This window comes from Perca flavescens, chromosome 14, assembly GCF_004354835.1.
Source record: "Perca flavescens isolate YP-PL-M2 chromosome 14, PFLA_1.0, whole genome shotgun sequence".
In the NCBI taxonomy this organism is placed as follows: Eukaryota; Metazoa; Chordata; class Actinopteri; order Perciformes; family Percidae; genus Perca; species Perca flavescens.
The window spans coordinates 14933589-15047637 of record NC_041344.1 but is presented as its reverse complement, the minus strand read 5'-3'; the positions used below and the strand labels follow the sequence as shown (position 1 = coordinate 15047637).

The following is a 114049-nucleotide window of genomic DNA, read 5'->3' as shown; positions in this document are numbered from 1 at the left end:
GAGACGGCCCACAGGGACTCGCAATACAGAATGCTAATCAGGCACTCAACGGCACTTCCCACGATTTTCCTCCCAGACATGAGCTTTTGTTTTGTTATTGATTCCATTATAATCAGATGGTTCCCGTAACTTTCCTGCTGTCTGGAGGCCGGTCTGCAGCGCTGACTGCAGCAGAGGGCCTACCTGTCATATAGCCTTTCTCACATTCAGTCAGGATTTAAGTTTACAAGATCTGCAGTGGTACGTGTGTTTGCAGTAACAGTGGGATTTAGCATTTTGGATACACTGCCAGTCAAAAACGTTTAGTCACCCTAAAATTAAATCTCCAAGAATATGGCCTAATTTCAAATGTACTGCAAATACCACAGTGTGAAATGAGAAATGTAAATATGTTGTTTATCTTGTTGAAAATAGACTTAATCAAACTAGAAATCTGTATATAGACATTAATAAAACAGACAATTAACAATGTTCAGGCTCAGTGAAAGCAGTCAGGTGTGTAGAAAATGATCATTGAGACCGCTGCACTAAAAGCAAAGACGATCTTTCCTAGATCAGTCAGTTTAGTTTGTTCTTTGGGACCACTTCTCTTTAAGGCCATCTTTCCTAACTAGTAATAATAACAGAGCTGACATTTGCCTTTGACTGTATGCTCTTGTTTTTAGTGCCTTCTGATTCAAAAGTATCTAATAACTGTTAAGCTCTTAAATAATCAATTAATATGTGGTTAATATGTGGACAGTGGTCTTCCACTTTCTGATTATGATTCAGGCCTTCCAATTATACATATAGGCTAGGGGGATTTCAAATAAATACAATTTAAATTATAAGCATTACTAAACTCACAACTTCACCAATCTGTACTCAAGTTTTATAACTTTTAGTGTATATAGAACAAGTACAAGTGAAGATATTTAAACAAAAACGCTAGAATGAAGAGTATTTGGTAGAATTAGACTGATTATAATAGCTGTGGATGATTGTAAAAGGCATGTCTGAGTTTTATGAAAAATGAAACTCCCAAAGCTAAATCTTGATGATGTTCGTTCTGACACTTTTGGGCACCTTCACTGCTGGACAACTTCATCTTTCAATGCATGTAAAATGGCAAGAAGATCACAGAACTATCATTAAAATGTTCAACATTCAATCATCTAAAACATCAAATTTATACTAACCTCCATCACTCTTGTCGTTATCATTTCTGTCGTATAGTGAGTTAAAGGACAGTTGTGCGTTACGTACACTTTGATAACCACTTACTCTAAAAGATTCATATCCATCGTGTTATGCCTGAAACAAAAGCTCAGAAATTTTTTTCCTCGAGATCTTTGGCCCCGGAGTGTGTGAGCTGAACAAGGAACTTATCCTCCAGATGTTTCTAGATGCTGCACGCAGCACGGCAGCAGCTGGATCCACTGGCCTGTGCTACGCCGTCCCCAACGCAGCACATCATCCAGATGTGACTCTGATTTTCCTCTGCAAGGGTACAGCGCGTGTAAACATTGATCAGTGATTGTGTTTAGTGTTCATATGAGCATGTTGTCCTCTGTTCACTGCTGGAGTGATTCCGGCTGTCTCTGTGAGTGTTTTGTGTATTAAGTTGGTGAGTACAGTTATATTACATTAAATTAAGTAGAGTACAACCACATCTTGAATTCATGCCAGCATAAAATCCCAATAGAGCCGGCTCAAATTCAAACACATTCCAAAATAGTTTAATTCAAATGGATCCACCTAACCTGAAACTTATATTTTTAAGTTCATCTTTAAATTCATAGCAAGGCGGTTTCTCACAGCTCATGCATTAATCATTAAATTTACCAAGATTATGTAACGTAAAGGAAAATCATCTTCAAGTCTGACAACTGGCGTCATAAATATCTCGAAATACATTCTCTATCGCAGACAACGCTTTGTTGGATTTGAACAGAATTTGGGGAAATGATGCATCACTGTTCTCTTGTATTTTCACATTGGAATGATTCTTCCCCACAGATCGCTCCAATTACAGGTTACAGGTTAAATTGAGTATAAATCAAATGTGTGAGTGGATAAGAGTGACTGTAAAGTTTCATGCTCCAGTGTCAGACCTGCTGGGAACTGCTGGGTAGGAAAGTAAGAGAGCAAGTCGTCTTTACGACTATAACTGGTGTGCCATAGAGCAAGGCAGCAAACCACCAACTGAAGGTGACCGTTAAGGACTGTTCTGGATGACACGACACCCAAGACAGAATGTGTGTAACTGACCTCTTTCATAAATACCGTAAGTGATAAAATAAAAAAATCAGCTAATAGCAATACTAAAAAGTATTTAAAATGATTTTAAAGCACACCGCTCGATGCTTATGAACCAAAAACACAGCCCCATGAAGTAGTGTACACTACAGTAGGAATTAATCCACATCCCTCTAAATCTAATCTCAATCTATAAATGAAGCTCCATGCAGGACAATCATCACTTATTTTCTTTGCGTCTTCTGTTGCAAAGTGGGAGTCTGTTTTTTTTCTTCTAAATTGTTGCACTCAGTGTGGATTTGCATGATTTAGGGACTAAACCGGAACAGAAAGGCTCAGATATTCTCTTTAGTTTTTTTGTCAGTCGTGTAGTAATCATTTAAAATATCTCATGCTTTGTGATTTAAAATGTATTTTACACATAACTGGCAAGATGTGCATGGCTTTTCTTGTGTTTATGAAACATCAGTATGTGGATGATGAGCTGTAGAAGAAGCACAATGCAGTTGTGTAAATTTTGAGGTAATTTGACGATCCAACAAATTTGTGAAATAATGATTGTGTCATGGTTGATTCTACATCCTTTACATACCATATCATAGATAATACTTTTAGTAGCTCTAACACACAAACATCGGAAATCCACAAATAGTTATTGTCTCATTGTAAACATTCATACTTTTATTGATTTCAAATGAACTGCAGTAGAAACGATTGCATAGTACAGATATCAAACACATTTACATTAGCTCATGTGCAAATCCTGCTTATCAGACCCCTGAAACAGTAGTTCATAGTGCATTCTAATATAATCAATTTTTCCCTCTGAATAGTATTAAAAACTGAATAAAATCTATTGCACATATTCACATTCTCCACACTACATCAAAACAAAATCATATGCATTCAAGTATTCATATTAGATTGTCAGAGGAACTGATTTAACAAATAAAATGTGGAATAAATCCAAATTTTAGTCTCTGAGACTGACACAATTATTAATTAAATCACTATTTCTAATCAAACCTTCTAAAAATACACTTCAACAACAGCACACACATTGCACCTGTGCTCATAGTGCATATTAGTAAAACATCACAATTCTCTCACACAAACTGAACCCGTACATTTAACTAGTAAACTATGTGCAAACACTAATGCAAATAGTGCAAACTTAACAAACCCCCCTACCCATTTTTTTTGCATAGATAAAAATATAACAAATATATTGTGGTTTTGCACAAAATGCTTCATGCAGTGATAGTTGCTCTTGATTAAGTGTGTACACTAAAAATAAAAATACAATTTAATTAAGATGTATACACAAAGTCAAAAAGATAAAATGCCATGTACATGATAGGTGGCTGAAGCAAGAGCAAAATAAGATAATAATCGTTTAGCATTTTAGGTTATACAGTCCTTAAATAGAAATGTACAAAACACTCTATCTATCTAGGTATGAGATGGAAAAATATACTGCACCTGTCTATAAGAAATGGTCAAATCATCTGAACGATTGATAAACAATTCATAGTTGATGGATCAAGTCCATAAAACATTTTTGACATTGCACCAGAAAAACAATTTCAAATGTTTCAAGAAATCCACACAGATTGTCAACAATTTGATTGAAACATCCAAAGTTTTACATGAGACAAAGAGACACATTTAATTGCTAGCTGTAATTGTTACATACAAATAGGATTCAAAAGATAAGTGAGAAAAATAAATGTAAAATCTAGGATTTAAGATCTAAGATAAAATTCTCATCTAAAGAATAAGTTGTTAAACTAATGAATAATACAAAAAATTCAAAACATCACCACAGCTATTTTTTATCATCTTCTAAACTTTTAAAAATGACCTTTAATCTCTAATGATTGAATTTTTACAGTTCCCAAGAAAACACACACACACACACACACACACACACACACACACACACACACACACACACACACACACACACACACAGACACACATACGCAGATCGCTTTGTTGTATTTTACTCTCTCAGCTTCAGCCTCATGATGGTCAAATGTCAGTTTGTCCACTTGTATCAAAATCTTCTGTCTTGTTTGTTTCTGTCTTCATTCAGAAACAGATGTTCTGCTGCAGCAGCCGAAAACAGTTACTTTTGTATCCATTACTAGTTTTAAGACCTGACCGTTTTAACTCTGCCCACTGTCCGGCTGCTTTCACAAAATCTGTGTGTTTCCTCCTATATTTTCACGGTTAATGATGTAGTCCTGTGTGCAGCGTACATCACTCGGCTCAAAGTCACAGTCCAAGAGAGTCTGAGAGGCAAAGATCTGATGATTCCCAACTCCAGACTGATCAGAAACCTTAAAAGAAGAGATAGAGGAGCATTAAAATCAGTCCTTCAATAAGGTGAAAGATAAAACACAACCACATTTATCTACAGCCTTTTACACTTTGCATCTAGAATGCCCAAGAACATGCAGCGATGCAAACAATATAATCATTGTTTTATCATGTCCTGATAAGATGTACAGTTTCTGCAGTATGTGGAGCAACAGAACATATGTGTATGCATTTTTTAATAATGTATTTAATTTAAATTATGTAGGTGAACCAGTTGGCTCAAATCCCTACAAAAAATCCAAATGCTCTGATTCTACTATTTTCAACTTTACTGCATTTACAGTAAAGTATAGGACTGGAGACGTTTATAAATCTAGATCCCAGGAGGCCATATTGGTTAAGTAAGGCTCAAAAGTATGGCATCTACACATTAAATTAATCCACCACGTGCACATATCCAATACTTGGGAACAATCAGCCTTTTTGGAGAAAGCCAAAGCATTTTCTCTAAATCTTGTTCATACTTAGAAGCTCCTAAAGATTGCAGCCAGATTTTGAGTAACACATCATGTGCACAGACTCAAACATTTGTGGGAATCTGAGCTAAGCCATGCATAATTTATCACAAAGCTTGGTATTACTGTTTACTGTATCGCCTTCTGAGTGGCATTCACTGTAAGCTTCCTTTTACTGCCCATAGATGGCACACTAATAACAGAGGGAACAAACTCAACACACACACAATCAACCCAGACAGACGAGATAAAATATGGCCCCCAACCCCCCAAAACACCAAACTACAAAACAACCATGTCTGTATTTGCCAGTCTAGACACAAGCTGCTCTTCCCACCACCATCACACCTCCTTCTCCCACTCTTCCCTTATTTTTCCTTTCCTTTCCTTTCCTTTCCTTTCCTTATCTTTCCTTTCCTTTCCTTTCCTTTCCTTTCCTTTCCTTTCCTTTCCTTTCCTTTCCTTTCCTTTCCTTTCCTCACCCCACTATCATTGTCTGAGCCACCAGCCAAGTGTTTTTTCCCACGCTTTATTTTTCTCCGTCCTGTTTGCAGCCAGGCAGGAGGAGAAGGAGGTGGGGGTAGAGTAGTGGTGGGGGGTAAGAACTGATGGGGTCGCCATGGCAACCCCACATTGGCATGCCCCTGATTGGACTATGTGGTGGCTAATTATTCAGCGCATATGCTTAAAAAAAAACAATAAAGTAGGACGTATTTAAATGCAGAGCCAAGCATCGCCGGGTGTGTGATTAACATATGAGCCCAGCGCTGCTTTTGATGAAAGACACCTCAGTTTCATTGCTCTATGTAAAACTTAAATGCAGTGTTTGATTTAAAGTGCATGTTAAATACATTAAGACATTTCTTTAAAATTTCAACTGTAACCTTTTTTCTTCATAAATGTATTATTTTTCAACTTTTTGTCATGAACTTTGTTTTTGTTTGAAAAATCTACTTAAACTAATTATATTTATCTATGGGAAGATTAATAATTCACTTATATGCCAATTTACATGAGAGGATCAACCCAAGCTTCATCATTGAGGCTGCCAAAACTAAAACAAAAAAACAGGGCAGCATGCTAATGGCAGGCCTCTGAGCACTGGCATGACAGACAAATTGTGTGTGTGTTTGTGTGTGTGTGTGTGTGTGTGTGTGTGTGTGTGTGTGTGTGTGTGTGTGTGTGTGTGTGTGTGTGTGTGTGTTTGTGTGTGTGTGTGTGTCAGATGCACTAGGGATCGAGGGTCTGCTGTATGAAAGAAACCTGTGGGTAGGGCTTTGTATGTGTGTGTGGGAGGAGGGGGGGTTACGTTAACAAAGGCCGGCATTGTTTACCAATCTCCCTCGTCCATTAATCAGGACGATCCGGCTCTAATTGGCATTTTGGTTAAGCTGGTCCAGACCCACGTTCCCTCCACTGGCCTAAATAATGGCGTTACGCCACAAGTGCCGCCACACATTGGGGAGGACAATGTGCCGCTTGTCTGAGGGCCCAGGATAGGATCCCCACCCTCTCCTCTTCCCCTCCTTTTTTAGCGCCCCTGCACCCCCAAGATAAACCTCACACAGAAACACAAAGAAGGCCTCTCACTATTGAGATCTCACTGTCGCAGCCTCCCTCTTCTCATCTGTCTGCCCCCCTCTCCTCCTTCCAGTCTTTCTCAGTCATTCACTTACTACACTTTTTCCTCCCTGAATTCACAGGTCCGTCCCCTGTTTCTGGCGGTCATGGTGAGAGTCGCAAGTTCAGTGGTCAGGTCATAATACCACATTGAAGGAGGAGAACCTACTCACTTCTTATTCCCTGCTCATAAACTGCTGTCATATAAAAAGATTTTACTCTATTTACAGTGAAATCTCAAAGTGTAGAAGTTCAGAAATGAGTTAAAGTTAATGATAATCCATGTGCCAACACATTTTCTTCTACAGGCCAAATAGGAAGTCCATTGCCCATGTGAGAAAACTAAGTGTGATAACAAGCGGAGATTTATGAAGACTATGTTGCTAATTACGGCTCCTTGTGGATGTCAGGGAGCATGTAGGTGTGTTTTTTTTTTTTCCACATCATCTGACAAAGCTGTGCACATGCCTGCAGCATAAATGGCGTGTAAATGCTCCACACGCCGCAATAATGCCAGGAGAGCAAAATTATAACTGTAAGAATAATTGAATTATTGTCCAAGAAGCCGAGCAGTCAAAAGAGTTTTCAGAGCGTCTTGGAAATCAACAAAATGGTCGATCGTCAGCGTCTGCAGTGTAACAACGGGCACGACGAAAGCAACGCAGGAAACGCAGCTGCCCCTAAAAATGCCAGTTTGCCGACACTAAAAAGCCACTGGCTCTGCGGTTTCCTCCTAGCTCATCCCTTCCCGCATGTCTCTTGGGGGGATCTCTACAATTAACACACTGGCAGTAATTAACACTGTCTTGAGGCAACCAATGGCGCGGAAAGGATCGGGGCCAACATGAAGTGGGGGAAGGTGCAGCGCTGGCTATCCACATTCCCCTTTTTTCAGCTGCCATTTTGTGCCAGTCTTAACACCTAAGATGGTGGCAGGACTGTGACTTGCCGTGTGGGAGAGGAGGACAAACTGGCAAGGGAGGGGTCGGAGAAGCTGAGGATTATGGGATTGAGGAGGGAGTCTCTTATTTTCATTCTTCTAATCGGAACATCGCTGAACGGTTACCAAGACAGGAGAGAGAGAGAGGCGGAGAGACAAAAAGAAGCATGATTGTCGGATTGGTGCCCTACATGCACCACACATAGAGGAGGAATTATCCCACACACAAAGACACACACACACACACTCACATGTCAGAGAGGAAGAACAAAGTGTGTATACAGTGTGGCCGCAAAACAAACAACAGCCTATGATGGTCTGTTTGTGTTAAAAAACGTATAATTTACATGTGCTTAATATACGGCGCACACATATAAACACACATGCCCATGCATGAACACACACACACACACACACACACACACACACACACACAAACAACCAGCACAGCCGTTCTCATGGCATGGTCTGCCCCTGAGCATGCAAATGACATTCATTATGCAAATGCATACAAATCAGAACCAACCATCTGAGAATCCAAGCTGGGAAAAAAAAAGAAAAGAATAAAATTAAATGAATGAGGAGGGGGGGGGGGGGCGAGCATAGAAAAGAAAGAAGAAGCATGTTGGGATGTGTGCATGGGGGAAAGTACAGTGGCACTTTAAGGTGCAAAAAGTGGTCATCAGAAAAATAGCTTAACCAATTTTTTTTGTCCACCGCAATATAAGGTTTAAAGATAGAAAAAGTTGGATAAATCTCAAATATTACAAATTAAAATGCAGACATTAGCAATGTATAAAAAGATGAATGACCTGGAAGCAGAGACGTTTTGAGAACAGTTCAATATATGATAAAATTCTTACAGCCTTATTTTCACTGATTTAGGGACTTTTCCAGATGGATACACTTTGTGCTTCGTCACAGTACAATGTTGATGGAGTTTGTAGCCTTTTTTTTTTTATATATCTTTAGTTCCTATAGTATTTATGCTTAACAAATTTATGCTTACTAAAGATGGGAGAAGATGCACACACACCATCTTTCCTCACTGCCCCAATGATGTCATACTGTTGACTGTTTTTGTTTTGTTTGTGAGACAAAGCTCATTAAGTTCTTTTAGCAGGAAAAGCAGAAAATCAGCTGCAGAAGAGCATCAACCAGAGGGGAGATGCTCCAAATGATGGTAAAGTGCCGCTAATTGCCTCTCGAGGTCTTCTTTGTTTTGTTTCACCTTTCTCATCACCACTGCTCCTGTGGGACATGCTCTCTAAAACCGCACAAGAGCTGCATGCAAATCGTCGCCCTTTTATGGATTACCCTGAAGCTCACCAAACATTTTGTGCTAAATATGTGCTAAGACCAAAATTTTGCCAAGTATCTGGCATTGATACAAAGGCAAAATAAAGGCTAATTAGAAACAGATTGAGGCCAAATACTTACGCAAACAAAGTGCAAAAGACAAAGGTGTGTGTGTGTGTATGTGAGTGTGTGTGTGTGTGCGTGTGTGCATGTGTTTGTTTGTTTGTTTAGGATTTTCTAGGATCTTAAAATCAAATCCGTGTTTTTTTTAGCGCATTTATCTGAACATCATATTCCAAGTCCCTCCAAATTCTTCTTTTTCAACTTGAAATAACTGTAGCTCATGCAAGCTAATTGCTTCATTCTTCACTAATGTGTACCTGTAGTGATAACAAATTCATCAGAAACAAAACCACCAAACCAACCAGGTGTCCGCGCAGGAAACCTAATTTGGTCAATTGAGGAGGCCTTAAAAAAATAGAGACAGGATACAACTATGTGAAGGCCATAAATCTCTGAGGCACAGTGTAAAGTACTGTAGTACTAGCAAGTCATTTCACAGTTTACCTCTCTAATTATAGATGGGTGGAATAAGAAAGTGGCAGAAATGTTTGTCAATCAATCAATGCTTTTCGTATAAGACGCTTTCTGAAATCTAATTTGGCTACACAGTTTGGTCTAATCTGGTACAACTAATCAGATTAAAAACCTGAGAATGAATTTGAAAATAAAGTCCTTGAGTGTTTGTACGTCAGCAGTTTAGGTTTGAGTAAAAGTCAGCATAGCTTGAATTTGGCCCTACAGTCTATGTTCTTTAGCAGAACGCTGCAGCCCTGCATGATCTCTCTATAGAGACACAGAAGAATAAAGTAACAGTGAAATTGATTTTCATATTGTACTCTGTTAATTTGATGCCTTTCCTCCTGAAGCGAGATGTCTGGACAGAATAGGAAATTATTAATTTAATGTGATGTAATCTATGGAGAGAAGGGCAGTTTAAATATATGGTATATAAATAAAGGTCACTACTAGACTACTAAGACACTAAGATTCTGTTTTCCAGGAGTTAAAACAACATCTTGGATGTAAAAATACCATAGTTTTGCCCTTTTTATGCAATATATCTTCAATGGTAATAGGTGCACATATTTAGTATTAGCTATATCGATCATTTTGCATTTCAGTGTGAATTTCATTGCATATTGGGGAAGGACAAAGAAAACTTAAATGTTAAATTCATCTTTTCCATTACCAGTGGTTTGAAATGAGGCGGCATGAGGAAACATTCACACTACTATCTTGTCACACAGCAGCACAAGCTATACACCACCACTGCAGTAATACTGGGGTTTGTATATACAACAACCAGATTTGATGTATTTTGTAATAATTGAAACGTTTTCTGTAATTACAATTCAAATATAAATTCTCTGTGTTGCCTGGTGCACCTTAAGATCCTCTGTGAGAGACCCCGCACCCCCTCCCCTCCCTTTATTGGAATTGTCCCTTATGTAACACAGCATCATACCTTCATGTCATTGGTAGGAAACGTCCATCGTTCGAGCCCATTCCTGGTTCTATTTGTGTGGGGTTTTTTTAAACTTAGTTTTCTTCCACCGTGCAGGCGTGTAATGGGATTCTTGTTACTTTCGGTTATCTAGCTTTATGAAGAATGTACGTCACTCATACAGCTAGATAACCAAAGATAACAGACAACCCCTCAGGCCTGCGAACACAGCTCTCCGCCAGCAACACGCACGCACACACACACACACACACACACACACACACACACACACACACACACACACACACACACACACACACACACACACACACACACAAAACCTCCAAAACACCTGTAAGGACAAACAATGACAGGGAAAAATGCTTAAAGGGGTAATTCACCAAAACAAAGCTACTTTACTCTGTTTTGCCCATATTCCAGGGGTGGAAATAATGACAATAATAGTCATAAATCTGGAGTGGTAATGCAGATGATTTATCACATGGTGTTAAAAACTCCTCAGTGAAATGAGATGAAAAACAAGCATGACTAAAGATTCACAAGGGATACTGCTGAGAAAACACATTTTCCAAGCTATTAAGAGTCTTTTATATGACTGAATGGGCTCTTATAGGAATTCAAAACAACGCATTAAAGCCGACTATCCAGTGAACTAAAGACAACAACAATAAAGATCTTTATGAGGGGCATCAGAAGCTCGGGATGAAATAGCACTGTGGAGAATAATTTACACAAATAGTCCTGTAAAGAAAATATTACAATATGGCTGAATGAAGAGGAAGGGGGATTCCTTTAAAAATTGGACACATTAACTCATTTTAGGAGCTGTAAATACTCAATTACTTTATTAAGGTAGGCTATATAAAGGTACATTAAACTTTCACATCCTCAAAATATTAAATGCACATAGGCCTACTTGTATAAAAATGTATTCTTCACCACTAACGGCAAAAACCTGATAAGATTAGAAAATGTAAATAAATCGATACATTTATGGGAATTATTGTGGATATGTTAAGTTTCAGTTATTTATATTACATTATGAAGCAATGTTTTATAGCCTTTATTAGGCATATATATTTATAACATGTTTATTTAAGTATAATTTGAGTAAGATCCTTTATTTGGAATTAAGTAGGTCATATAGCCATTTTTGCATAATTTACATAATACATAATTATCTGAAAATGCTTAAACATTTAGACCCCTATAGGCAAATACATTGTGTGTTTGAGTGTCTCTAAAATGTTATTTATATTATTATACATTTCCCCATATACTGCTTCTTTTTTTAAAGATAGCTTTTGGCGAGAGGGGAGTGACGTCACTAGCATCGCTAGCTTTCAATTAATGCAGCGAGGTGTGATGACTAATTAACACACACACACACACACACACACACACGAGGGGGGTCTTTTTAACAGCATCGTGAAAATAGGCCAATGCTTCCATCCACACATCAAAAACACACAAAGTCTCTAAAAACGCATAAAGATATTTGGCACACACATAACACATAATTTCATGCTTAACATTTTATTTTTTACAACTGCTTTCTGAAAGGGCTCAGAGAGAGATTATACGCAGCAGGCTTTGGATATATGCCAAAAAAAAAAAAAAAAACATCCATTAGAGATCACTTTGCTGTTTTACGTCAGCAGGCCGTGACACACACTCGTTTTAACATGAGCTCACGACTTCAACGTTCACATTCACTGCTGATGACTTGAACTCCAATACAGACAGCGTATTCTCTTTTATTAATTATTCTACTACCAGTTCCACATGAGCCTAGTTTTAAAGCTTATAACATTTGGGAGTTGTTAGATTTGTGATAACAGTCTTTCTTTCCCTGCCCATGTAGGCTACGTGTATCTGTTAAGATGCTTCATCACCTTACAGGTAGGCTATATATAAATAAAGTTGAATTGAATTCTCTGGTTATTTATTGTTCCCAATCAATCCTATGAGTGTGTGTTTTAGTTTTTAAAACGCTAAAATTAGACTTGGGAATTGCATAAGATTTGAGTAAGATGATCTGCTACAATTGACAAAATAACTGTCAGTCACGTAATAATCGTTTTATATAATGACGCACATGTATTTTGGTTTACATTTTATAAACACAGGCTAAATGCAAAACAATAAACAGTATTATTGCAACACTATTTTTTTCGTGTTATTCAGATCTCTGTCAGGTGCTAATTTAAGCTCTTTATTAACAAAGCATTCGTGAATTAAAGCAATCAATAGCCTAAATACTGAGCACTGCTGACTGTAAATTAACAGCTCAAATGAGACGAGCCTACTCTAAATTAATTTTCTTTTAAGGCTATCTGATTCATTTCCTGGATACAGGCAATGTGAGACCAATATATCAGACAATACCGGTGACACGGTTTAGAGTAGCTATTTAAAACACATAGCATACTTTAATACATAAATAATGATAAAGGAAGAAGGGGGAAAACACATTATTACGTCCAAACTGACTTGGTATACCGCTGACTCTTAAGTCCCTTTTTAAGGAAAACGGTAGTTAGCTACTCCACAGGTTTCGTTCAAGGTATCTTGCCAGTAATACAGTGAAACATTTTGTACTTTAATAGATGGCCAGGGCCATAAAAGGTTGCTGTAAATGCTGCAAAATCTGAGCGGAACAGTCGCGTCCACAAAAGGATCCCGAAAGGATTTTAAAATGATTTCCAGGAGTAATAAATTAGTTCCACACGCGTGCGTGCATGCATGCATGCGTGAGTATCTGTGTGTGTGACGTAGGCTAGGCCTATATGTAGTTTCCTAATTTTCTTGAAGTGCAGGGTTGCACATGCAGAGAGTCATCATTATAGAAGGATTGAGGATTGGCAATAGTAAATCCATTGACAAATAAAAAGTGAGATCACTCAAATCACCTGGAAGTTGGAGGAAGCCCTCATCTTCACTTCTGATGGTGCTATCAAAACTTTCTGGGGGAAAAAAAGAAAGAATGACTTGAGGATATAGGAAAAACGTCCAATAAAATCTCCCAGAAAGGCATGCATTCTTTATAATTTGGATGAATAACACACGGAACATTTCATCTCTCTCTCTCTCTCTCTCTCTCTCTCTCTCTCTCTCTCTCTCTCTCTCACACACACACACACACACACACACTCTCTCTCTCTCTCTGGAAAATCCTTGGAAAACACCCTACAGTACGTGGGAAATCTGCCGACTAGGTCACAGAAAGCCCCAGACTAGTCCAGCTTGTGTTGCTTAGCAGGGTCTCTTTGCACCTGCAGCTTCACTGACTCTGCAGCAGAGTGAGGCTCCAGAGATGCTGCTGCAGGCAGCGGCCCCTTCAACATGTTATAGACTTGTGTCTCACACAGTCTCCGATATGTCTTCTAAATTCCATTTCCATTTCCGTCTCTTATTAGTGGCTTCAGAGGAATTTAACAGGCGAGGTCAATCAACATGGGTCGTACATTTTTTTGGATTCACCTGTTCGGTGTTAAGTGTGTCATGGTGTCATGGTTAGCATACATGCTCACGATAAAGCCCCGATTCATGTCTTCATTTTGTGGAAGCACCCGATTAATTTGGCCTTTGCGCCATCCGGCATGGGCCCTGCACGTGCAAGTTATGCTTTTCAGAGCCTCAGTGATGACGCAAAATACAATAAGTCCCTTGCACGTGTAAAACCAGTTTCGTTCCCCCACAAATTTTCTAAATCAGTTTGATTATAGATAGTCCAACAATTTAGTAAATAACCTTATTTAGGGCTTCCCGGTTGTCAGCTACAGTTTGGCAGCAATCATGAATACATCCCCATACAAATCCTTTATTCAATGGCCTACTATAGAAAATGTTATGTAATAATTACAGAAATAAAACCTATAGGCCTACACGCATGAGAGGAATGTCTTACTACCCACTTATACAGATTAAGCAGGCCTTATGTAAGAACTCTCCTATGCTGGCACCGTATAATCCCAGGCTGCAGGAAGCCGCGCATTGCTGGGTTCATGTAGCCTAATGACCTTTTGCTTTTTTTTACATGCTTCCCCTCCCTGCTTAGCCTTTTCAGCGCGTAATATGTTGACAGCAAACGGGCCAAACACAACACTGAGCTGTGAAAGGCTGCACCGCCCGAGGCCACTCTGATACCGCCACAGGCCGATGTTATAGACCCATGCATGCAATATTATCTGCAACGAGATAGATGTCTTGTAGCTAAAGAAGCGGCAGGGTTTACCATCCAGTTTGTGAACCAAACTCGCGGAAATGGTGCAACATGAACTTATGCAATGGTAATAACAACAGAACATATGGCTGATCCGGGGTCAGCATCACTGATTCAACATTTCTTTATTGGTATCAGAGACACTAAACCAATGTTGCCCAAGCATAACTTATATTTTCTAGGAGTCATCTCTTAAAGGTCTGTTCAAAATGTAGGTTAGTGGACAGAAGGATGGGAGAGAGAGGGAACATTGAGATCCTCATTAATTGGTACAATATCAACATGCATACCAATAAAGATGACTGGAACTAATCAAAAGGCCTTGTGGGAGACAGGAGATCACCTGTGACGGTAGCCAGAGGAAAGACCACTAAAGTGCTGAAATTGCAGACTTGCTCACACTCTTAAATTTCAGCAAACTACACTGGACATGTATACTGTAGTATCAAGTGCCAAACAAAAGTGGATGCAGCCACAAGTGTAACCACGTCTGTGCTGCTGCCATCAGATGATGTTCAGCCTTTATCTCAGATGCTGCTGCTGCGCACATTTCATACAGACCTTAAACTGATCTGAGAACAGAACAAGCCTCACTGGAAGAAAATGCTGATTTAGTCTGAAGCATCTGGTCGGCCTGTAGATCCTCACTTATTTCACAACAGGGTTAAACACATTATACAGTGTGTTGCAGCCTAGACGCGCCTGTGCTCGCCATATAAACCCTCTCCTGCGTCGCTCCTGCGCCGCTCCTGAAGGTTTTTGTTAAAACTAACACACTCATATGCCACAAAATCACTCATGATACATACAAAGGTTCTTACTGTTTCCTCCTCAGATGCAGCAGGGTGGGTTGCACTGGGCTTGGATGAGCTTCTGGTAACCAGCGGTCCCTCTGGACGTGCGGCATGCTGGGAGCCAAATGAGCGCGTTTATGAGCGGCGTATTGAGCTTTGTGGCGACGGCGCATCGTGACGTCCCACTGGCCCCGTCCATTTTCTAATCTAACGGGTCCGCTTGTTTCTTTCCGCGCATTTCCTCGCACGGCTGTCCTCCACATCCACAGCCCCCGTCCTCCCCTCACCAAACAAGGGAGTTGGGGCTGTCCGCCAGGACGGCTACATCTCCACCACCGTTGTCTCCAAATGGTTTATCATCTCATTTGTCCTCAATCATATACGCCGTCCAAGGCCCACCCCCTTGTGAATCAGTGAGGTAACACTGTTCCCACCCTCTGAGATTTTTGATATTATGCAAGACGGCCGATGTAATTATAATAAAGACCTATGGCAGCATCTCTCACGCCCCCCAACAGACGCATGCAGAAGTGCATGGTGGCACCATCAGACATTCATCCACCAAACATCACTCTAATTCCTTTAGAGGTTTTCAGTCAGTGTGTGTGTGTGTGTGTGTGTGTGTGTGTGTGTGTGTGTGTGTGTGTGTGTGTGTGTGTGTGTGTGTGTGTGCGCGCACTTCATCTGCATGACTTTTTCATAATTCCCGGGTAATATCCCTATATCGATATAATACAGACTTATACATAGTTGTTTACATGCCAGTGAAGATATATAAATGACATCACCATGTTTCTATTCCTGGAAAATCAGTATATTTGTAAGTTTAATGTGCTCATTAAAGTTCTCATATCTTGCTTATGTTTTACCTCAGCATCATGAACATCATGGTACAACTTTGGGCTATACTCTGCTGTCATATTCTATCATTTTTTAAATTGATTGTAAGCCAATACTGGGATTTAGTCATGAACGTAGTGCAGACTTCACTATTAAAATAGAATATATAATTAGAAGTTAAATGTGAAAAGTCATGTCTTTTTTGTATTTGGCTTCTCACCAGAATTGATATATCTCAAAGATGTTTGCTGTCTGCAGCTGAAACTTGTAGAGACAGACTAGAGAGGGGCTTCAGCTTGGCTAATTATCATGATAATCACACCAGAAATCTTTTGAATCAATGAAAGACGAATACTCTCAAACGTTATTGTATGAGGTCTCAGTCTTGTCTGTGTACATAGCAGACAGCACTCATCATTTGCATTTAATAAAGTTAACTCAGTCATGTTGATCTGTCTAGACCACATCAATTGTGTAGAAATGCCTTAACACACAGATTATTGTATTCCCCACACACTGCAAAAATATATTTTCTACATTTACACTTCAAAGACTTACAATAAAAAGAGATGTTATAAAAGGTTTATAAGATGTAGCATAACCAATGGCTTTTGGATCAGTTATCAACCATTAATAAGAATAAATTTTGGTTGGCCCGGTTGGGAATGCCTTTGACTTATTGGATCATGTGACCACTTAGCTGCCAGTAAAAGAGGTTCTGGGTCCATTTATTAACAACTTAGTAAGCATTTATTACCATCGTTTACGAAAGCAACATTAGGCTATTGGAGTTTTCTTCGCAACCCAAAATGTGTTATTAATGGCATAAAACTGATAAGGAATCAGTAAATGATTTATCAACCATAAACAGAGCCATTAGTTAGCCTTTAATGTATAACCACTCTATTAATGGTTGTTTTTTAGTGGTAAAGTGAAACCATAATGATTCACTGATGGAAAAATCGCTACAGCGAACAGAGGCACGCTCACATCTGTGACTGTTGAAAAACACTGATGGGCCAAAAACCAAACTGTCATTTGTAATTCAGGATATACTTTACAGTGTATAAAGTCAACATTATGCTAGGCTCATCGGCTACTTGTCAACACAGTTGACTTGTAGTTCAGTTACTATATTTGAACTGCTGCCCGGAAACAGAAGCTTCAAATGCTAACTTATTAGTCAAGTTAGGTTTAGTTAGGCTATATAGCCCCAAATCACAAGTTGATCTTAGAGGGCCATAAGCTATATCCTAGCCTGTCGATTCAGACAAGGAAAAACTCAAGAAGAGCAATAGTTGAGAAGGCCTACCTCAACATGCAAGCCTACAGAATAGACAAACATATAAATAGTAGAATTAGGCTACAAAATAAAGAAATAAAGATGCAGTATACAAAGTAGTATATAGGCTCAAAGAACTAGAGTTGCAAACTATCAGAGCAAAATTACTGAGAACTTGATGTAGCCCATAAAACAAATTAGCCAGGCATAGATAGAAGTGAAAGAGTTTCAATAATGTGTAGTGTAAATACTCCAGTTGTAGAATAATAAATACCACAATGTAAAATATTTTATGTAAAAATCATAGGCTACTTAAAAATCATAGGCCTACTTATTTAAAAGTAAAAAAGTATCCAAATAAATATTACTATTTATGCAGAAAAAACAGTGGCATATTGGATTATTAGGTTATTCTTATGTAGTAATGTGTATCAGCATAGTTGGTTGTGATTATAATTTCAACTACTTTATATTGTTGGGTAATCTATAACAACACCTCATATTTTATGTGTAAATCTTAGGCTATATTTTGTAAGCTATAGGCCAGAGCAGTGAGGTAAACGACTTGTAACGTGCATACAGTGGAAATAATCTAGTAAAGTAGCGAGAAGGCACTTCAGAGTTACTTCAGTATATAATAGTTGCATACCAGCTAGTTAAAAAGCTGAATAGTTTTTCTTGATGGGGAGCACATTTATAAAATAAAAATAAAGTGGTTGATTAATGAGTTATGTTGCCATGGAAACGACGGCAGAATCCAACTTCTGTCGCCATAGAACTGTTTCTGAGAGAAACGTAGGCCTAGCCTACTATTATTTCCACTTTACTTGGTTCGTACAAAGTCATAAAAAAACAATAGCTTGTTGCCCTGTTACATAGTGTAACGCGTTACACGGGCCGTGAGAAGCAGACAGTCTTTTGGCTGGTGGGTCACAGTCTGTCTCAGACCCTCCGACAGCAGTTAACCACCCTCCACCATCCCTCCATTGTTTTACTGCTGCCAGCCACACACACACACACACACACACACACCATGCAGGCTTCACTGCACACAGAGGCGGCGTGCATCGCGACATACAAACAGCTTTTACGCACGTCGACGAACATGTTTGCACAATCGATATGTACAAACACCTCACCTGTTATTACTGTAAATATGAGATGTAATTCTTTCGCCTCACCACAAGGATTCAGTGTGTAGGCTATTTGTGTCCAATGCATGCAGGGACTCTTAACACCCTTTCACGCCAACGTCGCGACAATATTCAAATTGGGATCCTTTGATTTGAATAGGAGCGTAATGAGATATGGTGGTGTATAATAAACGAAATAGGGGGTACTTCATGAGATTGAAGGCATGCTCCATAATTACCAGAGTTATTTCAGAAATGTTGCAAGAAATTAGAGGTTTGCATATAACTTAAATTAGGCCTATTTTTTATATTTAAAAAAACAAACAAAAAAAGCTTGGCAATAGCCAATAGTCCCTTTGACCCCAGCTTAATGTAAATCATAGCGAAAAATGAAGAAGTGTATATTTGCTGTTAAAATACAGTAGGCTATATTTAGATTACCTGACAGCTGAAGCTCTTCAGAGGATTGCATGAAGTCAACTGGTGGTCTATGAAGAAGGACCACCAGCAAGCTCTCCCTCACTCTCAGGGGTCAGAGGACTTGTTGTCAGATATGTTGGAGCTCATTTACATAGTGTTCCTCCATGTGTCAGGACAGTCCCAATAAAACTTCAGCTAAACATCTTGAATGAACCTTGAACATGCACATCTCCTCCTTGTTATACATACCCTGGTCATATGCAGTGTATTCTTTTTTAGTGTTGTTTATTTCTTAGTGTTTATTAAAGGATTCTATACCAAAAAAAAAAGAAAAAAAAGAAATGCAGTAATCAGCTAGTCTTATTGGGATCCACACATAACACACAGGACAATAATTACAATGAACATATATACCAATTACAAACAAAAAATGAGAGTAACAAGGTTTTACTAAAGTCTGCAGTATGTTTTAAAAGACATACACTGAACAATCTCCTGAGTGAAGTGGGAATCTGATGTGACCACGTCAGACATGTCTTGTTTTTTTTTAGAAGTAGAATAATAGATATTCGGCCTTATATGCATGATTTTGAAAAATGAAAGTGCACAAAATAAACTCTCTCTGCTATCATCCTCGGATAACCTAGTTCATTTTAATGAGGATAACTGACAGAAAAGACCGAGACGAGCCTCTTATTATTCCCGTAGCTGATCTAAAAATGTACATGGATGCCCCAAAGATACTGAAGATAAGATAAGATAGATAGATAGATAGATAGATAGATAGATAGATAGATAGATAGATAGATAGATAGATAGATAGATAGATAGATAGATAGATAGATAAACTTAAACAAATATTGAAATAAATGAAATAGGACTTCTTGATTTGTAAAATACTTTTGATTTGTCTATTTGTTTTACAGAATAGTGTCTATGAACCCTGTTTGTTTTTTAGTAATAGCCTATATTAAAAAAAATAGATTTTGATTACAATAGACTATATTTAAACAAAATCGAATTTGTGCTTTCCTTTATCACAAGTGAACAGAAATAAATAAATAATTTGAATGTGGATAGTAACGTCACACAGTTACAGAAACAAAGCTACAGCAGACAGAGTGAGTGAAATGAAAAGTCGTTATGGGTCGGGATTCAACAGGCTTTTTGTTTCGAGCTGGTCGACAGGATAGGCCTACCGGTGCTGCATGAGTTACTGAATTTAATAAAAGTCAAGAAGACACTTCTTGTAATTCTGAGACCAACACGTTGATTTGGGCACAACTTAATTGGGTAATAGTTTAAATAAACACAGAAACATATACGTTTTATGAAATAAACAGAATACATTTCTGTTTGCGCATGGCTCAAAGGTTTAAGAGGTTTTATTTCAGAATTTTATTTAAAAACAATTGCATTCAGCGAAATAAACTAACACTGTCCTCTTTTTGTTTCTGCTAATGATGTTTATGCCCGTAACCGTATTTTCAACAATCGACCCTTTGACATCATATCTTCAGTTCTAAACCCGAAAAAGTAACCTATATTTGTTCATTTTCAAGCTAGTTTTCTTTTCTAATTTCACGTTTTTCTAAAATAACGCATTTCGGAATAGCCCACATAGAACGACTATTATTTTGTATTTTATTTTTAATGGTTTTGATTTCTCCTCCTTTCATGAAGTTACAACAGAAAAAGCTAGGACAGCACTTAATCAGGTGAAATGCACCACCGTCAAAAAGGCTGCATTCCCTTTATTCTCATTTTTTATAGCTGAAATTGGCGACTATACTTCACATTTTCAAATATGAATTGTTTAAATATTTGGCTTCATAGTCTTGTAATTTTTTGATTGGCTATTAATAATAATAATTTCGGATGCCCAGCAGCACAGGTGTGACTCACAGAGCTGCTTCCAGCTGATTACTGCTCATTTTATTAACTAAAATATGGGTTGAAGAAATATGACACTGCAGCCTATTACATATTTAGAGCAGCTGCAGTCTTTGAAATTAGTTTTTATCTTGTGCACAAGAGATCAGCAAATCGCGTTTCTTTAAAATGTAAAAGCATCATAAAATCAAACGTATCGATCTCAGATGAGGAATCTCAGCATGATATTTTCAAATGCAGCGCATATGTCATGCAGCAGATGACAAATCTTACTTGCAACGTGTTTTTTTTAATTTTTTTTAATTTTTATGCATTTGTATTATTGGGGGCCGGCTATAGTCGCTCATTTTTGCTGCTGTGGTCTTGAGCTTATAGCCTATCAGCAGAGTTGGTAGGTAAACATGTTTAAATCCCTCAGTCCACTACTACAGTATATGTGATGTAGGCTATTTGCAGTGTTTTCAGTAAAACCTGATGGTTTAATAGGCCTACGTTTTTCTGAGTGAAGACTAATTAAAAAAATATATCAGCGAGATATTTGGCCCCGTAACAGCGAGGTGATAACGCTGTTTTTGGCGCAGGAGTCACAGCAGGATGCATGTTTCTCTGTTCTCCTGCTGCCATCATGAGGACATTGTGTGTATTACATCCACACCACCGTGGATTATTAAATCTTAGCTATCTGCTGCCCCTCCTGGCCAAAGAGCGTACAGTCAATGATAATAATCTTCAACTGTTTTTATTCACCTGTAATAGCACAAATGCTTCAGTTTAAATCCCCAAACTGTTCTTAAACCAAATATTTGGTGACTTTCTTTATTTGTTCATCCATGATGGTCTTAAAAGAACACCTGGATTCATGGAGGTGAAAACTTTGTTTTATTTTATTTATATACATAAATGATATAGGGTGAGATTGCACATTGATGTATCGCTAATAAAGTATGTTCACAAATGTACATGCATATAGCAATGAACTACATGAGAAAACAATCAAACAAAACCCATCACACAATAAGAGGTGAAAACTTTGTTGATTTTATTTTTTCAAATTGCATGTTTTTTTTTAATTAAAAGATTTAACATTTTCTTGAGGAAAGGCGCTTGCCGAATATGTGCACCTAAGTCTTCTACAAACCGAGGGAAAACACTATGATGGTATATGTTTTTAGCTCTTGCAAGCATGTGAAATAACATTAAGGTGTAAAAATGACTTCCTTGTGTCTCAGCCAATGTTCAATTTAATGAAGCATTTAAGGAAAATAAGATTTTATGATTTTGTTATTTTTTGTCTTGTCAGTAATCTTGTTTTATTCTAACTTCATGTTATTTGATCCATATTCAAACATTCTTCTGTGGACTAACCCAAACACGGCTGCTGCTTTATCTTTGAAATTACTTGCAACTGAATTATGAGATTTCTCTCTTTGTAGGTCTACATGTTTATGGGCACATTTATCAGTGAAAATGCATTTATGAAAAAGACAAACTCCCTGCAGCAATAGAATGGAGACAGACTGAGGGAGAAGAATAGAAGTCCAGAATAGGAAAAGCCACGAAGGAACAAAGAGGAAATTTAAAATGTGTACTGCATTGTGTGAAGCTGCCTTCCTCTGGTCAAATTACTTTTTATTGTTTCTTTAAAGTAAACAGTAAATGGTCAAAACATAGACAGTATTTAATTATACTGACCTTATTAAGGGTCAGTGGTGAAAGAAGTACTATTTTACTGAAGTGAAAATAGCAATACAGCTTTCTACAATTACAAGTCTCACATTCAAGATTTCCCCTTAGTAAAGTATTAAAGTAAAAGTACATGTTGGGCATAACTGTGCCTTTCAGAGAGTCATATTATTATATAATATATCATATTATTGAAATACTATTACTGATGGTTTAACACGTAAGCAGTATTTTAACGTTAGAGCTGGTGGAGGTGGCTCACATTAGAACTACTTTATATAGCCTACTGTTGGATAGTTTCATCTATAGCACAGTCAGTAACTTATCATATTTTATAAATTGATGGAGTTTTGTTTGTAAAATCTAAATCTGTAAAGTAACTTAAGCTATCAGATGTAGAGTAAGAAGTACAATATTTCCCTCTGAGATGTAAAAATGTACCATGCTGAGGCTCTGCCACTGGCATGGCTAAGAAATGGTTTTGTCCCAATAAGACTGACTGCGATCCAGATAGAATTTGACAAAACTACTAGCTTTTTCAAGAGCTTTAAACATTATCAGCCAAGTTTGCTCAGTTGTAATTGAGGTCGACTAACTTGGCTAAATTTATAATTGATTAACTTTATTTGTTTAAACTGTATGTATGATATAAGTCATCACAAGTTTGCATGTTATTTTATTTAGTATAACTTGAAGATATATCTTATAGAATCAAGGCTGACCTATACAGAAATATGAATCACCAGTACTAGAAAACATCCTCATGAGTAATAAGAGTGACAAATGGCTTTAGTTTCCACGATAAAACGAGATTATAAAAGAATAACATGATGGCAGAGTGGAGTGTGGGCAGCAAAGTGGGGCAGACATGCATAGAGAGCACTTTGGCTTGTTTTTGTCATTACCACAGCTACCGTAAAGCACATTTCCAGGCATGTAGATGGGATATGACGACCCCTCAGGTTTGGTCACTCCTGATGATGGAAACACATTTGTCAAACAGTGAACTTGCTTGTTATGCTGCCCTTTGTTCAGGTTGCACATGTGAACAGGATGACTGAGTTGGCTGCATAACTCCAACCGCTGTTTGTTGGAATATTTACTGTAAACTGATGGAATTATAAATTGGATTTAGATATGTACTGTGAGACAATATGCATTTGTCAACTATCAGGAAATTTTGCCATATGGTTGTAGCTCTCTTTTTCACATCTCTGGTTGTAGACCGTTGCATCAATGCGGTTAAGCACCTGGATTTGTCAGGTGTTTCATTTGCTGAATTAACCAAAAACAGACTGGATTTTATCCATATGACAACTACTGACTGAAAACAATAATTATGTCAATGTATTTCAATCTAGTACAATAGTCCTCTAATACATATTACCTTGGAAATTTTATAATATTAAATATTTGTTGAGAGCGTGTCAGAGACATGTTTGTTTCAACTTAATGTAATTTTAAGGCTGTTATTAGTACTGTTGTTGTCCAGTGCAGTATTATATTGAGGTGTCCATGCCTAGTGGATGCCTACTGTATATACTGTACATACTGTCTGTGTATGCCCCTTAAATTGAATTTATGCAAGCAGCATGAAGCTGATCTTAGTAACCGTGTCATGCTGTTGAAACAATTCTACAGTAACATCCTCCTCACATATTCATTGAGAATACTATTATGGTTTTTAAAAAAAAGTTGGAACAGCATTATCAAATAAGCTTTTCACCCACGTAGCACATCTCTTAACAAAATCTCTTTTCAGAGAAGCTTCCATAGACTCTTCGCAGTTTACTCTCTCTCGTGAAGAGAGTTTCACCACAATGGAAATAAGTCTTGGAATTTGAGTCACCCTTGACATTTTGTTGATTAAGATTCTCTGCTTTTTCACATTCTTTTTTACTTAAGCCACTGCTGACAAAGTGTCCTTGAGTCAAACAATGAATACCAAATTGCAGAAACTGTAAATGTGAGCGGTGAAACTGTACACAGAGGAGACGGCTCAATTGTTTAAGGATCAAACTCCCAACCTTGTAATTAATCTGCTCTACCAACAGCAGCCACCACACTAAATAGTTAAAGCTATTGAACTGTAGCTGGTGGAGAACATTTAACACATGCCCACTCTGTTCTTTTGAGGAGCCTGAGGCCAATTCTTTCTGGAGTTTCTTCAGCTGAACTTCCTTCCTTTGCGGCCTGATCTCTCTGCCCTCTGTACCCTGCATTTCATTTGTTATGTCTGCCTCTGGACACTATTATGCTACAGACTTTGAGTTACTACTTACCGCTGGACTTGATTCAAATGACTTTTATGAACTTCTCAAAACTTCCAGGTCATCACAGGATTCTTGAAATTCTTAGCTGCTTTTCTTGGAGGCGTTTAGATCCCTTTACATGGTTCTTATTCTCTGCTGCTTAACTATTCTGCTTCACTGTTCCCCCTGTCCATAGTGATGTCCATGCTTGAGCTGGGTGTCCATGATGTATAGTATCTGTACGCCTAATTGTAGCTTGTGGGTTTAAATCCGACAAATGAAGCCAGCTTTCGATACTTTGTTTCTATTCCAAGATGTCTCGTATGAGGCAACATGTCGTGTTTTATCTCTGTCAGCCGCTCTATTCCCAGTGGTACACAGCATTAGATCTGATACAGCATTTGTTTTTAAACTAGGACACACGTTTGCCTAGAAATCCAGAGGAAAGAAGAATAATGCTGGCAGCACGTTACTAGAAATGCAACATTTTTTAAAAGCAATTTTTGTTTTAACTCCCTGGAGAGTCAGTGCACATCGGTGTGATCTCAGTTACAGGATGAACTGTGTCCACTGGTTTTCCACTGGTAGCCTATATAAGAGCCAACTGTCATGACCAGGATAATTTAATATATTTTAACATATTTAAAATTTGCAAATGGCCTCCTACTGTCCTCACCACCCCCTGTGCATTGTCCATGTACGTTGTCACCTCTGAATTGAGGAAATAGTTAAACATAATGGCAAATGCACTTATTTGCTTGAGTTAGACGAATAGAGTAACTGCCCTGATATGTTATGTCAATACTGAGCTTTAGAGGTGGTACACCAAATTATTTGTTACTTTCGAACTGAGACAGGCCAGCTTTCCGCCTTGTTTTCAGTCTTTATGCTAAGCCAAGCTAGCCAAGTGGCTAAACAAAGTTCTACCATTCAAACTGCAATTGAAATGTCCATTAGCCTTCATTCGTTTGCAATTTGAACTGTGAAGATAGCCCTTACCAATCTCTTTTAGTTTATATCAAGAACATAAAACTTCTCATTCTCATCTCACTAGTACTTTATTTTTCCAAAATGTGGAACTGTTCCCTGAAATACAGTGCAGGTAAAGCCGAAACGGACAGCTTCATCATGCACCCAGAGACCCAGATACCAACCAATACTCCTGATGTAGAATAAAATATCTGTTCTCAAGGCAATAACATTTATGTTCAATTTTAAACTTTCTGTTTTAAAATGCAAAAAAACTTTTGACATTTTTAACAAAGCTCAGGGAGACAAAAGTTATTTAGCTGAATTATAAGTTTCTCTTTCACACAATGAAAAACTCCACTTCAAAGCGCCTGTCAGTTTCTCAGTAAAAAGAATTGGACAGATACTGCTGCAGCAACCTAACAAGCTATACTGTCGCACTGCAGAACCTATTTGAATGAAACTGGGAGCGATAATACGTTTTTCTGGCTCACAAGGACAACAGACAATTTTCAGTATCGTGTCACAAACTGCTTGTTCATTCTGATCAAAACAACATTAAATGCACCCTGAAAATTAGAATCAGCTTTATTGGCCAATTATGTTAACACATACAATAGCTCCTGTTCTATACTTAAAAACAAATTTACATTTGGATACAAATGCAGGCATGCAGCTAAACAAATAAAAGCAAACTTATGGGCAAGAACTGGACAGCAAACAATCTGTGGGTGAGTTTGTTACTGTACAGTATAGACTACTGTATATACAGGGTTGTGCTACAGGGAGTGCAGCTGCCCTGGGGTGGCTGAAGGGGGGCAGTTTGGCAAAAAAATGTTGGTAATTTAATTTCATTTAATTTTTGTTTGGAATATGAATAACATTTAATTTATTAGTTGATATTATACTTACATGGTGCATTTTCCAAATAAGTTACTGTGTAATCACAATATTGAACAATACCTTGGAAAGTAGATTTGGCTGGGGTGGGTGGGTTGGGTTCGGAATAGGGAGTCACCTATAGGTAATTTTGCCCCATGTCCCTCAAGAGGGTTAATCTGGCACTGTTATAGATAATAAATTGGTCTGCATACCTGCATGTTTTTATTGAAATCTTAGCAGTTCAAGTCCAATGAATAGCTTGAAATGGTACAAAGATAAGTGGTGAACTGCCTGAGGTTAAAAAAAAAAGTAAGGTTACCCAAAATTGAAAAATAATGTACATTTCAGAATTTTACAAAAAGGCCCTTTTCAGGGAACAAGAAATGGGTTAACAATGTAAAGCTGTTCTGCAGCAATGGAGGTTGATCAAGCTTTGAAAGTTGGTGCTACCAATTCCCACAGGTGTTCCAACTTGTCTGGATTACTTACAACCCCCTCTGTTTGTATAAAAGTATTGTTGGAACACACTGTGGTACCCTACCCTCGTGAGCATTATTTGAACAGTATTGTACTGCAGAAAGTAGTGTGTTGCCATAAAAATGGCGGGGAAAAGGCAATTAACAATGGAAGAGAGACAGACCATCATAACACATAAGAATGTTGGTCTTTCCTACAGAGAAATTGCGAAGAAAATCAAGGTACAGTATTCAGTATTCTTCACCATCAAAAGGCACTTAGAGACTGGGGGAAACTCGGACAATAAGAGGTCTGGCAGACCCAACGCCACAACAGAATCAGAAGACAAGTTTCTGAGAGTCAACAGCTTGCGTGGATAGGCGGCTCACAGGACAACAGCTTCAAGCACAGCTTAATAGTGGTCGTAATAAGCAAGTCTCAGTTTCAACTGTAAAGAGAAGACTTCGAGCTGCAGGTTTGATAGGTCGAGTTGCAGCAAGAAAGCCATTGCTAAGACGTCAGAATAAGAAAAAGAGGCTTGCCTGGGCCAAGAAACATCGTCAATGAACTACTGAAGACTGGAAGAAGGTGCTATGGACTAATGAATCAAAATTTAAAATCTTCAGTTCATCACGCAGGATTTTTGTACGCCGTCGAGTAGGCAAAAGGATGGTTCCTCAGTGTGTGACATCAACTGTCAAACATGGAGGAGGAAGTTTGATGGTCTGGGGCTGTTTTGCTGGATCCACGGTTGGTGATTTGTACAGAGTGAAAGGCACCCTGAACCAAAACGGCTACCACAGCATTTTGCAGCGCCATGCAGTACCCTCTGGTATGCGCCTAGTTGGTCAGGGGTTCATCCTACAGCAAGATAATGACCCAAAACATAAGTCCTATGCCAGAACTATCTTAGCAAAAAAGAACAAGATGGTTAGCTTAAAAACATGGAGTGGCCAGCACAGTCAGCAGACTTAAACCCCATTGAGCTGGTTTGGGATGAACTGGACAGAAAAGTGAAAAGTGCCACACACAGCTGTTATATCTGCAATAGGGGGCTACTTTGATGAATCAAAAATACATTTTGGTTTATAAATTGATTCCATGATTGCTTTTTTAACTTAAATTGTTTATTTGTTCTATTCTTTCATTTCAGAGTACAATAAGACATTGAACTGCATGAATTTCAATAAAAACCTGGAAAAATTGGGGTGTTCTAAAACTTTTGACCAGTAGTCATGTCAATAGTATGTGTGTTGCACTAGCTTATATTACACAGCAGGCCTATGATTGTGTTGCTTTTTATCTCACACATATTATAGACCTCTCAGCTGATTTAACTGTCCATGTGTTCCTGGTTACTCTACATAGGCTATGCAGCTTCTTCTTTTTTACAAGGCGACTAGTTTAAAAAGAAAATAACATCACACCATAACAGACGATTAACGCCTGCCAACACTCAACATTTCTCTATTTAACAACCTAGCAGGTCTTAACAGTCGGTTATTCGCTGCTTTACAGGGCTGTGATGGTACAGACGTGAAAAACAAATGGCCTAACGGGTTCTCTTATGGAAAGCAGGCAGGGCACAGTGGGGCTACAGTGACATTTTCCCCACATGCAAAATCATGCAAAAGGTAAATACTGAAGCGGAGGGATACAAACACAGTATTGCAGAACATGGCCGTCACCTCCGTCATGTCCTCTCGCAAAGACCAGCCCACTTTGTGACACTGCGCTCTGATTGGACGAGAGGTTCGCACGTCAGCTTCTTATTGGATTTTCAACGGGTCAATCACGGGAAATGTCAATGACGTCGATCGTATACTGGGTACGCTGTATGCCTGGGTGGACTGTATAGTTACTTCAACATTAAATGGAATAAAATGCCGCGGATTCATGTAAATAGAGACGTCGCTTCAGCGTAATTAATTAATGCTTCTTAATTAAGACATTAAGACCCCTGGAGCGCGTGTCGACTGGCTTATTTTCGGCTTTTTATCAGCAATATTTCAGGGTAAGTGGAGTGATACATTTCCTTCCTGCGTCTTTTCTCCTCGAACAGATCAAACCCTGCTAGCTTTAAATATAGCAAAGTAATTAAGCTTCACTGTACTGATTTATATTCCATAGAAGAATAGTTTTAATTTGAATACAAATGTCCCTTATGTGATTTAAAGTAGTGCGTGCTATAACGTTAGCTCGCATAGCCGAGTTATATGGAGAGTGTAAAAGGAAGGCAATGGCTGTCGGTCTCGTAACTTGAAAATTGTGAAATGGCCTGTTTAGAGTAGCAAGTCCTTTGCTCTGTAAATTAACCCCGGTTGTGGTGTTTTAAATCAGGGTATTAGGTTTGTTAAAAATCAGGACACACGATTTGATAGCAGTCTTAGCTTCCAACCTGTCAAATTAGAGTCGACCCTGTAGGGTACCTGTCGGCCGTCAGTGGGCCTACTAAGTCTCCAGACTCCATCTGTCATAATGTTCGCAGCTGTTCCAGCTTCATTTTTTCAGCTTCCTTCTAAGAGGCTCAAGAAAAAGAATATTTTCCTGCACTGGTTTAAGTTTGTGTGTAGTAAATTGGTGAGATTTTGTACAAAAGACAAACTATTATAATGCCAGATGCCAAGCGACGATGCTGTTGGCAGGTAAAGGGCATTTGCATGGCTTTATTCACTGTAAGTCTAACTGCATTCTTTAACATACTGTACCGTAAGAGCAACCCTATTCAAATTAGGGCACTGATTATGGTTTAGCATGGGGCTGTATGCATTCAGTGCACTGGAAATCAGCAGTTACGATTTTTGGTGCCATCCCAAGGTAGATACCAAAGCGGTTTGGCAAGAAGTAGGCCAGTTTAACAGAGTGAAACACCACTTGCCATCCCTGCAGATGGACTCGTATCACCATTTGAAGGTAGTACAGTGACCGTGATTGAGAGCATAGATGACACATTTCATCAATCAGTTCTCAACCAGCAGCATGTTTATTGTAATGTGTAATATGTGTTTAGGATTTACTGCTGAATCCTTATTTTTTAGAAGTCCAAGCCAAGTCCTTCATGTCCCAAAGATTCCCATTTCTCTTCTTGCCTCGCAGCAGGATCAACAACTTGGCTGCCCAATAACTTTGCTACAGTATCATCACATCAACAGAAGTATTTTATTAAAACGCTTGAAATAAGTGTTGAAACTTGCAGTTCCTGTTGGTAGGACTTTGAGCTGACAAAGCTATAATGGTTGGTTGCCAAGATGAACAGAATTAAATCAACCGAGGGTTTCTCAAAGTCCACAGCAGCATAAGATTGCCTTCAGTTGTTGAATTGTTAGCATAATTTGTGTGTATGGGAATTTGAACTTTTGTCTCTCTGGTCAAATACAAGACAGACAACGAATCAAACAATTAATGATATTTCTTGACTTTGCACAGATGTAGCAATACCAGAAAAAAGTTTTTATTTTGCAGCTAATGTGAGAGAGGAGAGACCAAAATGGATGAGGATTTATAAAGTGATTGAAATAGACATTTAACTACTAGGCCTATATAACACTTTAAGTGTACAGTATACAGTAAATGCAGTGGCAACATCTTTCATTCCAAGTTTCAGTCCTGTATGTTGGTTGAAATACTTAAGGTTTGTCTAGAATGTTGTAATTTATTTTCTCAACTTCTCAAAAATGTATCATAGTGATAGTCAGACCATTGCTATGCATGTGCCATGAGACAGACACACACACACACACACACACACACACACACACACACACACACACACACACACACACACACGCACAGAGACTTTGAACCTACCGATACTTTGAGTGGAGGCAGCCTGTCCTCTCTCCAGTCCCTCCTGTCATTTGAAGCTGCATGCTTATTTAAGCCCTTGTCTGTAAATCTTAAACCCCTTAATGAAGAAGGTCGCGTCCAATGATACAGATGTGAATTTCGTGCAAGCATAACAAAATGCGGAGTCCTTTTCCACCGAGTAGCCTACGCAAGGCAGTCCCTGTTCAAATACTAGAGGAAATTTTTTTTTCCTCAACGTAACCTGTTTGGGTTTGTCCGTCACACCCCATGATTCAACAGTTAGTTGTAGCCCAAATGCTGCCCGTCACGTCGTAGCCTAACTTTCTTTTTAGTAAGGCCGTGATAGGCTGTTGCAGTGTAGATTCCCATCAATCAAACAAAAATCACACCATTGTTTATTTATATTTTTAATGTTTTAATGATAAAGAATGCAACATTAATGCAACACAAAATTAGCAACTATGATAATATAAAATTAAAGTAATTTTTTTAAGAAGTCTGTGCCTCAAGTGCACAAGCATTTTGGGGGGCGGGCCCGGCCCCCTATGGCCTGCCCATAGCGATGGGTGTGGTGATAGTATTTACATTTTTATTGTAACTCCTTTTTGATTGTGTCAAGTGCAAGAGAGTGTAAGACCTCATGTTTTTCACGGGAGGCCTTCATTGATTTGCCTGCTAATGCAAATTTTATAGCAAGACATAGGGCTGGGCGATAAAACGATAACGATATGTATCGCGATAGACACATAATCAATATCAATAGAAAATGCGGTCGATAAAACGTTCGATAACTTGTTTTTCTTCATCAGAAGAAACCAGAGGTTGTGAATCAAGTTTGGTTGCATGAACAAAGGCCCTCACTCTCTGGCAACCTAGCAACATGGGGAGTGACACTCTAACAGCCAATCATGTAACAGTATCATTTTTGGTTGCGCCACATCGCTGTCTCGTGTTCTTCAATAACAGAACCGGCGTGGAGTGGAAAGTGAGTGCCGGAGCGAGCGAGGAAATTGTTGATAAAACAGAAAAAAGTCAGTATGGCAGTTTTGGGGATTTTATAAGTCTGACCGTAGTCAGACCAATGTAAATCAGACCGTCGTCCCCACCAACACTGGTAATAGGCCTACCATAAACTTGTTTTACCACTTTAGCCGCGCTCACACTTTCGAGCACAGCCGTATTCGCCATCAACGTCCAACAACATCTGCAGCTGCAACACTGCACAAGCAGCAGACCACCATGGAGAGGTACTCTGCATCAGCGCCTTACTAAACGCTACAAAGAAATAACGGAGGCCGACATGCTGAGCACTGTCCAGAAGCCAGGTTACCAACCTAGCACTAAACCTGCAGAAAATAGTTCCCCTAACACTTTGCACTATTTTATGACACTTTATTAAGCATTTCTTACTTATTCGTTAATTTTGCACCTTAATGTTAAGAGATAATTGTTAAGTGTTCATTGTGATTTTAGACCTGTTTACATTTTAATTATGTTTTCCATGGTTGTGTTGACATTTCTGCTTTTATAATTGAGGGGATTATAATCAGAGCAGGGTTAAGTTTTAAATAAAAATGTTTAAATTTAATATATTTTTCTCCTGGTCCTTATTTTAAATAGGTCATAAAAAATATCAATAATTATCGATATCGACCGATATGAAAAACTTATATCGTGATACAGTTTTCAACCATATCGCCCAGCCCTAGCAAGACATGAGGGGGAAATAATATATTGCAAAAGAGTTTAATAAGACATGAAAAATAAGTTATTATTAAACTTGTCTGTGTAGGCATTATGATTTGAGGAGATGTTTTTATAGCAGTCAGTCAACTTGTAATTTGTCTAATTTTCTATTTTTTTTATGGTTACAACAGCTTATTATCAAGTAGACTTATTTCACAGCTCCAACATAAAAAAAAAAATGCCATTTACAGAACTACAAAATATAGTAAGTTTCTACTGTTCTTGTCAGGAACGATCAATCAGTATGATATTCTGTGAACTGAAATAAATAGCTTAGTGGTTAATTAGTTGGTTGACAGAAATGTAGTCAAACTATTTTGATAATTAGCCAAAGTCATTTTTTAAAGCAAAAATGACCATCATTATTTGATTCCAGCTTCTAAAATGTGAGGATTTGTGCTTTTTTCTTTTTCTTTTTTCAGATAAAAAATAAATTATAATGGACATTTTCCCTATTTGCTGACACTATAAACAAATCTGCAGAGAAAATAATCCGCATTTTGATCGATATTAAGTCAATGGTTAGAAATCCGCTTTAATTGTGTGTAATGTAACAATGCATCGTGAGTTGGTTAAAAATCAATTTAATTGTGTAAAGATTACAACCAGATGACATCAAAAATGATTTGCTGAATGCTATTTTTAAACAGCCCAGGGTGTGACGCTATCTAACATTACACAGCAGGTAATGTTAGCCTGCCGTTAGCTAGTAACATTAGATTGCTTAAACACAGTTAAAATGCTGACAGCTAAACGGTGTAGTGTGATGTATTTCACTGGAAAGGATTCCATCACCAAGCCATAAAACAATCTGCAGCTAAAGACACAGAGGAGACTAGCTTGTGATTAGCTTTGACACAACGTGACCACTGCCGCTGTAAACAACAGAGATAGGACTGTTGTTGCTTTTGAGTACAACTCTGTAAGCTTATGTTGCGTTTAATGTTCTTGTAAAATACCTTTCTGCCATCTAGTGTTTCTTCGATTTGTCGTTTAACAGCAAATGACTGGTAATAAAAGTTGTTCTTATAAGTTATTTAAATCATTTACATTTAACCATATGGCCTTGGCCATAAACAAGCCTTTCTTTAATCTTTTTTTTATTATTATTTAAGCTAAAATACTAGGAGTGCAAATCAATGGCTCTGTCCATCTTTGGGGAGTGGAAATTGAGCCATTAAGGCCATCCTAAACCCCTGTCTGAGAGCTGTGGAAGGGCAAACTCCACTGCAAGTCACGTTTGAGGCTCTACCATACATGTCAGGGCTTTGTCACATTTCATTGGCTAGTGCATAATCTGCTAAAGTTCATGGCCACTAATTACACTCTCCAAAACAGACAGATGTCTACCCTAATCTTGATTGCGCTCTCCTTCATCAGAATAATATTCAAGGTTTGCACTTGAATGATTCAAATCACATGTGCGTTGCTCACTTTTTTACCTGACTGACCAAATGTATGCCCTCTTAAGATAATGAGGCAAACCGGGTCCCTTTTCCCACTATTATACACTTCTATCTATAGTGTCTTTTAAATTGACACATCAACAGTCTTTTTTGCTCCTTTGGCTTCCCATATGTCACAGAGCGAGCTTGGTTTGGCTGCATGCAGGGCTCAGTTTTAGCCAAGCGGCGACCTCTTGTCTTGGCGTCCAATCAGTCCTCCGGCCAGCTCCTAATTGAGCCATCAGCCCCTTAAGGGGGAAGAGGAGGGATGAACATGTCAATTACAGTAATGAGGGGGCAGCCATGCAAAGGGCAGTCAGGGAGAGGGAGGCTAGACAGAAGCCTTGCAGTGTAGCCCCATTCTGGTCAATTCACGGCTAATCAAAGATAATGTTGTTGCATGACAGTGGTAAAGTCAGTAGGGAAGAGCAGTTTCTAATAATGTTTCCCTTTCACAGTGGGAAATTTTCTTCTTGTCTTGTGGAAATTGTTGTGTTGAGTTTGTGCTTTACAGTTGATGTTAATGAATGATCTATGATGATGTCTGAATACCGATATATTATGTATGAAAAGCTCCATGCAGGCGCAGCACAAACCAAATAATACATTATTCTTTCTTTGGAGTATTGTGTTAGTTTTGCAGGCTGTCCAAAGTAATTGCTAATCTGTATATGTTTGATAATGGACATCATTAAGAGGGATTTAAACACTTAGGGTATTTTATCATTGTTGCCATCACAGAAAAGATTTGTTGTATAAACATATTGTAGCATTTTGGAACCTCAAATATAAATGTACTTTTTTTTTTTTTTTTTACATGATTTATGTTATTCAAAAAAATTGACCAAGTAGGTCCTTCTACAGCAGTGATTCCCAACTAAATGTGCTTGTATTTAGAGGGTAGCTAATTTAGGCTAATAGAAGCTATAATATACTGCAGAAACAATTATCGGCAGAAATGTACATAATCATTCAAGTCAATTATCAAGCAAATGCCAAAGATTCCCTTCTCAAATGTAAGGATTTGGAGCTTTATTCACTGTAAAAAATTAAGAATGTGGCAGTGGCTCAGTCTGTAGAAGCCTGGTTGACACCTGACTCTTCTCAGTTGTAACTGAGAGTAGGTCTGGGCAAGGTTCATTCGCAGCTCATTTCCAAAGGGGCAAACAGAACAAACAGACACCCTCAAATGCCTCTGGGTGCATTGGATAGTCCTTCAACCAATCAGACCAACGATCCGGGTGACGCGACAGCGGCATCAACGGGTTGCTGCGCTTCGGTAGCCGTCATGTTGAATGTAAACAATAAGCTGCTCGCCGACGCTGCTGTATCGTCATCGTGTAAAGCCCGCCTCAATGATTGTGATTGGTGTAAAGGCCGCCTCATCGGTTGTGATTGGTGCCTCGATTTGGAAAAATTGGAAATGGGCTTGAATGGGCTCTTGGCCAGACTGACTTGCAGAGCAAATGTCAAATTTGCCGGAAGTTTGTCAGGGTTTTCCCAGGCTAAGTCTGTAGGGAACCATATACGGACCAAAGTACAGAGTGTGAACTGGTAGCTGGAGAGGTGCCAGTTACCTCCTTGAGCAAGGCACCGAACCTTAACACCAAATGTAAAAAAAGAAGAAAATTCTTAAAAACTGGTGATGCACTTATTTGCCGATATCCTGTAACTATCTGTATACTTGACTACGTAAATGGAAGTCGTAGGAATAATTTGTATGGGTAACATGAGGCTAGGGATTGTTCTGGTGCCAGAATGAATAGTAATAGGGAAAACACTGAATTTAATGCTGACATAGAAAAATAAACTGAATTACCTCACGGCCAACACCTGACCTGATTAATAAGGTCAGTATTGGTGCCGATACCAATCAAATCGCTGTAACCCTTGTGAAAACTAGTTGGCAAGCAGACAGTAAAGTGAAAATGGATTACTTAAAGTAAATATGATTGATCAATGGGCTAAAGTTGCATATGCTACTGTTGACGTAATACATGGCACTGATAAATGACACTGAGATTTAAACTTTAAAATATGATGGATTTTATTACAACTTCTGATTAATTCTCAAGCTAAATTCTCTGAAGTTTTGAAATGTGGTTTGCGGAGGCCCCATCTGCACTCCACTGGCGTTTTTCAAATTTTCCATCTGGCCTAACGACAATCCCACAGGAGAGCATGGACATGGATGGTCAAGACTGGAGTGAAAACCTAACACAATTGCCACAGGGCTAAACAAATTTAGCTTTGGGATCCATTTGCAGTCACTGTCAAATGTTCACCTCCAGAGGTGTGGTTGCCTTGTCAAACCAGTTCATATTCTTCTTGATTAAGGATATTCCACACGCACCAAAAAAAGCCCAAGGTGGTATAAGAAATCCTCATATTTGAGAAGCTGAAACCATGGTCATGTTTGGCATTTGTGCTTGAAAAATGACTGAAATGATTATCAATTATCAAAATATCTGCCAATTAATTTTCTGTCAATCTTCTAATTAATTGCCAATTAATTGACCATTCCTTTCAGCTCCAGGGAACACTTGATTTATGCACCAGAGCAGCCACCCTAAATGCAAAACTTCAGCATCACACCTGACCAGGTTTAATTAACTGTTGAAGCTAGAATTGTGATTATATTATTAACTGTGCAGCGCTACTGTACACTTAAATCATTATGATCCATATCATGAAGATTAAGTGACTAATTTGGAAATCTAGATAGAGCTGTAACAATTCAACATTTTGTGGTACAATTAATTGTCTCAGAAATAATTTAGATTAATTTGTCTCTTTCAGTCAAATTTAAAAATATTTCTTTATTACTTTTTTAAACAAATTAAATGTTTGAATGAATTCCAGCTTATATCTTTTGGTTATATCACTGTTATGTGACCCAGGTATTGTAATAACACAAATACACAGCCTATGAAGTAAACCATGCCTTTTTATTATCATAAAACATTTTTTCTGTAACCAAGAATTTGGAATTAACCAAATCCTTATGCCAGTGTATTTCACCTGTTATTTTGGTACAGAGTGTTGGCTAGATACCTTAATGTGTGTCTAATGATTTATTCATTTTTAAATGCATGATCCTCATCAACTAATATCATCGATTTTATTTCTTTCACGTCTCGTTTTGATATTTATATGTATATTTGAGTAACCTTTCTGTCTCTTGCAGGAGAGGACCGCCGCCCTCCTCACCACAGCAGCTGCAGGGAAGTTTGTCACTTTCGTCCTTGTTGTAGAAACAATGAACTGAGGACCCCAGCGCCTCAACATCACATATCTCCGCAGCACCCAGTATTCACCCTCGCCGTCCCGTCAGTAAAAGGAGTCGACATCGTGTCCTCACCACACCTGGGCAGAGAAATGTGTGTGTGCGTGTATCCTCGGATGCATGACTGTGTCTAAATGTTTTTGGGCTGAAGTAAGCGGTAGTAGACTGCACTTCCTCTCTCACCCTCTGAGAGTCTCTTCTCCAGTTGACTGACTACGAAATTTGTCTCCACAATTGCAAAGCATCATGGGTAGGAAAAAGATTCAGATCCAACGGATCACCGATGAAAGGAACAAGCAGGTAAATCTCAGCTTAGTTTGAAACATCGGTGTCTTTTTTTTTTTTTTTTTTTTTTTTTTTTGTGGCTTGTTATTATGGATGAGGGCTGCAACCAAAAAGTGTTTTGATAATTGATTATTTGGATCATTAGGCCTACTCCTAATAAAGTTAGCACCTTTTGTATAGGGCATTTATTTTTAGGGCTTTGAATCTCCATCCTTTTTTGGTACCTTCTAAAATATGGCTGTAGCACAGAGTATAGAAAACTTAAAACTACCACAAATTGGTATCAAATGTCTCATCAGATTTATAATCTTGTCTATTTATTCTTTAGCTTATGATTGGAATTTTAAAATTTTAGACTGTATTCTGTTTAGATGCAGCAATAATAGGGGTGCACAATATATCGACTCAATATCGTTATCGCGATATCACGTTGCGCGATATTATACTGGAAATCTCGCCATGCATCCCGCCCGACATGTAACCAAAAAGTATAGAAGCAACAAGAGGAGAAACTCAATAGAACATTGTGTTGCATTCAGTCCAAGATGGCGGAGCTGCACTCAATAGACTCTTCCTTTGCAAGCTGCAGCACAACGTTCTATTGAGTTTAGCCTCTTGTTGCTCTTTGATGCACCTCTGGAAAATACACATCACTTGGTAGCGTTGCAAGTCCCCGACTCATTTCCTGGTTCTCCTTCTCCATAAACAACATGAAGTCAAGGAGAGGGTTAACTTCTCCTGCTCCAGATTTCCCACCGTGTTCAGAAAGAACAGGGGAGACACTTTGGTTCTCTCACTATAACGTTAGAGTCGCTACTCACTCCGAAGAAAAACGCCATCACTCTCTCACTTCTTCCTCGCTCTACCACACACACACACCGGCTGGCTCGACGCACACACCAGCGGAGAAGTATAAACAAGCAGCTGCGTGGAGCGCCTTATTTAGGTGCCACTTAAATGCCTGCGCTTCTCTCTGATGATCCGAAAACAGACGTTAGTGCCGTTACAGAGTCAACGCGAGCGACGCGCTCCAGTCTGAACAGCGGACGCAAGTAGACGCAAGCGTCACGGACGATGCGTAAAATGCAATACACCGCCCACGCAACAGGGGGCAGCAGAGCCAGACCCTCCCGGAGGCAAAATTACGAATCCCACTATGGCCACGCCAAGACCCGCCCTACGAAGCAGCTCGATTGGTTGGGGTTAGGCATTTCACCTCAAGTGGTTAAGGTTAGGGTTAGGGGATTGGTCAGGGGATAGGACCTGTACATGTAAGCATGGACGCCTGGCCAATAGTAGTGTGTGAACGCTATTGAAGGGCGGGTCTTGGCGTGGCCATAGTGGGATTCGTAATATCGCCTCCCGGAGAGTGGCTCTCATCAGGGAGCAGCTGGTTGGCTGACTTCTTTTTATCAGATGCTGGCGTGTTTCCCCACCAGTACAGTGTACTACAATTGGGTAGCACTGACCAATACATTTAGCAGGTTTTAAAAATACATAAATACATTTGGGTCTCTCTCTCTCTCCTGCTGTATGCTATTTCAGCCTCTTGAGGAGGGCACACAGCATAGACACACACACAGAACGTTGATACATACCGAAAAATGTGACTCAGTAGTCCTATGTTTGATGAATTTGCTCTGCTAAGTTGATTCAATATTTTTTGATAATGTAGAATATAGTATCCTATATTTAAATATAGGGCACTACTACAATACATGCAGTGTCGCCCCCACCGACAACGCATAGTATTGTGCGCACCGCCGCGTCGCGTATCAAAAACTAGGACGACACATTTGGCTACGCATCGACGCATAATGGCGGCCGAAGCGTAGCGATGCGTAGCCTTGCGGATGCGTATGCGTACCGATGCGTTGACTCTGTAACGGCCTTTAGAGGGAACTGAAACCTCGCCGCACGGGAGGCTAGTTAACAAACACTTGGCATTAGCGTTAGCTAGTTAGCGCTACACCTGACAGCAGATAACGTTAGCCTACCGTTAACTAGCAGCTAACCGAGCATTTTAACAGAGTAAAAAATGAGCTAAAAATGCTGACAGCTAAACGGTGAAGAGTGTGTCTGTATTTCACTTGAGATAACTGTAACACCAGACTGTAACTGCCGTTGTCTGAAAAACAGCACAGACTGAGCCTTGTGCTGCATTCAAAGAAATTGTAAAATACGCTTTCCCATACAGTGTTTGGCCCATTGACATATATATAAGGTTTGGCCCTTTGGCCTCGCCAGCCTCGTGCTGCATTCCAAGTAATTGTAAAATACCCTTTTCCCAGCCAGTGTTTTTTTTTTTTTTTTTTTTTTTTGTCGTTAACAGGAATTTACTGGTGAAATAAGATATGGTTATAAGTTATTGTTATTACATTTTTAATAAATCATTACATTTTAAAATATCTATCTATCTATCTATATCTATCTCATTCTTTCAATTCAGGCAACATTTTAAATGTATTGTTTTAGCACTGGGAAATATGAAATCTATTTTCGATGTGTTTTCCCATAACTTTGGTAATTTTACATATGTTTAAAAATATCGAAATTAATATCGATATCGAAATATCAAATTTTTTTCAATATTGTGCACCCCTAAGCAATAATCTCTATTGCATTTTTGTATTGTAAAATACTAGTTAATGTGTTTTTAATATGGCCAAACTTAATTTAATTGATTGAATCAGAGTAGGGTGCCACAGCACTTTTATTTAGAAATTGAGTGATCACTTAAAAATCCAGCTGTCTTAGATATTTAAAAAAAAATTATACTGTTGTACATTACAGTTCATCATGACATTTCCGTCATTTTATTTTGAGTGCTTTTAAAACTAAAAAGTAGTATTTTCCAGGCAGTAATGTGTAAAAATTGATTTTGAGTAGTATGATGTAAACTGACTGATTGTGAGGTTTAGGGCTGAAACGATTCCTCGAATAATTCGATTACTAAAAATCCTCGATGCAAAATGATTTGCCTCGAATCTTCGTTTAATTGATGTTACCAACGTTGTATCCCTCACGGTGTTTCCGCACAGAGGATTATTACTGTTGCACACCGGGCTGACGCTGCTGGCGACACATGCCATGAAGACTGATTACAAAATGAAGAAAGAGAGTAAGGGGCTAAGAAACAAGACAGGCTGGAGAAAACGACAAAATGTTCAAAGTTTGGAATAAGTTCAGACGTAATTATGAAATGAAAACTCTGTACAGTGTGTCTACTGCAAAATCGAACTAGCTTACCACAATAATAGCACGACGACAATGCTTCAGCATCTCAACAGAAAACATTGAGTCTAACTTAATCATCCATTCCACGAAGCTGACCCGACAAAAGTAAATCACAGTCGTATGGACGATGAAACTACACCAAACGCAACAACTACCAAAATCAAAGACGAGAAAATACATAGTGGTGACCACAATTTGAAAACAGCTGATTGTTGCGCACCATTTTCTCTCACTCTCTCTCTTCATGGAGAAACAGCTGATCAACGATCTACTAGCATAAGTGTAACAGAGCTGTGTGACATTGTAATCAAATACATAAATGAAAATAGGTTGAGTATAACTAATATTTACATATAGGCCTATATACAGACCAGTCTCAGGTTGAAACTTGTAATTCTGAAAGTTAAGTTGCACAACTTAAGGTAATGTTTAGGTATGTTTAATGTATGCCTTAGTTTGAGGTTGTTATTGCATTTCAGAAAATGTTTTCTTTAAAAACAATGTAATATGGCACTTAAACAGATTTATTGTCATTCTGGAGCTGCTCTATTGTTGATTTGGCTTTATGCTTATCCCATTGTCCCATTCAAATGTACACATTTGCTGCAGTGAAAGGTCTATAATACTCTGCAACATGCTGTTTTCAACAATTTGCCCTTTTTCAGTAGCATTTTATTTTGTTTCCTTTCTCCTCATTGCATGAGGCGGCCACCCCGCTTCACAGTAGGGGAGGTGTTGCGTGAGTGATGAGATGACTTTCGGTTCTGCCAAACAAAGTACTTTGGTATCACTGCTAAAAAGTTCAATTTTGGTTTTATCGCACCACAGAATATTTTGCATAAGGCTCTCAGTCCCCATGTTTTTTCTGTCTTTCAATATCCAATCACATTGCCATGTGTCATGTCTATTTCTTTCTATTTGCCTGTCTGCCATGCAGCCCAGATCTGTAAAATGCTGCATTGTTTGTTCTTTTAGATCCACAATCACAGCAGCACCTTCAGAATGGCTCTTGGTTTCCTAGCCAACGTCCTTTTTATTTTTTGTTTTATTTTTTTTTGTATTCTTAGTTTGGTCTGATGAGCAGTCTTAAATGGTAATTTAGTATTTTTAGGGGGTTTTGTGTCTTTCAGTAAATTACTGATACATTCATCAGTGAAATTGTTGCAACGTAAGATATTAAGAATAATTTGTATGCAGCATAATTAAGTTAAAAGTGTCACTGAAAAATGGTTACATTTAAAATATGTCAATCTGTGTTTATGTTAAGGTACATGGCAAAGAATTACAAAGGTAAGTCAGTTTTGAATTCAGGTTTTAACTGTCCACCTCACTATTGACTAGCTGGTTAATGGAAAACCAGTCCAGTCCTCTGAGCTTTTTCCCTCTACTGTGGCACTGAAAATAAACCCATTCCCATTCATCATTTTATTGTGCCACAATGTAAATCTCTGGTTGGACCAAATAGTCTTCTGTATGTATAGTAGGTCAGAATACAGAAGTATGGACTGCATCTAGTGGTGATGGCAAAAAGAGGGAATTCAAAAATTCATGAGTTGCATGTTGTGAGTATTGGACTATTCTTAGCTGATATCAGCTGTTTGGATCACAAACACACACACACACACACACACACACACCATCACCATTTAAGCATTGGGTATACTCGAGCGCGACCCCATGCTCGGGCCACCATAGCTGTCGTGCTACGAGCATTAGAGTGCAGATACCCGACCCGAGCCCGACGGGACCTGACAGGCCGTGCCGGATTCAGACAGGTATTTAGAAATGATGTTCGGGTCGGGCTCGGTCACATCAGCGCGATAAAGCAACAAAGCAATCGGGAAAGGTTAACGCATTGAACATTTTAAATTTAACTGCCTATTAACGTGTGCTTGTTGCCCCATGTGCGCTGATCCTCTCATCTGTTGACCTTTCCGAACGCCTTCCTACAGTTGCTTAATAAAAGCGGGCTTTCCACACAAACAAACGTACATGTGTCATTAGTATGAGAAAAAAAATTAAATTTTAACTGTCGGGCTCAGACATAAATATCTTAATGCCTGTCGGGCTCTGGTCGGGTTCGGTTACTGCTCTGTCAGACACGGACAGAATCGGGCCTCGATCAGCACTCTAACAAGCATGCAAGGAGAAGTTTATGCTCAACGCATTGTTCGTTGCAGTGTTCTCCAAAACACTAGAGGGCGACCAGACATAATTATCTGTAAATAAGCAAGTAGTAGAGAAGAAGAGACCGCAAGTAAAGGAAAGCAGGCTGCCTGGCAACAGTAGTAAACTCATCCACTTTAAACACAGACGTACCGCAAAACATTACAATGTTGTGCTCTAATCATTAACGTAACTGTCCAAATCAAAATGACTGTCTGCCTGTAACACTTGAGAACACTTTCCATGAAGCTGTTTTTTAGTTTTGACCACATATGTAAGGCTGTTTGACTCCCTGTGGTCTGTACATGAAGAATCACACAGATGTTTGTACAGACGAACTTGCTGTTCCCAGCTGACTGTGTTGAACTGAAAGCGCAGTGGGTGCTTAGTTACAAAAATTCTGAGGTGTGCGACCATGCGCCGCGACCGCTTGCAGAGCCTTTGCGCTGGAAACGACTTCATTTTATGGAACCTCGCGCCCAGAACACTAGCTTAAATACAAAAATTAAGATAAATTAATAACCATAATATTCAATACTATATAATAAAAAAATAGACAGCTGTAAACAAAATAAACATTTATGTCATAAATATGACAACAATTGGTAAGGCAGCTTTATTTGTATAGGACACTTCAGCAACAAGGCAATTCAGGGTGCTTAACATAAAACGATTACTTAAAGAAAGTCAGCATCAAACAGAAAAGTCTTCTTGAAGCACATACAGTATGCCTCTCCATAGTACATGGCTTCTTAGGAGCCCTCCAGAAAACGTAAATACTTTACCCATTTTCTAGTGTAGACATTCAATCTTACAAACTGTTTGTATAACATTTTTTCAAATGCTGCTAAAGGCACCTCTTCATTCTTCCATCCTCTTAAAAGAATCTGTCTGGCTATCATTAAACTAGTTTAGACCCATAAGTTTCTTATGTACTTATCTATCCCGCTTAGGCTCAAACAATCTCCTTAGGCTGATTGGAATCTGCAGTGAGGCATATGTTATCATGTATTGTATGTATTTGTGATATCAAAATTGTAATATATTAGTCCAATTATTTTGTTTTAAGTAGTTTTACACAACATTAGAGAGTCTAGGCTAAAAATAAACAAATTTCAAAATTCAGAGCATTTACTTTCAATTTATAAAACTGGTTGTATTAGTATTACATTGAATGATGTCCTGTCAAATTAAAGGCGGTAAAGCCCAAAAAAATCTTAAAACAGTTACAGGTTAAGCTATTTCATTGTTGTGCTAATAGTTAGGAGTCATAAAAGGTCCACAAAAACAAGGATGCTTAATTTATTATTAATGCAGAAACCTGACTCTACTGTGTTTCAGTGATTGTTCTGACAGCAAAAAATACTATTTGTTGAATTTGTTACCCAGTGTGTCTGCCAGTAATGTGACTCTATATACTTTCTTCATTGCCAGGAACCTAAAAGATTATTCACGTCATCAACTTCTTCTCCTGAACTGTGAATTTCAATTTGACTTGCAATTTTAGGCTTTGTGAAGATCACAGAAGACCTATTATTAATAATAATAAGATTTATCTCAACCAAGATAAACCAAGATAGCAAAGTGTTAACCCTGAAAAAGACAAGACTTGAAAGATGGGGAAAATAGAGAAACTCGGATCATTTATACACCGAAAAGGCCAAGTTGTATACCTGAATTTGTTTGTAGTTTTTAATGAAGGGTATGTAGTCACATACCTTTTTTTTATTTTTTTTTCCCCCTTTACAACTTTCTCTCAGGTGACATTCACAAAGCGAAAGTTTGGCTTGATGAAGAAAGCCTACGAGCTGAGTGTATTGTGTGACTGCGAGATCGCTCTGATCATCTTCAACCATGCGAACAAGCTGTTCCAGTATGCCAGTACTGACATGGACAAGGTCTTGCTCAAATACACAGAGTACAACGAGCCTCACGAGAGCCGAACCAATGCAGACATTATTGAGGTAAATTCCTCACAACAGCAGCGTTTGTGTACAAGCTAAGATTTACAGTTCAGTTGCTGTTTTAGGTCATCTAAAACATTTTGTTCCTGTGTTGCAACATTTATTATTACAGGGAGACTTTACCTTTAAACGGAGATAAAATGCCAACTATGATTTATGGGTGTCAGTTAAAAATCTGGGAACTTATCTGGTTGATTAATACAACTCCTTAGTGCCACCTTGTAGCCTTTATATAGAAACAAACACTAGAGGCAACATGTGCTTGGTAGCACGTACAGGTGTTTTCCACGTAATCTGGAAAAATTGACCATCTTTTGTACAAGAGATATCAGGATGCAAATAAGTAGTTACCATTTAGCTGAGTTTTGGCTTACCCTAAGGTGGTGTGGTGATGTGGCAGATACAGCATTTAAACATTTAGATAAGTATCGGATCTGAGTTGGTGTTGTAAAGAAAGGATCAGGTTTGGCGCAATTAAAAACTTTACCCGTGTTTAAGCAACTAAACGGACTGATTTTACACTACTCTCACTTTTTAATTATTTTCATAGACTTTGAGAAAGAAAGGCTTCAACGGTTGTGATAGTCCAGAGCCGGATGGTGAAGACTCCATCGACCAAAGTCCCCTTAATGATGACAAATACCGTAAGACCACAGAGGACCTGGATGTTCTCTTCAAACGCTACGGAGTAAGTAATATAATATACTGTAAATACTGTTTGTTCTGCTTCTCTCTTGACTGTAGACTACAAACATATGTCTGTTACCATTCAGTGTTTGGCTTGAGTGCCTACAGGAAACCGCTACTGGTGTGAAGTTCGTCTAACTAATTGTTTTACACTTTTTTCACTGGGTATTTTGCAGAAGACCAGAAACTTTGGCTCATCATATGAGATAACAGCTATGTGAACAGTTTTCTTTTGGCCAATGTCATATCTTGCCATAGTTTTTAAAGTAAGTTAAGGAGACTACATTATGTTTTAAAGTCAATTCATCTTGGCTAATACGCTTGACACACCAGAGCGTTTTGTTTCAACCTCAACATTTCCCATTTAGGCTGCACAGTTTGTTAGTTCTTCCTGGCCCTATGTGTACAGCTTTTGTTTAAAGACTTGAAAAGTCCACTAAACCCTTACTTTTACTATATGCTGATGATACTCACCTGTATTTCTCACTTATATCAAACTGCCCCAGAGGCATTAAATTATTGCTGCACTTTATCTTAAGAACCACCTTCAACTTAATGTAGGGAACATGAAGATCCTTAATATTTACTTTTATCTAAACACATTCTATCATGAATTTGGAGAAATAAAGTAATCGGGTGCTCAAACATGTACAGGCTTAACTGTCCATTTTGCTGAGCTAGGACGGTAAAATAAATTCTGAAGTTTGTGTTGCTAACCTGTAGTTGGAGCCACTAGATACATTGTCTTGGATATTAGCTTTTAAAGACACTCTTAGCTTACCAAAGATACTGTATATATGTGTTCAAATGTGCTGTCTAAAAAAAGTGAACGGAGCGGTGAGAAGTTGTCTTACGATGAAGACTAAATGTGAAATTCTTTCATCCCACTTTGCAGCAGTCGACAGCTCCGCCCCAGACGTTTTCCATGCCAGTCACAGTCCAGGCATCTAATCAAAGCACGCTGCAGTTCAGTAACCCTGGCAACGCACTGGTAACTACCTCCTATGTAACATCATCATCGCTCACGGATACCCACCTCCTGTCACCACAGCAACCGGCTCTTCAGAGAAATACGCTGTCTCCTGGGTTGCCACAGCGACCAGCCAGTGCAGGTGAGCGAGTGATACTCTGCCTAGTGTGGCAAGACTAAAGTCGTCCATAGGGTTATAAATACCAGCAGAAACATACTGTAGACCATCAAACAGCCTCTTCCTTTTGCTAAGAGATATTTCTGACATTAAGAAAAACAAGGAATACTCCTAAAATAGTAATTTTGGCTATAGCCTCATATACACTTTCTACTCCCCTTCATGTTTACCTCCTCAAGGATAATATTGTAATGTTGTAGCTCTTGTTTTTACTTATTATTTCACAGACCTGCAGTGGATATTGTGTGTAGTTCCTTATTATTACATGTAAAGAGCTGATTAGTTCCTCAGGGAGTGGTGCACATTCCTCTGCACTGGACTATTCTGCAGTGGTGACATTTACTTCACTCCTCCTCCCAACTTAGAATTCTTTTTTGACCTTTAAATTATTAGTTCCTAGCTGTATCAACCAACTATTAAGCATTGAAGAACTGTAGTTAATAAGTGTGGCTTGTAATTACATGTTACCTTTACACTTGTCATTTCTAGTATGTCATATCTGGATAAAATCCAAATGACATTTAAGACACTTTCATTTACGCTTATTCACATATGAGTCTCCGTTGGCCACATCACAATTCTGGTCTCAGTCCATTTCGGTTTCCCCGGCTACATGCAAACCAGGGTCGGCCCTGAAAACTAATTTTTGACCTTGGAATAAGTTTTTGATTATATTGTATATTAGTTTTTTCAGAGCTGCAGCATGTGGTCTGACGGTACAAGTTTCAACACATTGTTGCTTCGTAATTTTTTTAATTTTTTTGTCAGAAGTAATAGAAGTTTGTACAATGTGAAAGCTTCTAGTGTTGTTTTGGTTCTTAATTCACATCCTTTTTACTCTTTTCATCCTTTTTCAATAGGAGCTCTTCTTGGAGGCGAGCTGAATAATTCAAATGGAGGATGCCCAAGTCCTGTCCGTGAGTACTGTACTACTATATATTTTCAGATTCTAAGTTTAGTTTATTGTTAACTTTTTAAACGCCAAGAGTTCCTCCGCTATCTGTTCTGTACTAGAGTATTTCCCCAAATCCTCTCCTCTCTGCACCATCTGTGACTGTGCCTTGAAGGGATCAGGGGATGCCACCAGTAACATGAACAGACATACATGGGATTCCCAGCAGCTTTAAAGAACACTATTTAACAATATGGCACGTTACTGTCCATTTATTTTAATCAGTTCTTTCTTTTGAATGTTTGCACAGAAAAATGTTTTCGTATGCTTAATTTTCATTGGATATTTAATATAAAAAATGTAACCCCTTTTTTTTTTAATAGGTCTTTTGGCTCCCAAATCATAGTTATTATTTGAGGAAATGTTGACATTTGAAAGAATCTTCACATCATGTCCAATAATTACCAACACAAGAAATCATCTTTTTAGCTGTTTTTAGATTGGATTTTTACTCTGGATTAGGTGACGTTAGCTTTTACAAACCGCTTTATTCTGTTACCGTTGACATGTCTTTAAATTAGTGTCTCAGAATAGAATAACTGTTTGGGAAAGAAAGCTGTGGTGGATTATTTTATCACAATTTTGAGTGCACACAGTTTCTGTACCCCGCTGTCTGCATTCACCTGTTTGATATTCCTATTGATTTCTGTCCATTCGCACCTCTTTCTCCCCGCAGCTAATGGATACACCAGTGCCAGGGCCTCCCCAGGCCTCCTCACCGTTTCCAACGGCAACAGTCTAGGGAAAGTAGTTCCGGCCAAGTCTCCACCCCCACCTCCAAGCCCCCAGATGGTCAACAGCCGCAAGCCAGACCTCAGAGTCATCACCTCACAGGGCGGAAAGAGCCTCATGCAGATGGTGAGCTTAACCAAGCCGAACTTGTGCTGTCTGGGTCCTTTCAGTTAACATTTTGAACCTTTTTATACAGTGAAAAAATGGCACTTTATGCCTTTTGTTAACCTGCTTAGTTACATAATTATAAAAAGTAAGGACCTTACAGCAATTAGAAAACCAGACAGCTGATACCTGAAACCCTGAAGATTTATTCAGGGACATGAGAGGATAAAAATTATTTTCATTTGATCTCAGAAAAGCATGCCTTCTCTGGTCCAGTGAAATGGAAAACTAACCTAAAACATAAACTGTCTGTTAGAGGCTATTTGCCATTATTTTTGTGTTTTTTAGTAAAGACCTGAGAGAAGAGATTTGTGCTCTCCTCTCTATGTTCAACATCTCATTATTTATTCTGGCAAAGTTAGTAAAGTCTCGGATTAATCAGTCCACCCCACTGGCCTACTCATAACCTTTTTAACTAAACATGCACCCACGTTAGCTTAAAGCTATAACTTATGGCTAAAACAAGCATGGTCCATTTAATAGCTGTTCTGGAGCTTTTGATTTTGTCACACAATCTTCCTAAGCAGTTTGCCGTCTACAAATTTTCATTTTTTTTTTACTACACTTTAAACGTGCAATATTTCTATATTCACAATGAATCACAGGACTTCTTGTTTGTTAAACGGGTCAGACAGGCCAACCGAGAATTATCTCCTGCAGTTCCTCTCAGCTCAGTGATTTGCTTTTACAGCTCGCAACTTTACTGTTTTGATTGTCTAACCGCTCTTGACATTATTTCAGCAAAAAGGCTCTGATAAACCACTGTACTCTACCTGCCAAGCACCAAACGGCAGACAGACACGATTAGTGACTAGCAGGTGAACAAAGTGGAGCATTTAGCACCTGAAAAGCAAGATATTCCCCTCAGGAGTTGGGGCAGACCAAAACAGAGCTAAAAGGAATACTGGGCTTACAATCATCAATATTATTGATGATATTATTATTAATTTGAAAATGTAAGGTGCAATGCAAAAAGTCAAATTTAAAATGCAAAGCTTAAATATAAATGCTTAAACTGAATTTGGCAATTGCCCTTTGACATTTTAAGATTCACCTTTTTCCATTTGGATTTAACATTTGGCTTTTCCATTTGGACTTGACAGATGTCAAAAGTATATGTAAATGAGGAGGTGTGGCCCGAAGGCTGGTGGGAGGGTCTGAAACAAAAGGGGTGCAGAGGCACCTTATGGACAGCTGGGGGAGCTGACTGATGGGAAGCACACTGAGTTGAGGAGCATCTGGCTGCAGCTTCGCTACCAGGCTGGCTTGGCCTCTTGTTTCACATTAGATGATAGAAACTGATGATGTAGGCTAAACAAAAACGACATTTCCTGCAAGAACAGTGAAGTTTTTTTTTGGGTCATTTTAAACCTTGTTAATATTGATGACAATGTGTTCAAACGATAAACGAGCCATATTTCAGGAAATAAACTTGTCCATGATTCTATTGAGAGACTTCCAGCTGACAGTGGGGTCTGCGAGCATCGCTGGCCACCCGGCGAGCAGGCTATCCCGGCCGCCACCAGCTGGCTGTCACGTCAGACTGGAGCTTCTCAAGTCCGACAACATCGGAGCAAATGTGCAATTGGCCATTTTTGTAAATCTGCCCATATTCAAACTCTACACAGTTGATTTCTTGCATAAAAAAGTCTCAGACGTGAATTCAGTGGAGAAATAGCAGACAAAAATGGTAAAAAGTTTCCAGTTGTTGGCTGCTGCCACTACGGCAAATTCCCGATCTAGATTCTAGAATCGATTTGCTTTTTTTACAATTTTCACTGACCCCGCTGTCAGCTGGAAGTCTATTTCCTGAAATATGGCTCCTTTTTCCATTTGAACACATTGTCATCAATATTAACAAGGTTTAAAATGACCCATTTTTCAAATTTGGATATTGTTTCAAAATCGGAAATCAAATGAACGAAAAAGTACACAGGCCCAATTACAGTAACTACATGAAAACTTCACTGTTGTTGCATGAAATGTCGTTTGTGTTTAGCCTACATCATCAGTTTCTATCATCTAATGTGAAACAAGAGGCCAAGCCAGCCTGGTAGCGAAGCTGCAGCCAGATGCTCCTCAACTCAGTGTGCTTCCCAGCAGTCAGCTCCCCCAGCTGTCCATAAGGTGCCTCTGCACCACTTTTGTTTCAGACCCTCCCACCAGCCTTCGGGCCACACCTCCTCATTTACATATACTTTTGACATCTCTCAAGTCCAAACGGAAAAGCCAAATGTTAAATCCAAATGGAAAAGGGGAATCTTAAAATGTCAAAGGGCAATTGCCAAATTCAGTTTAAGAATTTATATTTAAGCTTTGCATTTTAAATCTGACTTTTTGCATTGCACTTTACATTTTGCATTTCAACTTTGATTTTTCAGTTTGCTTTTTATTTTTTAAATTCAGTTATGGCATGATTTTTCCTAATAGCGTAGTAAAATAATAATATTTTTAATTTGATCTCGCTTCGTTTTCTCTTTGGATTTTCAATTTTAATTATGAATGGATATATCCTCCATATTCAGTGTAACAATTAGCATACATTGATTTATTTCATAGGTAACCTAAAAGTAGCCTGCCACTACTTTTTGTTATTGCTCTATTTACTATTATTTACAAATATATAGAGTTGTAACTCTCTCTGTTACCACCCTTTGCAGACAGAGGATGAGCTGGAATTGGTAAACGAGGTGATTTTCCCCATGTCATTCACTCTGTCTGCACATTATTAGCATGGTTAAATACTGTACAAGACTTTCTCATTGGTTTGGTCTTGCACCACTGACATTTCTTGGGATAGTCTTCAGCTTGTGGTTCCCACCTGACTGCATGTGGTTCAGGGCTCATGGTTGTGTTGTTAGGATCATGATGTTCACAGTGATAATCAGACCCCCACAGTAATCAGTGCTTTAGCAGAATTATCTTTGAGTAATAAGTCAGTTTCGAACCAGGCCCATTTACGTCATCATATGATACCATTTACAGTAGAGCATGGGTGTCTCTTCACTTGGCATTGTGGTGCGAAGCGCCGCAGAGCATGTTCCCCCTTCACTGACACTCATTTTCACCATTTCATGTTTACAAACTAACTGGCATTACATTAAAGGCATTTCACTGAAATGTTTTTCCTCAGTCACATCTTTAGATGTAGCTCCAAAGCATCTGCAGCAAACACTTAACTTAAAGTGTTTAATGCTTCAGGATTGTGTGCCTCCCAATCTTTGGTTGTTTTTATTTTGAAATCAAATGTTACATGTGTTATTTTGATAATTGATCAAAAGTTTCACTTATTCTCAAGCAAATGTTTTTTCTCTGTCATGTATGAGAATAAAATAGGAATAAAACATAAATATTAATAATATACTAAATACTTAAATATTTTGGGTTTTTGACTAATGGTCAATATGTCACCATAATATGTCACCTTCACCTCTGCGAAATTATAGAGGGCATTTTTCATTATTTTCTGACATTATATGGACAACGTAATTACATACGATAAACACAAATTAGTTATTATGAAATGAATATAAACATTTAAAAAAATAGGTTATTATACAAAATGTACGTATAACTTACTGATTGAGAACGCTTGTTATCCTGTAAAACCTCATTTCAGTTTAAGCTTAATTTACTCTGAGAGATGGATGATGGCTGCTGCCTTGTGCTGCTGGTGCGAATTGTCAGTCGCACCCCTTTTACAATTCCACTCAAAGTTGACAGGCAAGAATCTCATTTTCTAGAGGATAGTGATTCATTTTCATCACTTTCACCCTGCCGCCCCTCCTCACTTCTTCAGAAAGGCAGTTAATTGAATCGGGCCCCTCTTCTGGTCTATCTCCTCTCTCTCTGTAAATTCATCCAATGTTTCCTCCCAGGATAATCTGCATTCACAAGGTCTCACAATTCAGAAGAGTAATTTCAGGCCAGAATTATTGCATCTTTGGCTTTTTTTATGCAGGACCTTTTTTTCCCCTTACAAAGGACCTCGGTTTGATTTTATCAGTGTTATAATTCAGCTGAACCAGACTCCAGAGTGTTGTGCTGCTTCAGAGATTTGTGTCTTTTTGTGCAGGTACATGATAATAAAACCTCATGGTAGCAATTTCACAGATTTAGCAGCATGTTTGTTGCACCTGTGTTTGAGAAACACTAGATATTTTGTCTTCCAAGTGACTGACGTAATGTACAAACACGGAGCAAGCAGCAGCTTTGTTCCCTGTCTTCTAAAAATGAATGATTTGAAACATAAAAAGCATGGAAAGCAAGCAAAATACTGTAAGGCCTGTAGTCCACTGGAGAAACATGAGATGAGCTGTACATTGAGTTAAAAGGACAGGATCTGGGTCACAATGGTTGAAGATAACTTCCAGTGCCTGATTTAATCTGCATGGACGACTCAACAGTTATAATTTATAAAACACAACTTGTACTATTTGTACAGTATAGTAGATGGTATTAGAGCTGAAATTGTTAGTCAATGAATCGATAGGTCATTCTTCAAAAAATGTATCTGAAAAAACAATTATAATAAATTAAATATTCACTGCTTTTAGCTTTTTAAATGTGAATATTTGTTGGTTTTCTTGTTCTTCTGTGATACTAAACTGAATACCTAAAAGTTGTGGACTGCTGGTTGGACAAAACATGGAATTTGATTAAGTCAGTTTAAATTTTGGGATCTTGTTTTATACTATTTTCCAACGTTTTATAGATCAAGCAATTCATTGATTAATCAGTAAATACTGGGCAGATTAATTGATGAAGAAAATAATTGTTGGTTGCAGCCCTAAATAGTACTGTATTATATAGTTGTGTATATATGATGAGAAACTTACACATTTCTTGTGAAATGATTCTAAACTGTACAGAATAATTAAAAATGATTTGTTTAAATATAGATACATAAGTAGTGAATATGACACTTTCTCAATATAACTCATCAAGTTAATTGGGCTTTAATGACTTAATTTAAAGTCTTGTTTGTTAAAAATAAAACCCATGGTGGGCCCTGGTTGCCTATAAACTGCAATATCCCTGGTTAATGTCTCTCACCCTCCTGTGTTTCCCGTCATCTCTGTGTTTCTACCTTATAAAAGCATGATTTGCTCAAAACAAATCCTTAAAAAAAACGTCCTGATACATATAATTATATATGTGGTTGGATAAATTGCCTTTAATGTAATACGTCTGTTTATGGCACACACAAAACAATGAAACTGTTTTTGATGCATGATATCAAGAACCTCCTGATAGTAAATCCACTTGACTTTGAGATTTACTTGACTCGGTACATCATAATGAATTCAGCCATACACACATTTCCATTTCCAGCATGTCAGAATTTACATCGAAATAAGTCTTTTAGCTTGAAGCCACATGTGAAAATTGTTCGCGCTGTGAATAACATGTTGGTGTCCTCTCCTTGCAGAACGCCCAGCGGCTGGCAGCAGGAACCCAGGTGGCACAAAGCCTGACCACACCGGTGGTCTCTGTGGCCACGCCAAGCCTCCTGGCACAGGGGCTGCCCTTCTCCGCCATGCCCACTGCGTACAACACAGGTGAACTGAACACACGGCAGTGAAAATATCATTTTAGTTGAGGAAGAAAGCTCAGGTGGCTGTAAGAAAGTCCTAGATATATTTTTTATATTAGAGTCAAAATACATTTAAAAACCAACAGAATGAAAAATGTATCCCAGTAAATTAAATTTAGAAAATGTGAGCTTTACGTTTTGACTTTTGTATCCTTTGTACTCTCTCAGAGTACCAGCTGACCAGTGCAGACATCACTGCTTTACACGCTCTGGCGTCACCTGGCGGCTTGTTGCCAACCAGTGTGTCCACATGGCAACAACAGCAGGCTGTTTCCCAGCAGCAGCAGCAACAGCAGCAGCAGCAGCAACAACAACAACAACAACAACAACAACAACAACAACAACAACAACAACAACAACAACAACAACAACAACAACAGCAGCAGCACCAACAACAACTTAGTCTTGCATCGCTTAGCAACTTGGTGTAAGTCTTTTCTTAATTTTTCTAATAATTCTTTTAAATCTGGTTTCCTAATAGCTCCTCCGTCACTCACATCCAATGTCAGGGATGATGAGGATGATGATGGCGAAGGCTGACATATTTGTGGTGTAAACGCTCTGTGTACGGACGACCGTCTTAACACTGAAATACTTTACTGCTGACCTTCCCAGTCAGTTTGCATGATATCCATACCATGATGTTTATATGAAAGCAATTCACATTCCTTTTTAGTGAATTGATCTCTCACCCGCATCTCACCATCTCAGCCTCTTCATAACATCAATCTGAATACCTGGTATTCAGTGTTTCTGGAGTTGATGCACTTCAGCAGTATGAAACAATTTCACTGTCTCAAAGATCCTTTATTAACATGAGTAACATTTGTAACTGCAGAATTGATTGCTTATTATAATCTCAACATCTTTTATTATTGGCAGTGGTGGTTAGAAACACGTTACATTTACTCTATTACATGTACTTGAGTAATGTTTTAAATAAGTTATACTTCCAAGTTGTTTTCCAGAATACTTTTACAGTAGTACATTTGCAATAAAATATATGTACTTCTACTCCATTAGATTGGACTACACACTTGGTCGCTACTTTTACTGATACATTTAGTTATAAATATTTTTTATATTCAGCACAACAGCAATTATCCGACAGCGAGCGATAAGAAAGCCTACTAGCCAATCATAGCACCACAGATGGAAGGGAGGTGTGGCCTGAGCCCTTCCACGCCCCCTTTAATTGACTACAGTTCAAGATCATGGTAGAAGATGAAACACCTTTGTCTCCTTCAGAAGAGGCACATGCACATCCCTGTCCCAACATCCAGACCCGGTTTGCCTTTCTACAGTCATACTGTATTATGCGCTGCCTACTTTGGACATCTCAATCTACAAGAATTCCACATTGAATCTGAAAAAATATGTGACCTGTTTAAACGTGATCCATTGATGTAATAAATTGCATCTAATAGTCACTCACTACTTGAGTAGTTTTTTACAAGATACGTTTTTACTCTTACTCAAGTAGTTTGAGTAATTTTGAGTAATTAAATAGCTACCCGCCATTGATTATTTGCTTACCCATAATGATTTTGAACCTAGCAACCCAAAAGTGGTACACTATTTATTTGATCTATAAAAAAATAGTAAATTATGTATTAACCATTAATTAAGCCATTACATACTGTCCTATTTACATAAAACTTGTAACATTAAGCTAGAACTGGCCGATATAATCGCATATCAATATTTAAATGTACACATAAATCAGCCCATTTTACCTATCGTTCATTTAAAGCTCCTTGACTAATTAAACTCTGATTTATTTTCCAGTATATTTACATTTACTAAACAAAAGACAAATAGTTTGAATTAAAGAACATGCACTTCATTTTTATTTATTTTTTTTACCTCTGTTTATTACAAAAATGAAAGGAAATCATTTATGTAAACATTTCCACTAAACCTCTGCACTGCTGCATTAGGTTGCGGGTTAATTATTGGTTTAGGTTAAGTGTTCTTATGTTATTGTATAAGTGTGCCCTCTACTGGCAGCCACACCCCCTTCAGTGGCTAAAATATGATTTACGGAACAGCTCACAAAAACGCATAGCAGGGAGGTATATCTCCTAGCCCTAATACAAACCATGTTATACACAACTGGTGCATAGTCATTATTTACAGTATATACAATGAACTTCAGGGTTTAGAAAGTGATACATGGCTAAATGTTTATGTAGATGTAAAGTTTAAGCGCTTCTGGATTTCCTGCATTGTAGTTACATACTTTGTAAGTTCTGGTAATTAAGGGTCCTGGGTATAAATTGAGGCCTTGCTGGCAAACTTCTATCAAAGTTGATTCAACAAATAACCTTTTTAAATTACAGTCTGTGTAACATTATGTTTAAAGTAATGAGTTTGGAGATAAAACATTAAACAGAGTTACAGTGTCTTGATATGTATGGATCCGCATGTTTGGGAGAAACGCGTAGACACTTGTTACTGTCCCAGTCAGGAGCCTTTCTATAAACACAACTTTGTTCAGTCCTTCAAAGACCTTCGTGGTGACATTTAGTCTCAAATTAAGGATTAAAAATAAACTTTTCTTTAAAGAAGGAAAAGATTTTGCCAGTGGCGTACGATAATTTTGCTTGAATTTAATGTAATTTGCTCTGTGGATGAGACGCAATGAAAAATCACAAGTATCAAGTGATTTGAGGAAATTCTTATTTAAGTTGAGATTTTTGGGAACACTCTTGGCAGATGTTTTTCACTTTTTTCTTCTTTTATATAAGAATGTATGTCAAGATGTAATGAAGAAGACTGAGAAGCCTCTGTATTAGATCAAAAATGATAGCAGTTGCAGTGTGACGAGAGATGCGTGAGCTGAAAGCTGCAGGGTTCGAGTTGTGTCTTTGGTAGCATGAACACCAGATTCTTGAAGTGTGTTCTCTCCTCTTGTCCACAGCATGTGGGGCCTGGACAAACAGAGCAGTGAGCTGTCTAGCCAGGTGTCCAGTCTGGCTGCCAATCTGAGGTGAACAGCCACTACTAGTGTGTGCGTGTGTGAAATGTCATGACCTTGTCTGTAGCAGGGTTTGTAGTCCACTTTGCATTTGAAGGGCTTCTTTCGAAAACAAAACGCATACAGTAAATGTTTAGCCATATACATACAGGAGAATTTACATTTCAAGAAATATTTCATTTTTATTAAATTTAAGTTGTAATATAGCTTGTGATAGTAAGTAATCCCATGAAGTTCTAAGGTAGTTTACCTTAAAATATATGTGATACAATGGCTGTTAGCTAAGCATATTAACTGGTAATTAAATTAATATTTTAGGTTCTGAGCACCTTGTAAAGTAACTTTGCTCTATAGAAACTGTAAATCCATCAATCACTACAACATGATGTATTTTAAAGCAGCACAAATAAAAAAAAATGTTGATGCAGAAAAGATCTTTATAAATTTCTTTTCTGCATCCAAAACATTTAATTATAAAAAATGCAGCAAAGTTAATTATATATTATAAGCTTTGAGATTATTTTTTTTTCTACTGGTGTGCACAATTAATTGTAACCTCTGCTTCAAGGAAATCAAACTATTGAACCTCTGCTTCAAGGAAATCAAACTATTTTCCTCATATTCTTCCCGTCCTATTTTATGCTACAGACCTGGAACACCCACATATACGGTGGCCAATAAGGACCAAACGCATGCAAAGGTGAAAGCCCAACTCAAAATCATCAAATGCTAAAACTGCAAAAAGTCCAATCCAAATTTACAAACAATGCAAATATCAACCTATCAAAGCTTCAATATTTTTGCTGTAATTTCCCTCCTCTGTGTTCCTTCTCTTGCTGCACTGTTCTACTGCTCTGTTGTTTTAGTATTTGCAGCCTTTGAGGCACAATTAACTTTATAAAAAATTATCCTTAATTTACCATGAAAAGTACCTTACTGAAGAAAAAAAAAACTGTTAAAGTTAATGTTTTTGCATTCACTCTTGTATGCATTTTTGTCCTTAAGAGCCACCGTACAAATCTGTCCAATGTTCATAACATGTCACTTTGTTAATTAACACATTTATTCTTTTGTAAATACTCCATTTACTATGTTTGTAGATCAGAAAACATGATGAGATTATGATGTCTGGATTTTTGTGTGTGCTGGAACAAAATATGTAGCAGGTTAGGGTTTTTGTGTTTCTGATACTAAGACATTATTAACATTATTGCTGTTGAAGAAACTTTGCTCGCAATAATGTTTCACACTTTTCTCCAACATGCCTTCTAATCCACCTCTTTCCCTTGGTTTGGGCTCCAACTTTTTGTTTTCTCCCCACAGTGTTGGCTCTCCGTCCAACCTGCTCTTGGGTAGAGATGAGTGGTTGGGCCGGTACTGTATCACACTTCCTTTTTCCTGTGTGTCTGTGTGCTTTTGGCTGGCTCCCCCTAAGCATGTCTGGTGCTGCCTGCAGTCAAACGGGAAATAAGACAAAGTTCCGGCTTCCACCATGTTCTCTAACCCAATATAATTTTCTGTTTATCATCTGTAGTTTCTTCACATCATAGCTGACTCACTGCGAACCACCCTGTCACGCGAATCATTTCATGCTTCCTGGGCTGTTGTGTTGATCTTTTGGGAGCTTCTGCTTTGAAGGCTCAGAATTGATTGGATTATTGAATAATCAAGTGTGGCTTTTCCCTGTTGGTGCTGTGCCTTGTAATTTAGGTTTTTGTCTTTACGTGACCTTCCAGTTTCTCATACACCTTTTTTATTAAGTAGCTAATCATTTGTATGTTGTTTTTTTCTTCTCGCCTTTCCTCTTTGTTCCTTATCTTCTGTGGTCTCTCTCTCTCTCTCTCTCTCTCTCTCTCTCTCTCTCTCTCCCCTCCGTGACCCTGTTCTCAGGTCTGTGACTCATATACCTCAAGGTGCCATGCTGACCGTCAACACAAACACCAGCGTGAGCATCAAGTCGGAACCCGTCTCGCCCGGCCGGGATCGCAGCACCCCTTGCCCTCCTCCATCTTCCACCACGCCGTCCTCGACCTCAGGGGGAGCCATCCTGACCGCACCGCCACAGTACCCCGGCTCCCTGCTGTGCCTGGAGCCCCCGACTGGCCGCTCGCCTGCAGACAGCGTGAGCAGCAACGCCAGCTCCTTTGAAGGCAGCGATCGTGATGACACTGGTGCAGCTGGTGGAGGAGGTACAGGTGGAGGGGGCAGCGGTGGCGGCAGCGCAGCTGGTGCTACAGGAAGCGCCGGTCCCGGCAGCCGCCCTGACTTCAGCCCCTCGGCCGAGCATCTCAGGGCGTCGAACGAACCAGAGCAGGAGGGAGGAAACATCAAGCGCTTGAGATTGGACGCCTGGGTCACATAGAAGCGCCTGCCACACCTCTTTGCACCCACAGTGAAGTTTTGTTGACACTTAAACACCCACAACACACACCCACACTCATCCTTAAACCTCCACTGCCATGTGACACTATCATCACACATCTGCCTCTGTCCAAAATTATACAGCTCAGCAGCTTCACCCAGACTTCTGAGGCTTTGCCAAAAAAAAAAAAATCCTTTGGGGATCGTGCTCTGAGTGAGGAGAGGATGACTTAGTGCTCAGATGGATATTTTGTCCTGTTTAGACCCTTGATTAGAGGGACAGTAGATTTGTTTTTTTTTGTTTTTTTTAAACCTTCTTGCTTGAATGGTCTCACATATAGTAGTTTTCCATAGAAATGAGGTGTTGAACCTTTTTTGCAATCTCACAAAACCATAAAAAAACATTTCTCTTTCACATGGTTTCACCTTCATGTAATTACATCGAGCTCTTCTACATTGTTCAGAATGGGATTGGTGACTTGTCGACGTTGTGGGACTTGTATGACTCACCACTTCCTGCTCTTTGAAATCCAACGTCACTTGTATTGTGTGCTGTCCATTCTTCCATTAGTCATTTCCGAACTGCTTTTGGATAGAACTTAATCTGGACAAGTTTGAGGATTGAGCATCTATCTGGCACTGAGCCAACCGCCTCAAACTAGGTCTTCTAGGTAAAGATACTTCACCATGAGTGGTTCTTTCTGCTGCCACATTTCCCAACCTCGTACACCCAGGCAGGCCCGAACCCTCAGGTGGAGCCGAGCACCTTGCCAGAGTGCTAATATCAACCTCTCTCAACAACAACAAAAATGCCAAATGCCTCTTGCACACAGTGCAGGGACTATGACGAATTATCACAGTCACGGAAACAAGAACTAGAAACTGTTGATGCTTTTCAGGCTTTGAATTTGCCGTCACTCTCTCCTCAGACGGTGTGCTCCTCCCGTCCTCTCACCTCATCTGGAACTTGGACGGAAATTTGTTGAAACAGAAATCCAGCCAGCCACTCGGCTTACTACCAGGAGTAGATGCCATCCAGTTAAATGCATAGTATGAGATTCTTGAGCCTCTCTGGTGGCTTTTTTGGGTCCGAAAAGTATTTGGTTCTTTATCTGTTGGGATTTAAAAAAAAAAAAAAAAAAAAAAAAAAATCTGTTTTTGAAGGTCGTTCGTTGTCCAAAAGTAGATAATTCTTTGTATAAAAATCACTCCTTATACAAAAGCTTTGATGTCCTCTTTAGCTCTCTCTAGCTCTCCTTAGCTCTTTGCCGTGTTTCAAAAAGTGAAAGGAAAAAGACATTTTCTATATTTCTACCGCTTCAGTTGGCGACAAAGTAAAATAGCTTTTCGGCTTCAACAACGTGTATGTACATATGACTATATTTGCATAGACTTTGCTAGGTATCCCTAAAAACAAGCAATGTGTTGATTCTCAGTGGATCTGTTTGCATATATGAGTGTGAATTTAATATGTTCCGAGCTACGGTGCAGGGGTTTCACCACACTAGGTAGTGCTGGTGGATCGGACTTGTTTCAGTAAACTTATTTTTTGCTAGTGTTGATGGTTTGTGCACTTTCTGTCTCTCACAGAGGCCTGCTTGGTTGTGGTGTCATCATATTCTCCTACCACATATTTAAAAACCAACGATCAAATTTAAATTTGTCCATGACCACCTGAACATGAAACGATTAGGGCACTGACATTCACTTATAGTGTAGTTAAGAGATAAAACACACTTCTTTGATGCATATTTTGACATTAAGCAGACACAGATTACGCCTTTTTCCACTTTGAAAATAAGTTGAGAGATTGGCTACCAATTACTGTGTTTGTTGTTAAATTGTATGGTTTCTAGTGTACATTTGTTTAGTTGAAACCATTTCAAGTTTGTGTGTATGAGTGTGTGTGGACACAGGTTGTTTATAGCTTACAAATAGGAAGTTTCTTCAGTGATTGCTTGACCTTTTTTTTTTCTCCTTGTGACGATGCTCAAAGTGCAGACTGTTGTGTCCACTGTTTATTGACTGTTTATTATCTACTTAAACAATCCTATACTTTTAAGTCTGTGTAGGTGAAGTGGACACGGCAGCTTTTATGAATTGATGCCGTTTGGTGCGATTATTCACAGCCCCAAGCAGAGTGTGAAACCAGTGTTTGACACTGTGGGGTTGTGGTGAGTGTCCGAAAAAATGTTTTCTATAATCGGGTTAATTTTGGGTAGCTTTTCACTCTGCTAATTTCAGGTTAGTAGTATTGTTTTCTTCTTTCAGTCATAAATTTACCATCCAACACTTTCAATAAACTCATGTTGGAGAAGATTTGCCACTGAAACCATTAAAGGAATAATTCTACATTTCGGGAAACTCGCTTATTCGCTTTCTTACCGAGAGTTAGATGAGAAGATCAATACTCACTCATGTTTGGGTGGTAAATTTGAAGCTACAGCCAGTTATCTCAGCAGGAAAAGGAAAACTGTTATCTCTAGTCAGCTAATCAAAAATATTTCATCAAAATGTAGCATACATTTTACACAATTTCTTTACAAAATCTACAAAAGAAAATGTGAATAATACAAATTTTTCATGTAATAATTGGGAAATTGATAAATGTTACAGTCTCATCATCACTCAACGCAGATCTGATGTTTGTCTGTTTGTACTTTGCATTTGGCTTTTATTGATACACCAACTTTTCCACCTTAGCGCGATATTTACTTTTTTTCTTTCTTCAATTTTTCACTTAGGATCTTTTTAAAATTCAATATTAACAGTAATACAATCAATTCAGCTTTGTATCTGGATCACAAATACAGAACACCGCAACAGTAGCTAATTCAAGCTTTTTAAATGATGTGAATACAAAGCTACCTGCGGTGGGACACCATCTTGGAATAATGCGTAAACACTCCCGAGTTTGAATAAGGGACGAAGCTCAAGCAAGATTTAAGGTGTTAATTTGGGAGATTGATGTTAGTATGCTTCTTTTTTTTACCTTTGGAGGGAGCCATGCTAGCTCTTTCCCCCAGCTTTATGCAAAGCTGGGCTAACCCGCTGGAGCTTCATATTTAACAGACAAACATTAGAGTGGTATCAAACTTCTCATCTAACTCCCCGCAAATAAGCGCATTTCCCAAAATGTCCAACTATTACTTTAAAGATCCAACTGATAAGTGGTACCAGCCTTCAGGCAGACCTAATGAGTCATTTCTATTTTTACAACTAATTTCAATAGAACTTTGTCTTTGTGGGCGCTGATGGTTGATTGAAATGTGACACCACACCGATTGGTTTCCTGCCTCATGCAGGTTTTGTTTATGTAAAAAAAGGTTCTCTGTCCAATCTAGCAATTTAGTCACAAGACAATCTATATGAGAAATGAAATCCTGCACCCATGTTACTTGTTGTGTACAATGTTTTTTAGAATCGCACTATTTTTGGATTATTTTGTGCTGGTGACAGTTCCATTGTCTATTATTATATTATTATGGAGCTTTTATTTTATTGCTATTTTGTTTAGGATAGTTTTTATTTTCTCTTCCTTATCATAAACATAGTACTGGTTTCCTTTTTTTAAAACAACTTGCTGAAAATTGCACGATCAGTTATTGTGGTATTAGCAAATGCAATGAAGGAAATACCAGTTAAATGCTGCAATTTTAATTAAGATATAGAATATATTTATAAAAACGGGAAACAACTGAAATTAGTAATCATGAAATTTGAAAAAAATGTAAATGCATGGGATACAGGTAACAAAATGTATGTTACGTACAATAATGATAAAGGACATGCATCAACATTACAACTCAGAATAATGTAGCATATGAAATACTAAAGATGAAATTTATAGCTAATATATTGTGTTGAGCTAGTCTGCTTTTCTTTTTTGTTGTAAAGAAAATATTTCTTTGTTGTTTTTTTGAGAATGGTATACAATTTGTGTATATTTTCATATACAAAGTATGCACTGATATGTTATTGAAATTCTATACCGCTTTTACAAAAAGTGTTTGTTGTACCAAAGTATCCAAGTCCCTTGAAACCTTATTACCCTTTTGCGTATGTTTTACTGTATTTTATATATTAAATAGACAAACTGAGTGAAATTAATGAGTTTGTGGTTTTACTTTTCTGTATACTGTGTAACAAAGCAGAAGTGCCTCTAAAATTATTCATAAAGACTAAAGTCCTCCAATCAAGGAACATATGGTGTAAATTAAATCTCTAAAAATATTTCTAAATTCACTGAAAATGTAAGTCAGTCCATTTCAGAGGTGCATTAGAGTGTTTGTCCTCATTTTATCATCAGTTTTTTTCTCTTCATCCTCTGCTCATTCTCACAGTTGCAAACATGTTTGATGAAGCTTCATTTCACACATTTAGTGATAACAACATGGCTAAATTTAGATGATCTCTCATGACCTGTAAGTTGAGCAGCAACTGTATAAGCGAGGCAACAACAAAGTCAATAGACTAGATTTAACAGCAATGTTTTTCTCTGGTGTCACCTTCTTTTTTTAATTTTTTTAGGCTTTATTAAAAGTTGTTTGTGTTGGAATGATGTACTGGTAGCAATACTACAATGCAAAAAAATTATTACATTACTAGGAAAAGTGCATTGAAAATAATGTACTTAATGTACCAAAAGTTTCTTTTAAATTTGGCCCCTAAGAGTGTTTAATATTATATATTACAAATCTGAAACGTTTGATAGTTAATTTGATATCAATTATTATTTGATCAATTATTTGTGTAATACATTTTTTAAGTAAAAGTGCTAAAAATTCTCTAGTAGCTTCTCAAATCTGAGGATTTTCAGATTTTCTAAGTCTTCTGTGAGATTACACTAAATATCTTTAGCTTTTGGACAAAACAATACATTGGAAGTCATCAACTTAAACTTTTTGTGATGGGCATCATACTATTTTATCACATCTTGTGGCCCTACTAATTACTCAAAGTAATGGACAACTTAATTCATTCAAGAAAATAATTGTTAATACATTATTTTATTACTATTACAGATGCAATACTGTGCACGTAGCATTTTACTGTAGTTGGTACCAGTTTAAACTACTTTATATACTGTTGGGAATATAAATGTCCAAGTATAGTATGCCATGACAAATTTCATGATCTAGTATATCATAAAAATGTCATAGTAGTATGTCATAAAAAGTCATAGTATAATATGTCGAAAAAGTAGTCATTGTATAGTATGCCGAAAAATGTCATAAAAAAGTCATAGTATAGTATGTCAAAATTTTTTATAAAAACGTCATAGAATAGTATGTCGTAAAAAGTCATAGTATAGTATGTCGAAAATAGTCCTAGTATAGTATGTGGAAAAATGTCATAAAAAAAGTCATAGTAGAGTATGTGGAAAAAAAGTCATAGTATGTGGAAAAATGTGATAAAAAGTCATAGTATAGTATGTCGAAAAATGTCATAAAAAAGTTATACTATAGTATGTCCAAAAAAAGTCATAATATAGTATGTCCAAAAATGTCATAAAAAAGTCATAGAATAGTATGTCATAAAAAGTCCTGGTATAGTATGTCGAAAATAGTCCTAGTATAGTATGTGGAAAAATGTCATAAAAAAAGTCATAGTATAGTATGTCGACAAAAAAGTCCTAGTATATTATGTCAGAAAAGTCATAAAAAGTCATAGTATAGTATGTCGAAAAATTCCGAAAAAAAGTCATAGTATAGTTAGTCGAAAAAAAGTCATAGTATAGTATGTCGAAAAAAGTCATAGTATAGTATGTCAAAAAAAGTCCTAGTATAGTATGTCGACAAAAAAGTCCTAGTATATTATGTCAGAAAATAGTCATATAGTATGTCAGAGAAGAATTCATAGTATACTATGTCGAAAAAAAGTAATAAAAAAGTCATAGTATAGTATTTAGAAAAATGTCATAAAGAAGTCATAATATAGTATGTCATAAAAAAGTCGTGTAGTATGACGGAAAATAGTCATAAAAATTCATTGTACAGTATTTAGAAAAATGTCATAAAAAAGTCATAGAATAGTATGTCTTAAAAAGTCATAGTATAGTATGTAGAAAATAGTCCTAGTATAGTATGTGGAAAAATGTCAAAAAGTCATAAAAAAGTCATAGAATAGTATGTCATAAAAAGTCATAGTATAGTATGTCGAAAAAAAGTCATAAAAAAGTCATAGAATAGTATGTTGGAAAATAGTCATAGTATAGTATGTCAAAAAAAGTCATAAAAAGTCATAGTATATGTTGACAGAGCAGCATGTGACAGTGGCTACTTGTTGTGAACCCAAATGTAGCCTACATAGCACCGAACATGGAGGAATAAGGAAGAGACAGAGAGACGTGCTGCTGCTTCAAATGTCACCCACACTGCAACTGAAATCAGCTGCGTGCAGGTGGACTTTTATTAACCACGCCCACAGACAGGTGCCGCGTGGTGTTCATCACAAATGAAATCACAATGAAAACACAAATTAACATCCAATAATTGAGAGCCGGTGGTCAGGGAAGCCGTCCGACTGAAGAAGGAGTCTTTCCGGGATATGTTATCCCAGAGGACTCCAGAGGCGGTTGCAGGGTACCGAAGGGCCCGAAGGGCTGCAGCTTCTGCCGTAAAAGAGGCAAAGCAGCGGGTGTGGGAGAAGTTTGGAGAAGACATGGAGAAAGACTTTCGGTCGGCACCAAGGTGCTTCTGGAAAACTGTTCGCCACCTCAGGAGGGGGAAGCGGGGAACCATCCAAGCTGTGTACAGTAAGGATGGGACACTGTTGACCTCAACTGAGGAGGTAATAGAGCGCTGGAAGGAGCACTTTGAGGAACTCCTGAATCCGACTAATACGCCCTCTATGTTAGAGGCAGAGCTGGAGGATGATGGGGGATCATTGTCAATTTCCCAGGCGGAGGTCACTGATGTAGTCAAACAACTCCACAGTGGCAAAGCCCCAGGGATTGATGAGATCCGTCCAGAAATGCTCAAGGCTCTGGGTGTGGAGGGGCTGTCCTGGTTGACACGCCTCTTCAACATTGCGTGGAAGTCTGGGACGGTGCCAAAGGAGTGGCAGACCGGGGTGGTGGTTCCCCTTTTTAAAAAGGGGGACCAGAGGGTGTGTGCCAATTACAGGGGTATCACACTTCTCAGCCTCCCTGGTAAAGTCTACTCCAAGGTGCTGGAAAGGAGGGTTCGGCCGATAGTCGAACCTCGGGTTGAGGAGGAACAATGCGGATTCCGTCCTGGTCGTGGAACAACGGACCAGATCTTTACTCTCGCAAGGATCCTGGAGGGAGCCTGGGAGTATGCCCAACCCGGTCTACATGTGTTTTGTGGATCTGGAAAAGGCGTATGACCGGATCCCCCGAGAGATACTGTGGGAGGTGCTGCGGGAGTATGGGGTGAGGGGGTCTCAGGGCCATCCAATCTCTGTACAACCAAAGCGAGAGCTGTGTCCGGGTTCTCGGCAGTAAGTCGGACTCGTTTCAGGTGAGGGTTGGCCTCCGCTAGGGCTGCGCTTTGTCACCAATCCTGTTTGTAATATTTATGGACAGGATATCAAGTCATAGTCGGGGTGGAGAGGGGTTGCAGTTCGGTGGGCTGGGGATCTCATCGCTGCTCTTTGCAGATGATGTGGTCCTGATGGCATCATCGGCCTGAGACCTTCAGCACTCACTGGATCGGTTTGCAGCCGAGTGTGAAGCAGTTGGGATGAGGATCAGCACCTCTAAATCTGAGGCCATGGTTCTCAGCAGGAAACCGATGGAGTGCCTACTCCAGGTAGGGAATGAGTCCTTACCCCAAGTGAAGGAGTTTAAGTACCTTGGGGTTTTGTTCGCGAGTGAGGGGACAATGGAGCGGGAGATTGGTCGGAGAATCGGCGCAGCGGGTGCGGTATTACATTCAATTTATCGCACCGTTGTGATGAAAAGAGAGCTGAGCCAGAAGGCAAAGCTCATGATCTACCGGTTAGTTTTCCTTCCTACCCTCACCTATGGTCATGAAGGCTGGGTCATGACCGAAAGAACGAGATCCAGGGTACAAGCGGCCGAAATGGGTTTCCTCAGGAGGGTGGCTGGCGTCTCCCTTAGAGATAGGGTGAGAAGCTCAGTCATCCGTGAGGAGCTCGGAGTAGAGCCGCTGCTCCTTCACGTCGAAAGGAGCCAGTTGAGGTGGTTCGGGCATCTGGTAAGGATGCCCCCTGGGCGCCTCCCTAGGGAGGTGTTCCAGGCACGTCCAGCTGGGAGGAGGCCTTGGGGAAGACCCAGGACTAGGTGGAGAGATTATATCTCCAACCTCGCCTGGGAACGCCTCGGGATCCCCCAGTCGGAGCTGGTTAATGTTGCTCGGGAAAGGGAAGTTTGGGGTCCCCTGCTGGAGCTGCTCCCCCCGCGACCCGATACCGGATAAGCGGACGAAGATGGATGGATGGATAATTGAGAGCAACATTCAACACCCCCACTTGCTCTCACATTATTACAAACAAAAACACCTATTACATAAGTACTTCATCAGGGTTTGTCCTTTAGTTATCTCCTAACAAACACTTAGCGAATTTGGCCAACTTAAATTTTGTTGCAGGTTTGGTCATTACATCCACCACCATCTGCTCAGTAGGACAATACTCCAATATTACCTTCCTATCATTCACAATGGACCGTGGAAAACGGTATTTTATATCCACGTTTGCACTTCTGTCTGCTGATAGGATTCCTAGCCAAAGCGATTGTGCCTTGGTTGTCCTCATACAGCTTAGGTAGTGCATACTGATATTTATCAATGCTGTCTAGCAGTTGAGTGAGGTACAGACACTCTTGGATGTTTGCAGCCAGAGCAATATACTCTGCCTCACAAGTGGACAGTGCTACAGTGGGCTGCATTTTGGTCTTCCATGACACTAAAGATCCGCTCTTCGTCAGGCTCACACAATACCCAGTTGTACTCTGTCTATCAGTAACGTCACCAGCCCAGTTCGCGTCACTGTAAGCTTATATACCCAGGTTCTCATCATATTTCCTGTAACACAACACCTTATCCCTTGTGCCTCTTAGATACCTCAGCACATGTTTAACTGTATCAAAGTGCTGTTCAGTAGGTTCAGTAAAATACTGTGACACTTTGCTTACAACAAAACTCAAATCTGGTCTTTTACAGACAGTTAAATAGATCAAACTACCAACTGCCTCTCTGTATCTCAAAACATCACTCATCAATGTAGCATCATCTGTGTAGTTCAGTTTTTGTTCACAAGGTGTTGACCTTGGTTTACATTCTTGCATGTTGAACCTCTCTAGAATTTTCCCAACATACTTTGCTTGTGACATTGTTACACAGCAGTCACTCTGGGTGAAATCAATGCCCAGAAAAAATCTTAGTTTGCCCAAGTCCGTCATTTTAAACCTTGCTGTAAGCATATCCTTTGTAACATTCATAGCTTTTTCATTGCTTGCTGCGATTACTAAGTCATCGACCCAAATTACTATGATCACCTTCTCATGTTCTCCTTGCCTTGTGTAAACACAGTGGTCGGCCTGGTTTTGTAGAAACTTGTTTTGTGTTAGATACTCATATAACAACCTGTTCCAATTTCTGCCCGATTGTTTAAGCCCATATAATGACCTCTCTAGCCTGCACACCAATTCTCTGTCTGAGTGTGGTTTTAACTTGTACCCTTCTGGCTGTTCCTTGTAAATCTCACAGTCAATGGGTGCATGTAAATAGGCAGTCTTCACATCCATTTGGTGTAACATCAACTTTTCCTGTGCCGCTTTCTGCATTAAAACTCTGACACTAGTCATGTTAGCGGTAGGAGAAAATGTCTCCTCATAATCCACACCCATCTTTTGACTGTACCCCTTCGCAACATATCGGGCCTTGTACTTCTCAGATCCACCAACATTGGGTTTAATAGCATACACCAATCTTGCTTTGGCCCACTCTCTTGATTTATCTGAGGTTACAGCTTCTGTAAATGAAACAGGTATGTTACACGTCACTCGATAGCCGTAATCTATGTTACTCTGGACTTGATCAGCCTCCTCCTCAGACATACATTTAGACACATTGCAATCTGTGTATCTGTCTGGCCTTCTCCTCTCTCTGGAAGGGTATCGGCTAGACCCAGGTTCGCACTTACCTTCCCGTCGTAAGTATGTCGAAAATAGTCCTAAAAAAATTCATAGTATAGTTAGTCAAAAAAAAGTCATAGTATAGAATGTCGACAAAAATGTCATAGTATATTATGTCAGAAAATAGTCATATAGTATGTCGGAGAAGAATTCATAGTATACTATGTCGAAAAAAAGTAATAAAAAAGTCATAGTATAGTATTTCGAAAAATGTCATAGTATAGTATGTCGGAAAATAGTCATAGTATAGTATGTCGGAGAAAAAGTCATAGTATATTATGTCGAAAAGTGTCATAAAGAAGTTATAGTTTAGTATGTTGAAAGAAGTCATATTATAGTATGTCAGAAAAAAGTCATAGTATAGTATGACGGAAAATAGTCATAGTATAGTATGACGGAAAATAGTCATAAAAAGTCATAGTATAGTATGACGGAAAATAGTCATAGTATAGTATGACAGAAAATAGTCATAAAAAGTCATAGTATAGTATGTTGAAAAATGTTGAAAAAAAGTCATAGTATAGTATGTCAAAAAAAGTCATAGTATAGTATGTAGAAAATAGTCCTAGTATAGTATGTGGAAAAATGTCATAAAAAAGTCATAGTATAGTATGTGGAAAAAAGTCATAGTACGTTGATGAATTCAATTCAATTTCAATTCAATTTTATTTATAGTATCAAATCATAACAAGAGTTATCTCGCGACACTTTACAGATAGAGTAGGTCTAGACCACACTCTATAATTTGCAAAGCCCCAACAATTCCAACAATTACAGTAATTCCCTCAAGAGCAAGCAGTGCGACAGTGGCGAGGAAAAACTCCCTCTTGGGAAGAAACCTCGGACAGACGCAGGCTCTTGGTAGGCAGTGTCTGACGGGCCGGTTGGGGATATGGTGATAATAGTCAAATTAATAATGGAACAGTGACTTCAAATGGTAGTCGTAGTAGTTCATGTCATATCAGGACGCTGCAGAGCATGGATGGACGTAGCAGGAAGCAGCAGGGTTCAGCAGGACGCACATGACATTGCAGGGCACCGCTGAGCTCAGCAGGGAGTGCAGCAGGACCACGGCGACAGCTGGAACCAGGATCTTGGTGCCAATGTTCTCCAAGGAAATACGCTGGGTGAAAAAACATAAGGACTCCGGGGAGTAAACTCCCCAGAAGTTAGGATTAGTAACAAGCATTTCTGGGACGGGATACACACAAATAGTAATAGTAATAGTAATAGAAAGGGAGAGGAGAGAGCAGCTCAGTGTGTCAAAGGAAGGAAGGAAGTCCCCCAGCAGTCTAAAACTATAACAGCGTAACTAAGAGAGACAGGACATAAGGAGAGGTAGCCTGTTCGGGCTTTGAACTCTCCCCTGCCTGTGCTGGCCTAACAATTATGAAGAGAAGCAGGTGGGCCAGTTAGGTGGACGCTGCAACTCCTCACTCCCTAACTATAAGCTTTATCAAATAGGAGAGTTTTAAGTTCATTCTTGAATGAGGTGACAGTTTCTGCCCCCCCGAACCCAGATCGGGAGCTGGTTCCATAGGAGAGGAGCCTGATAACTGAAGGCTCTTGCTCCCATTCTACTTTTAGAGACTCTAGGTACCACCAGTAACTCTGCATTCTGGGAGCGCAGTGCTCTAGTGGGACAATAAGGTATTAGGAGCTCTTCTAGATATGATGGTGCTTGACCATTTAGAGCTTTGTAGGTCAGGAGAAGGATTTTAAAATCAATCCTGTATTTTACAGGAAGCCAATGCAGAGAAGCTAAAACAGGAGAAATATGATCTCTTTTCTTAGTTCTTGTGAGAACACGCGCTGCAGCATTCTGGATCAGCTGGAGAGTCTTAAGAGACATATTTGAGCAACTACAATTACAATAGTCCAGCCTGGAAGTAACAAATGCATGGACTAGTTTTTCAGCATTGTTTTGAGACAGGATAATCCTAATTTTGGCAATGTTACGAAGATGAAAAAAGGCTGTTCTTGAGGTTTGTTTTAAATGGGCGTTAAAGGATATATCCTGATCAAAAATAACCCCTAGATTTCTGACAGTAGTGCTGGAGGCCAGGGCAATACCATCCAGAGTAGCTATGTCTTTAGATAATGAGGTTCGGAGGTGTTTAGGGCCCAGCACAATAACTTCAGTTTTGTTAGAGTTTAACATCAGAAAATTATGGGTCATCCATGATTTTATATCTTTAATGCACTCTTGAAGTTTAGCTAGCTGACTAGTTTCGTCTGGTTTGATTGACAAGTATAATTGGGTGTCATCCGCATAACAGTGAAAGTTAATTGAGTGTTTCCTAATAATATTACCAAGAGGAAGCATATATAATAGAATTGGTCCAAGCACTGAGCCTTGTGGAATGCCATGGCTAACTTTAGCGTACTTGGAGGATTTATTATTAACATTAACAAATCGAGATTGATCAGAGAAATAGGACTTAAACCAGCTTAGAGCAATTCCTTTAATGCCAACTAAGTGTTCCAATCGAATTGAATCCTTAACCTCAACTTGTTATTTTGCTTGCAGCTTATCTCATTTGGGAAGCCAAAAAGGTAATGGTTCGGAGTTGTATTTATTGTTCACACTACTGAAGACAAAACAGTTGTACAAAGTCATAGTATGGCATGTTGAAAAAAAGTCATAAAAATCATAGCATAGTATGTAAAAAAAAGTCATTAAAAAGTAATTGTATAGTAGGTCGAAAAAAAGTCATGAAAAGTCATAGTATAGTATGTTGAATTAAGTCTTAAAATTTTATAGTATAGTATGTCGGAAAACAAGTCATAGTATAGTGCCTCAAAGAATTGATTTCAAAATACTTTTGCTGGTTTATAAATCACTAAACGGTTTAGGGCCAAAATACATTTCTGATCTGCTGCTACACTATGACCCACCCAGACCTCTCAGGTCAGCTGGGACAGGTCTACTTGTTGTCCCCAGAGTCAGAACTAAACAGGGGGAAGCAGCGCTCAGTTTTTATGCTCCACATATCTGGAACAAACTCCCAGAAAACTGCAGGTCCACTGAAACTCAACTGCTCTTTCTTTAAATTCTTATCATTTTTTTATACTGAAGTTGACACTGTATGACATTCTATAACTGCTCTTTAATGTTTAATTTCTTATACAGCTCTGTAACTTTTATTCACATATTTTATATCTCAGTTCTTTGGGGTTCTAGTTAGACCCATTAATAGAATTGAATTTATGATTATTCCAGTGAGATTTTGCAAAAACTGACATATTTCTGATTATTTCTTTGATACGGGTGTGACAATAGATTACAGAAGAGACAGGCTGTGGACTGTCAACAAAGTTAGTTTGATAACTAACAAAAGGGTCTGAAGACCAAAACAATTACAATTGAACAGAAATAGTCTGAGAAACTATTAAATTAAGAATAAAATAAATAGTCTACAAAACTAGCACGTTTCCTGACTATTAGAGAAGGTCTGAAGACCGTTCCGGGTTTTGCAAGGTTTGCTGAAGAAAAGAACTAAGCCTTGTGGTGACGACTGCATTGAAAAAGAAAGAGTATACTAAAGCTTCTGTAACTGTAAATGCTTCTGTAAATGAAACCTCCACGTGAAGCATCAGGACCCATTGTTGGTGAGATGAACCAGAAATATTGACTGAACTGCTTGAGATGTCTGACATATTGGTCCTTTCTTTAATTAACCTATTTTATCTGCTTTTATATGTTTTAACTGTTTTAACTGCTCTTTATTCGTGTATTTTATCTCTCAGTTCTTTAAATTCTTATACTGCACTGTAAAATTTATTCTTGTCTTTTAAATTGTTTTAAATTGTTTTGTAACTGCTCTTTCATGTTTTATGTAAAGCACTTTGAATTGCCCTGTTGCTGAAATGTTCTATATAAATAAAGCTGCCTTGCCTTGCCTAAAAGTAATAAAAAAGTAATAGAATATTAAAGAATTGAAACCTCAACCTCAACTCTTCATTTCACCTGCAGCAGATTATCTCACTGAGCTTTTTGTAAAGCCATTGAGGTATGGAGTTGTATTTATTGTCCACACTATTGAAGACAAAAAAGTCGTACAAAGTCATAGTTTAGTGTTTCGAAAAAAAGGAAAAAAAGTATAGAATGTCGAAAAAGTCATGAAAAAGTCATAGAATAGTATGTCAAAAAAAAGTAATAGAATGGTGAAGAACTGAACCCTCAACCTCAACTCTTTCATGTCACCTGTAGCAGCTTATGTCACTGAGTTATTTGTGAAGGCAATAAGGAAGTGGTTTGGAGCTGTATTTATTGTCTACACTACTGAAGACAAAAAAAGTCACAAAAACTCATCGTATAGTATGTCAAAAAATGTCATAAAAGAGTTATAATATAGTATGTCGAAAAAGAGTCATAGTATAGTATGTCAAAAAAAATTATCGTATAGTATGTCAAAAAAATGTCATAAAGTCAGAGTAAAGTATGCCATGACAAATTTCATGATCTAGTATATCATAAAAATGTCATAGTAGTATGTAATAAAAAGTCATAGTATAATATGTCCAAATGTCATAAAAAAGTCATAGAATAGTATGTCATAAAAAGTCATAGTATAGTATGTAGAAAATAGCCCTAGTATAGTATGTGGAAAAATGTCATAAAAAAGTCATAGTATAGTATGTGGAAAAAGTCATAGTATAGTATGTGGAAATTACGTCATGGTATAATATGTGGAAAAATGTCATAAAAAGTCATAGTATAGTATGTAAAAAAATGTCATAAAAAAGTCATAATATAGTATGTCGAAAAAAGGTCATAGTATAGTATGTTGAAAAATGTCATAAAAAAGTCATAGTATAGTATGTCGAAAAAAGTTATAGTATAGTATGTCAAAAAAAGTCATAAAAAAGTTATAGTATGGTATGTCGAAAATAGTCCTAGTATAGTATGTTGAAAAAAAGTCATAAAAAGTCATAGTATAGTATGTCGAAAAATGTTGAAAAAAGGTTATAGTATAGTTAGTCGAAAAAAAGTCATAGTATAGTATGTCAAAAAAAATCATTGTATAGTATGTCAAAAAATGTCATAAAGTCATAGTATAGTATGTCAAAAAATATTATATATTACAAATCTGAAACGTTTGATAGTTAATTGCCGACTATTTTGATAATCAATTATTTGTGTAATACATTTTTTTAAGTAAAAGTGCTAAAAATTCTCTAGTTGTAGCTTCTCAAATCTGAGGATTTTCAGATTTTCTAAGTCTTCTGTGAGATTACACTAAATATCTTTAGCTTTTGGACAAAACAATACATTGGAAGTCATCAACTTAAACTTTTTGTGATGGGCATCATACTATTTTATCACATCTTGTGGCCCTACTAATCACTCAAAGTAAGGGACAACTTAATTCATTCAAGAAAATAATTGTTCATACATTATTTTATTACTATTACAGATGCAATACTGTGCACGTAGCATTTTACTGGAGTTGGTGCCAGTTTAAACTACTTTATATACTGTTGGGAATATAAATGTCAGAGTATAGTATGCCATGACAAATTTCATGATCTAGTATATCATAAAAATGTCATAGTAGTATTTAATAAAAAGTCATAGTATAATATGTCCAAATGTCATAAAAAAGTCATAGAATAGTATGTCATAAAAAGTCATAATATAGTATGTAGAAAATAGTCCTAGTATAGTATGTGGAAAAATGTCATAAAAAAGTCATAGTATAGTATGTGGAAAAAAGTCATAGTATAGTATGTGGAAAAAACGTCATGGTATAATATGTGGAAAAATGTCATAAAAAGTCATAGTATAGTATGTCAAAAAATGTCATAAAAAAGTCATAATATAGTATGTCGAAAAAAGGTCATAGTATAGTATGTTGAAAAATGTCATAAAAAAGTCATAGTATAGTATGTCAAAAAATGTTGAAAAAAGGTTATAGTATAGTTAGTCGAAATAAATTCATAGTATAGTATGTCGACAAAAAAGTCATAGTATATTATGTCAGAAATAGTCATATATATATGTCGGAGAAGAATTCATAGTAATAAAAAAGTCATAGTATAGAATTTCGAAAAATGTCATAAAGAAGTCATAATATAGTATGTCGGAAAATAGTCATAGTATAGTATGTCGGAGAAAAAGTCATAGTATAATATGTATAAAAATGTCATAAAGAAGTTATAGTATAGTACCGGTATGTTGAAAAAAGTCATAAAAAGTCGTAGTATATTATGTCGATAATTTTTCATAAAAAAATTATAGTTTAGTATGTCGAAAGAAGTCATACTTGTCGAAAAAAGTCAAAAAGGTCAAAATATAGTATGTCCTAAAAAAGTCATAGTATAGTATGTCGAAAAATGTCATAAAAAAGTCATAGTATAGTATGTCGAAAAATGTCATAAAAGTCATAGAATAGTATGTCAAGAAAAGAAAAACTTAATTCATTCAAGAAAATAATTGTTAATACATTAATATTTTTAATATTTTTATATATTCATTAGTAGTTTAAACTACTTTATATACTGTTGGGAATATAAATGTCAGAGTATAGTATGCCATGACAAATTTCATGATCTAGTATATCATAAAAATGTCATAGTAGTATGTCATAAAAAGTCATAGAATAGTATGTCATTAAAAAGTCATAATATAGTATGTCAAAAAAAAGTCATAGTATAGTATGTCGAAAAAAGTTATAGTATAGTATGTCGAAAAAAATTCATTGTATGGTAATTTGAAAAAAGTCATAGTATAGTATGTGGAAAAATGTCATAAAAAAGTCATAGTATAGTATGTCGAAAAAAAGTCCTAGTATAGTATGTGGAAAAATGTCATAAAAAATTCATAGTGTAGTATGTTGAAAAAAAGTTATAGTATAGTATGTGGAAAAATGTCATAAAAAAAGTCATAATATAGTATGTGGAAAAATGTCATAAAAAAGTCATAGTATAGTATGACAAAAAAAATCATAAAAAAGTCATAATATAGTATGTGGAAAAATGTCATAAAAAAGTCATAGTATATTATGTCGAAAAAAAGTCATAAAAAGTTATAGTATAGTATGTTGAAAAAAGTCATAAAAAAGTTATAGTATAGTATGTTGGAGAAAAAGTCATAGTATATTATGTCGAAAAAAGTCATCAAAATTTTATAGTATATTATGTCGAAAAAAAGTCATCAAAAAGTCATAGCATAGCATTTCAAAAAACAAGTCATAGTATAGTATGTCGAAAAATGTCATAAAAAAGTCATAGAATAGTATGTCAAGAAAAGAAAAACTTAACTCATTCAAGAAAATAATTGTTAATACATTATTTTATTATTGTTACAGATGCAATACTGTGCACGTAGCATTTTACTGTAGTTGGTACCAGTTTAAACTACTTTATATACTGTTGGGAATATAAATGTCAGAGTATAGTATGCCGTGACAAATTTCATGATCTAGTATATCATAAAAATGTCATAGTAGTATGTAATAAAAAGTCATAGAATAGTATGTCATAAAAAGTCATTGTATAGTATGTGGAAAAAAAGTCATAGTATAGTATGTGGAAAAATGTCATAAAAAGTCATTGTATAGTATGTGGAAAAATGTCATTAAAAAGTCATAATATAGTATGTCGAAAAAAGTCATAGTATAGTATGTCAAAAAAAGTTATAGTATAGTATGTCGAAAAAAGTCATAAAAAAGTCATAGTATAGTATGTCGAAAATAGTCCTAGTATACAGTATGTTGAAAAAAGTAATCGTATAGTATGTGGAAAAATGTCATAAAAAAGTCATAATATAGTATGTCGAAAGAAAAACATAGTATAGTATGTGGAAAAATGTCATAAAAAAGTCATAGTATAGTATGTTGAAAAAAGATAAAAAAGTCATAGTATAGTATGTCGAAAAAAGTCATAAAAAAGTTATAGTATAATGTCGGAGAAAAAGTCATAGTATATTATGTCGGAAAAAGTCATAAAAAAGTCATCTCAACCTAAACTCTTTCATGTCACCTGTAGCAGCTTATGTCACTGAGTTATTTGTGAAGGCAATAAGGAAGTGGTTCGGAGCTGTATTCATTGTCCAAACTACTGAAGACATAAGAAGTCACAAAAACTCATGGTATAGTATGTCAAGAAATGTCATAAAAAAGTCATAATATAGTATGTCGAAAAAGAAGTCATAGAGTATTTGTGAAACCAACAAGCCAGTGGTTCAGCGTTGTATTTGCTGTCCGCACTACTGAAGACAAAAGAGTCATACAAAATCATATTATAGTATGTAGACAAAAATCATTAAAAAATCATAGTATAGCATGTCAAAAAAAGTCATAGTATAGTATGTCGATAACAAGTGTCGGGGAAAAATAGTATGTTGAAGAATTGAAACCACCTCAAATTTTCATTTCATCTGTAGCAGCTTATCTCACTGAGCTATTTGTGAAGCTAGTTAAGCATTGGTTCGGAGGTGTTTATTGTGCACACTACTGAAGACAAAAAAGTCATACAAAGTCATAGTTTAGAATGTCGAAAAAAAGTTACAACATACTGAAGAATTGAACCTTCAACTGTTCATCTCCAGAGAGGGACAGAGCCGACTGTTCATCCTGAGCAGACTGGCTGTAGACAATGCTTCAAATACGGATGTTGCTGCGAAGAAGCTAAATAATTCTACATTACATTGTACACAAGTTGACCTTTGGCCTTTTGGATATAAAATGTCATAACTTCATAATTTTATCCTATTGGACATTTGTGTGAAATTCTGTTATAATTAGCATATTGTTTTGTAAGGTCACAGTGACCTTGACCTTTGACCACCAAAATCTAGTAAGTTCATCCTTAAGTCCAAGTGGACACTTGTGCCAAATTTGAAGACATTCCCTCCAGGCGTTCCCAAAATCATGTTCATGAGCATGGGAGGGACGGACGGACTTCACATGTACAGTTTGCCCACATTTGTTGTTGTTCAAGACAGGCCAAATTTTTCAGGTTTTGAATTTGTTTAGTTTTTTCGTAATGTCTTTCCTTTCTTTGTTGGACAGATAGTCAGAAAAGTAACATGTTCCCCCCTCAGCCATTTGGATCTGAATCACCTTTCTCCTTTACCACATAATTACTACTCAATTAGTGCTCAATTTTCATTTCCAACTTTTCTGTCTTCACCTTGCTGCATAACATCCAAACACTGGATGCCTCTTCAGCTCAAAAACCTGATTTTATTAGCTCAAGACTAAAAGGTTCCGACTGTTCAAAGATTTGTAATGGCAGATTAATTAGTAAACACACACGTTACACAAAGCACTTCTTCAGACCACATCTTTTTAATTTGCATGCACATAATAGCTTTTTTGTTGTATGTAAACTTTTTAAACTTTGTCTCATAACCCTGGATTTCTTCATTTTTCTATACAGACATTCAAGCAACAAATTAACCCACATTCTGCTTCATATCCTTTATTTCCTTGTGAACAATATAAAAACAGTCATATTCCTTGAGATTTTAATAACATCATTATTTATACTACATATGTTTGTATTGGTAGTGGTGGAGTCCTGTAAATCCTGACTGCCTTCATACAACACCATGAATTAACAGGAAACAATGCATGCAGTTTCATCTCATTGATAACAGCCTCACTGTTGTTACTGCTGATGCAAACCGAACATTTCCAACTGCTGCTTCAAATTGAAAGTATTCAACAGGAGAATCACGTGGTGGCTCAGCCACAGGAAATGCAATACGTTTGTCATTGCTCATCAAAAACGGTCAATTTTGGGAGTATTTTTGATCGGATCATCATTAATTTAATAATAAAAACAGCTGCTCAAGGAGAGTTTGTTGTTGTAATAAACCACACTTGCTGTTACCTATGTAACTACAGCTGTTGCCAAATCAACCAGGACTTAAATATGAAGGATTACAACTTTATAGGACACCAAAAGAACAAGCCAAGTTGTGTTGTATTAAAAAGGTGGTACAGTTGTTTGTCTCTTAACTCCTCATCACCTTTTTGTACGCCTGCCTTTAACCCCACCAGCGCAGCCTGGGAGGAGGAGCTGTCGTGGGAGGTTCCACGTCGAAAACCGCCCCTTCTCCGACTGACGAGCAGACGTAGTACAGGTTGGTGCCCAGCATGACCAGTATGGGAAAGAAGGAGAAGCCAAAGCCGAGGCCCCTGATGCTGCTGCCCAGAGAGAGGCAGAGCCAGTAGATCAGCCTGCAGCACAGAAAATAACAAATGATAGTCACAATGCAGTCTGCATGGAGTGCTGCTTGTATGTATGTATGTATGTATGTATGTATGTATGTATTAAAATAGCCCCACATCATCACATCACATACCCTTCACCATACCTAGATTGGCATGGGGTACTTTCCATAAAATCATCTCTCAATGCAAATCAAACCAGCTATTAGACATAAACCATGCCAATCTCTAGGTATGGTGAAGGGTATGTGATGATGTGGGGCTATTTTAATTTCAAAAGCCTTTATCAGGATGCATAGTATCCTGGAGTAATGGGACATTATTTTGAGGGGACAGCACATTTACACTGTTATATAAGCTGTACACTTAATACTTTGTGTATTTTTTAAGAGTAATTTCTTCAGTGTTGTCCCATTAAAAGATATAATGAAATATTTACTAAAATGTGAGGGGTGTACTCACTTTTGTGAGATACTGTAATTGTGCACCACCACCACCTACTAAACTCAACGTATGTGTTGCGGTAGTGGTTTATCAGTGTATTGTTAGTGTTATCCTGTGTAAATGCAAAAGAAAACTTTGTAAACATCATGAATCAATAAATTATTTGGACATGCAAAAGTCATCAGGTTTAAAACACATCCCCAGTTTAACCAGTTTGCGTGTGGGAAAAGGTGACCGTAATCAAAATGTCTGCTTTAACTGTCGGTCAGCACTGTGAAACTTTGATCTGTTGTACTTACTGTGGCCATGCATGCAAAGTTATAACAGGAAGTAGCTAGTCCTCCCACACACAGTAGTGGTTTAGATACTATGGTTAAACTGGGGATTTGTATTAATCCTTTCTGATCAGTTGTGTGGTTTCACTGTGTATTGTGTGTTGTAAAGATGTGTCTAGCAGTGTCATGCTGAGCAAGTGAAGTGTATTACTGATGGAAATGAAACTTAACTAAAAGTACAGAAAGACAACTAGTTGGAATGTAAATGTGCAGCCTCGCAATTTTGGCCTGAACCTAATTTACTCTCATTTAACTGACAAACTCTGCATGAGCTAAAAACAACATTGTTTCTGTCGCTGACATTCATTTGTCTGTTTGGACCACATCAAAGTTAGCCAGTGTTAACAGGATGTTTTCACAAGATAGTCGGCTATGTTCTTTCCCTTTTATTGTTTCCATCATTCCGTTTTAGCCATAGACTGTAAATATAACAGTCATAAGCGCAACTAAGAACAAAACTGATTATAGCTTGACACTGCAACTCAGTCATGGCAGAGAAGAAATACTAAAAACATTTTGAGAATCCACTGTTGTAGACTTAAGATACACACTAAAGGCTTTTGAAAATACAAACAAAAATTGTCTATTTTATCCATTAAATAAAGAATATTTATGTTTGGCTCACTAAGGCCTTCATAAGGTGAAAATTTCATTTTGAATACTACTACTATAAAACTAATGACATTCCATCAGCCTCAGCTGTGCTTTGTGCTAACATGCTAAACTAAAATGGTGAACACGGTAAACATTATACCTGCTAAACATTGTTTAGCCGGATAAGCGGACGAAGATGGATGGAAACATTGTTGTGAGCATGTTTATTTATCTCAAAGCACCCCTCTGAAAAAGTACAGCCTCACAGAGCTGCTAGCACGGCTGTAGACTCAGTCTTGTTAGGTCTTAGTGGCTTTTCAAAAAAAAAAATCTTCCCCATTAATATAAAACATATCTATTTTTTCCATCATAAAAAGGCCTTGTCTAAAATCTAAAAGGAAATTGGACTCATCAGTTTGGTGGTGTAAATAATAGGACGGTGTTGGGATTGTTTTTCCTTTCTTGTTGATTTTCACCAGCACTGGAGACTTCAAATTTGTGTTGTATAGCTGTTTACGTCTTAATCTAGCTTTAGTCTTGTTGGCCTTCGCTCCTGCCTTAAATGTTTAATATTTATAATGTTTGACTCAATCTATGTCTGGTAAATGTGGCCTGAACAGTCTGATTACATTAGTCAACTCCTATGCATAATAGGGAGAATCTATTTGTAGAAATGACTATACAGCATTAATAATGTATCATCCAGCAGACATCCAGACAACCAAAGCAATATTCATATCATCTATCCCTTTACCCATTCCTCCATCCTAAACATTTAACAACATACCTGCCGATTACAAATATGATGGTGAGCAGCGGCACTAGTTTGACCAGGTCCTGGCTGATGTAGGTTGCCATGACAGCGAGCTGCAGGAAGTAGAAGAGGAAGAGGACGAGCGATTCGTTGACGTAGTGCCAGTGCACCGCCACCTCTCTGTTCACCAGTTTACTCTGATAGAGGGGCTTCAGGGCGCTGTAGCGCAGCCGTGCCACGCCCTGCACCAACACACCTGCAGAGAGACGAGGGTCAATATTACATGATTTTATTTTATGGTTGTTATTGTCTACGGCCTATAGTGTTTGTTTTATATTATATTATATTATGTAAGTGTTTGTTTCAGTGCACGATAAACTTAATACATGAACATACCGAGCAGGATGGGGATGGTGGCGAAGAAGGAGCAGCGTAGAGAGTACACCACCCTGAGGGGGGTGCTCTGCAGCAGCGGTGTGTCAAAGGGAAGGAGGGCATAACCTCCCCACACCAGGAGAGGGAAGAGAAGCCCTGCGGCCGCCGTCGCCAGAGCCAGCTTCAGTTTTTCACTGCACAGATGCTCGCACAGGTCTGAGAATGAAGATAGGATCACTTCAATTCAAATTCAGTCAGTTCTGTCTTTATTGGTCATATCAAGAATCATCTTAAAACTAGTACTGTAATTATGTGGTAAAGGAGAAAGAGATCCTCAGTGTGCAGTAACTCACTGACTTACTGAGTGAAAATGTGCTTCAGAAAACACTTCAGCCTGCCTGGATTACAACAAACACAGCAATCTGATATGTGACCAGGTAATCAAATGAAAGTTGTTTAAAACCCTCCCTTCTAAGAATATACTTAATACTGTATCTGTGCCTGGTTGCACATAGTAAATGATTTACAATCCACAGCACAGCAAGCTCTGATATTCCTCACATTTAGGGACAAGGAGATTGTGTCCCCTCTTCTTCTCAAAAAGAATAAAACAGGATTTAGAATGACAATAATGGAGTATTTGTAAGCATCTGCTTTTATGATAATCTCACGTAATCTGGCTTTAATTTGATTTAATAGCTGCTGAAAGAGGATATTTTGCAGGAAATCATTGAACAGTTAGTAAAGGATTAGGGGATAAAGAAATCTGATGTTTGGGTGGTCCCAGGGGGGTTTAATATGAAGGTAAATATGGTGCAAAAGGGGAGAGCTTGTAGAATACAATGTGAGAACTTGCAGAACAAAAACGTCCCGCTGGAGCTCCGACTGCAGGTCGAGGTCGGCAGCGAAGCTTTCTGGCAATAATAGCAACGTTGCTACGCTGGCCGATCCCCACCGATGACAGTCCGTCTGTGGCTGAAGGACCTGGAGCTCAGTGTTTCAGTTTGACTGTTAAAAAGTGTTAAGATGAATAAAAGGTATTCATTTAGAAGCAGGCTGGTTGGTTAGTTAGCTAACGCTAGCTTGCTATTCCACCAAGCTTCCATGCTACATAAGGAGCATGGACAGAGTTGTCCCTCATCTGGCGATAGAAACCCTGCTTTCCCCGTCCTGTTGGCTCAGAGCTCCACAGCCGTAGTCCACAGGTACTAAATAGTTTTGCACCAAATGTATCGCAAGAAGTGTTGCAAAAGTCAAGGCGCAGATTCGCCACTTTGTGATGCGAGAGAGCACATATGTGAAGTTGCAGTGACAGATTCGAGAGTTTGTAATCACTGAGTTATGGTTTTGATGGAAAATGAACTTGAGTAAAAAAAAAAAAAAAAAAAGAAAAACAAAAGTACACGAGTAAGTTGCATTACAAGTTTGCAGCTGTCATTGTGTTCATGCAAATATCAATCTACACATTTGTGAATTTTTTGTTCTGCAACTTCAAATTCAGATCACAGGTGTGTGAATATTTTTTACAAGTGCAAATTTTAACATACAAGTTCAGATTTTTTGTTCTGCAAGTTCTCACCTTTTGCACCATATTTACCTTCATAGTTTAAGGTACTGATCATGAGCCATGTGTTCAAAAAAGCTCTGAGATTTAAGATTCAGCTGCCAAAAAGAATTAAAATCACAAGCAATATTGACATAAAGTTAAAAACCTGAAAGACAAACAAGCAGACATGAAAATCGTGGAGAGGATGATGCCATATTACATGTGTTTCTAGCAGCAAAAAAAAGTTATTGTTCAGCAACACTTGTTGGGAAATTGGGTTTTCCCCAAGCAGTTAAACGCACCATCAGGGAAGAGTTTTCACAACAGTCCTCGCTTTCAGCTGCATTACCATACATGTAACACATACTTGACCAAAAGTAAAGTAAATTAAAGCAGTAATGGTTAGTAAATGATTTGTAATATATAGTTTAAAACGTTAGGGGGAAGAAAAAAAAACAGTTATAGTTACGGCTGAACCACTTAAGGAAAACGTAGCTTTATTGCAATTTTTCTGACAATGATGCCATGGGGATTTCAATTTTGATTTTCTACAAGTTCTATAAATTCTACCAGTATTACACAACACCTTTCATGTTTCTACATGGAATAAGTGATATTGTTTTATTGTCCTTTCAGGGTCGTATTTAAAGCTTGCACTCGTCGCTTTCAAATTTAGATTTTGACTATACATTTTTCAGCCATAGTTATGGTTCTTCAAACCTATTATATGCAATTATGGCCTTATTCAAGGTTCCAGAAAGTAATGAAATTCAAATATGAAAAAGGTACATTTGACATAATGTTAAGCCAGTTTTTTTGTCTGCTTTGTTTTATTGTTGATATTGTTTCAGGGATGCAAACAACCAGAATAAAGCTAATGAAAATAAGCTTGATTTGGTTTGCATTTGTCGCATCTTTGTCTGATCTGATTAATATTAAATTCTCCCTTTTTTATGATTTCTCAGATGCACCTCTGAATTTCTTTTCCTTCTCCAGTCAGATTTTTTTTTTGTTTCCGTCTGTCAATTTCCTACTCTCTAATCCCTATTTATATATCTTTATGTCACAAATATATTAGTTTATATCAACAACGTTCCACTTCCGGGACTGCTCCGTTGCCGACAGAAATTCCGCAGAATTTCACTAATTTCGGCCAGATATCCGTTACCTTGGGCTTTCTTTGTGTTGGCATTTTAAACTCCGGAGGATTTATGAGGACTATGGTTAACTGCTCCTCAGATCTCTGCAGGGTAAATCCAGACAGCTAGCTAGACTATCTGTCCAATCTGAGTTTTCTGTTGCACGACTAAAACAACTTTTGAACGTACCCGTACAAATACATTAACATATTGTTAATTTCACAGTTTAACTGTTAGTGGAAATATTAAAGATCTCACACAAATAAAAAACACTTAAAATAATGGCAGGCATTTTTGCAGAATAACTATCACTAAGTAAAATGTAGGGATTATTTTAGGACAATGTGCAGATATACTGCAGGGTAAAGCCATGTCTCTGATTGGCTGTTCGTACTCAGGGCAAACATATGATCAGTAATGTGGTTATTCTTAAAAGTTACTCCCTCAGTTAGCAGGAGTAGGTTGTTTGAGATTGTGTTGCTCACACAGTTTGCGCTTTATGTATTGCTTAAAAAATAGGGGCCCAGATGCATTAAAGTCTAGTTTGCATTTTTATACTCACAGTACTTGTCGTCCTGTTTAGTCCACTCTTGATAAACCTGAGCTGCTGAGTCGGGCTCCGTCTGCGGCTCCTCTATGAACAGCTGGCTCTTCTCAGGAAGCTCTTTGCTGGACGGACGCACGATTGTGACTTGTGGAGAGAAACCCAGAAAAGCTTTCTCTGGGATCCAATTCGACTTTCCTTCTTTTTTCTCCTCCTCCTCCTCCTCCTCCTCCTCTTCATCGTCTGCTAGTGAGCCATCACCTTTATCGTCCCGCTGCACCTCCATCTCATCGTCCCTCCACCTCTCGCCCTCAGGCATGCTCTCCCTCCATTTGCTCTTTGTGTTGCTCTTGGCCTGGCTCTGCTCCTCCGACAGGTCCTGGCTCCCTCCAATGATCCCCGTGTCCCTCTCTTCAGGCTCCCAGACTCCCTTTTCTGACCAGACTCCATGGTCATTGTCCATCTGAGGCCTCTTGTCTTTGTCACCAGGCCATGGCAGAGTGCTCGGCTCCAGATGAGCTGAGTTTGTCACTTCCTCTTCCTCCTTTGAGTCATCATCATCTTCTTCTTCTTCTTCTTCTTCTTCTTCTTCTTCTTCTTCTTCTTCTTCTTCTTCTTCTTCTTCTTCTTCCTCATCTGTAACCCTCTGTCTTTCCTCTATGCTGTTGCTCTCTTCTGGCTTTTTACTTTCTGCTATTTGTAGCTCTGCATCTATGATTAAACCCCCTAGGCCAGACATTGTTGACATTGTTTTAGTTGTTAAATTAAATTTTCTCTTTTTTTCAGTCAATACCTGTTTCACTGTCCATAGTCTGACTGTTAGCAAAGGTTCAGCTGCTAAAAGTCATTATGGGTTGATTTCTCTGAAGAGAAAAAAGAAGAAATTACAACCATTTTAAAAAACAATGTTGTGCTCCACCTTTAGCTTCACAAAAAAAATAATCAAAGTTCACTGTTTATCATGGGTGTGGTGCCCTATATGGCTTGTCCTGCCCCCACACATGCCAACAAGTTTGTGCAGCGGTCGGTCCTGTTTGAGTGAATGTCAGAAAATCTGGCAAATTTCACTTGCATTTAAACATAACCTAAATTTACTTATTGTAACCTTCAATGAAAAACTGAGAATACATGTTTTCAATCTGCTCTGAAAATTGGTTAAACTACAGAAAAAACTTCCAGACTACTATTTCCTGAGTAAACAAGACCATGGCATTACTCATCCTGCTGGTGTGTGTGTGTGTGTGTGTGTGTGTGTGTGTGTGTGTGTGTGTGTGTGTGTGTGTGTGTGTGTGTGTGTGTGTGTGTGTGTGTTCTTAATTTAAGTATTGAATGGTGGAGAATAAGACTCCCAAACAGCAAAACAAGCATTATAAATAACAAAACAGTGAGAGTTAATTTTTGTGAATATGTCAGCAATCCCATTATTTGACGGAGATAACAGAGCCACTGTTAATGAAGTCCAAATCATGCATAAAATAGAAAAGAATATACTTCAGGGATGCAACTAACGATTAGCTTTATTATCAATTAATCTGGTGAATACTTTGTCAATTAACCAATTAATTGTTTGGTCTATATAACATCTTTAAACTGCCTGTTTTGTCCAGTTCAAATCCCAAAGAAATTCAATTTACTCTCACAGAAGACAAACTAAAGAGGGGAATCTTCACATTTAGGAGCACATTTGAGCATTTTTGCTTAAAATGTAACTTAAAAATATAATAATAAAATAGAAGAATAATTGATTATTAATCAAGTCAATTAATTTGCGGAAATTAGGACTCCTTGCTGCAGTTGCCCATTGGCCATTAACAGAAAACACCAATTAATTTCAACTATAAAGTGATTGACAAGCTATATAAACATGACTGCATTCCTGCTCTCTGAAAACACATGAAACAACCTGTACTTTGCCTGTCTGCTACATTACAACTACTACAGCAGGCTGCTGCTGCAACAGCAGCTGAAATATCCTTAAAATGAAGTTAATTTGTTGGTGTTGTTGCGACAGTGAGATCAAGGTAGAAAACATGCCTGGATTTGTAATACATTTCTGAACTCTAAGATAAAGTGAGATTTTGAGTTTTAAAATGTCCAAACACTGTTTTGAGTCTGGTTTCAGGGGAGAATTTGTCATGTTTAAAAATATGATGATTGGAGCCTACTCAAGCTACCAGGCTGCAGGAAACATGTTTTTGTACTGTATTTCCTTCTCAGTGTCTACTTTTTTCAGACCTAAATAATGCCACATAATCCTTTACGGACACTGAAACTCTTCAGTGAGAGCTACACTTTCAGCTTGTTCCATAGTCTAAACTGTCAACAGTAGGCTACAGCTGGATTTTCCCTTCAATCTTGACTTCACGGATCTTTGTTTACAAACTGTATGGTCCAGAGTTTGTTGTGACAAAGCTTTTTTTAATCCTCACACATTGAGGTGTAGCTAATTAGTCTGGTGCACAGCAGTGAGAAATGTAGTTTCGGCCTAAAGCTATCACTTGTTTTAGCCGCTCTGTATTTCAGACTGAGTCTTGTGATACTGAAACAGATGACAAAAAATATTGAACGTTAATGGTTTACGTACCTGTTTTTACGCCGGTCACATCACCGAAACAATCCACAACTTTTTCTACAACTTTGTCTTTGTCACTTTAGGTATTTTTTCACAGGTTAAAAGTAACTCGACAGGTGTAACCGGTGCTAATCCACAGGGAGGAAACAGTCCAAAGGTGATACTGCCTCACGTACCGAAAACGTCACCGCAAAGATCCGCCCACCTTCAGTCAAATTCCCTCGTTGTAGCAACAACTGTAGGCTATATCAGAGCCTGTCTATGGAGAGCCTGTTCACTCCCTATCTCACTCCCTATTAGCCCCATTGTACCAATGTACTAATAAGTTCTCCCCTTATTAGACATTCTCTGGTTATATAAAGACATCCTTACGGTTACCTCCACCTCTGCAAGTTTTTCAAACCCAAAAAGGCCCCTGTACGGAGGCCAGGAGGTGTCATAAAAAGAAAAAACTAATTTGTAATCTTGAATTAGTAGTTCGTGCTCTCGATTTCATAATTTGTGTTCTTAATTTAATAATCCATGTTTCTCGAATTAGTCAATTGTGCTCGCAATTTAATGGTTTGTGCTCTCTAATAATTTGCGTTTTTAATTGTGTAATATGTGCCCAACATAATGATTCATGCACTTGATTCAACAATTTGTGGTCTCAATTGAATACATTTTTCTCGAATGAGTAATTTGCGCTCAACATTATAATGTGTTCTCGAATGAATAATTTGTGCTCTTGCATTAACGAGGAATTTGTGCTCTCATAATAAAACTTTAATGGTAGCCTATAAATCTATTAGGATTTGCAGATTGTCAGTCGAATCAGATCTGGCTGTGCAATAGAATGTTCAATTATTTGTTCCTTTTTTTCAATATAGGGGATAGTTTCGGTGCCCGCTGGAGGTTCCACCGGATGTCCCTCACCTTCCGCTTTCTTTGTTTGCATTCCAGTCCTTCAAGCTACAACCAAATTATATTTCTCTTTTTTTCTGAGTAAAATTCTCCAACAACCATCTTAATTCCAGAGGTCGTACTCAACGTGCACGTTCCACCAAAACAAGATCCTTCCCGAGGCTATTTTGCAGAGGTACCGTTGCTGCGTCCGGCGCTTAGCTTGGTAATAACATATAATGCTAGTTCTCCTGTAAAATATTTTACAATACGTTTTTGTATCTACACACAAATTGACTTGTACAGGTTTTCTAGTTTGGAGTGTTTCATCTGTCCAAACAAACCGAGCATTTGCTTTAGCTGCTTTAACTTGACTCAGGTCCACAGCACATCAGTCAAGTCTTCAAACAGGACTGGAAAGGGTGGAGCTTCTGCCCACAAACCCAAATGTATTTGCCTACATCATTAAGTTATGTAAACTGTCTGGAGGTAAAAAAATTGAATGAGCCATACATAAACCAAACATCACACCACACTGGAAAATAAAAGAGCAAGATCAACATTTTATTTCAAGAGCATAATCTCACAAATTATTGACTTCTTGTTTAAAACACACAAAATCCAAATATGTCCACTTAAAATAATTTGACTTCATAAAACCAGATGAAATTTTGATTTCGATAACTTGACACACCAAAGCACAATTTGGCATTTAGAGACTTCATTTGTTTGACCCATGGCACGCAATTTTTACACTGTGTTAAAAAAAAACAATGAATGTTTGTGAAATCATCCAATCACGTGAATTTAATCTCATGAAAGTCCCAAGTTATATAAAAAAAGAAAAGGCTTCAAAGCTACATGTAAACATTTAGAGAAAAGAGTGAAAAAACTCTATAACAAACTAAAAAAGCAATTGGTACAAGTGGAAGAGGAAATCTTCTGGCCGACTGAGTGGCGGGAAGGAATTCGATACCGAGCTTTTCGTCCTGTCGAATGCATGTAAAGAAAAAGTTGAGAGGCTGACCTGTACAGGACAACCCATTGAGCTAAGTAACTAACTGATGGTACATTCAAAGCTTCAGCAATTAAGGCAAAATAAAAACTGTGAAATAACATTGAGAAAATGATGACATCATTTGATGTATTTTATCTGGAAAGCACTCAAAACTCTCACATTCTCAACAGAGAGCCAAAGTGAAAGCACAACTTCCGGGTTTTGTTCCAGAAGCAATAAAACTTTATTCAGAATCACATTTGGAATTTTTGATACATTGTTACCATAAAAAATATTGATAAAACTAAATAAAACAAGTTCTCATGTGTCCTTCAGTCAGATTATCTCTGGTCATGTGCCAAATATAGGTCAGGGTTGGAAATCAGTTGGCGAAAATAGTTTCATTTTTAAAGAATGTGATATCACTCTGTATTCATAGGTCAGTTTGTCCTAAAATATGGAAAGTAAACCAACCCCAAGAACACAACATTTTTCAAAAAGGTCAATGCAAGAAATGCAGAATGAGAGACTGTATTGAGTGACAGAAGCCAGTGGAACAGAGGCTAGCTCGGAAACTTCGTCTCTCTATAGTTTTACTGTACTTTTTTTCTCCAACATCTTTTTTTTCCCTCTTCTAAGTCATTTCCCAGCAACCATTTTACATCTACAGTTTAATTGACAAACACTCAGCTGAAAGCTGAATGAAAACTGGAACAATCAATCTATGATGATAAACTATACATGCCAGTTCTAGTAAAAGATTATTAGTACTACTACTCAAATGACAGAAATAAAGTAAAAATCAAGCACAATAAAACAAGATGGACAAGTAAGTCAGGAAAACAGAAAAGCTGCTGATATTTAGCCTACCCGACTGACAAGATGTTAAAACCATGTGTTTTCATTGACAATATTGTATTCTACTACTACTACAGCAACATTTTGGTCTGACCAGGATGGTTCATTAAGCCTTGTTACTAACTTCAAAGCTTGCATCCTAATCGATGAGTGATTCTTCAGTATTGTCCACGATGGACGTTTCTGTGTCGTGCTCGATGGTCATCTCCGTGTCGTGCACAATGGACGCCTCTGTGTCGGTCTCCATGGAAGCCTCTGCATCGTCATGCTCCACCTCGTCTTCTGCCAGCTCTGCTTCATGTTCCACCCCAACAGGAGATGATTCGCCCTTTGCTTTTGAATGGCCGTCGAGCTGCGTTTCATTTCCGGCTTCCTTTTTGTTGAGTGAACCTTTGGGGCGGCCCCTTTTCCGCGGGGTTTCAGCATCTTTTTTTGGAGTACTTGGGGGACGGCCCCTCTTTCTCGGGGATCCAACATTGGGGTTGCATGGTGAGGACCCTTTGGGGCGGCCCCTTTTCCGCGGGCTTCCAGCATCTTTTTTTGGAGTACTTGGGGGACGGCCCCTCTTTCTCTGGGATCCAACATTGGGGTTGCATGGTGAAGATGAAGAGGCTGGCAAATTCTTGCGCAAGTGAGCGCCTTTCTTGGACTCTGACTTGCGAGGCCGACCGCGGCTTCTGCGAGGGGCTGGCAGAGACCCCTCTGGAGGATCAACACGTGGGTATTTCCTCGGCCTTCCCAGCGGCTTCCATACTTTTGGCTTTTTCAGTTCCTCAGGTGACGGCAAAGGGTATTTCCTAGGCCTTCCCCTTGCGGTTGGTTGTTTTCTTGGTCGACCACGTTTCTCTTTTGTAGTCAGGCTTCTCCGAGGACTGCCCAGCTTATATGCAGGGGGTTTCTTGTTTAAAGAGCCTTTAGGTCGACCTCTTCCCCTCTTAGTTTGTTCTTTATCTCCTTTCTCCTCCTCACTGCTCAACTCTGTCTCCAGCCGACGTGTTACAAAACCGCCTTCAGTTTCTTCACTTGTTAAACTCTCTAACTTACGCTTCGTGGATCCTTTTGGACGACCACTTCTTGCTTTTGGTGTCTCCGAGCCACCGTTCATTAAGTCTTTAGTATTAGCCTTCTCAGGGGTGCTATAGCTAAGATGCTTTCTTGGTCTGCCTCTTTTCTTAGGAGAACAGTCTGTCGTAAGACTGTCTTCATTACTGGCGTGTTTCTCGGAGCCTTGGGTTTGCACAGAATCATCACCATGGTCGTCTCCTGCTCCTTGCTGCTCTGCCTGTTTTGTGAGTTTTGGACGCCCTCTTTTCCTCGGGGGCTGTGTAGACCCACCATTGGAAATGCCTGAAACAAGCTCCATTAGGTTAACGTCTGTAACACAAACCTTTAACTTCTTTGAACCTTGTGGCCTCCCCCTTCCTTTTTTAATTGGACTGTTGGCCATTTCTACACTGCACTCTCCCTCATTGCTCGCCACATCTCCTTGTTCTGTCTCAGCCGTTCTCATTTCTTCTTCCATACTTTTGCCGTCAGCTTGGACTTCTTCCGTTAGGTTTGCACCTGTAAATTGAACATTGAAAAGCACAATTAATATTTAATCAATAATCTCGTTCTGTGTAAGATAAGAAATGTTTCTTGTTCTGCAACGATTAGTCGATTAAAATAAAATGAATTGGAAACTATTTTAAAAATCAATTAATTGTTTGTAAATTAAAAATAGTTGCTAGTATAGAGCCCTAGTTTTAACAAGATTTAGTGTAATTTACCAGAAACTCCTGTGAACAAAATAGATGTTATAATATGAGACGAATGAAAATTCTGAAAATCTAAATGAAGTGATTTATACACATTTCAGTCAGGGCTCCAGACTGCGACCAAATGGTCGCATTTTGCGACCAAAATTTTAGAGTGTGCGACTGAATTTTACATCCAGTCGCACGTGTGCAACCAGTAAATTTGCCCCTTTTTTTTTACACGTTAAATGTCAAAATGTCGGTACCTGAGCGCGTAAGCGCAAGCTTATCTGTCCTCTCTGAAAATTGACAGAGAGCAGAGGTACGGATGTCGCAAACTACGAGAGTGAGTAAGAAATTAATAATTATTCAATTTAACAGGTTGTAGGGACGGGTTTGGGAGGAGAGTGGGAGGGGTTTTATTTTTATTTTTGTTTAATTTCTTTAGAGTGTAAAATATTCTAATAAAATAACATAATGTTCTAAGTACATAGGATAAATAGGTTTGGAATTATTTTTACAACTGAAATAATTGTTTTGCAATTACACAGGGAAAGTGCCGAAATTAGGTACCGTTGGGTACTGGAACAGAATTTCAGGTATCGGTACCGATACTGGTTCAGATGCGAAAGGTACGCAACCCTAAGGGTAGTTGCCTAAACAATGCATGTTTAATTTTAAGTTGAATTCATTGTAATTGTAGACTAGAGCTGGTATATATTATAAATATTTTGTTTACTGACATGACAGCAATGTTGCCTTCTATCTTGAATCTTCAAAAGTGACACTGAATTTGAAACAGGACATTGTAATATCTGCATCTATTATCAAAGTATTTATTAGTAATACAGTGGAAATTTAGCCTAGAAATCTAGACTCCCCCTAGTGGCAGCAAATTTATTTGGCAGCCAGGGGGGTCTAGGCACTCTCCGTTGACTTTCAAGCTGCAAAAAACAAATTTTGGTCAGGCCAATCACATTGTGTATAGAGTCGGTGGGCGGGGCTTATGGCTGCTGCTGCTGGGAACAGCTGACTTCTGGAAGACTTGGAGTATAAGCTTTTCTTTGATAAAAGAACAAAGAACGGCACAGAAATCATTCTTAAAAAAGGAAGATGTGTTCGGAGTTTTGCCGACCGGATACGGCAAAAGTTTAATCTATCAACTAGCTCCGCTACCTTCTTCGTTGCTCTGCCTGGTTGTAGCGCTATCCTATTACGTGCAGAGGGAATTTGAAAGACAGCCGTTTATCCCGCCCCTCGGATCGAGCTCCGTCAATGGTGAGTTCCCAGACCCTACATCTGGATGTGGGTCTGGCTTGTCAGGCTAGTGGAAATTAGTAGAAATGTGAATATTTGGTTAGCATGTTGATTTACGGTGTGTGCCCCTAAATTTTCTGGTTGCGCCCCTAAAATTTTCAGTTGGGGGCCACTGTGCTCCTAGTGAAAAAAGTTAGTCTGGAGCCCTGTCAATATATCCTAAAAACAAAAAAATATTGTGGTACAATGTTAAAGAAGAAGAAAAATGTGTGTCTACTTTTGTGGCAGCAATATGTTATGTTATGCAATATTATGTCTATGTTTGACATATGATGCAATTTGCCATTGTTTGAACTATGACACCTGAATAAAAAGGTAATATACACCAGTGGTTACCACAAGTTTTCACACCAAGGACCCCTAAACTGACACAAATTAGACCACTGAAACCCATTTGATAAGATTTTGCCCCAGGGTCCCCCATCTGATCATCATTTTGGATATACTAGTTGTTTTATTTATTTAGTGTTTTATTACAGAAAGTATGTATTATAACGTTACCTGTCAGATGCTTTATTGAGCAACTCGTGACAGCTTAAAAACGTTCTGTATTACAGAAAAACTATTATTACTGGGAAAAAATATTTGTGGCTGCAATATTAATGTTTTGCTATAAATTAATAAAAAGCAGAGGGAACACAATCTACGTAAACAACAACCAGTCTGCAGAGCTACACTGCATACGCATGTGCATTTTTAAATACTATTAAGAAAGCAATTAATACATGTCTACATATCTTTTTAGATGGGTTTTGAACGGCTATGTCTATTTTCTGTATTACAAGCTTGCAACGGCGGGAAGTTGCACCGATAGTGTAGGGGGCTAGCAATAACATGCAAATGATAATAATTTAGTGTTCTTAGGCTGCATATTTACAGATTGAAACATCTGCAAATTATTTTTAAAAATCGTAAAAGCCCCATGCATTCTCAAGTGTACCTGAAGCACAATATATTTGGTGAAATGTAGGGCCTTAGACAATCGCTATGACTATGGACTAGATTGTTTTCCAGGTGATAGTCAGCTTCAAAATCTACGGCGATGGAAAGAGTAGCAAGCGGCATGAAGCAGAAAAAATACTACAATAAACAGTATGCATATCTCACCTAAAAAGAAATCCTCTGCAAGAAGTTAACTTAATTTTTCATAAACTAGCGATTCATCAGACAGCCCGTAAAGTGAAAGTCCGTGCGTATTGTTGCTGTGATGGCTGTTTAAATTTGCGACCACTTCCGGCCGTCCGTGACGTTTAGGAGGCTCTAAAGAAAACTGCAGCGCCGAGTTTCAGTTCCGCCTCAGCATCCTCCTCCTCCTCCTCCTCCTCCTCCTCCTCCTCCTCCTCCTCCTTCTTCTTCTTCTTCTTCTTCTTCTTCTTCTTCTTCTTCTTCTTCTTCTTCTTCTTCTTCTTCTTCTTCTTCTTCTTCTTCTTCTTCTTCTTCTTCTTCTTCTTCTTCTTCTTCTTCTTCTTCGTCTTCTTCGTCTTCTTCTTCTGTTGGCTTTCCGGCAGACTAGATGCCTCGTGGCATATTGCTGCCTCCCACAGGACATTTTATGCACCAGTCAAAAGTATTGTCAGCTTCAGTGGAGTAGTCCTGTCGCAGAGATGTAATCCATGACGGGCGGCTTCCACTATCTCACATTTATATTCAGGGGGATTTAATAAGTCTCTCAATGTCATGTGCTGTATTCCCATGTGACATAGCGCAGTGGACAACTGTCCTCTTTCATCTTTGTACCGAAGACAGTCCAAAAGTAAATGTTGCACAGTTTGTTTTTGTTTGCAGGTTCCACACAATCCATCTTCATGTTTACCCATCTTTGCCAGATCCCATGCAAGACCACAATGGCCGAGTCGAAGCCTTGTCATTATGACGGAGTGTCTTCTGCCTTTACCCAAATAACCTTGCTCTGCCGGTACCTTATCTTGAATTGAAAAATAATGACGGCCCCTCTTTTCCTTTTCCCACTTCCTCTGCCACACTGCTATAGAATTTTTCTTAATGACAGACCGGCACTCAGATATCCCAACACACTCAATTTCTCTTTTCAGTGCCATTTTAGCTGCCTTATCTGCTGTCTCATTCCCCTCTACCCTAACATGAGCAGGCACCCACAGAAATCCCACCAATCCTCCAGCCTTCTCGATCTTATACAATAGAGCCATCACTTCCATAACCAGGTCTGGCCTGGCTCCCCATTTGCTTCCTATCAGAGTTTTTAAAACTGAAGCTGAATCTGAACATATGACTGCTCTCCTTGGCAGCACTTCCTCCACCCACTGTAGTGCCCAAATTATAGCTATTAGCTCTGTTGTATAAACCGATACCCCCTCAGACAGTCGTTTGAGCTGTACAATTCCTAGTTGAGGAATATAAAAAGCAAAGCCAGACTTCCCAGTTTGTGGATCTTGAGATCCATCTGTGTAAATCTGAAGATAAGACTCCCAATGCTCACCCAGCCTTTGTTTAACCAACCCCGGACATAAACCACCTTCAAGATGTTTTAAATTTTCCAATATACTGAAGTCTATGTCTGGGGTGGGCAGCATCCATGGCGGTATAACTGCCCAGTACACCTGCGGGGCCACACCTGCCTCTCCCAGTCCCAGTTTCTCCACCTTTTTGCTGATGTTAAATAAAAAACACTCTTTCTTCCTTTTCTCTGCTGCCCACTCCCAAGCATTATTCAGAACTGATTTTGTTGGGTGCTCTTCTTTGTATCCCCACAATTTAACAACATACTGCATTGCCAGTTTCTCTTGTCGAATTGACAATGGCATCTCCCCCATCTCAACCAGTAAAGCTGGAACTGGGGTTGTACGAAGAGCCCCACAACATATCCTCAGAGCCTTGGCCTGTATTACATCCCGTTTCTTTAAGTGTGATTCAGCTGCTGTTCCATAACATATTCAACCATAGTCTGGTCTTGACCTTATCATTGCTCTGTAAATCATAGCGAATCCCTGTCAGCACCGCATGTACTACCTGAGAGGGAACGCATAATATTTATCACTTTCTCACACTTATTAATAACATTATTGATCTGTATTCCCCATGTTAGTCTCTCATCAAAGTGCACACCCAGGAATTTGAAATATTGAACCCTTTCAATTGCTTGTCCATCCATAAACAAACCATTACATTCACTTTTCTTGTTGCCAAATATTACATATTTAGATTTATCCACTGATATTTTAAATCCCCACTTTTCACCCCAGCTAGTTATCCTGTTTAGTGCTACCTGTATTCGTTCAATAGTTTGTTTGATATTTCTGCCCCTTTTCCAGATGGTCCCGTCCTCTGCATACAGGGAAAGTCCATAACTGGTCCCAATATCCTGAAAAATATCATTTATCATAATGTTAAATAGAAGTGGACTAATCACACTGCCCTGGGGCGTTCCATTTTCCACCTTTGTACCATCAGAAAAAGAATTTTCAACCCTGACATGAATACTCCTGTTCTTCAAAAAATCTTGTATCCAATTAAGCATCCGCCCTCTGATTCCAGCCTCATAGAGCTTTATAACTACCCTCTTTCCATAACATGTCATAGGCCTTTTCAATGTCAAGAAATACTGCCACTAGGGCTTCTTTATTTACCATAGCTTTCTTAATATCGCTGTCAAGGGAAAGCCCAGCATCCATGGTACTTCTCCCTCTACGAAAGCCACTTTGTACAGGAGTAAACCATCTATCTTTCTCTAATTTATACATTAATCTGGTCTGTAACCATTCTTTCCATTACTTTACATAACACTGAAGTAAGTGCAATAGGCCTATAAGATCCTGTCTTAGATGCGACTTTCCCTGGTTTTAATATTGGGACCACCACTGCTTGTTTCCAGGAGCTAGGAAGAGTTCCCTCTTGCCATATATAATTGATCAACGACAGAAATTCTTCCAACATTAGATCACTCAGTTTATTAACTAGATCATAGCTAATACCATCCTTTCCTGGAGCTGTAGATCTCCCTTTACCTATTGCTCTATGCAGTTCTTCTAATGAGAAAAAGACATTACAAATATCAGAATTATCTTCATTTACCTCTAGTTTAAATCTGTTTGGCTCCAAAGTCTCATTTCGTTTTCTTATACCTTCCTCGCCAATATTAGCTCCACTGTGAACAGCTTTACATTTATTTTCACACATTTTAGCTTTATCCAAAACACTCCTCCTCTAACATTGGCATTTTCTTTATCCTAATAATTCCTGACATACAATGCACTACTCGCCATATTTCCGTTACTGACGTCTCTACCCTTAGTTTGCCACAGTAGTTCCTCCTGCACTCTTTTTTTGCAATCTTAATCACTCGTCTTGCCTTAGCCCTAAACCTTTTGTATTCTATTGCATTATACTCTGTCGGGCTCCTTCTTAATTTTCTATAAGCCAAGTTCATATCCCTCACTGCTTTATCACATGGCCTATTCCACCATGGGACACTCACTTTTGCTTTATGGCTTTTCTATAGAGGAATGCATTCATATGCTCTACTTAATATCATTGAACATAAACTATTCCACTCATCTATCGTTCCCTCCCCATTTACATTATCAAGGCCACTATCACATCTGCTAGAGAACTTCCCCCAGTCTGCCTTGTTATAATTAAAATATTCTGGTCTTGCTTGCTCTTCAGCTAACAAAGTTTTCCCAAACCTCAAAAGTATTGGAAAGTGATCACTGCCCATTGTGTACCTATCCATAGAATCCCATTCCCCTACCCTTGCCAATTGACTGGACGCCATTGCTAAATCTATACATGAAACTGCCCCGGTCTTAATTTCAAACCTAGTTGGGCGGCCATCATTCACACAAACCAACCCATGCCTGTCCATAAAATCCTCCACTGTTCTCCCATTATTATCTTTCAGTCTACTACCCCAAAGAGGATTATGCGCATTAAAATCGCCTACCCATATAACCGGTGCCCCTATTTGTTCCATGACCTCCTCCAGTTCTACCATGCTGATTTGCAAGCACGGATTATAAAAATTTACTATATTTACCCACCTATGCTCTCCCCATACCCTCACCACCACACACTCTAGAGAAGACTCAATTTCCACCCTCTGGTACAGCACATCAGATCTTACAAATGTTGCACACCCTCCTCCTGATTTTTCCTTTCGATCCTGTCTACACGATTCATACCCTGGCACCACAAAGTCTAAACAAGGTTTGAGCCATGTTTCCTGAACACACAATAAAGCTGGTTCGTACTCTCCTTTAAATACATCCACAAATCTTTTAAACTCCTGCCCATTTGCAATTAGACTCCTTGCGTTCCATTGCAATATGTAAAACATCAACAGATTAATTATCATCATGTTCATTCTCATTCATTTCCACCTCTTTACCTTTTTCCTCACTCCTACCTATGGGCCCCCTTCCCCTCTCCCTCCCTCTCTCCTGTTCCACCATCTTCTGTCTCATGAACATGTGCAACTCCTCTTGGTCTAGTTCTACCTCCTCAAGAAACCTTTCAGCAGCATCTACCACAATCTTAATTGCATCTGATCTCTTGGTTATATTTCTAGCTGCCCATATCACATCTACCATAAATGCAAGAAGTGGTTTCTTTTCCTGTATCTGCACTATTCCCCTTTTATTCAGCAGTGCAGGGACACTGGTCCCCACACTTGTCCCCCCTCTGGTCCCCTCTGGCCTGTCAGCTACCCCTGAGCCCTTCACTTTCCCCAACGCCTCTGCATAAGACATGATCCCTCCAGCTCTAACCTTTTCCACTTCCACAGCTGTTATATGACACCCACACCCCTTGAAGGAAGTTATATGGTTACCACCACAATTACAACACTTTGTTTCCACAACCTGGCACTGCGCCAAGTCATGATCTTCCCCACACTTTCCACATCTCCTATTCCCTCTGCATGCAGCTGCCACATGTCCAAACCGTTGACACTTGTAGCATCGCAATGGAGGACTTCTGTACTCTCTCACTGGGAAACTCATATACCCCATGTATACTCTTGTTGGCATGGTTTCTTGCTTAAAGATAAGCAACACAGCTGGGCCATCTTTTTGAAACCTATGGGCAGACTCAATCTCAGCTCCCTGTAAATGCTTAACTATGTCACTCTCAGTAATGTCAGAGCTAATGTATATTACTCCCTTAACTTCTCTACCTGTAGGAACAAAGCATTCAATTGACCTATTCATTAGATGGCGGACTTTCATAGCACTTGTTCTTTGGCCTTCTGTTTTGCAAAAAATCAGAAAATTTCCATTTCTCAACATTCTCCCATTAAGTATATTTCCCATTTTATCCTTTATGTCATCAGAGAGTCTGAGGGGGTTTACAGCTTTATCACTCTTATCTTTAAATTTAGCAACAAACATAAATCCTCCTTCATCATCAAGTTTGACATCTTTCTATGGTCTTGGTCCTCGTCCCCCTTACTTGATCTATATGATATGGGAAATATTGGATAGGATAGAACAACATAATGCAATTCTGCTAAATAAAACATAACATTCATCATTAAATTGTTAAAGGAAAGAAGAAGAAAAATGTGTGTCTACTTTTGTGGCAGCAATATGCTGTCATATTAATCAGCAAAAATGAAATTTGTTTTATGTCTATGTTTGGCGCCGCTACGTTGGAGTTTACCCCGGTGGACGAGAGGGTCACCTCAATACGCCTGCGTGTTGTGGGGGGGAAAACTCTGACTGTTGTTTGTGCATATGCACCAAACAGGAGTTCGGAGTATTCGGCCTTCTTGGAGACCTTGAATGGAGTCCTGCATGGGGCTCCAGTGGGGGACTCCATTGTTCTGCTGGGGGACTTCAACACGCACGTGGGCAATGATGGAGACACATGGAGAGGCGTGATTGGGAGGAACGGCCTCCCTGATCTAAACCAGAGTGGTTGTTTGTTGTTGGACTTCTGTGCTAGTCATGGATTGTCTATAACAAACACCATGTTCGAACATAGGGATGCTCATAAATGTACTTGGTACCAGAGCACCCTAGGCCAAAGGTCAATGATCGATTTTATAATCGTTTCATCTGATCTGAGGCCGTGTGTTTTGGACACTCGGGTGAAGAGAGGGGCAGAGCTGTCAACTGATCATCATCTGGTGGTGAGTTGGGTCAGGGGGTGGGGGAAGACTCTGGACAGACCTGGTGCCCAAACGGGTAGTGCGGGTAAATTGGGAACATTTGGAGGAGGCCCATGTCCGACAGACTTTCAACTCACACCTCCGGCGGTGCTTTTCGTGCATCCCTGTGGAGGCTGGGGGCATTGAACCCGAGTGGACAACGTTCAAAGTTTCCCTTGCTGAAGCTGCGGCGAGGAGCTGTGGTCTTAGGGTCTTAGGTGCCTCAAGGGGCGGTAACCCACGAACACCGTGGTGGACACCGGTGGTCAGGGAAGCCGTCCGACTGAAGAAGGAGTCTTTCCGGGATATGTTATCCCAGAGGACTCCGGAGGCGGTTGCAGGGTACCGAAGGGCCCGAAGGGCTGCAGCCTCTGCCGTGAAAGAGGCAAAGCAGCGGGTGTGGGAGAAGTTTGGAGAAGACATGGAGAAGGACTTTTGGTCGGCACCAAGGTGCTTCTGGAAAACTGTTCGCTACCTCAGGAGGGGGAAGCGGGGAACCACCCAAGCTGTGTACAGTAAGGATGGGATACTGTTGACCTCAACTGAAGAGGTAATAGAGCGGTGGAAGGAGCACTTTGAGGAACTCCTGAATCCGACTAATACGCCCTCTATGTTAGAGGCAGAACTGGAGGATGATGGGGGATCATTGTCAATTTCCCAGGCGGAGGTCACTGATGTAGTCAAACAACTCCACAGTGGCAAAGCCCCGGGGATTGATGAGATCCGTCCAGAAATGCTCAAGGCTCTGGGTATGGAGGGGCTGTCCTGGTTGACACGCCTCTTCAACATTGCGTGGAAGTCTGGGACGGTGCCAAAGGAGTGGCAGACCGGGGTGGTGGTTCCCCTTTTTAAACAGGGGGACCAAAGGGTGTGTGCGGGAGTATGGGGTGAGGGGGTCTCTTCTCAGGGCCATCCAATCTCTGTACAACCAAAGCGAGAGCTGTGTCCGGGTTCTCGGCAGTAAGTCGGACTCGTTTCAGGTGAGGGTTGGCCTCCGCCAGGGCTGCGCTTTGTCACCAATCCTGTTTGTAACATTTATGGACAGGATATCAAGGCGTAGTCGGGGTGGAGAGGGGTTGCAGTTCGGTGGGCTGGGGATCTCATCGCTGCTCTTTGCAGATGATGTGGTCCTGATGGCATCATCGGCCTGTGACCTTTGCAGCCGAGTGTGAAGCAGTTGGGATGAGGATCAGCACCTCTAAATCTGAGGCCATGGTTCTCAGCAGGAAACCGATGGAGTGCCTACTCCAGGTAGGGAATGAGTCCTTACCCCAAGTGAAGGAGTTCAAGTACCTTGGGGTTTTGTTCGCGAGTGAGGGGACAATGGAGCGGGAGATTGGTCGAAGAATCGGCGCAGCGGGTGCGGTATTACATTCAATTTATCGCACCGTTGTGACAAAAAGAGAGCTGAGCCAGAAGGCAAAGCTCTCGATCTACCGGTCAGTTTTCCTTCCTACCCTCACCTATGGTCATGAAGGCTGGGTCATGACCAAAAGAACGAGATCCAGGGTACAAGCGGCCGAAATGGGTTTCCTCAGGAGGGTGGCTGGCGTCTCCCTTAGAGATAGGGTGAGAAGCTCAGTCATCCGTGAGGAGCTCGGAGTTGAGCCGCTGCTCCTTCGCGTCGAAAGGAGCCAGTTGAGGTGGTTCGGGCATCTGGTAAGGATGCCCCCTGGGCGCCTCCCTAGGGAGGTGTTCCAGGCACGTCCAGCTGGGAGGAGGCCTCGGGAAAGACCCAGGACTAGGTGGAGGGATTATATCTCCAACCTGGCCTGGGAACGCCTCGGGATCCCCCAGTCGGAGCTGGTTAATGTTGCTCGGGAAAGGGAAGTTTGGGGTCCCCTGCTGGAGCTGCTCCCCCCGCGACCCGATACCGGATAAGCGGACGAAGATGGATGGATGGAAGAAAAAAGGCTATGAGGAAAATCAACATTTTTTGTGTCAAATTTCTGATTTTGTGGTGCGTAAAATCACATCTCTTTAATATTTATTTTAAATACTGATATACTCATGTCATACTACATGACTAGTTAGCCATGTGTCAGATACTGTTGCTCCATGTAGGGTTTGGGTTGGTTTCCGTTAAAAACATGTTTTAAATGTCCACTTCATCATCATCTGATATACAGTATGTTACATTTTACCTGAAGTGTTGTTAACTTACAACTTACCGAAGACGTAAGGTAGAATTGTCTGTCCTTTTTGTGAATCCCAGCATCTTAAAGCCACTCAGATTTGTAAAAGATAGATGTACAATGTTAACACCATAGTTTCTTTAACAACATATTTTTCTATGCAAACTCCCAACTGCCTACAGCTGTCAGATAATTTAAATTAAATGTACAGTAGTAGAGTAAATGGTATCACAAAGTGTAGCCTATACTCGGTTAAAATAATTACAATGTCTCCTTTATTTATTGTTGTTTAATTTGAATTTAAAATGTAATGAAGTACAGTGTTTTAGGATAGAGGATCTTTGCTTTAAAGGACAATTCCGGCACAAAATGAACCTAGGGGTTAATAACTATGTGTACCGAGTCGACCATTCTCTGGGATATGTTTTCATGCTAATCGAATGTGTCTCTATCTTGAAACAAGCTAGCGCAAACCGGTGATTAGCTTTAACACTAGCCTCACATTCATGGTTCGACTGGTCATGACTGTTTTCCAAGATGGCGCCTGCGTGTCAACCTTCTTATATACTGTCTATGGTGTAAACATGAACGCTACTGTCTTTATAATCTATCTTTTTAATAAACTGTCTGTACACTTACAAAGTTCTCAATGCTCATTATGCTTCCGTTGAAGTGTGGTGCTATTTTTAGCCTCGTTAGTGGTATACGCACAACCGGCACATACGGTGACTTCGCTAAAACTCAAGCCGCGCCCCCTTTTGGGGGATAGAAAACAGACGGTCCCATAGAAGTCAATGCAATTTGACGTGTGTTTGGATCATAATTTTGACAAATGTGTGTGGATTTTTTTCTTGTTAAACAGATGGTTTGTTTTATACACATGTCTAATGTTTACATTGTGACCTTGCCTGAACCTGAGCTTTCACTACCTTAATAAACTAAGTTTGATTGCCGCTGGTCTGGTCTATAGCCTGAAGCCAAAGCCCATCTATCAGGATCTATTTTAGAACATGGCAAGAGGACAAATGGAAGACCGTGGTTTTTGGATGTATTGTTGGTGCAAAAAACTACTCGTAGCAACCTTTCGGCATAGTTATTAATTCAAAACGGTTTGTTTAAAGTAAAAGTTTGGAGCGATTTACATTTCCTCTGTCGTTACGCTGTTGTCGTCTATGGGGAACGCGGGATTGTTTTCCCCTAAAAGTGGGCGTGAATCTGTTCAGAGACATTCTATGACGTTGCGCCGGTTGTGCATATAAAATAGCGATTTACCCTCTGCCCCGAAATCTAGCGTTAGAAGTTAATCACCGGTTTGCGTTAGCTTGTTTCAAGCTAGGGACACATTCGATTAGCATGAAAACATATCCCAGAGAATGGTTGACTCGGTATACATATGTTATTAAACCCTAGGTTCATTTTGTGCCGGAATTGTCCTTTAATATATGCTTTGCCACCTCAACCAAATTATGGACTGTAGCTCAGCACTGCCCCCTACTGACTAATTTCTAAAGTGTAAATAATTATTGGACTAATAATATCATTATGCACGGTGTAAAGAGGGACAAAATACAGTGATGGAGGTAAGTAACAAAACTCTAGAAATAATATACTAATTTAACTCCAACACTGGTACACATCCTACACTCTAAATTACACTCATGCTAACTGAAACTAAACATATTCTCATAAAATATAACTATAATGTAGAAACTTATGTGAACAAGCATTTAATAATTACATTCAGGTACACCAGCATTACCTAGAAGGCAGGCTGGTTTAATGGTTTTCCTTTGTTTGATATGTAATTTTCCTTTGTTTGATATTAAATTTAAGTTTTAATTCTCATTATATCATAATTATATACTTTTCAAAAAATTGTCATTTCTGATGAGTTCTTCTAGCTGAAAGGTTATAAAACAAACTTGCTTTTTGTTCAAGGAATCTTTTTCGTGGCAGATTTTATTTGAGGAGCTTGGGAGTTCTTTGCACCCCTTTCTCACTACTGCAATGGTATCTTTGGTGTCTTGTAAATCCATGTAGGCTGAGCATGTGTATGTGCATGACACAATAAACAACATCAGATACTTATATTTCCATTCAAACAGGCATTTTATTAATGACTATATGAGAAGGTGATGAAACGATGGTGGCTGACATCATGGCTTTAATATATTTGATTTAGAGCAAAATAATGTAACTTTTGAAAGAAGAAATTACACATTTTTTCTCTTAAAAATAAATGTTGAATTCCTAAGTAGGCCTAATATAAATGCACCCTTGGTCACTTCAATACACTCAGGGGTTTTGCTGCAACAGCCTTACCTGGTCTGTTATGACCAGTATCTTACAGTCGCTAATATTATATATTACAATGTAACGGACATAACCAAATCAGTTTACTGACTTTAGAATACTTCTCTACTTGCGCTACTGTTACAATTAATATTTACCATTATCCTGTAACTGCCACTAGAGGCCACAGTGGCTGCAGTTCAGCAAGAGTTGCATAGCTGAACTTTAAAAACACAGGCCCTAAAACTGATTTATAAGATAAGATGACTATCCTTGAACCTTGAAGATAAACTTGTTTGATCACACACAGGAAAAAGTCACAGCCCCAGAAGTACAACAAATATAAAAAAAAAGAAATAATAACTTTAAAACTTTAAAGAACCACACTTCTAAAAATAGGCCTACTACTGTTTATTCAGTATCCTTAACATATCAATATTATTAGTTGTGGAAACCTAATCTGTCCTCCTTCAGTGTAAGTTTTAGCTGAGTTCATTCTACATTTTCACATTGTTTTAGCTCCTTCTTGTCTTTCCTGTTGCTCTCCACGGGGGAAACTATATTGACAAAGAAAGAAAAGACATGGGGGGGGGGGAGGCAAACTAGAGAGAGGCAGATTATGTTGCACAGGGTAGTTGGATAAGGGGTGGAGTATAAGGTAAAGGCAGATTGAAGAGGTCAGAGTCAATACGAAGAATGCAAGAGAAGAGAAATAAATATGCAAATTGTGTTTATGTGTGAGGAGAGGAGAGCCTGAGAGAGAGAGAGGTGTCAGTTCAAAAGAGGGAGAGAGCGGCTAAGAGAAAATGACAGACGTGGCCGGAGGAAAGGAAAGGAGCGTTTGAAAAAGACAACCCCTGAGAGACTGCGCTCTGAACCCACTGCCCCGTCTCAACCCTCCTCCTCCTCCCTCCCTGTGTGCTTTGCCATGGTTACCAGACAGGGCTTCCAATGCAGCCAGTTAATGTGTTTTTCAGCGGCAGAAGCGAGCTGGGTACTAATGTGTCTCAGTCTGTCTCCAACACAATCAATGTCAACTGTCCTGGGACGCACAAACACATGGAGGGTCTGCGAGCCAGGGAACACTGAGCCACCCTGGCTGAGTGTCAGGCTGAGAGTCTGAAAGAGGACCACGTCACTCCCATTTATTCACCTAATAACTGCCGGCCCGGGTGCTTTGTGAAGTAGTCAGAAAAATGTGACAAATTATATTTGTGTTCTCAGTGGGAGCCTGTTATCACATGTTGATCATTACTACATGCACCTAAAATGTTTATATTACATTAAATCCCTGACTGGGTGAGCAAAAATGTATCCTAAGCTGCTCACAATGCCACGTAAAATAAGGTCAGTAAAATAAATGTACATGTTTAACTAAAACAGCACAAGTTTTCACCATTTATTGAATTTCACTGTCATATTTTCAGTTAATTAAAAGGAAAAAAAATCAACAACAAGGTGCAAATCATTCATCCATAAAAATCATGAAAATGTAGAACCAGCTGATTAATCAACTAGTCGATCGGCAGAAAATCAATTAAGCGTTTGGGTTTCACTATTTTCTGACATTTTATGGATTAATTGAGACAATGATCAGCAGCTGCAGCCTTATGAAAATGCACATTTTCTTTCTCACCAACAATAACAAATATATTCAGTTGCTGTGAGGAGCTTTACAATTTCTACTAATGAATGAGCATCAAGGTGAGTACACTTGGCTGTCTTTTTCTTAATGCAACTATGAAAGTGTGTCTTAACGACAATTCTTGGATGTTGTAATTTTCAGTGTCTGTGAACAGATTTAAAAATCCCATGTGAATCATTCATCGGGGTCACGAACCTTGGCTGTCTTTTTATTGAACCGTGTACAAAGCCTGCCAAAAGGTACTGCCCCCTCCAGAGAACCACGTAGTCTCTTCTTGGCTTTCCATAATGTCTGGAAAGTTTGGGGAATTCTCTCCAGATGAGTTCATGCAGATGAAACTGCTATGCAGATTTACTCTGATCTCCTATACATTCTTTGATACATACATCTGACGCTTGTGATAATCTCATGATTTAAAAAAAAAAAAGTACAAAACTTGTAATAGGTTTTCTCTCTGTCTAATGACAAGAAATGTGGCCTCCAGATGCAGCTGCATGCAACTTTGTTCCCAAGGACCTCACCTGTGACCTTTCATATCATCACAGGTTAAGGGTCTCAGGGACAATGAAGCACACCGATAGACAGTCAGCTGTCTGCAGGTAAAATCCAACTCGTCTTAAATATTGCTGTAAACCCTGAAATTTCAACATGAAAAAATATATTTCCATATGTTATGTATGCCGGTATGTATATGGGCCATGTATGTTTATTATGAATTATTTTGTTATTTAAGATCAGTGAGATTAACTTCTGACATTAAATCTACATTTAACTACCGATAGATACATAGCATCTTATATCATAACAAAAATAGACAAAAGAAATATATATAAAATGAAAAACAGTTTATACGTCATATTGGATGGCTACCGTTGTTTATCTATCGATGGCGATGCAGTTTGACATGAAATGTTTTGTCTTGACACGTCTGCACAAAATGGACTGGATCACATCCTGCAGAAAGAGAAAGATTTAGTACATTGCAAAACATATAATTATTAATTTTCATTTCATAGTCAGGGTCCTCTTTGTCTGTCCTCCTAAAATAGCCAGCACCTTTTATTCAGTGCAGATCTGTGCAAGACATTCAAACAAAATGCCCCCTGCTGGCAGACAGATAGACAAAGACACACATACGCAGACGAAAATCCTCAAATTTAATGTATAAATTGGGATTTGCATATAGGATGAGCACACAAGCATATGAGCGTTAAGCTCCAACAGAGCGGTCATACAGTACAGTTCATAGACACACACACATACACACAAGCGCACACACACACACACACACACACACACACACACACACACACACACACACACACACACTCAAATCTTTGCCTGTGCACATGCATGAAACATCCACAGACAGCTGTGCCTGGAGCTTCAGACAACACTGTCGTCTTATATTTCCTACAGGCCTTGTGATCTCACAGGATTATGCAATCACTCCCCCATGACAAAGATGTTCAGCCTTGAGGGAGTGACACTGATTTACTTTCCCCAGACAAAATAAATGTCACACAAGCCTGACACTGCAGATGCCACATGAAGAATATGAGCCAGGGTCCAAACAACTGGTACATAGCAGAAAAGCTCCATTTGCATCACATGCAAGTCAGTGCAGATGACAGCTTCATTGCCAACGATCCAGAGCAATCCCTAACTTACTGCAATCTGTCTGTGGCCAGGTGCACACACATGCAGGCAAACATGCGACTCCACCAAGGCACAGAACATGAAGCCTTTTGCTGCCAGTGTGAGAAATTAGACTGCCTCTCTCTGTTTCCTCTTTGTCTCCGTGCTTTGAGATGTTTTCCTCTGTCCCAGTTTCATGAGCTCCTCTGCTGCTCTCAAAAGCATGAGAGACAAAGACCGGAGGATAAAACTAGAGGGAAAATGAAGAGAAATATTGTCATGTAAAAAATTAGCCACGTCAAAAAGAATGAACATGAAGGTGGACATAAATGAAGGAAAGATGGCAGGCGGACGTGGTCAATTGAATTGTTTGTCTAAATTTTTTAGCCAGCCCGTTTAAGTCATTCTGAACTCACCATTCGCCCTTTCCTGGTGTTCCTTACATAAACACACAGACATTTGTACTTATGTCCATGTGCACATGCATACAAGTGCATGTACATAAAACAGGTACACGCGCGCGCACACACACACACTCACACACAAACACAAATACACTCACACACACAACGCACTCTTACGATGAGTTACAGTATTGATCCGTTTTCCCCTTGAGAGAAAAAAAAGCAACAATTAATCCAGTGGTAAAGAATATAACGCTTGATAAAACCTATCCTGCCCCATCTTCACAGTCTTTCTTTTTTCTGAGTGCTGTACGCGGCGGCGAACAGGAAAGCTATTCCCCTCTTGCTACCCCTCTATCTCTCGCTCTCCTCTTTTTGTCTCTCCTCTTCTTCTATCCCTCTCTCAGGCGCTGTCCCTGGCTCAGTTTTGTGCCTGTTTCCCTCTGCCAAGTCACATCACTAATTCTCCAGGCGATTAGAGTCAGAGCAGGCAATGTCTATGAGGCAGGTACGCCACACACACACACACACACACACACACACACACACACACACACACACACACACACACAATTGCATTGATTCCATTATCTGGTGCTGTACCAACACCCCCACTTCCCCCATCAACCACCTACAGCGCCTCCATCTATGACCCCCTCCTTTCATAAATCTGTGTCACCTACATACATCACACACACACACACACACACACACACACACACACACATACTTATGCAAGCATGCAGTATCTCCAGCCATCGCTCTCTTTCTTCTTCTCTTGCCTGAACACTCTCTCTCACTCTGTCCCCGCCTCCCCCCTGCTCTGTCTCAGCCCTTCCCCTCATTTTTTTCATCCTCATCTCTCTCCCCCTCTCTCTCTTCTTCTCTCTCTCCCACTCTAACCCCTTACATTTTTTCCAGGCGTGACGTCCCATCTTGCAGTCTATGTTCACGCGCTGTGTCTCTGAATGGGTGTCTATTACACTGTGTTTGTTTGTGTGAGTTTGAACGTCCATGCATCTGGGAGGTGCATGTGTATGAGGTGTGAGTGTGCATGTCCTTGTGTACCAGTGCACTTTACGCATCTGTGTGAGAGGGAGTGTGTGAGAGGGTGTGTGTGTGAGGAAGGGAGGGAGGGAACGGGGGGAGGAGGCAGTGGAGGGAGCTCACAGACGGAGGCTGTGGATTTTACACAGCATGAGGATCAAAGCCACAGCAAGCCCAAAGGTGATTAACCTCCCAGCCGTTCTGACCACAACACTGCTGCTCTTCTTCCATATTTCGTTAACACAACAGTCTGCTATCAGAACAATTCATCGCATAATCTATCTCACGATGCTGCACAAATTCTATAACATGTTGAGCTTATGATGAAGTAAGTCATCAAAAATTGTGAAATCACATAGCTGAACTTTTGCTTCTTCCAAATTACACTTAGTAAGTAGTAAGTATAGTTTTTGAAATTTCAAGCAGTGATAAAATGGATTTTAATACAATAAAAAATTAAGAGGAATTAACAAAAAAGAATGCTGTTAATAGGGAAACATAACAGTATAACATTATTTATAAAATGTCAATATTAAATGTGAAAACAAATGCAGGAACTGGCTGCGTTTTATAAAATAGCGAGTGGCAAGCGGCTTTATTGTGACGGTTGTATTTCCTCTGGAGTTGGAACATGCCAGGGAGTCGTTTCTTTGTGTGCATACAGAAAAGAGCAGAGCTCGGCAGAGATTGCTGATATATGCTCTTTTTTCTCCTCCTCGCTGGAGCACTGCAACGCAATGCGGATACTGAGTGTCTGAGCCACTAGCCAGACACACTGGGGGACAGAGGGGGGGTGGGGAGTGAGGAGGGGGGGTTGGGGTGCAGGGAGAAGAAGTAGGCGGAGGCGGTAAGAAAGTTCACATACAGCCTCGTGCTTCAGGAGACACTGATACTAACGTCTGGGCTCACTCTCATTATCTACCATGACTACAGAGATCGGCAAGCACGTACAGATAGTTCATTTGGGAGATTTTTATGTCAACTGAATGAATGCATATGGAGGATTGCTATCAAAACTAAACAAAAACTAGAAACCTTTTGCCATAAAATGCTTCATGTTTGCCTAATATGTAATTACACTATTAAAAGTTAAATTAAAATCCAAGGCTGTCACATACTGCAGTTAAAATTTTATATTTTCAAACTGTTGAAATCACGGTGGATGGATGTACAACCTGATGTTTTACTTTACAGACAAAAATGCCCCTGACTCACAAACAAATGTATTAATATATGAGTTCCCTGTTTTCCTGATTTTAACGTTCCTGTTCACATTTTAGCGTAATGATGTTCAGTATTTTTGTGTACGGCATGCTAAGAAAGCACAGAAGCAAACAGCTATTGATAGTTGGCTCCATACCCCATTGGACTGCACCAAATAACAAATCAAAGAGCACTGCAGAGCAAGGTGGGTATATTGATGTCTGGATTAGCCGGACCTCGACAGCAGCACCTGATTAGTATTTCAGATGTATTAGATTTAAAGTCAATGTAGTTTTGTAGCTTGTTTTCATGTCATTATAATTGAGGGATTGAAAATGAATTTGTTGAAGGAGAAACGATGAATTATTTTAAATTTTATAATGGATATGATCTCTTTTGTCCATCACTGCAGAAGACATACACCAGACCCTTAGTAAAAACAGACCTTGAAAAAGTAAAAGGTTTTAAAAAAATTTTTCAAGTGAATGAGAACAAAGAGAGAACATACTGTATTACACTACACTTAAATACAATTTATATGATATATATAATTTAACTACAGCCCTAAAAACTTTCTGTCCTTCTTCAGGTCAGTCTTCGTACTTACCACTTCAAGAGGCATAAAGAGTGATGTCCTTTGTGTGAAGTCTGGGTGACACCGCAGGGAAAGCTAGAAGGTTGTACAGTTATCTCCAGGCTGTTTATGATGCGAAACCATACAACCAACTACCTCAAACTGCAGAGCACCGGAGCAGGGCCAGCGCTTCTTCTTCCATGCAGTCTTCTTGTCTTTTACTCCTGTCTGTCTTTGTCTGTCTGTTTCTGTCATCTGTCACTTCCTTGCTTCTTGTTGCATTCATAATCTCATATATTTATGATGAAGCTGTTTCAGATTAACATGTTATAAAAAGATAAGACAAAAAACTTGGTCCGTGGCTACAAGATTAAAGTTTAATATTGTGATACTGTTGGAATTTCAAGACATTATAGCTGAGACTGTCTAACTAACTGCACTATATGCATTTTATGTGGACTTGTCTCCCTCTTGTGGGTAGACGCTGTACATAGACCACCCCCACCCCCCACCAGAGGCCAAGGCAGACCTTCACTGTCTCTGAATACAAAGACAAGCACTTAACCTGCAGTAGCTTACTGTAGGCGTCTGCCTGACCTACTTCTGCAAGTGGAGCTAGTGGAATCTTCCTTATTCTCAAAGACTCTATGCAGCACTACAGAGCACACTTCATTGTCATTCTGAGGTTAAAGTCGAATACTCCTCTTCGGTTTTCATTTCACTGAACCAATAGTTAGATTCCAGTACTGTCATGGTGTCTGAAGAAGGCTGATATTAGATATCATGCCTTCAGCTGGTTGAAGGAACAACAGTTCTCTTTCTTACTTGTCTATGGTTGTATACCAACACAAATATTCTTAAGATTTAATAATACATTAAGGCTGCAACAAACGTTTCTTTTTCATTAATGATAAATCTGCCGATTAGTTTTTCAATGAAACATTTTGCCTATAAAATGTCAGGTAGTGAAAACGACAGCTCAAGGTGCAACATGACGACTTTGCGTAAACATACACGCCACTTCCCGCATGGCGCATTTTGAGCTATCTGTGTGTATGTCTACGCCCTATTGACAATGAGGACATACGTCATGGTAGCTTGCTGTCATGTGACGATTTGGGAGGTGTCGGAGCCTGCCCACCATTTTGGGATCCTACGCTATTGGTTGCCAGGGGCAACAGTGTAAGAGCGACACAGAGATGAAGCAGGAAAGACGGCTCGAGGAATTAGCATCAAGGCGAACGGGTTGGGTTTAGGAAACGTGACACGCGGGACAAAAAGGAAACGTGACATGCGGGACATGATCCCCGGTCTCCTGGGTGAAAGTCCTGTGTTTTACCCATCCACCGCCCCAACCAACCTCCCTACGCAGATTTTCGCCCTTTCATACTACTCGCTACAGCGTAAATTCACATGCAATCACAAGGTAATGTAAGTCAATGGAGGCCAAACGCCGTTGATAAACACGCTAAAAAGCAAGTATGTGTCTTGATAACACGCCAATGGCATACAAATTGGCGTGTCATACATACGCCACTTCATGAGATCAGTCTGCAAGGTGACATCCTCAAGTGGCTTGTTTGGTCTGACAAAACACCAACACTCCAAAACGCAAAGATATTTAGTTTGCTATTATTTAAGACAAAGAAAAGTAGCAAACCCTCACATTTGAAGGATAAAGGCCTCAATATGCCTTTGCACCACCATCTCTGAAACAAACTTCCTTTAAAATGTGAG

At 38.9% G+C, this 114049-nt stretch overlaps 3 protein-coding genes across 9 annotated transcripts; 1 reads left to right on the top strand and 2 right to left on the bottom strand.

Moving 5' to 3' along the window:
* Nucleotides 1-29124: 29124 nt before the first annotated feature.
* Nucleotides 29125-63957, top strand: LOC114567867 (myocyte-specific enhancer factor 2D). Of its 6 annotated transcripts, XM_028597044.1 has the most exons (13): nt 29125-29308; nt 37480-37878; nt 45027-45230; nt 45781-45918; nt 46813-47029; nt 47926-47982; nt 48694-48875; nt 51575-51604; nt 54346-54475; nt 54679-54937; nt 57434-57502; nt 58814-58864; nt 59381-63957. In XM_028597044.1, exons 2-13 carry the CDS (start codon nt 37825-37827, stop codon nt 59850-59852), a joined length of 1863 nt encoding a protein of 620 aa, XP_028452845.1. In that variant the 5' UTR covers nt 29125-29308; nt 37480-37824; the 3' UTR covers nt 59853-63957. The 6 variants fall into 6 exon arrangements, with proteins under 6 accessions (XP_028452845.1, XP_028452846.1, XP_028452847.1 ...); XM_028597045.1 differs by lacking the exon at nt 51575-51604; XM_028597046.1 differs by lacking the exon at nt 58814-58864.
* A 15291-nt stretch (nt 63958-79248) lies between these two features.
* Nucleotides 79249-88871, bottom strand: tmem79a (transmembrane protein 79a). Its single transcript, XM_028597696.1, has 5 exons — nt 88474-88871; nt 85908-86752; nt 82682-82876; nt 82319-82541; nt 79249-80167 (listed from the first exon to the last, which is right to left on the bottom strand). Exons 2-5 carry the CDS (start codon nt 86635-86637, stop codon nt 79975-79977), a joined length of 1341 nt encoding a protein of 446 aa, XP_028453497.1. The 5' UTR covers nt 86638-86752; nt 88474-88871; the 3' UTR covers nt 79249-79974.
* Nucleotides 88872-89886: 1015 nt separating this feature from the next.
* On the bottom strand, nt 89887-95589 carry si:ch211-288g17.3 (sister chromatid cohesion protein PDS5 homolog B-A). 2 transcript variants are annotated; one of them, XM_028597319.1, is made up of 3 exons: nt 95359-95589; nt 91762-92761; nt 89887-91653 (listed from the first exon to the last, which is right to left on the bottom strand). In XM_028597319.1, the coding sequence occupies exons 2-3, from the start codon at nt 92718-92720 to the stop codon at nt 91338-91340; spliced, it is 1275 nt and encodes a 424-aa protein (XP_028453120.1). In that variant the 5' UTR covers nt 92721-92761; nt 95359-95589; the 3' UTR covers nt 89887-91337. The 2 variants fall into 2 exon arrangements, with proteins under 2 accessions (XP_028453120.1, XP_028453119.1); XM_028597318.1 differs by having other exon boundaries at nt 89887-92761.
* Between the last annotated feature and the right edge of the window lie 18460 nt (nt 95590-114049).

Coding starts and splice junctions, on each gene's coding strand:
- LOC114567867 (XM_028597044.1), top strand. CDS start 37,825: ATGGGTAGGAAAAAGATTCAGATCCAACGGATCACCGATGAAAGGAAC. Junction 45,231..45,780: donor CCAATGCAGACATTATTGAG/GTAAATTCCTCA, acceptor TTATTTTCATAG/ACTTTGAGAAAGAAAGGCTT. Junction 51,605..54,345: donor AGCTGGAATTGGTAAACGAG/GTGATTTTCCCC, acceptor CTCTCCTTGCAG/AACGCCCAGCGGCTGGCAGC.
- tmem79a (XM_028597696.1), bottom strand. CDS start 86,637: ATGTCAACAATGTCTGGCCTAGGGGGTTTAATCATAGATGCAGAGCTA. Junction 82,542..82,681: donor CACCATCCCCATCCTGCTCG/GTATGTTCATGT, acceptor GTCTCTCTGCAG/GTGTGTTGGTGCAGGGCGTG. Junction 80,168..82,318: donor ATCATATTTGTAATCGGCAG/GTATGTTGTTAA, acceptor TCTGTGCTGCAG/GCTGATCTACTGGCTCTGCC.
- si:ch211-288g17.3 (XM_028597318.1), bottom strand. CDS start 92,720: ATGGAAGAAGAAATGAGAACGGCTGAGACAGAACAAGGAGATGTGGCG.